Genomic DNA, 142578 nt, shown 5'->3' on the forward strand with positions numbered 1-142578 from the left:
TCTTAATTAAACGTAGAACAGGATCAGCAACAAACAACCTACTGTTCCGTAAGCGGGAACTAATGCGTACTCGTGGCCCTCGACTCTGCCTGCGCCGTGTGAAAAGCCCGAGACGTCCTCCCTGCCACACATTATGCTCCTCATCATTGTCGGTCCATTGCTGACCCTTAATTGCGCGCGCCAAACAGTTTTGAGCGACCCTTAATCTCGGATTCGCGCCGGTCATGAGAAGAGGTTCTATACGTAGAACAGTACGTGCCTTCAATTCAATCTCGTGCACTGCTCGTATTGAGACGACGGCTCATCACGCACGAGACAGGGGCCAGGGAAAGCGAACCAAACACATACATGCAGCAATAGATTGGCGGGAACTGGCGCCGCGATGCACCCGACCACGGTGGATTAAGACGGGCACAACAGGCGTCCGCAGCGCAGACAGCGGTGAGTAAAGTGTTTTGGGAAAGGAGAAAAAGGCTGGCGTCCTTTTCGCGAGGGAACTTCTTCCACCGCCCTGACTCACTCCCGTCTCTTCCGCATCCCTTTGATTGCCACTACTCGCGAAGGCACGTGGGACGGCGCGTGACGTCAGGCTAACCGGCTCCTCCCCATTGGCAGAGAGCCCGGCGAAGGGCCGGCGGCTCCGCGGTTAAAAACTCCGAGGCCCGCGCTCCCCGAAATGTGCCACCGCGCTCCACGGGAAGCGAAGACTCCGGAATTTTACCGAAGACCCCTTCCTGCGTCGCAAATTCCGCGGGTGTTCGCGCCCCCCCAACAGTTTGGCAAAGTGAGTACACGTGCTGTGCACTTCCCCTGCTACTGCAGGACGCGTCTGTCCTGCTTGCTGCTCAGTCTGGTACACGTGGTTTACGTGAAAGGGCATGCGTAGCAAGGCGTTTTATTTTACAACTAAATCTAATATAGTTTCGCACTTAGGGGTTCTGTATCGTGTTGCTGGATGTTATTCTATACAAGGGTGATCACAAATACAAGGTCTCTAATTGTTTTAGAAATACGAACGAACGTTTATGCTCAATTATTGATACATAATTTTAAAGCTTCAACATTCCTCTATTTTTCTACATTATTGCCATTTTGGTCGATGCACTTTTTAGGCGCTGTAGAAGTTCTTGTAGCTTTACTATGGCTATCATGCTCCCCAAGTGAATACATTTCCGTGCTCCATGGGTGTGTTAAGCAATCTCTGGTGACAGTGACAAGAACTTTATTAGAGTGTCCTGAGGAACTCGATTGGGGGTATAATATATTGGGTGAGTATATAATATTGCCTGGTAGGACTGCTATTACTAAGCCTTAAGGTTAACTACCTGTCAGGCATGTAATGTTACGTTTACTCATTTCTAATAGAGCTTCTCATATAAGTAGAACATCGTTACTTAGTCTTCCATGACTTTTCACATAATGGTATCTCATGTAAGCTTCAAATGTGGAGTGGATAATGGAGATCTACACAATGTATAAGTGAGAACGCCTTTGGCTATAACAATGAGAGCATCACTTATATTTATTAATTCATTATTAATAATTACCGTATTGGCGAACTTGCAGTTTGTTAACTTAATTTTCACCGAGGAAAGCTGGATAATATAGCGAAGTTTATTTAGCCGTAGCTTGTGGGGGCAAATGCTTAGGTTTTTTTTGTTTGTTTTTTATCGCCGTGTGCAATCACTATATAGGTACATTTCACCTGTGACGTTAATTCAATATATGTGATAAGTTGCTTGCACCCAGCGAAGAGCAAATTTCGTCTCCCGGAAATGTTCATGTAGGCATGATATCTGAGAAGCCTCGGGCAGCATTACATGTAATATGACTGTCTTCCGCACAACTGAATAGAAAAGATCACAATGGCATTATTTTTCTTATCATTCTATTCTAATTTTAAAATCCAGATCGAACGCCCCGGCAAAATACGGATTTTTCTTACTTCTTTGCTTATTGTCTAGTGCAATCCCATTCATATATTTTTCTTTTGCATTCATGCGTCTTCCCACGTCTCACCGAAGCACATTTTTGTCCACTTTGTCGATGAAGCCACATTAGTGACGAATACAAGAACAAACCGAGAACGAAGTGCAGGGAGGCTTGCTCCAGATTTTACAGAAGTTACAAGCAAACACAATCGCTGCGCGGTAATCATCATCGTACGCGTTTTGTGTTCTTTGGGGAAGCTGCCATCTGCAGAATAAATAAAGCAAACTAGAACCAGAAAGTAGAACCAGGAAGTAGAAAGATTTTCGATCGCGAGTGCACACGTGCGCGATACTGTGAGCAGCAAAGCATTCTGGGAGCTTCAAAACGACGTGTTGCTCTCGCACATGTTCGAAACTCCAAGCACTGTCGCACGACAGCTCTGAGGTCACGGAGTTTGAAACATGCGTGTGCTTGGGCACAAAGCGGCGAGAAAGAGCCTCGACGAATTTAGGCCGGCTTCGCATCAGCTGACAGCCCTCTTCGGTACAGCTGCTGAGACACCAACACCCGGTTCCGTATACGTCAAAGTGGCCTGTCTGAACTAAAGCTTCGGCGCCTACGTGCGGTTCGCAGCAACGCGAACCGGAGTACAACCGAACCATTTCCTACTTTCCGTTTACCATAATACACGTGCATTTTGTTCGTCCTTTGCCTGTGCATATCCTTGTGCGTACAACTCTCTACAGCATATCTCCTTGACCTCTCCTTCAGGTTTCTCCTTCCCATTTTCAATTCCACATGTGTACGTTAGCAAAGTGAATGCTGTTATGTTTTATTACTTTCCTTGTCTCTTCCCCTTATCTCTGTAAATCTCTATTTTTGCCGATAGTATTATTAATGTGTTCATGCTATGACCCGGAACCTACAATATCGAATTGCACGCAGAAGTGCCAGATGCCGGCTGTTACGTGAACATATGGCAGAGAAGGGGGGAGTTTCTAATGACAACATGCAGCTATCGGTGACAGGTGTATTACGGCCCAAAGTCACGCCTGAGCATAGTGAAATACCCTGTAGCGGATGGCTACTGATTTCTTCTGACCATTCGAAGTTCTGCAGCGTGCAATAAAGTCAAAGGCACGAAATGCATGATTCTTCGTGTTAACCCTTTCTCTTGCTCCTTGCGCATTGTTCTAAACGGAATGCTGCTACCAAGGCCGGGACTCGAACCCGCATGGAGCTCAGCAGTAGGACACCGTATCCGCTGAGTCATTGCAGCGGGTGGTCACAGAAAATAAGCGCTGTCATTCTTCACAGGTACACTGCATTCTTGCAACAAACGAGAATTCCGTGAACTCATCGGGTTTTCCAGGCTGCAGAATGTGAACCAAATGTTCAGCTGTACGTTCATTAAGCATGTCCGGGTGCAATCACGACAGTGCCACGCCTGCCGCAATAACAGGTGCTATTCTGTGGAGGCCTTGTAATTTATCCACCAACCTAGGGAGCAATAAATCAACGCTTAAATCACGACACTGATCCTTATAACCGGTAAATTCACGTGACCCATGCAAGCCCAGCGACGTCCTCTCTCATAAGCCTGCAAGAAGTTAGGCGGTGATAGGTTTCGTACGTGCTAAGTAAAATTAAATTGTGGGATTTTAAGCCCACCATCGATTTCGTACGAACTTGATTGATTGATTGATTGATTGATTGATTGATTGATTGATTGATTGATTGATTGATTGATTGATTGATTGATTGATTGATTGATTGATTTTGATTTCTCAAAGCACTACTGGGGCTTTAGGAAACGTGCTAATGACGAACTACCCGGTAAATTTAAACACCTGAGGTTTTCCATCATGCACGTACCCGTGGCTAAACACACCAGTGTATCTGCATTCCGCATTCATCTATACGCGACCGCCACGGCCAGGAGCCGAACTAGTGACCTCGTGATCAGAAGCAGAACGCCATATCTGCTGATTAGCCACCGCAGCGTGTCTCTGCACAGTGTAGCCAGCTGGCTAACTTCCCTGTCTTTCCGTCAGTATTTCTTTTTTTCTTTACTCCTTACAATATATGCGATGATGAAAACCGCAATCCTTAAGCACTAGAAGAAGAAAAAAGAAATAAACTGGACAATTGGAGATAGTTGGGAGAACTCTGTTTCGCAATTGAGTTATGATTCTAATTACGACGATGATGATTATGTAAATCAGCATAACCAAATAACTCAGCCAATAATTCATGCTAGGCTCGCGACTGACTTAGTAAAATAATTTATCGACGTTCTGAACAGGCGAACATCACAACGGTGCGATGAAAATCACGTTTGCGGCTCAGAGAGAGAGAGAAAGAAGAAAAATCAATGAGGTTAAGAATACTGACCTCGGATTTACTACCCTTCACTGGGAGAAGGGGATATAGGGACGAAAAGAGGAGAAAGAAGGGGAGAGAAAGAGAACTAGCTGCACTCACATGGGAAGGTGGGCGCCCGAGTATATGATCGGTCACAGAGGCCTGTTGACGTGAGAAACTGCAGTAACGATTTCGTTGCTTTCTGCGCCAATGACGCACACGTTTGACCTCGCAAAACAATGTGGCGCTGGAGTAGAAGCCACTAAGCGTGTTCTAGCCTTCCAGGCTATGCTCAACATTATTCTACAGAGAATGAGCAGCTAGCTGTAGCCTTCTGTGCAACAAACAAGGCATACTTGGTGGCTCAGCGCTGGAAGACCCCTCACCTGATGCGGTAATAAGCCGATAAAATCTCCCTAGGTGTAGGCTGTACGCATTCCAAGCATCCTATGGCTAGTTGGTAACGTGTTTTGTATCCACAAATACTGGCGAAAGAGATGGGTCTGACCTCGGCGACTATACAGGAAGTTTGGTGCTAGGTTATTTCTTATTGGGCAAGGAGGAGGGACGGATAATAGAGGGATGTACACGCAATGGTGATGGTCCCATGAAAAACACTCTTCCAGATTTTCCTCTCATAGACGTAGGGGCACATCTGGAGTGACTAAATTGATCTAATCTAGGCGTGGCGAGCCCGACACCGTTGTAATGAAGTTAACGCGTGTGTAGGCGTATACGATAAAAATAATGAGCGAGTACAAAATACCTGCCTTATATTTTGTATCATGTTCTGCTGGTCGGCCACGTTATCGTACTGGGCAGTCAAGTACTACGTGGATCTTATAATGACAAGGCTAGTAGTAGCTTCGACGCTTGCAGTAATCAATGCCACTGTAGGGGCGGCAGTAAATCACGACACAGAAACGCTCTTTCAACGGATAACGTGCAATATAAGTATCCACACAATACACTTCGCACAAGTTATGCATTAAGATTGGCGTTTTTAGCAGAGCTGCGATACGTCGATCAAACATTTTGCCGTAACAAAGAACTTCATTTCAAGTGCTTTGATTCACATTTGCGACTTTCTTTACTGCGAAACCATATTTCGGGAGGCAGTTGATGGCCCTGTCGCCTGGGGGCCTTTCACGAGTAACAGCACGAACATAAAAAAGTCAGCTCTAACCTTTTCAAGATTAATCAAGAGAGTGATCGGGCAAGAGTTCTGAGGAGAAGTTATTGTTGGAAGGCATCTGCGCAGTTGTCTGTGAGATCAACTGCAAGTTGCACTATACCATCGAAAACACACAGACACAGCAAATTTAGGTCAGAGAACTTTGCACAAAAGAACATAGACAGGAAAGTGCAATTGGAGGCAAATGTAGACATCCACATTTATTCATCCGTTTATTAATAACGATCCCCAAGGCATCAATGACGACGTAGCACAACTTCGAAATGCGCAAATCTCACGTCTACAAAGCACTGCGATTCAGACAAACGGGACAATAGCCAACAAGCAGTGCGCATCTGTTCGCGTCCACTTGCTTTCGGAGGTCCGCTGGTGTCGTTAGGCGCCCAAACATCGATCGCCCGCTGTCGTTGGTCGCAGCTGTTGGCTGCCCCTACCACTGAGAGTACGAAAGCCACAAAAAATTAGCGATAATAACAGCCCACTCGAGTCATCGGCGCGTAAGCCCAACGGTCTTGCCCTGCTCGAGAGGCGTCACTGTGCCTCCCACGCGCCAGAACAACAGCAATATGAATTCGGTGAAAAAACAACGAACCCCTTCATTATGCGGGAGTCATTCTTCTTTGCCTTAGATTTCTTTTATTTTTACTTGTAGGGGGAAAAGTGGAGGGTGCGTTTTAATGCATTGGCCGAATCGTTGCGAAGATCTCGGCTGCTCTCGGCTGTGTACCACCCCGCGAAAGTGGAGACACTGAAGTGCTCCACTACAATGTTTCGCAATACTATAACGATGCTATAAAAGCGTTTATGGGAGATCACTTTCACCATTCCCGCAGAGTGAGCTTGTGTAAGTGGAGTACGTGTATGAGGCTAGTTTGGTAGAAATGGCACGATGAAGACTGAAAGAGTTACCATAATTTACGAGGTGTTATCCCAAAATATTGCCAGCTAAATTGGTACTTAATTATTATGGACACATTGCAGGTGCTGTGGGCGATAGTATGATCATCGCTTGAACCTCACAAGAGTGCTGCGACTTTAGCACAAAGCTGCGATGCGTTATCTTCAGACTGCCGGAAGCGAAATGCGGTCGCTACCTAGACGCCTCGACTTTAAGTTGACAACATATCCCTGCGGCTAGTGGCATTCCGGAGTTATACAGACGGACGATATTAATCCGTATGTACCTGTATGTAGAGGCACGTACATATAGGCAAACGCTGTGCAGTTAATAACTTTGTTTCTCAACTTCCCCTTCACCCAATTTTATCTTCATCTCACTGAAGAAAGTGAAGAAAGTATAAAGGGCTCAGCGAATTTTTATTCCACTATCTGATTTTGCGCTTGTTCATTATTTAAGAGAGACAGAAGCGTGTTATGACATGAACACAGCATGACAGGCGTTCAGTACAGACGAATACAGCATGAGGAAGGTGAAACGTTCGCGTCGCACGTACACATGTATAGTACGAACGTGCATATACGCATGCACACATGCACGCACGCAATCAATCATTTGCACACACACACACACACACACACACACACACACGTACGTGCATACATACTACATACATACGCACCCACACACGCAAGAAAGCGATCCAGCGGCACATACAGGTAAAAACAAAGAACTCACATATAGTACGAACATTTTTCCAATTAATAGCGTCCCAAATTTTCAACACGTAGTATATGATCGAGGATCCAGACCAAACTTTAAACTATAAATCGGGCTCAATTTTGGTTTCCTTATTGCAAAATGGCTATACCCATCGTCTTCTAGACCAAGGGAGGTGCCATCTAGAGACGGTGTAGGTATGCCTGCTATAACGTGCTGGCACAGCAAACGAGCGTGCCAATCGGGCAGAACACGAGCTAACGTGCTAACCACGAGAAGTGCACGCTATCGGGAAATAGCAGTTTTTGTTCCTTCTGCGGAGGAGGAGCAAAACGTCAGGACCGCGAAAGCAGTACTCGTTGCCTCTATGAGGCAGATGATTTCGGGAGGAAGGTGAACGTTCTCAATAAGTTTTCCTCACTCGCATTATACTCACGTGAATCGTCTCACTCTCTTTCTTTTTTAATTCGTAAGCATTTCAACGCCTACCCAACGAGGGAACCCGTCCGTCCTTCCTGCCTTCCTTCCGTCCGTCACGCGAGGCGATCGCTTTCAAGATAAGCCCCGCAGCAGCGAGCGAATTGACCTTCGTGCTGCCTCTCGCTTCAACGCGAAGTAAGCGGTGAGAAGACAGCGCACACGAAGTTATCAGCACTCTGCGCACTCTGTCCTGTTGCATCTGGTTCGCAAGCCCCAAGGGTAGCGTTGGCCTGGCGGCCTGGGGCACAACTGGAAGCATACGAAGGTCCTGGCAAAGGATGAGTCGATTGCTAACAGAACAACTTGTTTATTATAGCATCGCAAAACAGCGGCCGGTCAGGTCGACCGAAGTGGAGAGACGGGAGAGTCCCCACTGCCGATCGCTTTCAATATAGGGGCCCGCGCGGCCGCGCCGTACGCAGCCGCCACCGGAGTACGGTTGATCGCGGTTGATAATGGTTCGCATCGGGAGGAGGCAGCGTCATCCAGCACGTCTACGTATGAGGTCAACCAAACGTGACGCTGTTCAATTACACCACGTCGCCCTGCGCTCATCTTCCACGAATCAGTGGCATCGTCCAAACACACCATCTATAACATGAGTGAACATTGCTACTAATCGCTTCTTCGTCGTTAACATTTAACAGTTAACATTTCGGCGCTTCAACCACGCTTCTCCGTTTCACGTGTCTTTCGCAGTGCTTCTCGCAATTATGCCAAAGTACAGCAGCATACGATGACGAAACAGCAGGTGCTCAGCAGCAAATGCTTACGCATCTCTTAGATAACTCCCACAGGAGATTCTGCGTGTAATTTTTTTTTTTTTCATATTTTCGATTTTCGCTATCCCCAAATATCGTCTCGTAACATGTGGGAGTTTTACGGTAATGCAGATAATGTCAACAGCGCTTGTGCCGTTGCTTTTCCAAACAGCGGTTCTTGACGTGCCTGTTCTGTTATGTTGTACATGAGTTTCCGTGGAAAGATTAAGGTTTGGAGTGGCACGTCTATTCCACTTATCTATGTTTTTATACAGCGAACAATACGCAAATAAATAAAAACGTGTCGTTTCACGTTCGTATTCATGACCGCGCTCACTCGTGGCCTTCCCACTGTTCAGTTACTGACTTGGCGCAGTAACAGCGCTATTCCTCCTGCACTGAAACAAAACCGAAACCAAAAGAGCAGAAAAGCAAAGTCGCGGCACTCACGACGTTGCAAGCAGCCACCGAGAACGGAACCTTGAAACGCCGTGCAATGCGGCCAGGGATCTACGAGCAGCGTGAACGCACTGACCAGCGCTGTTGTTGCGGCTTAGCCGTTCGTAACCTCGACCTACAGAATGGACAGATGCCCTTCTCTGCTAATTGTTGTTGTTTACCTCCAGTAGACGGGTTTGCGCGCTCACCGTGGAAATCGACCGCGCAGAAATAATTCGTGGCAGTGTGCTGTCCAGCGTGAAGAACCGGAAAACCGCATGCAGTTTATATACATTCTCAATGAACCGTGGTTAGCTGTCGGTCGGATTACCTATAGTTGGTCAGCTGCAGGCTTCCAAGGACACTTGACACTGCGCCCTATGTGATCCTCAATATACGCTGCAGAGCTGCCGACTCTCTTTTCATATCATGGGAAATAGCAGTAACCATGTGTGCCGGCATGAATCAGTTCAAGCGGAGTATACGGATCGCAGGGCAGTGCTTCGTTCAGAGAAGCCACGGTCAGCGGGATGTGAAAGTTATAGAGGGAGTTTTGTGTCAATACGTCGCACGTGGTTGTCAAAGCTGCAGGCGATCTAACTCACGCCATGACAGCCAGTACATTCTGTGGTGGATACCTTCCTTATATAGAAATTATTTTCAGGTGAGTGTGTCTAATTTCATGTATATACCATTGCTCATGAGCTTTCGAGAACGGCCTTTCAATTATATTTCAGTGCCTGTCGAGCCACTGCGGAATTGCCGGCAACGACAGGGTATATGTGAAACAGTGCGCTAGACTTATCAGCAAGATAAGCGCGTACCAACATCGCTGTCGAGAACCAATGCAGTGCGGCAACTTTATTGAGTTACACGTAGCCTTACACTTCGACATTGGAATTCACCGAATTTCACCAACTCGCGATTGTATTCATTGGACCGTGACATGCCACTTCGACTGCCACCCGGGCTCTGCCGCCGTGAAACAACTTAGCGTCACGCCTGCGGTTGGGCGTCGCATTCACGTACGCTCATTCGCTTTCTCACCGGAATGGTCAACAACGGCGTGTATGCCCCTTTTGCAGACGTGGTGAGACCATAGCACACGTTCTGTGCCAATGTCGAGCCTGCAACTCGAAAACATGTTCTGCGTATGTCTTAATTAGCCGCTTAGACGAAAGACCGTTCTCTGAAGTTAGGATCCTGGGACCCTGGCTGCAGACCTCTATAGTATGCACAAGGCCACCAATGCGCTAATGAGCTTTTTTGAAGGCTACCGGACTAGAGAAGTGCCTGCGAGCGAGCACTTATCGTGAGTGAACAGATACGTGACTGAACATTCATCTGCGGGTGCGCGCACAAAGACTCTCCTTCTGTCTTTATCTTTCTTGCCCACATGTAGCCAGTCGGGCGAAACCTTGGTTAACCACCCTGCCTTTCCTTCTTGTCTCTCTCTCCCCCTCTCTTCAAGTACAAATCGCAGCCGCCTCACGGTATACTTCAATGGACATGGCGTTCTGTTTCTCAGCATGAGGTCACGGGCTCGATTTCCCGTCGAATTATGAAGGAGGCGGAATGCAAAAGCACGTGTTTGTTTATACATTTAGGTACACGTGAAAGGACCCTATGTCGTCAGAATAAATTCGGAGCGCTTCATAACGGCGTCTCTCATAGCTCTAGTTTGGGACGTTAAGCACGATGAATTAATCGAACGTATGAACCACATTATAGTCATTCAGGTTAAACCACGCTATAGTTTTACAGCGAAGCTGTCTATGGCTAGGATCCCAGGATTTCTTCGTGGTGTATTATCGGTAGAAAACTATCATCATCAATGGCTCATACCTTCGTAAGGCAGAGGCCACAAGCACTCAGCAAAATGAAGCGAATAGTGCATACATTTTTTGGGAATCACGTCATACAACATAGAGAACAGCACACGTTTCAATAAAGAACATGCTCAACAAAGCATTCGAACCACATAATTGATAACAAGGCGCGCACCTGCGTCTACATGCGATGCGACGCACGTAGCGCTCCCCCTATATGCTTCCTGGTAAAGATTATGGTTGCGCAAGCTGCACGGCGACGGCAGCTTGACTGTAGCATACGAAGCAGAGAGTGACGTAACTTACGGCTATGTAGGTGCACAAAGTGTAGGTGCACGATGTAGCACCGCAAGTCAAGTCTCAGGCCGTCGAATCGTCTTAGGCTAATAATTAGGTAAAGTGCACGTGAATGTCGCCACGTGAATAATTTCAACCAGCGTCGCGATGGCTAATCGTTCTAGTTGTCGTTTACAGCTTCGCTGTCCACCCACCTTCACAACATGGATTGCAGACCATTTTTTTTCCGCAAGGGTCCGCGAGGCAAAAGACATCTATGTGGCGCCTGACTCTCGGATCCTAATGCGCTCGCAGCCCTGCACAAAACAGCAGCACTGCACGCAACCCGCACACGATGACTGCGAACACGCTTGATGCACATCAGGCACAGCGACGCGAAAATAAATAATCCACTAAGGGAACGACAACGATAAAATTTCACGTGCAGAGTGGATAAAAAGTGGCGATCGAAGCAGAAAAGATGGAATAGTTTCAGGTTATCATATCTGCACGTAAATCACATATCTATACAAAACAGACTGCTTCAAAGGTGTTGGCAACCCTGCGCGATATAAATGAGAAAGTCCAAATTTGCATTCAAAAAGCAATGGCGGCTCAATATCAAGGGCGAACATAAATCTGCCTTATGAGGTGAACTGTTCAGCGAGAAAGCATTTTACGCTAGTTTGGAATTACACGTCATAAGCAATCGTTAATTGAAATGAATTAGGTGTATCCACTCATATTTCCAATGGCTGAATATGGCGTTGAACACTACTAAAAAAATGAACAAGTTAGTGTTGCTGCTGTCGCGCGTTTATGCTGAATATTGAACGCTATAACCGGTTCCCAGTCTCATCAACTGAATGTATACCGATGCAACACAGGACTGCAAGTGTCGTAAAGAACGAACTGGCTGCCACATACTTATCGAAACGTAAAAACAATGTAAACTGGTCCATGCACATTTCACATTTTCTGTTATTCGATACCTGTGAGCAGGTTAAAAAGAACGTGCATCGCATCAGCGCAGGGGTCGCGAAACAATTTTCGGTGGAAGCGCCTTCCCCGAAACGAAACTGGAATGAATTGCGAGACCCTCGCTCGAGAGAGCAAATGAACACTGGTGCTTTCGAGGGAAAACTATATCTTGGCTGAGAGAATGGCGGGAAACCTGAAAGCAGATAACCACCCGAGCATGCATTTTTAAACCTTCGTTAGCAGCCGGTCCCAGGATTGAGGCGCATCCTTTCCTGCGGACCTTTCCTGGGCCGAGAAGAACACAACCTCGTTGTGGGAGCCGCTCGAAATTGCGGCCACCTTTTCTTCTTCTTTTTAGACGGCGCTGCGGGCGTAATCGAGGAGCGAACGTCAAGTAGCGTGTCGGTGCGTGAGTCGATTAGCAAGGAGCTAGTGCTGTTTGTCGTATGCTGGAGTCATTCGTTATCACACAGATCGGAGTGCACGTCGCAATCGTAAATCCCCTGGCAAGTGCCATGTCGTGACCATGGCACTTAGCATGCTAAAGCATGTTTCACGCTGCACAGACATTTTCCATGTTGTAACCGAACCTGCGTAAATGCAAGCGGACTGCATGAAGCAACAATCGACCCTTTTAGTTTACGGTGCCAAACTCCTATAGCATCATAAGGCCCGAGGAGTCGCACCGAATATCCAATATGTCATTGCAATTCGGCGCGTAAAAGAGAAGTTCGATCGAAAGGGCGACTTCGAATGCTACCAAAACCGGCAAGTTGGGCTCACTGGACTTTGTACACTGGTCACGTTAGGATATAGCGCACACGTGTGCGCTTTCTCTTCTTGCTGCCCCAGTTCTATTACCTATCCATTAAATAAATTTTCTCTCTCTACTCTCAAGACTTTGAAGTATTTAATACGTGTTTTTGCATGCCATTACACATATTTTAGGCTCTTAAACGTTCCATGAGAGGATGCTGCTCACCTATACGCAAGTCGCGAAAGAAAAAGCTCGATGTCGTGACATATGCTGTCTTCTTCCTTCTCGTATCCTACCAGGATGCAACTTGGTCTGCCCGGAACAACATGGATTCTCATCCTGGCTGTGGCGGCGATCGCTTCGTCCTCTCCAGCTCGGCCGAGGTACGAGAACACGCTCGATGTTTTCAGCCTTGCGAGGATTGAGAACGTGCAAAATAACTTGCTTGCAAGTGGAAATAACATGGCACGCGAGCTCAAAAGCCCTCATAGCCAGACAGCTAGCACAGATGGTGTGCCCACCTGGATCGCGTGCTCTGAGGCAGTCTTCGTCGAGTCATAAATCTTCACTAGACGGCGCAAGCGCATATCGGATAACATCTATCTCGCACTTTATAGTCAAGCGCGCTTGCATTCGCAGTACCTTCGTTCCAGTCATGTATATGAACGACACTTTTCGGTGACGTCGTCTTCGTGTATAGAACATATCGGTATCGGTGGTTTTTGCAGCAGAGTGAAAAATACGGTTGAATGGAAGGCAGGACAAGGGTCCGGGGCCGGCGCTCTTTGGCCACACCTGGCCCTTGCGCCATTAAACATCATATATTCATTCAAGGGTCCGGGGCCATTCCGGCGCGAACTTTTACACTGAGAGCGTAAAGTGATGCACATATTCCGTCTTTTATGAAAAGTGTAAGCCCCCATCTTGAGAAACTACCTTCATCTTTCTTCATTTAACGAGCAATTTGTTTGGCCTTATTTCATTTTCACAAGAGGCACGGTGTGGCCGGGCACGCGTCGATTTAAATCTCTCCTTTTTTCTCCCGAATAACTCTCTGCGCATGCGAACCTCTCTGCGCATGCGAGATCAGGTCGGTGTGAAAAATGAGGGCCTCGCAACCGGCCTTAATGCAATAAAGTTCACATTTCCTCAGCGTACCGTCAGAGGATGGTGAATCAGGACCGCTGTACAGCCGCCTGATTAAAGGCATGCGACGTCGCCGACGATGTTGCAACTTGCATGGCAACTTTGCATTGCAACAGCTCTCTACGCGCCACTCACACGCCAGCCCTCACTCTCCCCCAAAGCCCTCTTTATTCGAGTACGGCAGATGCACACGTAGAAAGTGGACGACCTTACATACTGCGAAATCTTCTGCACTCTCACGCGGCGATTCCTTACCGCATATGGCTAGGTGCGACATTTACGAACGCTAAAGCTTACCGCCTTATAATGGCCGATGTACAAACGTGGGGCTCTTGTGCATCCAAAGAAATCATTGAACACGTGTTGTGCACCTGCCCTGAATACGACGTCTGTCAAATTTATCCATGGACCGCGTTAAACTGGTTGGACTGCAGAACATTTTCTGAGAGTCGGAAATATTCTTCAACCGTGACCACATCTTTCGATGCCGCAGAAAAAATTAATAAAAGGGCTCGTGCACTACTGAAGTTTATGAATTTCGCTGCCATCAGTGGTTACTCTCTTCCGCTGTATGCTCTACCCTTTCCCTTAGCTCCCGTGTAGGTTAGCAAAGCGGACGCTTGCCTGGTTGACCTCTATACCACTTGCTCTCTCTCTCTCTCTCTTCCTTCTCTCGTGTTAGGCACTCACGCTATCACAGTTTGAACGGCGCTACATGTATGTCTCCAAAAATCATGTCGTATTTTACGCAGGCCCAAGCGTGACGTGTACTACGACTCCTCCATTGACGCCGGCGAGGAGTACCTGCTCGGCCTCCTCCGCAACCGCCTCAGGTGAGCACAGCACAAGGAACGAGAGACGAGTGTTCTCAGCCAAATTGCAAAACAACCATCCCAGTGCACCACAACGTTAACTCGTGCTATAAACAATGCGGCATATGTATCACGGTGTCGTTTGATCAATATATACAAATGCATAGAATCATTTCGGCGAAGGTTTCAATAATGCACGCGAACTTACTACTTGGGACAATGGTTCTTGCGCTGCTTGTTAACCGCAAATTCGCGGGATCGAATCCCGGCCACGGCGGCCGCATTTCGATGGGGACGGAATGTGAAAACACCCGTGTAGGTACATTTAGGTTCACGTTAAAGAACGCCCAGGTGGTCTAAATTTCCCGAGTCCTCCATCACGGCGTGCCTCATAATCAGATCGTGATTTTGGCACGTAAAACCCCATAATTTATTTTTTAACGGTAAATGTTGCTTTACAAGCGTAATAGATTGGGTTAATTAGTAGATTTGTGTCGTATTAAGGTAACAGCGCGAAAGCAGGACACATGACAATGTATAACAAGAGATGAGGACAAGCGCTTGTATATTTGATAGACTACAAAGGCTGTCCTTCCACAGTTGCAAACGTAATTCACGCACGCTTTAGCACCTTCAAACAGTAAACTCGCGCACTCAATATATGTTATCTCATCTATACGAAGACCGATGAAACCATTGAAAGCGAAACTCAGCCGTGATCGCTGAACACTTTTTTAGAACCCTCGCTTGTCTGGCTGGAATAAAGACAGACTTAGTTTTATTTAAGATATATAGACTCGTAGAGTGAGGTAAGAAAATTTAATTATGGGGTTTTACGTGCCAAAACCACGATCTGATTATGAGGCAGGCCGTAGTGGGGGACTCCGGACCACCTGGAGTGCTTTAACGTGCACACAAATCTAACGGCATTTTTCACTGGTAGATCTGGAGCGGCCGCAGAAATCCTCGAGCGAGCGCTCGGGTTTTACAAATCCGAACCGGCCAGCGGTGCGCAAAAACACTCCGCGGGGCATCACACAGGAAATCTGCGTACACGTCGCACAAACCGGTTCCGGAAACCATGCCCAACTTCCGCTCTGTACGTTTCCACGGCAACCAAACTCGCCGTCCCCCGTGCGTAATTTGACCGCGGCATCGCAGAGTCCGTCATTTCCATGTCGCGCCCGCAAGGATTGTGCATGGACAACGTGCATAGAAGGCTTCGTATAGCACCTGCGTCACCTCGTAATCGCTGTAGTCCGAGCTCTCATCGCTAAACGCGAGTTCTGCAGCAGCACCGAACACCGCCTTTTTGCAAAGCAACACAATGTTGTGCGTACCAACCGGGTACCGATTTCACTTGAAGACGGAAGTGACGCGAGCTATTTCCGCCCGAATCCGCGCCTCGGCGGCGGAGCAAGTGAGAGCGATCCGGCGCGGAGCGAGTTAAAACGAAACAACCAGTGGAACGCGCGAACCCGCTCCAGATCGACCAGTGAAATTCGGATTCGTTGCCACAGAGCAAGAAATCCTGCTCCAAATCGACCAGTGAAAAACGCCATAAGTACGCTGGTGTTTTCGCATTTAGCTCCATCGAAATGCGGCCGCCGTGGCCGGGATTCGATCCCGCGACCTCGTGCTTAGCAGTCCAACACCACAGCCACTAAGCAACCACCACGGGTAGAGTAGCGTACGTCGCAGCGCAGAGTATAAGCCTTCTGTATTATAGGAGGCACTGACTTGCGCCTGGTTTAAGCAGTTTCTTTCTTTCCCTCAGCACCGCCTTTTCAAGCGATGTGCATCAGAAGGTCAAGTTTGTTCAAAACAGTCTGTTGAAAACAAATAATAATAATAATTTATTTCCCTCCGAACCGCCTTTTCAAGCGTCGTGCATCAGAAGGTCAAGTTTGTTCATTCCTGCCTCGTCCCTGCGAAGAATCTTCCATTTCTGTGTTGCTCTCACCTCCCTACTGAAGAATAGGCAGGCGTTGTGCCACTTCCGGTGGCAGTTGCCAGCCTGCTCCTCGCTTTTCCTTTCCTGTTAATTGTATATATATGTATCTTTTCAAAACAAATAATAATAATAATAATAATAATAATAATTTCTTTCCCTCCGCACCGCCTTTTCAAGCGTCGTGCATCAGAAGGTCAAGTTTGTTCATTCCTGCCTCGTCCCTGCGAAGAAGCCTTTCTTGGATAATGTAGCTTTTATAGGTCATTCAAAGAAAAAAAATACTGCTATGGTGTAAAAAAAAAAAGCGACAAAATGTTCACGCGCCCGCAATTATACTTAAGTATGTCGCAATAATTCGCGAACCAGAAAACAACACTTGCGTAATATATACGACGCAAGCATAGCGTTCCCGAATACAGCAGAATAAACACGAGAACAGCCGACTGCTGGGTCATGCACACTGCATTATTAAATAAGTAATAATGAGTAATGGTTAATTAAAGGGTAAAAGGGCGCAGACAAGGTCTTCTCTGCTTGCTGGACATGCGTCGTATTGCGCTTCCTTCTTGAATAGATATAAATAGAAGTACGACCACATTGCTTACACCACCATGCCACTTCAGACGAGAGCAACGAGATCTATGTGAACGCAAAGAGTGTGCCAATGCCCCAAGCACTACGTGCCTATAGAGGCGGTGGCGCGCCTCGCCTATTGCGATCGCAAGATGCCCGTTGCCAGGGGAGCAGAAGATGCGTTTCCCTGAGACCGTGCAGTTTCATACAGTTAACTAGAGGAAGCTGTGGCGCTTGTGTCTACAGGAGCTACAAGCAGCCAGAATGAAAATGCTGATTAGTGCATGGATTTGCTTAAAGTTCGTCCTTCTGGATTTAAACTGCTTCGTGACTTTCTAAGCTCATCATTTTCACCAAATTACTGCGTTATAAATAATGAAATAGGCATTATTGAATTGTCAGACGGCAGGATTTGAACAGAGTACCTCTCACACAGAAACCCGATATTGAGACCATTACGTCACGGACGCATGGACAAGTGGAACCGGTGTATTTAGCAGCGATTACGCGCATTTGCAGAATATTATTGCCTTCTGCATTTAAAAAAGAAAGGTATGAATTGCTTTGAAATTTAGGACAATGAAAGCGGTTAAATCGTGATAGACGAAGCCACCAGAAAGTCTACGTCCAATGATCAGGCAAATCCATGTATAGTAACCATATCATTCCCATAGTGACTGAACGATCGCCGCGGCAGAGTTTCCTATAGTAATTATTGTAGGAAATTATTGTAGGGCAGCGGTGGCGTAGAGGTAGAACACCCGCCTCGCGTGCAAGAGGTCCGTGGTTCGAATCCCGGTGCCGCGCAATTTTCCACCGGATTAAAAAAAAAAAAAAAATTCCGCGTGTTGATAAAATTGCGTAAACAGGCCTGGAGTGTGGCCTGATCCCGGTGACCAGAACCGGTAACGCACTCCCTCACCAGAGCAGGATTGGCCACCCTGGTGCAGTACTTGGCCACAACCTCCTATATGAACACACCAATCAAACCCCGGCCCTCAGTCCCCAGCAGCTGCGAAGCAACTGACCACGGCGGCGGTCAGACCTGCGACGCTGCAGAGGGTGCTAAGAATCCCTGGCTCCGGACAGGCCGCCATTGGAATATGAACCTGGCAACGTTTAACGCTAGAACGTTATCTAGTGAGGCGAGTCTAGCAGTGCTACTGGAAGAATTAGAGGGCAGTAAATGGGATATAATAGGGCTCAGTGAAGTTAGGAGGCCAAAAGAAGCATATACAGTGCTCAGAAGCGGGCACGTCCTGTGCTACCGGGGCTTAGCGGAGAGACGAGAACTAGGAGTCGGATTCCTGATTAATAAGAATATAGCTGGTAACATACAGGAATTCTATAGCATTAACGAGAGGGTGGCATGTCTTGTTCTGAAACTTAATAAGAGGTACAAAATGAAGGTTGTACAGGTCCACGCCCCTACATCCAGTCATGATGACCAGGAAGTCGAAAGCTTCTATGAAGACGTGGAATCGGCGATGGGTAGAGTGAAAACAAAATGCACTATACTGATGGGCGATTTCAATGCCAAAGTAGGCAAGAAGCAGGCTGGAGACAAGGCAGTGGGGGAATACGGCATAGGCACTAGGAATAGCAGGGGAGAGTTACTAGTAGAGTTTGCGGAACAGAATAATATGCGGATAATGAATACCTTCTTCCGCAAGCGGGATAGCCGAAAGTGGACGTGGAGGAGCCCGAACGGCGAGACTAGAAATGAAATAGACTTCATACTCTGCGCTAACCCTGGCATCATACAAGATGTGGACGTGCTCGGTAAGGTGCGCTGCAGTGACCACAGGATGGTAAGAACTCGAATTAGCCTAGACTTGAGGAGGGAACGGAAGAATCTGGTACATAAGAAGCCGATCAATGAGTTAGCGGTAAGAGGGAAAATAGAGGACTTCCAGATCAAGCTACAGAACAGGTATTCGGCTTTAACTCAGGAAGAGGAAATTAGTGTTGAAGCAATGAACGACAATCTTGTGGGCATCATTAAGGAATGTGCAATAGAAGTCGGCGGTAACTCTGTTAGACAGGATACCAGTAAGCTGTCGCAGGAGACGAAAGATCTGATCAAGAAACGCCAATGTATGAAAGCCTCTAACCCTACAGCCAGAATAGAACTGGCAGAACTTTCGAAATTAATCAACAAGCGTAAGACAGCTGACATAAGGAAGTATAATATGGATAGAATTGAACAAGCTCTCAGGAACGGAGGAAGCCTAAAAGCAGAGAAGAAGAAACTAGGAATTGGCAAGAATCAGATGTATGCGTTAAGAGACAAAGCCGGCAATATCATTACTAATATGGATGAGATAGTTCAGGTGGCTGAGGAGTTCTATAGAGATTTATACAGTACGAGTGGAACCCACGATGATAATAGCAGAGAGAATAGTCTAGAGGAATTCGAAATCCCACAAGTAACGCCGGAAGAAGTAAGGAAAGCCTTGGGAGCTATGCAAAGGGGGAAGGCAGCTGGGGAGGATCAGGTAACAGCAGATTTGTTGAAGGACGGTGGGCAGATTGTTCTAGAAAAACTGGCCACCCTGTATACACAATGCCTCATGACCTCGAGCGTACCGGAATCTTGGAAGAACGCTAACATAATCCTAATCCATAAGAAAGGGGACGCCAAAGACTTGAAAAATTATAGACCGATCAGCTTACTGTCCGTTGCCTACAAAGTATTTACTAAGGTAATCGCAAATAGAATCAGGAACACCTTAGACTTCCGTCAACCAAAGGACCAGGCAGGATTCCGTAAAGGCTACTCAACAATAGATCATATTCACACTATCAATCAGGTGATAGAGAAATGTGCGGAATATAACCAACCACTATATGTAGCTTTCATTGATTATGAGAAAGCGTTTGATTCAGTCGAAACCTCAGCAGTCATGGAGGCATTGCGGAATCAGGGTGTAGACGAGCCGTACGTAAAAATACTGAAAGATATCTATAGCGGCTCCACAGCCACTGTAGTCCTCCATAAAGAAAGCAACAAAATCCCTATAAAGAAAGGCGTCAGGCAGGGAGATACGATCTCTCCAATGCTATTCACAGCATGTTTACAGGAGGTATTCAGAGACCTGGATTGGGAAGAATTGGGGATAAGAGTAAATGGAGAATACCTTAGTAACTTGCGCTTCGCTGATGATATTGCCTTGCTTAGTAACTCAGGGGACCAACTGCAATGCATGCTCACTGACCTGGAGAGGCAGAGCAGAAGGGTGGGACTAAAAATTAATCTGCAGAAAACTAAAGTAATGTTTAACAGTCTCGGAAGGGAACAGCAGTTTACGATAGGTAGCGAGGCACTGGAAGTGGTAAGGGAATACATCTACTTAGGACAGGTAGTGACTGCTGATCCGGATCATGAGAGTGAAATAATCAGAAGAATAAGAATGGGCTGGGGTGCGTTTGGCAGGCATTCTGAGATCATGAACAGCAGGTTGCCATTATCCCTCAAGAGAAAAGTTTATAACAGCTGTGTCTTACCAGTACTCACGTACGGGGCAGAAACCTGGAGGCTTACGAAAAGGGTTCTACTTAAATTGAGGACGACGCAACGGGCTATGGAAAGAAGAATGATAGGTGTAACATTAAGGGATAAGAAAAGAGCAGATTGGGTGAGGGAACAAACGCGCGTTAATGACATCTTAGTTGAAATCAAGAAAAAGAAATGGGCATGGGCAGGACATGTAATGAGGAGGGAAGATAACCGATGGTCATTAAGGGTTACGGACTGGATTCCGAGGGAAGGGAAACGTAGCAGGGGGCGACAGAAAGTTAGGTGGGCAGATGAGATTAGGAAGTTTGGAGGGTCAACATGGCCACAATTAGCACATGACCGGGGCAGTTGGAGAAGTATGGGAGAGGCCTTTGCCCTGCAGTGGGCGTAACCAGGCTGATGATGATGATGATGATGATATGCCTGGGACACTGGCAGAACATGCGGTATATAGCACCAGAGTCACTATAAATAATGGAAAAAGGCAATCGAAATTGTGCGTGCTGACAAACGCGTATTTATACCCCCAGCCATCTCAATCACAGCCGGCGACTATATACTGCGCCGCCGGCCACAGCAAACGGCACCCGCATATATCCGCTCATTAGCGTCGCCGAATTCCAGTTCGCTCTCGGGTACACAGTGGGATCAGAGGAATCGCATGGTTCATCGAGCAACTGTAGGGCCACAGTTCGAGTCCGCGCATGGTTTTGTCACTACATTAAAATTCTCTCTCTGTCACACGGCTTCCTCCGAGTTACCCTGTTTAGATCCGTGTCCGTGCCTGTATCCTTATGCCTTTGTGCCCATGTTCTTAACGTACTGCGGATAATCAATAATAGCAACAAGACCGCCTACCTAGGAGAGTGTAAAGAATCCTCGAGTTTAAGAAACGATGCAGATGGCCATTGCTTGTGCCTCGAAGGAATACCGCACGCAGAGATAGGCTAGCTTAACAATGTCATGCCAACAAACCTACTTTCCCAGTGAGTAATCGAATTTCCTTTCATCCACCTCTCCTGCCTATCCCAGAGACCTGAGAACATTCACGTTAGTGAAATCTAATTCAGTGACATCTAGTTGTGGAGTCAGCGGTTTGAAATGTCTGGCAAACATGCAACCGAGATGGCACGAGTGTATGTGCCTTCAGAATGTCTCGGACAATTGGTACAGACCAGGCGTCTTTTTTTTTTTTTTTTGCCGAACGGCCACCGTGCTACGCAACCAGCTGTTTGCGTAACTTTCCCTCTCCCTTGTCTGTCCTTTGGCCCGCAGCCACCCGGCCCTGCTCGATCAACAGAAGCGGGCTGGCGGTCTCCTGGACTTCGGCGTGTCGCGAGGTGCCTCCGGAGCCGAAGCAGCCAAGGCCCGCCTGGGACTCAAGCTGGCCCACGACCCGTACGGACCCGGAAGGCGCTGAAGTCGAAGCTCGTAACTTGTACCCTGTGCGCACACACGACGGATCCACACGGTGACATGCGTTGGCGAAGAAGAAGGCGACAAGGTCCACTGTTGTGCTTCTCGGTTACGCCAGTTCCGCTACGACGGCGTCGCAAGAACTGGCATGCTGTAATAGACGCAACGCTGCGATAACTTACTTAGGCTTAACCACGCTTCCGTGAAGCACTTCGGTGTGGGCGCTACGCTTGTTCCATTTATGAGTGTTCGAAAGAGCATCTGCGAACTTATGATTAAGTTGCAACGTTCTGCCATAATTTAATCGCAAGTTTTATCGGATGTGTCCGCAATGAGGTCCCTTTACTAGCTATGTAGCATCAGTTGCACTGACTCATCAAACGGAACTATAGGGATTCCATGTGCTCAGTAGGTTCTTTTCTGTTTCATGTCAAGGTAGCGACAACTCGAAAATATCGTAGGATGTCGCTTCCGTTACAGACGCCCGGTGATGTTAGTTTTGAAATTGCGTTGTACATATGCATGGCAATAAATGCAGTTGGCCTCTTCGCAAAGAGTATATAGCAGTAGCGAAAACTCTAACGCTGACCTAAGAAGCCACACGGATTCGCGCTTTCTCGGTGCTCGACTCGGTTCAACCGCGAATTCTATCTTGGATGCATTCGATTTCCGTCGTACTAGTTTCTTTCCGCTTGTGAAGCAAGCCTGCTGTTTTCGACGCCTCACATTGTTCGATTTGTGTGAAGCACATGAACAAAGTAATGACACGGGGATGCGCACTGTGTAATTTATTTGTACACAATAAACAAACCCATCGAGCTTAGTCTACACTGTCTCAAGCTCTTTGCTCGATTCAAGATGAAGACTCGGGCGGAACACGCAGTCATGTTCAAGTGAAGAGGATATGCGTGAGAATCCACCAGAAAAAAAAAAATTAAGGAAATGTAGCAATCCGGTGAGGAAAAGTATGACCTTCAACAAGGTCTATCAAGAGACCAAAATAACCCCAACGAGGCACTACAATCTTCACACAGTGATATGCATATTGCCGCATGTAACACAAAACAAACAATAGCACGAGATAACGGACGGGTGCGCGCTTCGACGATTGCACGTGCGTTGTTTGAAATTCGGAACACCTGATAAAGGTGCAAAAAATGTTCAAAAATTCAACTCGATCGTTCATGTCTGCAAAACATTTGCGAAGAAATCAAGATTTTTCAGGTTCGATACCTGACGCGTTCATTTCAGTGACAGTTGCTCTTTCCAGTGAACCAGTCACATGACTATAGATCACACAAAACTTGCAGTCGGCTAGCGACCGTTCTCCCGCTATGTAACTTGACCACTGTACAATTAGAATACATTTATACACGTTAAGTTTCTCCATAAGGACAAAACAGACCGCTTCATTTTCCTGGAAACCAGAGACTATACGTCTTACCCATCACTTGAGCAAAAATGCTCGCCAACACATGTTAACGACTATATACAATATGCACAAAAGCCTGCAGGCACTTTGACATCCTCAGACAAACAATGGGACATTGTGACATATGTGCTTATACAGGGTGTCCCACATAACTTGAGCCAAGAATTTAACCCTTTGACGGTTTTTGCCGTACATGTACGGCGGCGGTTTTCTGTCCCGCAAGGTCTTCGCCGTACGGGTACGGTTTCGACCCTCCGTTTGAAATTTCGCGCCATAATGACGATGCACGCTTACTGGGAGGTGCTGCCACCTCTTAGGTCTTACAAGAAGCGTTTGAAATTTGTGCTACCTTCTTGGGGAGATAAACAGAACTGACTTCAAGCTTCAGCGCGTCGCGCAGACTGCGGCCACACCCCTTTTGCGGTTTCGGTTTCGCCGCGTGAGGCGCGCGAAACGTAATTTTTCTCTTTGTCGGCACTCTCTTGCAAATGCTGTGGAAGTTGATTTCTATCTTGATTGGCGCTGCTCTTAGCTTGTTTATAACCGCCGCTCGCGAGGTATTCTCGCTCTCAGCGGCAACGCGCTTTCGCGGTTTCGGTTCCGCCGCAACGGAGGCGCGTGAAACGTGATTTTTATCTTTGTCGGCACGCTATCGCGGGGGCGGCGGAAGTTGATTTCTATCTTGATTGGCACGGCTCTTAGCTCGTTTATCACCGCCGCTCATGAGGTATTCTCGCTCTCTGCGGCTGCGCGGAGACTCGTGTTTCAAGGAGTACCACACTCTAAAATACTATTGAACATATTGCAGTTCTGAGTGATGCCGACACCAAAATACTGTTCCCTAATTTTTTTTACTATTTATTCCCGACTTTATACATCTCGTACATTCAATATCCGCAATAAAATAATTTGACCACCCGGGAAAGTTTTCTTCAAAATAATTCGACCCTCAAAGGGTTAAAAATGAAAGGCGCGTCGGAAGCGAATTGAACCGAACGCATACTATTCGCAATAGCCTACATTAACTCAGGCAATATTGTGTTCCCCATGACTCTCTAGTTAATTAAGTTTAATTCCCCAACTTTTTAATTGTTGGCTGAGGACCGCTAGTATGATACGCAGATTTGTAGAGCACCTTCATAAACCACCGATGGAGTCCTTTCCTTTACGATACGCCTCACGTAGTTCTTTTTTCCGGGTAGCAAAGAAAGCCCGCGAAATATGAAAGAAAGCCACGTGACGGAGCGCTTACGCAGTGGCATCGTGCTGCTCTCAAGCGTGCGTTCGGTGAACAAGGTCGGCTCCCGTCGGATGTCGGCGAAAATGCATGCTTCTGGCCGATCGCTGCCGATGAGATAAAGAACGCCCTGCCGCTTCCTTGTCGCCAGTCAGGATGCAGCCGACCTTGTTCACCGAACGCACGCTTGAGAGCAGCACAATACCACTGCGCAAACGCTCCGTCACGTGGCTTTCTTTCATATTTCGCGGGCTTTCTTTGCTACCCGGAAAAAAGGACTACGTGAGACGTATCGTAAAGGAAACGACTCAATCGATGGTTTATGAAGGTGCTCTACAAATCTGCGTATCATACTAGGGGTCCTCAGCCAATAATTAAAAAGTTGGGTAATTAAACTTAATGAATTAGTGAATTATGGGGAAAAGATGTCTGAGCTACTATAGGCTATTGCGAATAGTATGCGTTCGGTTTAATTCGCTTCCAACGCGCCTTTCATTGTTAAATTCTTGACTCAAGTTATCTGGGACACCTTGTACATATGTATGTGTACAAGATGTAAAAACAACAAATGAAACGGACTGTTATGGTACAAAAAACCGATACTTGAAAACTACTAAGCGCATGCTAAGGAAAAAAAAAGAATGACACAAAGGAAAAAAAATATTTAAAGGAATGACCAAGTCGCAATAACTTTAGTTCCTTGTTCTGTAGAGTTCCAAAAGTTATTGGAGATTTCTGGAATTCATTCTTGTAATTTTTTACTTGGTAGCTTGAGCAATCTTATTATGGCACTTTCTTCGTTGTCATCAGTGGGGAAAAAAGAATGGCGCACACGGCCGGTAGCACGACATTTGTGTTGTGCCGTAGGACAACACGGCCGCCAAGCGGCGAAAAGTTCGCGATTCCTAATGACCGTCACGCTCCACCACAGTCCAAACCACTCAAAAATTCCCCAGCTTTGTCACGGCAAGGCGAGGACGCCATCCAAGTCACTCAGTAGATCTGCGGAGACGTCAAGTTCGTCAGACGCTGCGATACCGTCGTCATCAGCGAGAAAGTTGTCCAGGCGTCTGACGACGTCGACGACGTCTAACTCAGTGTCAGGAGTGCTGCAACGAAAAACAACAGAATGATGAGCGGAAGCTCGGACTGAAACACTACAACGATTCTATTCCAATTCTATTCCTTTCAACGGACACTCAATGGCCAGGAACGGCTCCTTGTGTGCGCTAATCAAAGGATCCGGCCAGTTCGCGCTGTTGGTGAAGACAAAAGAACAATGACGAAAATAACCGTTCAATTGCAACGGCCTAGATTACATGTTGTAATGAAATGTTTTACAAAGCCCCAATAACGAACGACGTAATAAAACACACACAACACCTGGACAAGCACATTAATTTTTCACTTGTCCAGGTGTCGCGTGCGTATAGTTGTAGTTAGGTAGCACATTTCACACAAACGTGTACAACCAACGAGCCCCAACCTTTTCGATTCCAGCCGACATTACACCTACGGCCTCCTTGACAATATTCTTTCGGTACACGCATGATGTAACATGACATAATCTAGGAATGCTGACACTTACACAGGAAGGCACACTATAAAAAAAAAAAAATCGCGCAAAGCACGTTCAGCATCATGCCTTGTGACTAAGAGATTTGTTAGCAGCGGACACAGGCGAACGGGCAGCAATTACAAGCGTTCGGCGAAGGACAGCGACCACGAGTTCATGCCGAAGGCGATGCTTCTGAGGCGCAGGCTACTCCTCGTTACACTTGAAATATGGGCGATCGGAATGTGTGCGTGACGTCAAGAGTGAACTCACGCAGGCCGTGTGCCATGTAGAAGACCCCAAGTGTGGATCGCTGAACTGTGTGCTGTAATGAATGTTGACGACGACCGTCCTTCTAGCTACAGACACCTTTTTAAAGCGCAAGCCTTCTTTGCCTCTTCTCCCGACTTTTCGGGCGCTGCTGTAATGGTCGTGCCGCGCGTGCCACTGGGTTTCTTGTGGCACCACCAGATGGAGCTCGCCTCCGCGCATCCAGGAAGAACATTGATTCACAATGGAGGAAAAGAACTAGGAAGCTTGCCAGCGAGTATGCGACCTGTATGGTGAGCAACACAGCAACAAAGAACGTCAAGCGGAAAGTCAGAGAGGCTGAAATAATCTCATGTGCGGTGGCAATGGAAAAGAAACCTGCCATGAGTAACTACTTAAGAGGAAAAAACTAAATCAGCAAAGAAACAATTTATGATAACTCAAAGGGAAGCTCATTACTTTTCGAAGCGAGATTAGGATACCTTGGAACACGCACTTATAAAGCGAGATATAAGAAGGAAGAAGAAGCATGTGCTTGCTGCGGTAAAGCTAGGGAAACGACGGAGTATGTTGTATTAGAATGTGAAGATATGTGCCCAGCGGTCGATTTAGGAATCACTGGCTTCCTTGAAGCCCTTGGGTTCAGCGAGAGCAAGGGGAAAGTAAACATGTCCGCAATAGAGATTAGTAAGAGGCGATTGGAAGATTGGTGGAAGAAAAGATAGGGAAACGACAAACAACGGAGGCGTACAAAAACAAAGTTCACAATAGAGGTTCAGAAACTTTGGTTATGGAAATTCATCTTTTTTTTTTTAACATAGGTAGGACTTTAGGCAATAAAATAACAAGAGCTTGGTGGCGCAACCCACCGCCCCGTTCCAAAGGGGACGCTCATAACATCCATCCATCCATCCATCCCGACCGGCCTCGCCGCGGGCCGGGATGCGTTATTTGTGCGTATGACACGTGCTGCGCTTGCTTTCCTATGCGACAGTAATGCAGGTGCCGGGCTGTGGAGGTCGCGAGCTGGGCCGTGATAGCGTAAACATTACCATTACAATCGTTCATAGCCTGAAGAGAGCGCTTGGAGCTGGTGTCTCGACAGCGTGCTGGTCACGTATCCAGAAGGAGCACGCAAACACGCGCCAGCAAAATGGCTCCAAAGCGTGCACTCAGCGTCGAGGACGCCCAAGCCCGAAAGAAGCGTCGCGCGGAACAGGAGCGTCTTCGCTACGTAGCGAAACGTTGTGCAGACCGCGAATGTATCTATACAATGCATACGTACAATTTCATAATAATTAAATGAATTACGTACAGCCCCATAATTGAATTAAAGTTTAACAATTCTGCCGCGATGCGATGTGCCGTGTGAGGCAACGATAATGCTCAACCCTATCAGACATTATAAACAATGAGGCACGACAACGCCTCAAGCAAACACGTCTCCCTGTGTGTTCTGTGAACTACGCAGACAAACAGCAGTGGTGCACGTAAGGTAACGTGTAACATCAACTCACCAACCTTGTATTGGACTAAACGCTGAAGAATTTACACGTTCGCCGCCAATATCACCGCTAATTATCGTCAATCAAAGCAAACAGCATACAAAGCTTCGCTTACATCGATTCCCACAGTGCGTGGAATCTGCCGATTTTTGTAACACGATAGGAAAAAACCATGACTCAATGATTTTCTACAGATATACCTTTCCTCTTTCTTTTTTTTCCTTTAAAAAACCGCGCTGGGCTCTGGTTCGCAATGAGTAGAAGCCACACGCGCAACGGGAGCTAAGCACGTTCGAGCAGCTCCGAGCGCTATCAACGCCTCCTAGTCAGCCGGTCTGTGCACTCTACTTTGTAACGTCATGCTACTTGGACCGAAATTTCCATTGCCAAGTCCAGCATGACGAAAGCGGTGACGTGGAAATCACTGCGGATCACCCGGGAGCATCCCCATTAGATTCTATGGCAGTCGGGCGAGGTAGCATGAGGTCACGAATCGAAGTGCACCGGTCTTGCGCTATCTAGGAGGCGTCGGCGCTATACATAGCTTACATGACACGGCTCACTTACAGCTTCCCGTAGTGACAGAAATATAAAAAGAAAAAGAAAAGAGAGCGCTTACGCTTTGCAGCGCACAGCCCCTTGACACACAATATACAGCCACTTCTTTCTTTTTTTTCAGGAATCTCATCGTAGACCATACGTATGAATGTGTGCGCAAATGTTAGGCAATATAACGACATTGGTAAAATTAAAGTTATTACAACGCAGAAGCGTTCTGCTGCTCTACTGTTTACTAATGCCAACAAATGGATGCGCTAGTGAACAAGAATTATTAGGAAGGAGCGAATCCGTTCCGTCCACGCTCACTTCATCGTGTTCCCTTTTTGACGTTACGGTGACGCATATGGAAGGCTTTGAGGACACACAAGACAACGGAGCAAACTTTAAGTAGTTGCACACGCACTGCCAACCATACGTCACAATGCACTCAACTTAAAGATGTGGTGTAGGTAGCGAGTCGCAAGAAAGCAAGAAAAAAGTACTTCAGTTAGCACAGACCTGTGCCTTTGTTAACAGTACAGAAAACAAGACAAACTGACTATCCTCGTTCAAACAACACGTATTGCGCCACAGAAAGTTTACGCTATACAGAAAGTGTTACAGGAGGAAAAATGATACACATGTCTAAGCGATCGCTTCACTCTCCAATACCACAAAACAAAAGAAAGAAAGGAAGAGAGAGAGAAGAAAGAAAGAAATAACAGAGCACACTGTCCCTGGCCGCCAATGTACAGTCCGTGACAAACACCAACAACACAATGGACAATGAATTCCCATCGCATTTGCAGTTCTCCACGTATTACGATTTTGCCAGCTTACGAGTTTTAAGCCAGGAAACAAACAAGCGCGAGCGAGGCTTGACTTAGTATCTGTTCTTGAAGTTCGAAACTTTTATTTTTACCATAATTATTATACAAGAAATATGAGCAGTTTCTGGGACCTAACAATGTCCTTACAATGACCCAAACCAATTTATAACCAAAAGCACATAAAACAGCAATAATATCAATCGCTATAGGAACATAATTTGCAACATAAAATATGATCAACGAGTTATGACATTAGGTACATTCTAAACAAGTTTTAACAATATTGGCATTTAATATTACCTCTTAGATTACTCGAACACAGGGTTCCTATGAAATGCAAATTATACCGTGGCTTACCTCGAACTGACGGCGGTCTCCTGCTCCAGGACTGCATGCTTCTTCGTCACTGCGACATGGCGAAATAAAATTAGTGTTTCGCAATTAAAGTGACACATACTTTTTTTTCAGTAAGTACAAGGTTTGCAGACACTCGTGTAAAACGTCTGCCTACTGTTCATTGACAAGTTGTATCTGCATCTCACTTGTTATGATTTTATACTTTCGTTCAACCATCGTCTATACAAAGATTTATTGCACGCCACAACGTAACACAGAGAGATGCCTACCGTTGTCTACCGCTACTGGCGGGCCGCCAATCGGTAACAAGGCGCGGAGCATTTTACTACTCGTCCTACGCTTGTTAGCGCTAAAAAAAGAAAAGAAGAAGTTGCTGTTTTTGAAACAGTCCACTAATTGCGACCGGCGCAAAGTACACTTCATTCAAACCTGGATCCACCCTACCTGATAGCGTTGCCCTGCGCGGTCGCGTAGAGTGGTTGCCGATGGTGACCGTCCGCCTCGTTTCCACGAAGTCTGGCCGCTTGGCACGAGTGGCAGCCACTGAATACAGATAAAACGAGGTGGTTAAGTAGATGTAATCTATAGGCGCTTCATTCGCGAATGACGATGAAGCAGCTGAATGGCGGAGGACATGACACAAACTGTCATCTGACGATTACCAAGTATACCTGCGTACTTTAGCTGTTGTCCCTTATTTGCACTGTTTCTTCGACGTGATAAGTCACTAACTAGCTCACATGTTCAACCTCATGTTCCCGGATATGCTTGCTGTCTTTCCTAAGTAGTTTATCTTTTTACATCTCCCATTTATAAATGCAGGGTAGCAAATCACATTTACCGTTCTGGTTAACATTCCCTGCCTTTCCCTTTTCTTCTGTCTCTCTCTGTACTAAGTATCGACACGTTGCTCCTCCCCGTCGCAGCCAGAGTCGCCCGCCATGTTTTTCCTAACTCGCCACGCACAGAGCCGCGCAGTACACAACTTCGGTCTTCGGGTCATCCACGGCCTTTATCGTGATAGATAACGACGAAAACGAAAAGTTGAAAAGTTGGCAACAAAAAGAGAATTATCATGTTTACCCATTATGATTGCTATGTTTCTTGGGTGGGTGCGGGTGTTGTTAAAGGGTAGTCGTGCTGACATACTTATCGGTATGTGTGCTGGGTGCATGGTGTTAGGATCGGCCTGCAGCTATTTCAGCCCGCTGCAGGTGCGTCGATCGATCCGGGGTGGTGGCGCCCTTCAGAGAACCAGCGAGGACAGCGCTAACCAACCATGAACTTACTTCAGAAAACTGCGGACAACCGGCAGCCACGCGGCAAGCGTCAGCTCAGGGGAGTTCTCGAGGGGAGGTAATTGGCGGAACCTCCCCATGCGCTTTTCGAGACACCAGACAATGGACCACGGCGAAGGCCACTGTGCGAGGTCCGCTCTGGAATTTAGAGGCGCCGGCTGGGGTAGGGCGTGACCACCTGGCTACGGGGACGCAGGACAATGGACACCACGACGACTGCGCTGCAAAAGTCGTCTGCCCGGGGACGGGGCACTGAAACCTATGTGTGCGTGTTTGTGTTTGTAAAACGTCCCGCAGAGAGGCGGCCTGTTTACGATGACGTCGAACGTTCTGCCTCACCTAGGGATCTAGGGAACACGAAGTGTTTAAAAACGGCGGTTTGTCGGCTGCTAGGTGTGCTCGTCGTCGTGCTGTGTGCACGTCAATGTACTCGTGAGCTGTGTGCTCGTTTGCTGTATGCTTCGTCTTGCGGGCTCCATTTGGGAGTCACGTTAGACTGTGTAAATGTATCCCATGTTCAAATGTAAATAATTTAAATAAATCCTGCTCGCCTAGTCCTGTCACCCCAAGTTCCTCCGATCGTCCTACAAGCCCGACTCCAAATCTTACAATGGGTGCTATTTTTGCTGAAGAGTTCTTCCGCATTTTGAGTGAAGCGTGTAACCGATTTCCAAACTGTCCTTTATTAATATTTGGTGACTTTAATTACCCGCATATTAACTGGGCAACGCTATCTGTCGCGGCGAACGAATGAGACTCTAACTCATTTCTTCAGTCATGTTCAGATTTCGAATTATCTCAACTTATCATGCAACCGACCCGCCGCACTTGCTCCCGTATTCTCCATCTCATCCTCACTAATGTTCCTGATATTTGCAGTAACATTAGTCATTCAGATGGTTTCTCCGATCACGACGTCATCACTGGTAACATAGTTTGTGCACCTATCAGTAGAAAATCATCACTAAGAAAATCAAATGTTATAACAGAGCTAACTTTGATGGGATAAACGCCGAAATATCTATTCTTGCAGATCAGTTTCGTTATGACTACCTGTCCCGTACAGTTGACGATAACTGGACCGCGTTAAAAAATGTGTTTACTGACCTCATTACTAAGTATATACCAATCATAACAATTAGGGTAACAGTTCTACACCGTGGTATAACCAAAAACTGCGGCGCCTAAACAACAACAAAAAAGAAGCGGTTGTACAGGCAAGTCGGCAACTGCAATCTTTCATCATCGTGGCTTAAATACAAGCAGTGCGACAGGGAATACCAGGCTCTGCTTAAAACCACTCGACGTCACTTTTTCAACCCCGACCTATCATCTATGCTGACCAACAACCCTCGTAAATGTTGGCAAGTAATAAACCCAAGCAATCATCCTGAAGTAACGCTTACTGATCCCACAGGCACCACTATTCAAGGTGTGCACAGGTATTAAACAACACATTCTCGTCTGCATTCACCCGCGAGGACGTCACTTCCTGGCCAAACACAGGTACACTTCCAGCTATCGCCATGCCGCAGATAACTGTTAGCGAGTCCGGTATGATATCATTACTTAATAATCGTAAGGTATCATCTGCATCTGATCACGTTGGATTCAACAAGTTACTCAAAAGTACATCACAAGGGATTTCGGGAATCTTGTGTGCTCTTTTCTTCGCAAACTTTGCCATCGGGCCAAATTCCTAATGATTGGAGGACAGCCAAGGTCACACGAATTTTTAAATCTAGCGTTCGCTCATCACCACTTAACTACCGGCCCATTTCGTTAAGTAGTACCGTCTGTAAACTACTTGAACATGTCATACATTCGCAAATCATAACATATTTAGAAGAACATAACATAATCTTTAAATATCAGCACGGTTTTCGTAAGGGATATTCACGTGATGGGCAGCTAGCTGGATTTACTAATGACTTGCTTTCATGGATTGATGCTGGCAACCAAGTTCTTTGTAGATTTTTCTTCGTAGATTTTTCAAAAGCTTTTGACCGTGTTCCTCACCACAGGCTACTACTGAAACTAAGATATCTTAACATCCACGCAGAATTCATTGCATGGATAAAATATTTCTTGTCATATCGAACTCATTTCACAAATATTAATAACTACAACTCCTCCTTTACTCCAGTTACGTCAAGTGTTCCACACGGGAGCGTGCTTGGTCATTTTCTTTTTCTAGTCTATATTAATGATTTGCCTAACTGCATGTCGTCCTGAGTAACACTGTTCGCCGATGATTGTGTTATCTACCATAAAATTTCTACTGACACTGATCATGAAGCACTGCAATCAGACCTAAACGTCCTGAATACGTGGTGTTCAGACTTGCAAATGACCCTAAATTGTACTAGAACTAAATGCATGTGATTTGCACGATCCTCGTCTCGCACTGCAAAGTCATACTCTCTTGATAATAATACTGTTGAGCTTACTACCCCGCATAAATACCTAGCAGTCAATTTTCAATCTGATGTAACATGGCATCATCACATCAGCATCACTCTTGCATCTGCTGACCGCACGTTCGGGTTAATCAAATACAGAGTAAGGCAAGCGTCTTCCCACTTACAAAAACTCGCGTACACTTCATTAATCATACCTAAAATTAAATATTCATGTGCCACCTGGGATTCGAACCAGGACTACATCGTACGCGACCCTGAATGCATGGAAAGCCGTGCTGCTCGTTTTATCTTTTCAGATTATTCCCCGTACTCTGTTACATATTAAAAAAAAAAAAACGTGCCGAGTTGGATCCCCTATCGTTACAACGGAAACGCGCACCTATCACTCTTTCATAAACTTTATCACCACGAGCGTTTGCATGATGACTTCTTTCAGTCACCCACTGTCATTTTCCCTCGCTGAGGTCACCGTTTCAAAGTCAAACGCCCGGTGCGTCACTCAGCTCCTTACGCGCAATCATTTATACTCAGAACGATACCTCACTGGAATAACCTACCATCAGACATTGCTACTGAAGCTCACCCCGACAAATTTCAACAAATGCTGCGTTCGTATATGAGAACGTGAAGTCTCCGTGCAATGTGAAAATTTACTTTTCTTTAGTTGTTTTCTATGTTGTATACCTCTGGTACCTTCGCCATGCGTCTGTTATTTTTCCAATTATTCTCTTTTGAGTGCCTTTGATGTATTCTGAATTCTAGGTGCTTCAATTTTCTCATTTCTTTTAATGATGTGCTAATTTGGTTTTATATGAACCTTGATTTTACTACACAGAGTCGTGTTTGCGTATATTGTCGCGTTTGTTGCGTTTTTCTAACAAATTGTTATAACAGTATATTCGCATGCCCCCCCCCCCCCCCCCCTGCTCTATATATTATACCTTCTTCCAGAGGGTTCTTATGGATACCTTTAATAAATAAATAAACCGGAACATCAGCGTTGTACTGCACATGAGACCAAGGACGGTTACTTAAGCTAGCGGTGGCCAGCGAACTGCGCGATTCGCGTCAGATCTCCGGCATCATTTTAGACAGTCTTAGTGTGAAATATATTTTTAGCCTAACCGCGCGCTTCGTCATCAGCAGCATCGGACTACGTTAGAAAGAACTTGGCGGACGGAAACAGCTGCCAGCCGGAATTCCAGCGCCGACGAAGCGGACGCGTCGACGGCATTTCAAATACTTCCGCTACTTAACTTTCTTTAAAAAATTCGTGGGGCCGCAACATTCATAGGGGGCCGGATTACCAGCGAAGCTGTTAAAGCTGCATACATGAGCTGCATACATTAAATTATACATTTTTGTAATGCGGCACCACACTACGCCGACACAAGCGCCGCCGCGATCACCGCACCTCCCGTGCATCTGCCGCAACCGCTGCTGCAGCCACGCCGGCTCCTTAGACGCGCGTGACGTCATAACCACGGAACCGCAGGTCACGTGTACAGGCGCCGTCGCCACACTCTTTCTCCCTCTAATCATTCGTCAAACAGGATTTAAAACAAACAAAGCGCATGAAGGCCAAGTTGCTACACTAAATGCACTTTCTAATATATATGTGGTGTTTCTCTTACAACACCGAATTTATGTGGTTCTTTTTGCACCCAAGATATAAAACTTATTTGTGGAATTTGGCGGAGTGTTGGAAGCCTGCTTCGCCACCGCCGCGAATCGGCCCGGTATCGCACTATCTCCGGGATCGGTCCACGCATTCCTGTCCACGCGCCGTGATGCGGCCGTAAGCTGGCCATGTACCCCCCTAGAAACGCATGCACGGTATTGCATTATTTCCGGGATAGGCGCACACATTCTTGTCGCCCACACGGACGTAAGACATGCATTTGTCAACTCCCCCCCCACCCCCCCACCCTGTGGGAGCGCATGCAGGGGATGCATACAGGGGCTAGGGGGCAAACAGCTTTGCTGTAAAGAAGAAAAAAAGGTATATAGGGAGACTTTGCCTTACCCTGGTGCACTAAAAGTCGAGTTCAACTAAATTTTGGACAGTGTAAAAATCCTAGTTTTGGTAGCACAGATATACAGCAACCCCCGTACAAAATTTTACGTTTGAAATAGCAGCGGATTCGTAAAGACAAGCTAGCAAGATGTGACCTTTTTGATACCGAAACTAAAAAAAAAAAAGACGCCGCCATTACTGCTCGCCGGAAACGACACAGAAAGCAGGCCATGGTTTGGCATTTGTGTCATATCCGCTAGCCACTTTACTAGCCACTAGATGCATGCGCCATCTGCTAAGGTGCTTTTCTGAAGGCTGTCGACAAGAAAGCTCCGCAGCTCAGCCAAGGTTGCTTCAGTACAGTATCTGCTATACACGTTTATAACCAACCTAACCAAAGTGCAGTTTCGTCGCAGTTGGCCCTTAATAAGAACCACTCACTTCTATCGCCCTCGTACGTTTGTGTATTACGATGTGTACTATAGCAAGATTGACATGCTGCTTTTTTGTATGAGCATAAACAAACTAACCTGACTTCGCCGCCTCGGATTTCACTCGCTTCCTTTCCATGCGGTCGACGTCGTCCGCTGAATGAGCTAAAGAGACGAAGGATGAATCGAAATTTCATTTTCACAATACAGAAGCGTCACGATGGTGCACTTAAGGCTGTTTCAGTGCTGAGACAAGAGAGAAAAAAAATAGATGTAGTCGCAATGCGGTATTTAAAGGGTTCACTTCATATGATTGCGATTTTAAGTTGGAACCTCAATCATGTGAAATGAGCCTTACACAGACCTGCCGGACAGGATGTACATAAAAAAAAAGCAATGAAAAGAAAGAAAGACGAGCGCTATCATAGCGAACTGCCAATTTGTACTCACAATTTTCTTGCTTTCTTTTTTTGGCGAGCTTCTGTCGCAGGTCCACGACTTCGTCAGCAGCTAGGAGAACAAAAATTGAGACACCCTCAGCGGAGGTTTATGTGAGTACTTCAGACAAGAAGTACGATGTCGCACATGCACCTTTTCTTAATTTACCCTCTTTAAATCGTGCTGTGTTTTGACGGTGTCAGTTAATAAGGAAACGAAGAAGGATGCTCCTCATGGTATTTCCTTCATTTCAGCGACGAAACAATGAAAATTACTGATTTTATACGCAAGTCTGGTGCGTATAGACTTCAAGAAAATTGCATCACTAACCTACACATGGACTTTTCCTTAACTCTATAAAATAATTAAGATTTCTCTAGACGAAAGTCTTTAGTGAGTTCTTGTGGCCTGTTATCTTGTTCTTTCTTTCCCCTTTAATTCCCGTCTTCGTATCTTTAACTTCTGTTTATGTGCCCTCCTTCTCAAAAAGTAGGCAGGCGCTGTGCCCCTCTCGATGGCAGTTTCGAGCCTGCTGCCTCCCTATTTCTCTTTCGGTCTATTGTATGTGTGTGTTCACATAAAATAACAATAATAATTCCCCATTCATACTTGGGCACGCAATGCACAGTCACCTTCAATATGAGCTGCAACACCGGTATCCTTTGTCGAAGGTGCTCCAAGACTGCGCGGCGGCTCTGACATAAGAAATGTTTGTTTAATAAAGATGAGTAATTATGACTGTGTTCAGTTCTGCTGATTTTGGAATGCCAGCGCAGCCGTGCAGTCTTCGAAAGTTCGAGCCCCTCAAATCACGCTCACCTGTGTTGGGGCTCATTATGAACGCGACTTCACGCAGTGAGCAAACACACAACACACGGGCAACCGTCTTAGTTATATCTCGTTAGAGTTTGATAGGGGGCGAAATGCGAAAACACCCGTGTACTTAGATTTACGTGAACGTTAAAGAACCCCAGGTGGTCCAAATTTCCGGAGTCCCCTAATAAGGCGTGCCTCATAATCAAATCGTGGTTTTGGCACGTAAAACCACATATATTAATATTTTTTAGCATTGGAGGATGACACGTGATACTTTTCCTCAACTTCTCCTTCTCCTCACCATTTAACTTGTTCTCCGACTCCAAGGCGGCGCCAGTGTAGACTTCCGCCACACCCAGGATGCGCTTGAGCAGCCTTTCCTCTTGTATTCGCTCCGAATCAACTGCCATCGACACGTTCAGCTCTGAAATTGATAGCGGCGACATGCAAAGCAAATAAATAAAACAGCCAAGCTAGCGTATGATGCCAAGGCACAGCGCATCCAAACAAAAGTAATGACACGTCAGTCCAATGTTCTTTTCTTTTTACATTTATCAATTTAGCTCATTCACTTTGGCCTGTTTTCTTTACTTTCTGCTCACCGAAGTTTACAATGAATTGGGTGGTAACTGCGCGAGTTAGCAAGCATATGCGTGGTGTCGGTCTCTGCACTAAAATAACTAGCACAAACGACTATGTTGTGTAGCTAGTCCCGACTTCGTTTGCACGCCACTCTGTCGTACTTTAGAGAATACGTCTGTAGTTGAAAGCTCAGTGGCAACCGTAGTTTGCCACACATTAACTTTGTGGCTGGCTGTAGAGCGAGAATTTCCTCGAGGTACATCATTTGTCAAATTACGGGGGACACAAGGCGTACCGTTGGTTCAAAATAATCCGTGTCTTGCACGTAACGGTGCTGTTGGACTGCCCGGTGGACACTTCTGACGCTTTGGGAGACGAGCTTTCACTATCCTGAGTACCAGATAGTTAGGAATGCAACGACAGCCACAATTCACGGAGCCCGAAGTTGTATTCGGTCGCAACGAGTGCGGTCTTTCACGATCCATTTGCGCAATTCTGCGTGAACACGCAGACTTAAATGGTTCGTCGTCTCAGTTCGTGACGTGTGACGGGATTCCGTTTATGCCGAGGCCTCTGAGTCTACAGGCACTGAGCCCAATCGCGAAGGCAGTGCCTGTGCGCTTTCATCCCAAAGCTACCATTGTACGCGCCGCATGGATTTAGGGCCTTTCCTTCCGCTTTGATCGTTTTTTAGAGCGCAGCTCTTTGGCGTCCGTTCCTGGGTTTCGCGTCGTCGTCGGCGTTGTCGTCGGCCTCGTAACCAGCTCCGCCCCCCTTTCATCCCCCCAGCGCTAGCAGCGACCGACTGATACCGCTGGATGCCGCTGACGCCGCTAGAGAGTCAAGATAACGTGACTGCATAGAACACCGTCGCCGCCATGCAGAAAGAGGAGGAAAGGGTCCCCCCCCCCCGTTCTTGTGTGGCGGATAGGGTGCTCTTCAGTTGCCGACGCGCAGGTTATTTCACGTAGGCACCGGCACGTCGACGAATACGTGACCACCTTCCCACGGCTAGACCTGGTTCTTAGCGCTGCGGAAGCGAGGGTATCTTATTGTTTGTGTCGGCATCGGCGGCGTTGTCCCTGAAACCAACTCCGCAGCTGGGGTTGACTCACTATCGGCGTCAGCGGCATCAGTCAGTCGCTGCTATCTCTTCCCTCCTCCCTTTATCGTGTTGTCCGCTTGCTGCGCGCGCTTCTGCCCCCATCGTTTGCCGCTGGGTGTACACGCCGCCCCCCTCCCCCCTCTTCCTGCGAGTCTCCGGTTGTCAAAGCGCCGGCTCGAACTTAATTCCTTTCTTCGCTCCTCCTCCAATGCAACCCCTGTGCGGTGGCAATCAGAGAGCCAGATCGGTGGCGGCGGATCTTTATATGTGCACCGCCCGAGCCGAAATTGCCGCTGCCGTTCGCCCTGTGCGGTGGCAATCAGAGAGCCAGATCGGTGGCGGCGGATCTGTATATGTGCACCGCCCGAGCCGAAATTGCCGCTGCCGTTCGCCACTGCGAAATTATCTGCCAGTTCTTTCTGAGCCATGAGCGAGACGACCGATGGGACTTTAATGTTGACATAAAGACAAACAGCAATTTCCTAACACTTATGCGGGAGAACATCCCGTTCCTCTCGCTCGTAACGCGTCCCACGGCTGTGACAACCTCGCGAGGCACTTGTATAGATCTCGTCTTTGAGAATCAAGCATTGGTGTACCAAGTCGAACATATATCAGTCTATTTCTCCGACCACAAAGCTTCCTTCATGACTGTCAAGAACTGTTAGTGGAGTCTTTGTTAAAGGAATACGTGTGAAAAATAAAAAAAAAATTCTGCGATAGCGCATACATGTGTTGCTCGATTTCTTTGCCTCAATCTATCGAAAAGGTGAAACAGCTTATTTGCTGCGCTCAAATTTCGCATTAGGAAGTAACGTAATCGTCGGTAATTTTTTTTCTTTTTACTCTGAGTGCGAATGTAGGTTCAGGCAGAACTTCTTTTGCGCAGGGAAACTGCGATGCAAGCTTGCCTCCCTAACCCACAAAATCGAAGACACAGAAGTGAAACGTCACAAAAGTAAAACCGAGAACGTCGTGGCACACGAAGTCTGCGAGACACTGAATTGCATCATTTTGCAAGGAGGTGCCAATTTTTATTCCCCCTACCGTTCAGTTACGCACCGAATGAATTATTAAGGGGCTTACGTCAATCCTAAGGTGCCTCGATCTATAGCAGAGCCGGGCTTTGTATATCGAGGCACTCTAAGTCATACGGAAACTTGAGTGCGACACAACAAGCGTGCACACAGTGTGAGCCTCGCATATGATGCGCGATTTTTGCTAAGCAACGCAAACATTCTGCTCTATTCACGGAAAATGACGCACGGATTACAATGTAAACAATTTTACAAACGGACAAGGGACAGTCATTTCTGTCCGTATATTTTCCTTTGTGGTACACGTGTTTTCCAACTTTCTTACGATGTCAACTACGCACCAACTATATGCTAACGGCAAATTCTTTTTAATAGATTACCTTCCGTGCTTGTCACAACCGCTGAAACGGCCTTTTCTTGTCGAATCTGGGCGAGCGTCTTGACTTGGAATGGCAGCGGGTCTTCGCAATCTGAAAAGACGACAGTCGTGGTCGTGACGTGGGGATCAACACGGAAATCACTTTGCGAAATGGCAATTCTCGACGACAAACCTTCACTGCGAGGTTCTGCAGCTGGAGCACTCACTCCCATTGCCTCGAAGCTTCGCCTGAACAGGAGTGTACAGTCGACCGATTCTTAAACAGTACCGCGCGAGCGTTGACTGTCCAGTCGGTCACAGCTAGCGCGCGAGCACGTAGGCAAAGGCAGACATTCAAGGAGCAAAAGCCCCCAGATTTTCTCACTCGCACCCGCTCGTACTCGCGCCTGCGCACAAACGTAGGGCGATCCCTCAAATGACCGTCTCGTTGTAATTTGGTGCCCTTGATACAGAGTACTAGTACACTGTACCCTTGCGCTACTCTTGCTGATCTCGTCGCTTCGCGCCGTCAGAAGGCGCTGGCCGGTTGGCCAGCCGACGCTCGCGCGGTATACTGTTAAGGAATCGGTCGACTATACATAAACACACACCATGTTCGCGCCTACATGATCACCTATGTAGTCATCTTATAGTATTTCATGTAACCGCGATGCCATTAAGTATATTGTCACGAATGGATACAAGGTGAGTTTCGTTTTAGGAGTGAGGCGAGCAGCTGTTTTCCTAGCGCGCGCAAGTAAATGTTTTCCTGGTTAAACACCCATCATTACCGATTTATATATATATATATATATATATATATATATATATATATATATATATATATATACACCAACAGAGGGTGCTCCAGCTAACTTTAGCGAGAGTTTAAAAATAAGCGAGTGCCACGTACCTGGACACGTATACATGCAAGGTGCCTCGAGCGGCCAGTCGCACAGCAATCATGCGTGCATTTGCGGCCTTCTTTCACGCTCGGAAAAACACTTTTATGTGGCACGTATTGGGCAACGGAAAGCTGTACCGGAAGTTTTTCAAGTCGCTCTACAATTTTGTCATTGACACTTTTCATCTAACTATAATATTTGAGAAGTTGATTAATTAATTAAGAATAATTTTCTACATAGGCGGAATGAAAAAATAATTTAAGTACCTTCAAGCGACGGCAAACATTACCTTGGTTCTGTCCAACTACGTGGCATTCGCATATTTTTAAACTCTGGCTAAATTTAGATAGGACACCCTGCACACACACACACACACACACACACACACACACACACACACATATATATATATATATATATATATATATATATATATATATATATATATACACATATATATATATAAACAACCGTATGAATAACGAAATGCCGAGGACGGATCTTTAACTCACTCAGGATGGAGAGAAGAGCGCTTACCAGTTTATTTTTGCGCGGAACCCGGCTTGTCGGCGCATTCTGAACGGACAATCCGACCAAAACGAGAGCAAATCCCGGTCGTGGGTGGACTTATTGCGCGGTGAGCGTTTTCGACAGTATCTACACAGAAGCCCACGAGCAACTTGTTTCACTGCTAGTGCGGCAGCTAGTCAATGCTATTCAGTGGTAAGGGGGCAACGTTTGCGGACAACGAACATAAAATAAACCTCCTGAATCGCGGGACCAAATGGCCCTTTCTAAGTGGCGCGCGTTCTTGCCGGGAGATGCGATGCCACTGGATGTCGCGAGGTCCAACTTTCGACGCAAAAACAACGTGGTGGTCTTCGCGCCATCTATTCACGGCTACATGGCCGTAAATATAAACCCTTTGGTTGAACTGCACTTGTTTGGAGATGACTGCCTAATGTTCTGACCAGTAAGAAATGGGAGCGGCCAACTTGTATTGAATGAGTCCTTGCAGATCGTTAATTATTGGTGTGTCTCATGGGTCATGCAAATTAATTTTACGAAGTCTGCTTGCATGACTATATATCAAATAAGAAATTGCCCCCCCCCCCCCCTTCCCTTTTTTCGTATGCTATTGGCGGTGACATGTTAAGACGCACAAAAGAAATGAACTACCTCGATCTAACGATAACAAGCGATTTGCACTGTAGCCGTCATTGTGAATCGGCGCAGAGAAAGCTGGGCTTGTCAAAAAAAGAAAGAAGTATATGTGCAAACTCCGACGTAAAACTAAATGCATATTTGGCTACTTTTCGCCCTGTAGCCTGGAAAACGCGTGTTTGGTTTGGGACCTTTACCAGCAATACCTCATCGATAAGTTGGAGAGAGCACAACGCCTTGCGGCAACGTTCGTCTTCTCCCTTTACAACCGAACGCAATCTGTTGCGGACTTGCTTCGTAGAGCGCACCTTCCGGCACTTGCGACGCGTACGAAGGCCGCTAGGTGAAAATTTCTGTTCCACTTGTGTAGGAGAAACCTAAACGAGGACGCAAGACCGTATTTGTGACCTCCCGGCAGAGCATCCCCCCGGACAAATCATAATTGCGCCTTAATGCCTTATTCATCCAGAGTTGATGCCTTTAAGCACTCTTTCTCAGTAAAAACAATTGCTGATTGGAATCAACTTAGATGTTTTTGCAAGTGCTGATTCTGTTGATTCTATTGAAATAAATTTGCAAGTGTTGTTTCACTGAATTTTGAATGTAAATGCATGCTGTACATACTTAACAAACTGTCTGTAAATATGGGTAATTATTTGCATGCATGTCATCTTTTTTAGTTTGTATTCCTGCCCTTGTAACATCCTGGAAAGGGCTTATAGTATGGATAAATAAATAAATAAATACATAAATAAATAAATAAATAAATAAATAAATAAATAAATAAATAAATAAATAAATAAATAAATAAATAAATAAATAAATCAGTTTACGCTACTTGACGCATGCCCTCCGAGATTGCTCAATGAAGATTTAGGAGACCATGCCGGAGCGGCATTTGGAAGTGCTCCATGCTTACCTTTGCTCGGACTTCGGTCTCCAGTTTGTTCGCAGCGCGACGAAGGCGAAGTGCGACTCTTCTGCGGCGTTCCAAAGGTGCTCTCATTGTCGGACTCTGAAAGAGAAGCGTCAAAGAAACGGCGCGTACTGTTTGACTCGTTTGCTTTGCTTCCCTCAGTCGATGCATGTTAGGGGCGACAATCATGCTCCAGGAGACAACATCAATGCCCTGCTTTCCCACTTTTCCTACGACCTTCCTACAGGGCGGAGAGACAAATCGCTAACCAATGGAAAAGAGCAGATTAGGAAAACGGTCCTCTGATGTTCCGCCACTACTTCGTCTTACAGGGGGTCTAATTGTGTTGCGATAAGATGGGCGTATTTCAATTAAACAAACGTGTCTTAATGCGCATATGTACGTTTAGTCCCGTTAATTCGAGTAAATCGATCCGACCCGCTTTTAAATTCGACCGTCATGGAACGTCCGAAAAAGTGGCTATGTATGTTAAAGCACGTCTGCTTTAACATACAACGTTCATTCGGGATCAAACTGACGCTAGTCGGCTTTACGCGTATATTTTCCATCCATCGGATAACAAAAAAAAAAAAAACATTCAAGAGCTAACCAGGAAACACTTGCGGCGAACGCTATGCGCGAAGGTGACCTTTCTGGTTCTTTTTTCTTTCCCCCGCACGGCCGGCGCCGCGCTGCAGCGGATGCGCGGAGGCGAGCGCCAACTGGTGGTGCTTCAAGAAACCCAGAAGCGCACGCGGCGTGCGCCTGCCGTTAGTTGGCTGTGACCACGTCGCTTTTTGCAGCATTTCCGGCTACGTCGCCAGATTTTCCACTTCATGAGCCCTATAATGCTTTCGCATTAAAAAGCGCATTGGCTCAGTTCGCTAATAAAAGTGAATGCTCTTTTCTTTTTTTTTTTTTTTTTTTTTAAGTTCTGCAAAGGGTTTTGTGCGGCGGTGAAGACCGGCGTGCAATGGCGTGGTCGATATCAAATGTATATGCAACGCAATGTGTAGGATCCAGGAATTTCCTTTGAAAAGTAATGATAAATGATTATAAATGTTACATTGCGGATAGCTCATTCGAATAGAAAACATGTAGGCGCTGTTCTTTATTTAATCGTTCATTCCTTACGTTTGTTTCTCACGTAGCGTTATACCGGCTTCACGGTGGGGGTCAGCTAGGAGTTTCTACGTCGGTGAAAGGGTGTCCGTCACCCAAGCGGCCGCATGACCAGGCATCGGTGGTGGAAAATAAAAAAAAAAAACTGCCAACAGACGCTTTGAAAGCGAGTGAGAATTCGCTTACGCACCTTCGCTGTCTTTGATCTATCAGTTTGGTCACACTGTCATACATCTGCGAATTATTTTTGCAGCGAAGCTGTATAGCACTATCTACCAATAGGTCGGTTGTGTCCGTAGGTAAAGCTCATCGATCGGCGGGAGGCGCGCGAAGCGTGCGCCGCTGGGTTCCTTACAGCACCAGCAGATGGCGCTTGCCCCCGCGGCGGCGCCGGCAGTGGCGGAGGAAAAGAGCCAGAAAGATCGCGTTCGCGCTAAGCGTTCACCGCAAGCGTTTCCCGGTAAGGATTACGGTTGCACAAGCTGCAGTTGCAGGGCGGCGGCAAGTGTAGCGTATGAAGCAATGAGTGACGCAACTACACTTTCGTATGTAAAAGAACCCGCCTAGCAATTGATTTGTGTTGTGACAGTGCTATGGGAAGGCCACGTAGAGTGAGGACTGCTGAAGAGCAGTGTGCGTGCGAGACGCGGTCAAATTGTGGCACGCGCATTTCTATTCTCTCTGGCCCACACGTTGTAGGTGCACGAAGAAGCGGCGCAAGCCAAATCGCAGGCCACTGAAACGTCTTAGGTTAATAATTAGGTAACGTGGGTGTGAATGGCGCCATGCGAATAATATAGAGAGATACTTTTATTGCCCGAGAGGATTTACGTGCAATGGTCGGAGCCCCTTTAGTCCAAGGCCCCTCTGGCCTCGGCCGCCCGCTTGACCTGTCTTATGAAGAACTGTTGTTCCGCCAGGTCTGAGCTGGTTAGCTGAGCCTCCCATTGCTCCATTGTGTGGTGCGTTTTATCAAACGAGTGTGACTCACAATCCCATGTAATGTGTTGTAGTGTTGGTGTGCCACCGCACCACGGGCAGTCGGGCCTGTAGCGAGTGGGGAAGATGGCATTTTGTAATTTCAGCGTGCAAGCAGAAAAAAATACCCTCCCCCGCACCCACAACTCAGTGGAGAGGAAGCCGCCAGCTGGCGCAGAATTCAGACCGGGGTATTCCCCCACGTTAAATAATCTCAAGCTACATCGCAATGGATAATCGTTATAGTTGTCGTTCACAGCTTCGCTGTCCAACCACCACACAGCGTGGATTGGAGACCAATGTTCTTGCGTTGTTTCCTGGATTATCATTCAATTTCTGTGTCAGATGAAAGCTACACGTGCATGCCTTTAGGTACACATGGCCTACAGACCCTTCGCCATCAGAAATTGGCAATTACTAGGAAGTGAAATGAACATATGCAAAAAAAGAACCAAAGTTTCGCCATAAGGGTGAAGAAATGAATGCAATAGAAACATGTTAGAATATAACACGCAGTGTAAGACGCACAGCTCTAGTGGCAGCAGGCACGTAACCAGGATTTTTTTTCGTGGAGGGGCGGCAACCTCCAAGGTAACTTTTCTATGCAAATGAGGGGGTGTACTTTCACCACTACAAACGTTAATAATTCCCACCGTTCGCTATAAAGGCGCGTAAACCCGCAAGAAAGACATGAAATAAGGTGTATCTCACAAGTAATCTTGTGATATACACGTATCCTTTACTTGGCAAACCGGGAACCACATCAAATTGACTCGCGCGGTAAAGAAAGGCAGGAAGGACACAGCCAAGAACAAGCAAACAAGCGAAAGCGTAAAATGGAGATTTCTAGAAGTGTTTTTCTTATTAGCTCTGGAAGAATTATCGAGAAAGATATATTTGCGGAACAATCACAGTTCTTTCGTATCCCTCATTTACTGCTCTATCAAGTAAGGTGCCAAAACCGACTCGTATTGTTATTTGGGAAGTTGCGTAATGAAGCGTGGCTGCCAGTCCCGTACAACCGCGTACAGCGCAGGACGCTGCGGTTCTAGACGTACTTCGCCCACCGCAGAAGGTTAGAAAAACACCCACATACGCACAGCGGAGAAGTGGCTACGTCAGGCGGCTCGGACTGATAACTGTAGAAGCGTCATTCAAACACACGGGATTGTTCTCCACTTCCGGCGGCGTTTTCTCTACTTCCTTTTTAAATAAAGAGATTTTCGCGCATAAATATTTTCACAAACAACGGTTACATTTGTTAATTTTTGCTTTTCCTTCCTGTTTGGCTGTTGCCTCGGCTCTCTCCTTGGTAGATCGCTTAATTTTTCAACCTTCTTGCGACTCTTTTCTCCCGTTGCCAATTTTACACGAAAAGTGCTGTACATTTAGGTAAAAAAGAAAGACAACCAGACGAGGTAACGGGTGACATTCATATTGCGTATGGGTTCAACGGTTATTGCCGAGTTTGAGTGAAATTTTGAAATTTTTTGGGATGGCTGTGAAACGTAGATCGTTGAAGAGATATCCGTGGGGCCTTTCTAGCGGCAGCACCTTGAGATTTCGAAACAAACATCGAAACAATGAGAAAGGCGAAAACATTCCGCCATTTTTTAACTCGGAGAATATCAAGCTCTTTCACGCCCTCAGTTCAGTGTCCTTTCCCTTGACCCGATCAGCGATCGCTTCCACGCTTCGGCCATAATAATACTGTAACAGCAGCCCAGTGTTGGGCGCCGAATAACTGTCAAGTCTCACGATTGATTTGGCAGCGCTTTAGGAATATGGGTAAGGAGTGGTGGCGTGGGCGGGGGATATAAATGTTTTGTATGCATATTTCACACAGATACAATGGGCAGTGCTTCTGCGTGTACCACGTGACAGCGTGAAGCGGTGCCACTTAATCAGTGCCACAATCATATGTACCCTCTTCACTCTCATGAATGCTGGTCCGCAAGCCGAAACGTTGGCAAACAAGACTTTCGTATGCGTGTCCTCTTCACTTGCGTATCGTACCGCACCCATCGAGCTACATACTATTTATTTATTTATTTATTTATTTATTTATTTATTTATTTATTGGCGATACATTGGAAGTAACACAACACAGAAACTTTAGTTGTATAAAAGGAATAATGCGAAATGTAGAGCTAACAAAATGCAGTGAAAAAAAGGATCAGTCGTTCAGAACAAAAGCTTGAATGAGATGTAGAGTAAATCAAAGTACAATATTACTGCAGCAATAGCTAATACCGATTGTACAGTACAATGAGTAATGACGAAACAGTTACAAAGAATGCTTCACTTTAAAAAAGCAGCACGAAACTATTTATTTATGGCGTTGAATGCTTGCATATATATGGAGACGTGCCGTTTGATCAAGGCGTATCTGCATATACAATCATGTAGATGACATTAACCACTTCTTCCTTGTGTTCGTTATTTCACGCAGGCACTACGAGGCCCGTCTAAACAAGCCGCGAAAGTTGGGACGAAAAGCGAGCCAAAACCAATCGCCAGAGATATCAGTTCGTGGCGCACGATTGAAGGGAGACTAAGGGGGGAGGGGACACTGAAACTAGAAAACCTATGTAAAAAAACACATGCTCGAAAATGTTTAATCATAATACTGTCATACGACTAAATGTCTCGTTTTCAAATATTTTTGATCTACTGAAACAACAAATGTTAACTTTTTTTACAATTTCTTAGTTCCTTCTTGCTCATCCCCTACCAACCAGTAATTATGTCGTAAGACTGTGCAAGGCAGCCGTTACGTCATGCGGAATGGCGGCGAGATCAGTGGGAGGTGTTCACTCGAACGCGGCGTTTCGTGCGAGCTTGTTCAAAGCGTGGCGCGCGCTCCACTTCAAATTTTGCGTGACCTCGCGCACGGTATTTATTGTGAAAAGTCGCGAGTGCGGCCTTCTGCTATCGCGCAAGTTCACGCCTCGGCATCCGACGCGCCGTCTCTCGTCGTGACGATAAACGCGGAGCGCTCCGCGAAGAAACGTCGCGCCATGTTCGTTCACTCTCCGTAACCATCATACTGTCGTGGTGAAGCAGCGCACTGACAAGAACAAGACCACCAAGATACGAGGATGAATCACCAACCCGCCCAACTTTCCACATTACTCTCCGTAACACAGGCGCTGAGTGTCCTTCAGGCAGCAAAATTAGTCTAACGTTTTCTTAATGATAATGTGGTGCAATGTTGTCTTGTATGATACTCCTCGATATGAATACGTGGTGTCGCACGGAATTGCGAACGATTCCGTGAAAAGGCCTCGCATTTGTTGCTTACATTACGACTGTGTGCTGGCCATAGTGCTTTCTTGAAACATGTTTGTTTTTTTGTCAAGTATAATGGTTGCATATTCTAGACGAATAAAAGTGAAATTACTTTTGAAACCTCTTTGGTACTGTCATTTATTTCCATCTTATTCGCTCGCCTTCCTACATAACATACTGGAGCTATTGCCGTCATTAACAGCCCAATTATGTTCACATTAAGACATAAGCATTCATATAGTTTATGGACACGCTGGCGCTTCATCCGAGGCGAGTCGCAAGCTTGTGTCAGCGTCGGAAGAAAAATAACTGCTGGCGTAGCCGTTTAAATGCCGGACACTAAAGAAATTCAAACATTCCCGCCAACAAGCAAGGATATCCGCTTCACTCCAATTTCCGGGTGTGATGTCATACTCCCCGCCCACGCCCCACCCCTTTTTTCTTTTAACAGGAGTTATACTATCCGTGTGTCGTGGGGACGTCCGTCACATGCCGCCATTTCCTTGACATGTGAGCTCCCAAGCAAGCTTCGCTACCAGTTTACATATACCTCGGGCGCTATTCGAACAAACTGAAAAATAAAAGGCATCAGGAGACACAAACTGAGGAGTCCCGTTAACTCTGTACAATCAGAATTCTGCGTACACATATTCCCGTAAAAAACAGCGAGCATTCCGTAAGGGTTGAATAACTCTATATTGATTTCAACGCGAAAATCGCGACACCTAATGGGAAAGAAGTGTTTATATTTTAGAAATAATAAAACACGGATACACCCATGGCTGATATCCGAAAAATGTAAGCGTACACCCAATGCGATTCGCGCATGTGTCTACAGTGCAAGTCCCCTCCTCCAATGCGTTCACAGCTAACGTTTTGCCGCACCAAGCTTGTGCGGAAAAAAATAATCAAGTAGGCTGTATTAGGGACGCAGTCGCAGTGAGATATTCGAAATGTGCGTGCTGCAGATAGTGGGCACAGGAATGACGTAACCAAAGGCATAAGTTAAGTTTATTACACATTAGAAAGCTGACACGCCTAAATTATGTTAGACAGTGGGCGTCTTACGGTCAAATTTTGCAATCGTGCTCGCTCCCTATATAAAGTGGGCCCGCTTGTCTCGCAGTGTGTGCTTGGGCACTAGGATAAAGAAATGCTCCTCGTAGTGGTGGCACCCGAGGCTGCTTCGAGCCGCTCGTGCCTGCCGCACTAGTAGGTGGTTGGGGCTCCTGTGCTCCCCATGGAGACGGACGTTACGCAGTGGTCAAAGCGGTTGGATATTATTTTGTCTTGGTGCCAGTCCTTCACGCCATTTCTGGACCGCACGTGTCGAATGCGCAAGGGGGGCAGGCATAGCCGAACAAGCGTGAAAATTCTGCACATTGGCGTTGCATGCCTTACAACTCTCGAGTTTGATGGATCATTTCTACTGTGGCTGAGCGAGATTATTTCTACTGTACAGCCGAGCTATGCCTCTGAACGATGCCCAGACAGGGAACAACAATATCCCCCGTGGGACACGCTAGACCGTATTACCGTCGACCCAATACCTCGAAATATGGGGGCAGACACACATCCAGAAAGACGACAAACTCAAGCACTACACCTCAAGGACGACACCGAGGACTGGATCTTATATACGGACGCCTCTCCAAAAAATCAAGGCTTCTGCACAGGGGTGGCAACAGACTCTACTCCTTTAATTATTACACTGCACTGCAATATTACATCACAACATCAAGCGGAACTTATAGCTGCCGTGGAGGCCGCGACCATGCGAAATCCACACGAACGAAATCTGCTCATTCGAACAGATAGCAAGGCTACATGCAGGGCACTCGCAGCCAGAAACGTTTCCGCGGCACCACACTCAGCATTAACAACGCACCTCAACGCACACCCTAACATTAGAGTGCGGATTCAGTTATTCCGAGTCACACAGGGATCAGAGGGAACTAAGTGACACATGCCACATACCGCCCAAATCTCCCGGGCCCTCCTCTGTGGTGGCGGGACCCACTGAGTCTGAATGAGCAACATGCCTTCGCGCGGTCGGAAAGGCGCGAAAAACTTGACGATTTACGAAACAACTCCATGAAGTATCCACAAGCAGACACACACATGAAGCTAAGAGAGGCGGTACTATGGAGGCGCGCACAGACGCACTCTCTCTTGTCCCCGCACTTCCAACACTATATACAAGGTTTGCCTGGTAAACCTGCTTGCATGGCATGTGGCGGCTTCCCGGATAATGCTCACATTCTGTGGGATTGTTCCGGGAGCCGTCCCGCTTTTCAGGCCAGCCTTGCCAAACTCTCACCCACCCGTAGACCTGCTCCGACCCTCCTCCGACTACGTACGTGCCATGATCGAGCTCATCACGACGCTCGGCTTGGCAGACTAGAACAAAGCGGGCGAACCCGGACCGGGGTTCTTGAATAAAGTTTATTCTCTCTCTGAACGCTGGGCAAGAGACTAAATTTAGCTCCGATTGCGTCAAACGACAACGGCGTCATCTGTGCGCGCGACACGTGTATGATCTAGTAATGGCTTCCTTCCTCTACACCATACCAAAGCAAGGCGTGTAGGTAGTACAGTTGCAAAGATAAAATCGACACTACTACAACATATTTTCGTTAAATGTGTGGTTTCAGCAAGCGAGCCCGGCTTTAACCAATTTTAAAGACGCTCCACGTCAAATGTAGAATTCCGTTAGCGCAGGACATGGCGGTTACAAGCAGCGATTGCACCATAGGAACTTTCCAGCCATACTTCAGAAAACTGCGCCAGGCGTTCCACGCGCAGCTGATCCTTCAGTTGTCTCTGCAAGAGCGGTCGTGCTCCGCAAGGAGCTATACTTGCCGCAGGCTTCGTCCGCAGCGCGCTCGTCTCGAGGGGTTGAGACAGATGTCACCAGGAGGAATCACATATGCTACGGTCGTGGTCTCATGTTCTTTTTTTTTATTGTTATGTACAAACAGCTTGCATTCTCTTCGGTTCTGTTAGTGACGTCCAGCATATAGCAAGCGCCTTTCGTGTGAGGGGTCACGTGACACAGAAGGGAGGGCAGAGGAGGTAGGGTAGCACAGAGCAGAACTCAGACGCTTGTTCGGGATGCTTGTCGCGTCGGGGCGTTGGTGGTGGTTGGAAAAGACCAAAGGCGAAAGAACACATACCAACAAGGAACATACAAAAGACTAACTGCCTGTACAACACAAACGTATGAAGAAAACTAGACACTTCCACCGCGGTCAGGTTGAAGCGCACAGCGGCGGAGTGCTAACCCGCGTGGGCGTTCGGAGCAACTGTCAATACAGTTGGTGGAGGGCTCGAAAGGAACGCGCCTGAGATTCTCGACAACAGTGACCGCGGGTTCAAGGACCGTCTCCTTGTCCCGGAGGAAGGAGAACGCACACAGGAAAGAGAAGGAAACAAACAAAAAATGTTTTCCTACATTCGAGTCCTGTCAGAAACGCGAAAAAGGAAAAAAAAATATGCGATACCGCTGGCAGAGCAGCCTCCTGCTCGCCAAAACAGGACACATGTTTCAACCGCGAAACACACATTCAATGTGTGGACATTCCGCGACTTATGGCGCAGCTAGTGGACACAAATGTCCGCCTTCTGGCCGGAGCTCGACATTAGTCACGAGTAGCGCCCTTGGAAACGGGAGCCCTGGCACGACCTTAGCAGCCACCCTCTCCGCAGCTGTCGCGGTGGAAACTGCCTCGCTCATCTGCAAGCCAGTGGGCCCACCAGTTCGCAACGGCTAAGCGCACCCACTAAAGAGCTTGAGCGCAGGGCCTACTAGATTCAAGCGTTGGCTACGGAGCCTGCTAACGTGCCAGCCTCGCGCGTTCAGGCACGAAGTCGCCGCAGTACGACAGCCTTTCGACTCTAGACTGCGTCAGCGACGGGTGACATAGGGTCAGTACCGGCGCACACGCTCTTGCCGCCACAAAAACGTATCGTTAGCGTGCGCGCCGACGCCTTCCTTTACAAAAGTCGTCACTGGCATCTCTAGTAGAACGCGGCGCTCCGAGCCGCAGCAGATCACACTGACCACCAGGGAACTCCGCGCCGGCTGGTAACGGCACTTTCTGGTCGACCGCAGGGAATAGACGAGGAGGAAGGGCGCGAAGCGTCTATAGACTGACGCGCTTGTTCACTGGTACCACTCGAAGACGAGACAAAAAAAAAAAAAAAAAAAAAAAAAAGACGGGTAGGGGGGAAAAGGAGGAAATAAAAGGCAGCGAGCGGGAGTGAAGAGGTCATGGCAGCAGTACGAAGAGGAGGGGAAAGAGCAGAGGGATAGGTGTGTGAGAGAGAGAGAAGAGATAGCCGGCAGCTGCGGGGCTTCTCCGCTCAGTGCCAGCCGGGTCGACCCAGGTAGACGCTGCCATGGCGCAGGAACCCCTGGAACACGGCGTGGTGGCGCCCTGGGCGGGGGTGCACACGCGCGCGCATAAGTACACACCGATCCCAAGAACGCGAAAACGCACGCGCATGCAGACACATGCACACACACACACACACACACACACACACACATAAGGAAGCAAAGAAGTATCGTGGGACAAAGGACAGGTCAGGCATACCGATACTGCCACATCGTAATGCTCCTTGACGTGGCAAAGCAACATCTGCATGGGCGACGCATGACTTGCCTGCATCATTAAGCGCGTAACAAAGCGCTGGCCACGGTCGACAAAATCATCCTTTCCGCCAAAGCTCCATAAGGCTGCTTTTAAATTACCCAAACTTGTAAGAAAGCGTGACCAAAACTACTACCAGGACATGCAATACCGCTCTTGTGCTACTGTTAGTGTCACTCGGCTAAGAGGCGAGGACAAGTGTTCCACTCAACCTTCAGAGATTTGGGAGCAAGCGGTGTGGCGAAAGTGTCACCGCAAGGTGTGCCTGTCTAGCCCCTATTCACACATTCACTGGCCTAGTTAGTCACACATCAGTTTGTGGCTGATAGAGTGCCCACTTAAATCATCACAGTTAAATTCCAGGCTCAGATAAATGGCTCGTCATCGCTGCTGTGACCAAAGACAAAACAACCACATAAAACCCATTCCGAATGACACCACATCCTGTGTGCCACTCATACGAGTTAAAACAAATCGCATGTGGGCTGCCGTTTCATTAGCCTGTTCCTGGTCACAGCCAGTGTGACAATATATCATTGCAGTACCTGCGTGCGAATGTATCTTTTTCGAGTACATGCCGACATTACGACCATATTTTAGCATTGAAGCAGGAGCTGCCTAATCTCACCATCACCAAGCCACTTCCGACATTTATCTAGGCGCACACATTTGCTCCTGTCAGAAAGATGCCAAGTTGCTGGCACATATCTAAATTAACAAGAAATGATGAATGCAGACACCATCCACATTCCAAGGTTGAATAATGTTGCTTGAAGTAAATGCACCTATGTATGCAATTACTCTGGCCCTGACCACATTCTGAAAATTGTACGAACATATCCTAAGAAACCTACCAGCAATTTGCTGCTTGAATAAGGAATCAACAGGACACTTGATTTTGTCTTAGCCCAGAAAGCAATATTGAATGCTACACTATGCACTTTGTCAACCTTCTATTGTACAATTGTTACAATATAACAATATAATATATATCTGTAATGAGTTGTGCCCTTGAATGTACTTGAGATAAAACAAACCAATGTAAATGCAAATAGGAAATACTGATAGTGGACATTATGTATTCAGAAATGCTTGTGCATCCAGAACTTTGATGCATCCCAGTCTTAAGACATCTTTCTGCACTTTAACAGACAAAGGGACGGGTGTAAAAAAAAAGGCCTCAGAAATTCAAATGGCAAATGCCTCCAGCTTCATCACACAGCCATTAACAAAATTCATGTAGTTTGGTGCTGTTTCAGTTCTAGTGCCCATTACAGGAGGTGCTCGCTAATGCAAGACTTGCTTCCAAGTACAAATATACGCAAAGTATTATTAGCACACTGCACCAATATTGAAGTGCACTGTCATGTAACACAATGAAAATCAGGATAGTGCCTATGCATGAAAGTACTAGTACCACAGCATTCATTTTTTATACTTCAAGTGCCACTCTAAGCATACCACAGAACTGTTTTGCTTAATTTTGGTGTCCTAGTATATTTTGACACATCAAGTTGCACTGCATCTGGTGCAGCCAGAATGTAACCAGAACAATACAGTACTTCTGACCAGCCAATATTTCAGTATCATGCACGGCAGTGAAACATCGAAGCAAGCGTCCAACACATACCTTCCCTACACTTGTATGCTTGTTGCCTGGATGCAACTCCAACGTTTCGAATCGTTTATTGATTCAAGTAGTTTTATAAAGACACCTTCATTAGATCAAAAGTTCTATGCTCAGTAGACCAAGCATATGGAGCATAATTTCTGACATATATGGCCCCGATGCATGCTGCAGTAGCTTTTCCAGAAAGCTCTGCTGAACCTTCATTCCACAGAGAGCCACTCGGCAATTTTCATGTGCAGTGCACCGGTAACTCTCTAGGCACTAGTTCAGATTCTCTTTCTTGTTAATGGCACTTGACGCAGATGCCAGATATGTAGCTGCTCAATTTCAGGATTTATTTTCACCATGAAACAACAATCGATAACACCACAATGTTCCCATGGTAGTAACCTAAGATTGTTGGGTCTTTCGAGCACAAGTGACCAGAACTTCTTATTTGCAAATATACTTTATGCCCTCCACAGTGTTATGTTATAGCATTTCAATTTTGCAGAGCTGGCTTCACATTAAGCACATTGCTTCAGATGGGAAAACTAGTATGGCACCATCATTGTCATTCAGGCTACAATACAGTCCCAGCAACAAAATCATAGTTTATTTGTCATCTTAACATAATTTCCTCTTTTTAAAGATCATGCAAAGGAAAAGTGGCTGGAAACACAGATTATTTGAGAAAGAGTTCTCAACTTAACCTCCGACGTGCCAGTGATCTGCCCCTACAGATACCGAGCACACCATATTTAATGTGTGCCTGTACCCGACACATTTGTCGGCAAAAACAGGAGTCAAATTGTCGTATGCCTGCCCTGTTTTGCTTAATGAATGTGGTTCACCACAAAGCATAAGTACAACAAAAATGTATTCAAAAAGCGCACAGCTGCCTCATAGTATGGAAAAAATAAACACTCCATATAAATAAAAAATACAGCTCGCTTAGAGTAAGGGCATGAGGATGTGGGCACTGGTGATGAGAAGAAAATATTTTCAAGTGAGAAACGTGAATTCTGTATGAGCCCTGTATAGTGAACACTCGAGAGTTGATATGGCCAAAGGAAAGTAGCCTGTGTAAAGTCTCTAAACTGCTATCACAATGTTTCAGAAAAAGCTTATCCCCATGCCAACTTCCCCAATCCTTCATACATCTGAAAATTGACATTACAAAAAAAAAAAAAAGGCTAAAACCTCTGTTAGAGCAACTGGTTGGTTAAAATGCTGTCACATGTATTACATGAAGACTGTCCCCATGTTCGAGGTAATGACGCCACTAAGTTTTCAAGATTTTTCTTGAGAAATATAGGTCAGTGATACAAACGGCCCATGATCTATTTTTGCTTGCTTGCAGATTCAGTGTTGAACAGAAAAATAAATTTCCGGCATCACGGTGTTTGGAGACTCGCATGCAACCATCGTACATGAATGTAACTCCAAGCACTGAACACAATAATGCTGTTCCATTTAGGAAAACTTTAAACATACCACAGCACTTGCAGCCTCTGGATAAACACCATGATATTGCATATTATGCAGCAAAGGTCACGGCCAAGACTACATATGCCAAACCTTCGAACTTTGCAGATACAATGACGCACACGATCATAGATGGCTTTTCTCTAAAGGTAAGCACACAGTGTTCCTAATCGGAGTTCCAAAAAATGTTTTGTGCACAGTATTACTATTTGCGCAGAAGGTAGATATAAGCAATATCTACCTATCTGTGCATGTACTAACACGCATAAGCAATATCCGATAAGACTACATTGACCAATGTGTGCCCGTGTGTGTGCAGTACAAAGGAATAGTTAAAAGCCAAAATAGCAGAAAAGTGCAAGTTGCACTGCGGGTGACCTTGCTTTTAGAGAGTAGTTCGTCTTCACAGTGAATGAGCTGTTGCACAGCTATCTGCAAGCATATGAAAACATTCCGAAGTAATTTTAAACCAACTTGTTAAATTATTAAAAGTGTCATTACATTACTTCCACACAAGTGCATTTTCTCTCCAGGGAAAGGTTACCAAAGCAGGAAGTACCCTGACCTTTGGGGCCACGGGCACCACCACGCAACGCCTCTTAAAAGACAGGGGTGAAGCATGTCGGGTACACTCAAAGTATCTGAAAGAAGCTGTCTGATGTACAGCTTCTCTACATGCTTCAGTTTTAGAATGACTGGCTTCTTAGCAACAGTGCAGCTGCTTTAGCCCCCCTCTTAACTTACCTGAGCTGTTTCTAATGACAGAAGCAGGGATATCAAACAAAGCAGTAAAAAAGGATTCTGGCAAGAATCCTTTTTTTAAAGAAAATAAAGAATAAAAATAAATAAAGAAAAATAAATTGTGAGAGACAACACATGCATGCTTGATCTTTCCTTGTGCAAGAACTTTATTTGTTTCGGGAATTTCTTTTTTCTTTTCATCAACAGTACTGTAGACAGTCTGATCAGGATGCTCAGAAAAAAAAAAAACTTTATATAAATATGCCTATTTTTTTTGGCAAGCAACAAATATTCAAACAAAAACAAAACGAAGGCATTGTCCCAAACACCACCACACGAGACATGCACACATTGACCCTGTCACAGGGAGTGGGGCAAACAAAATGCACAAGAGAGCGAAGAAACAAGTAACAGGAAATGTTTCAAGATATTGTGCAGACCTGCGAGCTCATAAAACAAAAACAAGAAAAAAAGGGACTAAGCTGCGTACGGAATGAGTGCATTATGTGACTAAATAAAACAAAAGCCATTTGTTATCACTGGAAAAGGATCCTCGGCCAAGGACAAAAAATAAATCACACAGGTACATGTGGAACACCATGTTGCCAAAATAGCAAACACCCCAGCTGGCAATATTTTTTTTCTGTACAAAGCTGACACACTCACAAACAATAAATTAATGAATAACACAACTGCTGCTCCTAAACTGTGTGAAAGAAAATTCATTTGCCTGACTCTCTTTCCCATAACTAGTGCCAACAGTCAAACTGTTCGCATGTAAAATAAAGTGAGGGAAACAACCAAACATTTTAAAAAATCCAACAAACAAGAAAGACCTGCCTGGCATAAGAACTCGCATGAGTTTCCTTCAAAAAGAAGAAATTTGCGGGAAGAACAGAAGAAATAGTGAGGAAGTGAGGTCTTGTTGCTCTTGTGCTATGCTGTTCAACATTGATGGGCAAAAGTAAAGACAGGCAGAAAGATTAAAAAGAAAAGAAAAAAAAAACAATATCAACAACAAAAAGGGAAGAGGAGAGGGGGGAGCAACTGCAGAGTGCAGAGGAGAATGCCAATCCGGGCGTGTCGCAATGGTGGTGCCAGAGGCGGCGGAGGGAGTATTGGCAGCCTTGAGGGCCCCGGAGCCAAGCACACCATGCGCGCCCAAGACCTAACTCTTCCTGCCTCTAGCAATAGCGAGACGTCGACACCCCTGCAAAGACCGGAAACAAGAGGCTTCAGCCAGCGGTACCGCGACCCCCCTCTGGGAGAGCCCGAGATCCTTTCAAAACCCAACCCGAAACACTTTCTCGTCATTAGTTTCCTCCCTGCCCCCTTCTCAGCCTTGGGGCACATTCACATCGGCAATTAACAGAGGTCTTGCACCTGACTGTAACTCGTGGACAAGGAGTGACTCACGATGACTGATCTTCACACCGACAAGTGCGACTTGTCCATCGCCACACCAAAATGTCTTGCGATTGGTACCGTTCTCGTCTGCTTGAAATGCCATTGCCATGTAATATAAGCGTCAGTGTATACAGACGTCCTTGCTCCTGCGACCCTGATTGGTTCAATAGGGTCTGCGATTGCAGTCACACCACTGAAAATCGAGCAGTGGGCAACTAACTCAAAACAGTCGCTTTTTGACCAAAGCAACTATTTAGGACCAGTCGCTTTGCGACTTCTGCAACCTCTGCAAGTTGCCGGTATGAATGAGCCCTTACTTCTCAGAGACTACGTCAACTCTATGGTGGTGCTTCAGTAGGCGCGTTCTATGACACGTTCACTAATAAAGAGATAGTGAAAACTACGCCACGTAAGCTTCAATGAAAAGTATGATGGTGCTGACATGGCAGTGCCTTGTTTGGTGGAGGTGCTCATTTACAAAACATGTTTTAATGATTGTGGTGTTGTACTTGTATGTAGAAATAACTGATAACCATAGGAGTGAATATGCGTTACTCTGCTGTACACTATGCTTGTAAAAGCTATGGACAGAGATGAGAAAGAAACAAAGCCTTGCAAGCAAGTTTCTCCACCACAAGGTGGGGTGCGGACATATTTGGGACATAATAATTAGCAGGGAAGCTAGTTGAATTTCTAACAAACCCAATTCAATGTGATGCATTGTGTTCCCTCTATGGTAGAGGCAACAAAAGCATTGCTGAACTGCCGTGCAGTTACCCACAGGTGTACACGTAGCTAGCTAAATAAAATATTGGTTCTCAGAAAATAGCACATTGCGCCCCTTAGCAAAGGAGACAATACAAAGGCAACCAATGCTTAAATGTGCAATGCATATGTGGGCTAATACTGAGCTAGAGACATAGGTCCGATGATAATGTATGCCAGTGTTTAGGGTGGCCTTAGAGCCATTTATTGCTTGTTGAATGTACCAGACTGCACTTTCATATGCACTATGTTGACACCCCAACCATACCACCAATGGGAGATTGCCTTTCCATGTGTACCATATGCTTTCATGTCTTTTTCACAAATGTACTGTTACTTACAAGCGGGAACCAGAAAACACAGTAGACTCGCAATTCAAACAAATTAGAAAACTTTGGTTGGCTACATGCATATTGCAGTTGCTAGACCTAAACTTTATGGCTTGCAATGTCAGAACATTGTAAAATACTGCTGATGACAGGCCATTCATGATAGATTGCCCATATGTACCCATGTTTGATACTAAGGCTGTCGTGTACATTGGCAGCCTTGCAGCTGGCAGCTTTATAGCAGCTTTATAGACAGGTTTAGTTTAGTGTACGCTATAAAATAGCAGGTCGTCACTACTCATGCACAGAACGCTGAACGACCCATAGCATTATAGCGTTCGCACGCTATTTCTCAGATTTAGCATTAGCATCTTTGCGTGGTTTGCGGAGTTTGCGTGAAACATGGCGGTGGTCCCGGCTGCCCGCTTCGAACTGAATTTGGCATTGCTTTTGTAAAATGCACTTCGTTCGTAGCAAATGACTGCGTAAACGGCTTTCGCTTAGTCTCAGGCTACTTCGACGACAGAGTATTATGGATAACCCTGTGCTGTTTTCGAGATCACTTCTCATTTCGAACGAGTCGAAGCCTAACGAAAAAAAGATTCAAGATGTCAGCCCCACCTATCACTACAGTCGGGAGATAACCACAACGACGGCGTATGGCCTCTGAGATCCCAACATCTCGCAGGCCAACAAAAGCTACAAAACGTGAGCTGCTTAGCATACACTATACTATAGCGTATAGCGTACACTATAGTTGCGTACACTAAACTAAAACTGTCTATTTTCTTATACATGGGAATGCCACAATGTGGTAGCTTTGGATTTGCATCCTTTTTTTGGAGAGCCATGACACTGAAGTCGTGTCTGCCTAGAAGGGTGTTGTGTGTCGTAATGATTCATTCTTTGCTAGAACAGCATGTAAAATGTAGATTTATCTTGTAAAAATTTGTTATTCAACTACAAGAACTCATGTTGTACAACGACTTGAAAATTACTGGTGGCCGCTAAGGTTCGAGGCAAGAAACTACAAGGAAAGCTTTCACAGTGCATCAGTGTCAATCATCTGTTTTCTTCACTTGTATTAAATGTGAGTAAACATTAAAGAAAGATGCACTGCATAAAAAGACATATGAAGATTTCATTCTAAGAAATCATTTGTACAAAAATGACCGTTTTAAGCCAAGCCACGTTCAAGCCAAACCTTGCTCATTCACGTCCAGACATTCCCATAATGGCCCAATACGTTTTGTAAAACTTGCATAAGATGGTGGTAGCAGACTTCCCTCTAGTAGCATTGGCGTAACGTGCCTGAGCTAGATGCATGTGATTACTCTAAAATATTGGAAACTCTTCAATATTGTAGTCTATTTTATCTTGCAATTACAGTTGTTAGCTGTAATTTTGTTTGGTATTTAAACTACTATCAAAAGCACTACTAACATGGGAATGATTGATCAGTGTATCTGAGACAGACAGGTGTCCCTGCGCGCCGAATCCAGAACTGGGGACCAAAAAATATAAATCCAGCTTAATTTTAGAGCTATCCGAAATGTTCCTCTCTCGTATCCAGCTAATAGCCAATGTTCTAAATGCACAAACACATCCAAAATGACCTGTTTCAAGCTGCTCTTGACGATTAGTTGACATTTTCGCTACGAAAACGCTCTCTACACAGGGAGCAAACATACATTCATTTTGGTGTAACCAATATTGTCTGATCTAGCACTTTCAGTTTCGTTGTAGTGGTAGAATACTAAATTAAATAAAGCATGGCCAACCAAAGCAATGATACATACTGTCAACCATACAAGGCTAAGAGATCTACATGCAACATTTACTAACAAGTAAAACAGAAAAGATTGCAAACCAACAACAGCATGACTGACCATGCAGCGATGGCTGCAAAAGTAATAAACGCTCACACCACTTTTTGAACTTCCTCATACCTATACACATAAGATGCATTAAGCCACAAGCTATGCGCACCAGCACAGCATGTGGCTACGTGATAAAAGCAGCCCACGGGAAGCACTGGCCACTTGACAATGGGGTCAAAAAGAATGCACAGCAGGCAAGGCAAGGCAAGGCAAACAATTAAAAATGAATTCCTTCAAGACTGCCTACAGTGCAGTGAAAGAAAGACATGCAAAATTAGCAGAACACGAACAGCAGCACCGTAGCCAACTCCACCACCACCACATTAGTTCATTATAGATGCGAACGAGATCTGCTTATGCTACACCTGCAATCAAACAGCATTGGCCAAATGAGTGCTGAGCACAAAGGGAAAGAACATGCATTTTAACATACAGCTTAGTATGCAAAAAAAAAAAAAAAATACTTATAGCTAAATACCATAGCAGTCATGCAAGCACACGCACTCAACTAAAAGACAACCGAGCCAAGGACATGCTGATCATGCATCTTTTTCTATTCACTAGCACTGATCACACAATGACATGTGGTTTATATTTCCATGAACTTGAGTCAGAAAGCAATATGGAAACCAATGACAGTGACTTTATACCACTACTAGAACCAAAACCCAAACTTCCTGCACTCGTATATGGTAAAGATATGACTCAATCCCCTTCGCAAGCCAAAGCTTATGGAACGTGTCAAGATCTTTCACAGACTCTATACATCATCATCATCATCATCATCATCATCATCATCATCATCATCATCATCATCATCATCAGCCTATTTTATGTCCACTGCAGGACGAAGGCCTCTCCCTGCAATCTCCAATTACCCCTGTCCTGCACTAACAGATTCCAGCTAGTGCATGTGAAGTTCTTAATTTCATCACCCCACCTAGCCTTCTGCCATCCTCGACTGCACTTCCCTTCTCTTGGCACCCATTCTGTAACCCCAACGGTGCACCAGTTATCTAACCTACACATTACATGACCTGCCCAGCTCCATTTCTTTCTTTTCATGTCAATTAAAATATCAGCTATACCCGTTTGCTTTCTGATTCCCACCGCTCTCTTCCTGCCTCCTTAACGTTATGCTTAACAGTCTTCATTCCATCGCTCTTGGCGCAGTCCTTGTTTTCAAGCTTCTTTGTCAGTCTCCAAGTTTCTGCCCCATATGTCAGAACTGGTAGAATGCATCGATTGTGCACTTTTCTTTTTAATGATAATGGCAAGCTTCCAGTCAGGATCTGACAATGTCTGCTGAATGTGCTCCAACCCATATTTATTTTTCTGTAAATTTCCTTTTCATGATCAGGCTCCCCTGAGAGTAATTGACCTAAGTAAACATACTCCTTCACAGACTCTACAGGCCAACTGGCAATCCTGAACTCTTGTTTCCTTGCCTGGCTATTAATCATTATTTTTGTGCTCTGCATATTAATATTCAACCCCACTCTCATACCCTCTCTGTTAAGGTCCTCAATCATTTGTTGTAACTCGTCCCCAGTGTTGCTAAACAGGGCAATGTCATCTGCAAATCAAAGGTTGCCGAGATTTTCACCATTGATCCTTACTCCTAAGCCTTCCCAGTTTAATAGCTTGAATACTTCTTCCAAGCACGCAGTGAATAGCATTGGAGAGATTGTGTCTCCTTGTCTGACCCCTTTCTTTATAGGTATTTTCCTACTTTTCTTGTGGAGAATAAAGGTAGCTGTGGAATCTCTGCAGATACTTGCCAAGATATTTACGTAAGCGTAAATATGTGAATCTGTACATCCAAATTAAAAGCATGAGCACTAGGTTCTGCCCCTACCAACGGCTTTTACAGGTCCACTGCATGCCAACTATGTCATAGGTCAATAAGCAGAGATAAGCGCACACAAGATGCCCTCTGGTCATACATCAACGCTACAATTACCCAAGCCTCTAGTAATACTCCATATCACCAATATCCTGTTCCAAGTGCAAGCAATCTGAATCTCCTAATCTCATCGCTCCACTTCATTTTGCAACACCACTGAGCAAGTTTCTTGTGCTCCTAGTATCTGTTTTAACACACAACATTTTGACTGCCCTGCACATCAACCATTCTGTCCAAATATGCTTTTTGTTTAAGTTATGACAACTATTTTATGGTTCCTAATCTTACCTCTGTCTTAATTCAACATTCCCTTCAGCCACTCATCACATTAAGCAATAAAGAGAACTGTGTTTAGCTTAAGAACATCTGCCCAATCATTAACTAATCATGGAGGTTAAATTGACAAAAAATATGATAATGTGAGGTTGGTGTACCTGTTGTATACTTCATTGCTTGCTAGGTACTTGCAAAGTATACCTGAATAGGTGATTAGGCACAAATCTGTTGCTGATTAACAAGAAATGTGGCAGAGAATACATGATGTGTTTCATCCAAATGTGAACTCTTCGTGAGATGTATCAAATGATGATGTTCTAGATTTCAAAAATAGACCTGGCTTGTGAAAGACTGCACAGCGGAAGGTTCAGGATCTGTTCTCGCCCATTTGGATTCTTTAATGTATGTGGAGATGGTAACATGGGTTTATTTGCATTATTCATCACCCCCAAAATGTGGTTGTGCGCCCAGGAATTGAATCCTGAACCTGTGGCTCAATGGCTCTGGCTCAGCTACTGTGCCACAATGGCTAGTTCCAAAGCTACAGTAACCACAGAGCCGACTGCAAAATACCAAGTAAGTAGCCGCCCTAACTTTATAGATACTCACGAGAAAAATAGGCTGGATGCTTGTTTCATCAGACACATAAAATTAAGGAGTAATTGACAACCCGAGTGCTTTGCTAGGACAAAGATTTCGATTCAGCATGGCAAACATTTGGCATGTGCTAAAGATTGTCACACCCTTTGCCTAGTGCACCAATGTAGAAAAAGAAAAAATAAGAGCAATGCTCTGCCATTGGCAACATTTCAATAACTTATCAACAACTCCACTGACTATAACCTGTTAGCTTTCAGGAAAGATACAAGCAAGGACGGCACATCTACGTTAGTCTTACATTTTGTGCAATTATTGGTCAGGTATACAGGGCAAAAATGAAGTACTTCACTTAAAGACATGCACTTGATTTTTATACACATGAACTAAATATCTACCAATTGTTTTAAGCTATCTTTACACAAGTGAGGCAACATATTCGAGTTCAGTTTGAGACTGCTATCCACTCGCTCGCCAAAAGTTACCTGGTTGCCCTGGTCTGTGTGTGTTTCATGTGTACGTTGATCATAGACAGAGATTGGTGAGGCTTAGCATCCCAAAGCAACACAAGGGATGTGTATGCACATGCAGAAGCTTATTTTTTTGGCTGCAGAACTCGTCCAGTGCACTGACGGACTCGTGTTAGTAGGCTCGAGAAAAGCAGTGACGCTCACAGCAAAGCGGCACTAACTAGCACCCGCACTTGCCTGAGGCCATGCTCGACTGATGGAGATCTGGAGGAAAGCCAGTTTGCCAGTACATCCCTGAGCAAAGCCGACAAAATGAATGCTCAGAGTGCAGCAACCCAGTGCAGCAGTGTTAGCAGTTACCAACAGGCAGAAGAATACTTTAACCTGCGCAACCAGGTTGGTGAGAGTGCAGTGTCCCATTCCCAAAATAGACAAAAATAGAAACAAAAGCCAGCAGCCCAATCTTCCCCTTAGTTCATGAACTACAGACTTTGCGATCATTTGGAAAATATTCCCTGCTTCAAGGGTACGAGTATCCTAGAGTGAAAGTTTAGCAGGGCCAATTTACCAGCAGTCAAATGGCTTTAAAAAAACATTGATCACGTTCTTGTTACGGTGCTTCATAGAATATAGCTAGAGCATGACAACTAACAACATGGCTATTCAGCCTTTTGCAACAGCACAGTTGAGAAACTGAATCAAGGCTTGTTATACAACTTAGAAATGCCGCTCACGAATTAAAACCAACACACAAAGCATCTGTGCCAGGCATCCCAAACAGGGTTTTCTTGATCAATGAACTGAACAACAGTTCGTTGACTAGTGAATCAACACAATATATAAGGGTGAGCAAATATCCAAAATATTTAATGCAAATCAACCATGAATACATAACTTTGAATACCAAATAAAATATTTAATAATGATATGCAGATGCATTTATTAACAAGTTTGGTTACCATAACAGGTTGGAACATCACAATTAGCTTGCCAAGAGTAAAAATGGACAAAGGTTGTTCGACTTTTAATTTAGAAAATTTAGTAATTCACATTGCCTAGTGCCGCCAACCTGTCCGTTATTATGCAGTATCAAATGCCCATTAACTAAGGGGCATTTGGCCATGCACCAGTTGTCACTCTGCACATTTGCTAAGCAATAAGCTCAAGAGTGCGAGTGGTGCATGAAAAATAATGACAAATGAGCGAGGCAAGAGCCACACTTGCAACCAACCAAATCAAAGTGGTGCTGTACTGTGCACTATACCATCGCTTAAAAAAAATTGCAAGAACACATCGCCTTTTCTTTGCCTCATATTTCGCAGCCCATGCAAGCAGGACTTCTGTAACACAGCTTGTGCAGCAATCCCCTTTTGCTGTTTTCCTTCAGTGTGAGACAACCAACCAACGAACTGCTGTCCAAGTACTGCACTTGCAAGAATGTAGCACAACCACAAATATAATACAGAGCATGAAGAAGGGGAAAGGCACAGCCGCATTGAATATGAGCTGCAAAATGGCCCCTGTGGTCGAAGGGGTAACGGCACGACACCGTCAACATATGACAAATTCATTTAAGACATACCGGTAATTGGAATGGTGTTTAGTGAAACTTTTCGTACATCTGTGCCATCGTGCAATCTTCAAGCCCTTTCGACCATGAGAACCATGTTGCAGCTTATATTGAACACAACTGCGAAAAAGAATCTTTTTTTATTTAATATAGCTTCAAGTGAGCGCGTGTAATGCAACCATGTGCATTTAGAAAAGCCCCTCTTAGCATGCCACAATGTGTGCACGCACAATGAAACCCTCATCTTCAGAAAGATCTGTACATGTCCAGAGTCTCGCCCAGACATTTATTGCGGTAGCAGATCACCCATTGCTCTATGCTAAAATGTTATCACAGGAGTGCAACATGCTGCACTCAATTGCCGACAAGGGGCATGTGGCAAGCAGCAAGCATGTTTACACACTGAGACCATGTGGGCAAGCATCGCTGTTGTGAAATGGCTCATTGGACCTATACCCAGGATAACAAGAAAAACCTACAGTCTTGAAAGAGTACATTAAAACGTTAATTCCAAGGCTGCCAGACCACGCAAAAATCTTCAATTAGGTAGACCCAAAAGAGCAAAAACCACAAGAAATTTGGAGGATGCTTAAGCTTCGCCTTTAAGAGTGGAGCGCAATAGCATTCAAAGATCCCCGACTGCTTCTCACGCTTCCCAGCAACTGCAGCTTATGCAACCATAATGTTTACCAGGAAATGATGGTGGCGAACATTATGTATGAAGGAGAGCTTTCTGGTAGGAACGCGGCCTTTCGAGTGGGCGAAGATGCGGCAGAGGCGAGCGCCATCTGGAAGTGTTGCAAGGAACCGGGTGTGCCACTTTATGGCCTTCGAGATTTGCACGTGCAAATCGGGGAAGCCATGGCTGTTCTGAATGGTAGAAACACTGGAAAACAGGATTGTAAGGTGGCTTTTCTTTTTTTTGCCTAACACAATTATGGTTTCTCATATATTCAAAATACAATTTGACGCCATCATGTCTGTAGGTTGTGTGCAAGTCGTACTTTATGATTTTTCTACGTATTTTACCTTGAGAAATTCAATTAGTTCAGTAACTTCTTTACACCACATGGATGGCCTGCGTGGTTGGGCATTCGTGGTTCGAAATTGTTTTTGCCGAAACGATGTCCAACACTGGATTCCAGATGTGGGATGCCAACATCAGATTTTCTGTGACACGGGGCCCTTAACGGTGTCGCATTAAAAGAAGGGGCAAGACTGCATGACACAAGCATGTTGTGTTTATTTTACATGTAGCAAGACTATTTGAAGTACTGATCCTAGCTAAAAAGCAAAATAAAACCAGGATAAGAAAGACGACAAAGGATGAGCACTGTGTCCAGCGCTTGTTCTGTATGGTTTTCCTTGCCCTGATTTTATTTTGCGCTTTTCTTAAGTTATGAATCTGTACCAACTAGATAGAGTTCGGACCCTTTTGAAGTAATCAATGTGGGATTGCTTGGTACAGTAATGATCTCTAGCCCACTAATCACGTGCTGCATCTCACAGTCACCACCACTACACTCAATAAAAAAAGCTACCGTCTACATTCAGGGACTCAATAACCATTTATAATGCAGGTCCGCGAGTGGGCTTATCATCATTCCTGCCATTGCCTACTAGCACAGTCTATGACTTATCATCCACTTTAGCGTACAATGTCTGCAAATCTGCTTCTGTGTTCTATCGTTCCATACGCACTACAAATCTGTAACCTCTTAGACCGCACTCTTTTCGCTATATGCCATTTCTAGGAGGCACAGACCCAGTCAAACCTGTTGAAGACCACACTCCTAAACATCCTGTGATGTTTGAATAAAGTTTGTTTGCTGCGGTAACTAGCCGGTGATGGCTAGTCGGCGTAATACATCACTCCCGTCGTCTTTGTACACGCGTGGCCGAGACCTTTCATGCGGTTGGGAATTGTACACGACACACAAGCAGAAGAGAAAACCTGATAGCACATGCAATGCAGCTGGTATTTACACGGGAAAAACCAGAAACAAACGCAAAAGTGGCCCGTTTATTGATGGTGATGATGCTCTGACTCACTTCTTTCTAGCAGGTGGAAACACGCAATCTTAAACACCGCCACACAATGTAGGCACTTCACACAGCTGTATGGCTTATCAGCATCCACATTGCGGAACCTAGTGCTTTCTTAATCAATGGTGTACAAATTGCAGCAACAGCAATGGCTTTCTGAAAGTCCAATCTTGAAGACTATGCATTACGAACTGCAAACGCGAGAAGAAATAAACATTTCTGTAATTGCAGGAGCTGCAAACATGTCATGGCCGTCACATTTCTGACACCATCTCTAAGACATGCAAAGACGAAAGCGTGTCGCAGCCTGCCGGTCTCACAGGCCACAAGTGGAAACTACAAATTATCCGGATGGTAAATTATGGGACTGCACAATTTCTACAACCGACCTTTCAAATAAACCGAGATCGAATTATCGAGGGTTTACTGCATTCTTATTGCAATTGGACTTCTTTGACCAATAGCCCCCATGCCCTTTAATTGCGTTCTAAGTGCGCCCTCGCTGTACACAAACCCGTGCCCCTTGCCATGAAGAGGTTGCTTTTTCTGCAAAGATTAGCCGTTCGGTGGCTGACCTTATTCTATGCGCCAAGTTCTTCCAGCAACACAAAATCAACAAAAAGTTCTGCAAAAAATCAGGCACATATAGTAGAACCTCCTTGATATGTTCCCATTACATAAATTTTCCCAGTGCCAATGTTCGCTACTGAGAACACTAAAAATTACCCAATAGAGCTACACTCATTTTTTACCGGTCCATATCATTCCGGAAAACAAGATCTTTTGTCACACACGTTCAGTACATCACCAAACTGCGATTGTATACCATTTTTGTCAGCTAGATCCCGTGTAAACCTGCCGCCGCAGCTTTACTGCAATCCTCGCCCACCTGTCCAAGTGAAAACGGCAGCGCGCACTCAGTTTCTCATTTTGATACCAGCAAATCATCTTTGAGGTCATCACAGGCGGCATTCACAGCTATCACTGCCAATCCTATTGTGATAAGCATCTTCGCCTATCTGTTTCACAGCATATGGAGCCATCGGAAGCGTAGCGCACACTTTTAAACGACAATAACCGAAACGTGCCACCATTTCCTGGCCGCTAGATTCCATACGAACAAGAAAAGGTGCGATCAAGAACATTATACAGGGTGTCCCAGCTAGCTTTAGCCAGAGTTTAAAAATATGCAAATGCCTTGTAGCTCAACAGAACAAAGGTAATGTTTGCCATCGCTTGGAGATACTCAAACTGTTTTTTCCATTCTACCTAATTACATAATTAGTACTAATTAATCAACTTCTCAAATATTACTTGATGAGAAGTGTCAATGCGAGAATTGTAGAGTAACATGAAAAGCTGTTGCTCAATACGTGCTACATATACAGTCGCCGATCGTTTATTCGGACCTCACAGGGACTGCGAAAATGTCCGAATAAACAGGTGTCCGAAAAAGTTGATTAAGAAAAAGAAAACAAAAGAAATCCTTTATTTCCATGCACTTATTCAGGCTCGGCAGTAGGCTTGAAAAAATCGTGGATGCGCCGTTGCACGCTGTTCCGTTTAGGCGCAATCAGATAAGCCTAAATCTCAGAGAGGGTCGTACGGTCACTATAGGTGGCTGAAAGCACAGTCACTCCTTGTGCATGCTCTACTGCGATGGCAGCGAAGCACATGGTGCGTCATCTTCCTACTCGGAGTCATGGTCCGGCGGCGCAGCAGAAACCCGACGAATGATCTCGCTGTCATCGAGTTTTGCGCATGTCAGTACAGCAGTACCAGCACCTGTGAAACTGTCAAATGAGACGGTGTCCGGAATCGCAATGCAACCACTGCGCAGGTCTTGGCAGAACATTTTCGGCGTCAGTAGGGAGCACATCGAAAGGCGATAAATCCTAGGCGTCCTGACACCCACTTGCTGGCATTCCCCAGCGCAGTCTGCACGTGCACTGTTGGCACCATTAGACAATTGACGCGATGTTTCCGTATGCCGCGTTGCATCACCGCAACCTCGACACAGCACACAAAGCAAACATCGCCATGCCGTCCTGCCGACACCAGCCGCACAAACGAAAAAGGTCGCCTACTCACAGCGTCGTGCACGAAGAAACAAATCAGCTGCTGGATTGTCTTGACATGGCTTACTAAGCTAAGACCGGAACTGCTGTAGCTACGAACCAGGCAGAAACGATGATGAGCGGGGATTTGCAGTAGCGCCACTTAGTGGGGCAGCGAGGAGGCTCCATTCAAAACAAAAATGCCGTTCAGCAAGTCTAACCATGCACTGGTCAGTTGGTGCATGGTGCTCTTGATTGAGTTGGCTCAAGGAGTGTCCGAAAAATCAGACGAGAGGTTGCAAGGTGTCCGAACTTTTGGCAGTTGTCATTATGGTCTATGGGGAAAATGGTGGTGCCGTGAAGCAGACGGAATAATCGAGCATGTCCGAATTTTTGGAGTCCGAAAAATCAGTCGGCGACTGTACGTTTTTTCAAGCGTGAAATAAGCCCGCAAATACACGCAAAGTGCCTCGAGCGGCCAGTCACACAAATTTTGCGCGCATTTGTGGGCTTCTTGCACACTCAGAAAAACACTTTTATGTGGCACATATTGAGCAAAAGAAAGCTGTATCGTGAGTTTTTCATGTCGCTCTACAATTTTCTCATTGACACTTTTCACCTCATTATAAAATTTGAGAAGTTCATTAATTAAGACTATCTAACTTGGCAGAATGAAAAAAATAATTCGGGTATCTCCAAGCAACAGCAAACGTTACCTTGGTTCTGTCCACCTAGATGGCATTCACATATTTTTAAACTCTGGCTAAAGTTAGCTGGGACAGCTGCCCATCTCAGGTGAATACAACGGCGCAGCACAGTTTCTTATTCCGGTACCAGTAAATCTCCACCTGGGTCGTTCCACGCCATATTCACAGCTATCGCCGCCAAACCAAAGCATCTTCACCTATCTTTTTTAGAAGATTTGGTGCGTAGTGCCATTGGTAGCATACTGCAAGCTTTTAGTAGGAGATAATCCAAACACTCCACTGTTCCCTGCTACAGGTGGCGCGATGCAGGCATCATGTTTTGCTTTGGCAGCATCCCGCATTGCCCACCAGCTCGATTTCGTTTCGGTTTCTCATCGTCCTCTTAAAACACCACACAATAGGAAAACAACAAAGTGCGCTTCGGGCTGCCACAGCACCACCCGCTTAACACATGTCGGCGTCTCATGGCGCAACGATCGGTGCGACGTTTCGCATTATGTAAATGTCCACAACAGTTGAGCCTGTCAAATTTTTTTAGTTACTTCAGATCATACGTTTCCCCAGTCAGTACGTTTTTTCTCGCAGTTTTCTCCAAAACATGTGAACAAGGTTCTACTGTATTTGTGGACTAGATGAAAACAAACGCAAAGAGCCATGTCTGCTCTTGCACGGCCATCAATCTATTAGATTTGTTTCTAGTTTTACAATCAAATATGAATTTTAAAGATATAATATATATTAATCTCCATTTTTTTGTATTAGCACAAGCCTAAAATATGTGCGATGGCAAATCAGAAAGACTTTGCCCCCATTTCTTTTTAACCAAGTTAAGACTCTAAATGCGAAGTCAACATATCCCTTCCCAGCGGTGGACGTTTCTTGGACAAGCCCAGCCTTATCTGCTGGTAGCTCTGTGGCACGGTGCTGTGATCAGTTCTCAAAGGTGGCGGTTGTGCTTCACACGTCCACAGCGTATGGGCAATCAAGTGTGATTCATTTTCTACAGAGCAAGGGACGAACACCCATCGAAATCCACAGGGAAATGCAACCCACATATGGGGAAAGGTGTCTCGCTTTGAGAAGTGTGGTGTGGTGGTGTTGCAAGTTCTGTATGTGAACAACACGGTTACCCTACATGACAATGCGAGGCCACATGTGGCAATGACCACATGTGGCAATGAACACATGTGGCCCCTAGTGATTTTCACGTTTTCGGTCCGCTAAAGAAGTTCCTGGCAAGACAGCGATTCACGTGCAACGCTGAACCCAAGACAGCAGTCCGACGGTGGTTCCACCGTCAGCCAGACGAATTCTACCACAGGGGTACCTCAAATTTATTGCTGTGATGGGACAAATGTCTGAGCCAGTGTGGGGCCTATGTGCAGAGCACAATAGCGCATCGGAACCCTGTCGAAAATGGCATATAGTTTAATTTCATTTACATGCAATTATACGATGTAGGAACAAGCAGATGAAACAGAAGTATGTCCCTCTTGCTATGACACGGAGTAAAGAGCTCGCAGACATTAAGCTTGTAGGTTTTACTATTTGTCTCAACTATAAATCGTCTATTGAAGCAACAGATCAAACAAGTAACTGATGTTGCCTTGAATAATTACTGAAGTCCTGTGTCACTGTAAGTGACGTCGCAGCATTGCAATCTGCATAGGCATACTTACGCGAGTGACAACTCTCTGGTTGGCAGCGTGGCACCCGTGAGGAAGACACAAGGAGTTTGGTTTGAAATTTCAGCTCTCTTTGCGGTGTGTAGCGGTGTAATACTTTGCAGACACTATCATTAGTGTGCATTGCATGCATTGCACTTGTCAGCTCGTAAGAGCCAGGTGAGAGGCCCTTTAAGGTGCAGTCTCCTCCTACTTACATTGGTGGATCATCCCAATGTTCTTGCTGACTATAGACCTATGTCCCAACTTCAAGCACAATCTACAGATTTCGCCCAACCAATATATAAATATTCCCAGTTGTACTTTTTTATGCCCATAATATTGCATATGCACTGCCATGGCAAAATTGTATCGGCCTGTAATGCACTCAACCCTTAGTAAAACACACATGGTATAGTCGAACCCAACTATATCGAACCCGTTTACATAGAATTATACTGTATATCGAACAATTTCTGAACACGGTATAGTTAAAATGAGCATATATAGTAAAGGTTATGCTTACATCGAACAAAAACAGCAGCGACTCCCAATATATCGAACGACAGGCGCACAAAAGTGCCCCCAAAGTTGGCTTTCCCTCGCGGCGCCGGGTTTCCCCGGGGCCCCGGCTCCATCCAACTGCTCTCCCTACTATGACCGCGCTGCGTCGGGCGAGCCATCGGCACACCCCTGCAATAAATGATCCTGGCCCGATCGCAGCACTTGTTCATACAGCCAATCAGAGGCTCTTGTGCTCTAGTCATACAAGATGGCACAAGTGTAAGTTGTCTTGTTACTTTTCTGGTTCATTGTGTTTGCCCCTTGTGGGCCTTCTCCTGCAGTGTTGCCAGGATGAAGCAGCAGAATTTGCTTTTCACCATGAAGGTCGAAATCATAAATTGGGTCGAACATGGTGAGAAATCGGATGACCCCACAGCATGCAAGATTCCGAGGAGCACTTCCAGCACAATCTTGTACAATAAGGGGGAGCGGACAAACTCGCGACCCAGTGCCCGTGGCGACCGACGCGAATGTGTGGCCGTATAGAAGTGGTTTATCCGAAATTGCTTCAGACATGCCGGCTTCCGCGTGCCCAGTGATGACCAACTTCTGATGAGTGCAACGAAGCCGCTGCCGGTGTTGCCGAAGTTTGGAGCGAGCTGTAAAAATTTTTGGAAGCCATTGACGAGTCAACGGTCAACGACTTTGCGAGTGCAGATAATGGTGTTGCAACCACAAGAGAGCCCGAAAACGAAGACTACATTGCCAACATCGCACCGAGCACAAGTGAAAGTGGGCACAATGAGGAAAGCAACGATGGTCCCTTGCACAAATTTCCGAGCTGATTGGTGCACTCGCACTAGACTGGTGCTTCTGCGCAAATGTGGAAGGTTGCGGCCTCAGCTGCTCCAACTCTAAACAATGTGGAGAAGTGCGTGCGTCGCAGGCAGTGAAATTGCCCAAGCAGATGAAACTACAGGACTATTTCATGTGAAGCTAAGCTAGTTTCATCAATAAATTGATATTATAAATGGTATGTGCTTTTATGACGTCCAGTTCTTTAGCAGGCTTATATCGAATTATGCCCTATATTGAACTGATAGGCGTTCTTTTGCAAGTTCGATTAGCCGGGTTCGACTGTAACATGCAAAAGAAGAAAAAAAGAATGTTTCTGGCAATATTTACTGCTGTAGTGTGCGCTCTATCGCATACAGTCGCCGACCGTTTATTCGGGCCTCACGGGGACTGCGGAAATGTCCAAATAAACAGATTAAGAAAAAAAAAATGAAATCCTTTATTTCCATGCACTTATTCAGGCTCGGCAGTAGGTTTGAAGAAATCGTGAATGCGCCATTGCACGCTGTTCCGTTTACGCGCAATCAGATAAGCCTGAATCTTGGAGAGGGTCATACGGTCACTATAGGCGGCTGAAAGCACAGTCACTGCTTTTACACGCTCCGCATGCGACGGCAGCGTAGCAGATGGTGCGTCATTTTCCGACTCAGAGTCGTCGTCCGGCGGTGCAGCAGAAACCTGATGATCTTGCCGTCGTCAAGTTCTGCGCATGTCAGCACCTGTGAAACTGTCAAATGAGACGGTGTCCGGAATCGCAATGCAACCACTGCGCAGGTCTCGGCAGAACATTTTCCGCGTCAGTAGGGAGCACATCAGAAGGCAACAAATCTTGGGCCTCCCGGCACCCGCTTCCCGGCATTCCCCAGCGCAGTCTGTGCGGGCACTGTCGGCGCCATTAGACTCTTGACGCGATGTTTACTTATGCCGCGTTGGATCACCGAAACCTCGACACAGCACACAAAGCAAACATCACCATGCCGTCATGCCGACACCAGTCGCACAAACGAAAAACGCGGCCTGCTCGCAGCGTCGTGCATGAAGAAACAAACAAATCAGCTGCTGGATTGTCTTGACATGGCTTACTAAGCTGAGACCGGAACTGCTGTAGCTACAAACCAGGCGGCAACGATGATCATGAGCGGGGATTTCCAGTAGCACCACTTCGTGGGGCAGCAAGGAGGCTCCGTTCAAAACAAAAATGGCGTTCAGCAAGTCGAACCATGCACCAGTCAGAGTCGGTGCATGGTGCTCTCGATCGAATTGGCTCAAGGAGTGTCCGAAAAATCAGACGAGAGGTTGCAAGGTGTCCGAACTTTCGGCAGTTGTTATACATTATGGTCAATGGGGAGAATGGCGGTGCCGCAAAGCTGACCGAATAATCGGGCATGTCCGAATTTTTGGAGTCCGGAAAATCGGTCGGCGACTGTATTCACAAAATAGAGAAGAACGGGCACAACCTATTCATGCTCAGGCAAAACTGACCTTTCATATATAACAAAGCCTTAATATCGAAAGGGAATCACACTGATATAAAACAAATAAAATTTACGCTTCTTGTAACTTAAGTTCCCAAAGTTGCAAAGCAAGCCATAAATTCTCCCATCATTCATTATGGTTCTATATGTACTAAAAGGTAAACAACACCATCAGAGGATTGATTGATTGATTGATTGATTGATTGATTGATTGATTGATTGATTGATTGATTGATTGATTGATTGACTGACAGACTGACTGACTGACTGATTGATCGATCGATGGGGTTTAATGACCCAAGGTAATACACAGGAGGTTCCTAGAGATGCACCAGTAATGACTCCAGAATGCGTACATGAAGTACGCTAAAGCAAAATTCAGCTGGACATTCTGTGCATAGCGGCAAGTCCATTTAGATAAAGCATTTGATGCGCATCTACTGTAGTCAAGGCAGACAGCTAAAACAGCAAGAAACAGACAAGCCTCTATCAAAACTGCCAATATTGGCAAGCATGGATTGCACACACAAATACACTCCTTGTGTCCATCACTAAATGAAAAATGAGCAGTGCAATGCAAGCAAGGCAGGGACCAGAACATAGCACATGAAGTTCCTTAAGTGCGTTGACCGTAACTGTCTCTCATTGGACATGAAGGACAATAATAAAACAAAGCTGGAAAACTTAAAGCGAAACTGCCAGCTCTAAATTCACATTTATGTGTTCTCCAGCCTCACCAGGAGCACGAGTGGAATGTGCAGTGAGCGAGCGAGTGTGCTGGACGAGGAAATGGCAAGTCAATGCAGGATTACAAGCACTGCTTCCTAGCAGGTCCTCATTGACACTGCTAGCACATGACCGGTCTGTTAAGTAAAAACTACAAAGTAAGTTCTATAAATCAAGAAAAGTGTATAAGTGACAGAGGACAAAAGGACATGGTGGATTACACCTTAGTAGGACATGGTGCATTACACATTAGTGTTTGTGGAACCGAACAATGTCTCTAGGGGAACACAGTCCTGCATGTTTTCCTAAGCATATTGTGAACGCGCTCCTTACAAAACCTTCAGTTTTGTACAGGGACGTCCTGTGTTAGCACTAGAACTCCCTTACACTCCAGGGTATGCCAGCTGCACATGCAGAGACAAGTTACTCTGATGGCACAGTGGAGTTAGAAACAACGCAGTCCCTACTACACTGAGTGCTTGCAGCTTGCCACAAAAATGAGGAATTCAGTCAGTCCCTAGGCTCCCAGAAGCGAGCAATTGAAATATGTGTCACTCTGGCAAGTTATGAGGCACCCATCTCTCCAGCAGATCATACAATGGGGGTACTATTTCTACTACTTCTCACTGTACAACACCCATTGAGACTAGTGCTTGTGGTGTCCACAGCCGGCACACTACAGAGCACCAAATGCGAACTCTAGTATTTATGCCAACAGTGATCTCCATACCATCTGGTGACTAAAAATACTATCAGAGCTAGTCACCGAAGTAAACGCAAATATATGAATAAACACCGGCACCCCACTTCACGCAAGAGTGCTCACAAGAGTACATCAGTTAAAATGGTACACTGTGCAAAAATCGTGACTTCCAGACAAAAAAACGCTTTTCACGTTCTTGCAGTTTCGGGATCTATACGGTAATAAAGTGGGAATTCGTATTTTTTGGAAGTACATTCTCAATGCAAGGAAACGGTGTCCTATAAAATGGCTATTATTGTAAAGGTAATTTTTCTCTATAAGCTTGAGCAATGGCATCAAGAGTGCAATAGGACACGTGCGCAGGCTGACAAATTCAAAGCTACAAATTTTGGACAGTGGCTGTAGAGAAGGCAAAACTTGAGAAACTGTTGGCATGGAAGGTGCCACGTCGCGTAACTTGATTTACTGGCGTGCAAGCTTCATGACATCCAACTAATTTCATGGGACATGTGCCACTAACCCTTCAAACCATCTTCAACTGCCATTCTTGGTGCAGCTTGTGCTCCAAGATACCTTCGCCATTTCAAGTGCGCTATTGACATCTGCATATTGGCACAAAAGTTCAGAACATGCCACGCCTCTGAAAAGATGCACAGCCTGTGGCTTGCGACAAACCGTTTCTTTAGCAAAATAACTCCAGCAAAAAAAAAATCTGCGAAATCATGCTTTAGCTTCAGTGGACAATGTCCTGCAAAAGTGATGAATGAATTCTGCAAAATCCAGCAACGTGTAGTGAATTCGTAACAATTTGCAGAGCAGGTTTATCCAAATGCTAAGACTATTTATATGACCAAAAAAAGAACCAGAGTTGAAGAAAAAGGTTGTCATAAAATACACAAACAAATTTTTTATTCATACTCCTAAGTGCTCTTGCACATGAGTAGCAGTTGACTAGACTAGAACGTGACCAGCCCAAACTTATTTACATACCAAACAGCTCTTCCACCTGAGCAGCATCTGGAAATTAACTAGCATCTTATTTATACCCCTGTCGCACTGGGCGTTTTAATGTCATTTGAACCGAATGGCATTAGCATCGCATGACATTATTCGGTTGCTACACAGCGATATTTAATGTCATTAGCAGCGAATGACTTCTGCAATCGAACGAGTTCGAGAAACTCATTCGGCTTCGCACTCGGAGCGAATGTGTACTCTCAACCCCAGATATAAAGCAAAACAGGACACAGTATTCGCAAGTTGAAAACCATACTCGTACAGAAATAATAACGTTTGCATGTTTTATTGGACTTGTTACTTTAAAGAGACAAAACCTGTGCGGCAGGCTGTCGCAAAATGTTACTCTCCAGCTCAGCAGCGTCTGGCCGCCACCCATGCCGCCGCCACTCTGCTCATTGACCATAGGTCTAATCGCTTCCTCTGATTATTACGCCTTGCTCGTAATGCAAAATATACAGCAACTAATCATTTCACCTCCTGCAACTTAGCGTCGTCGTCCAGCGACGCCATGTCAGCCATTTTGTTTGTTTTCAATTTATCGGCTACTCAAGTGGCTAAGCCTTGTTTTGGCTTATAGTGGCCACATAGTCTGAAATAGAACAACTTTTTTTATAGGCATTACTAAAATATCTTTTTTTCAGTGTAGTGACGTCCCAAAAATATATTTAAATATATGGATTGCTTATGCAAGCACTTTATACCTACCTTGTTCTGTTTTAGTTGCCGCATTTTTTTTTTTTTTTCGGAATGATCGCCATTGATATCGCCACCGAATGACATTAATTTTTCGAGTGTAGCACCTCCGCGGGCAAATGACATTCATTGCACCGAATACCATTCGATTCGCATGACATTAAAACTCCCAGTGTGACAGGGGTATTATACACGAGTAGTGCAGATGTCATTGGCATGACATCAAAATGCTTTGCCTTTTTCAACATTTCCTTTCGAGTTCTCAAAGTTTTTGAAGTGTCTGCTTAAGACTTGCATTTCTTTTCGCGAACCCTTTCTACCACTTTCTACCTTGTTCATGTCTTATTGCTTCACAGCTGAGTTGACAATTTTTTCAGCACTAGTGAGCAATGCCTTGCTGGCCGCCACTTAGTACTGTAAAGCTCTCTTCTCTGCTTCTCGAGCGGGCTGCTGCGAGGCAGGCTCTTCTGTTGCCTTCCTCTTGCTTGGGCTTCCTTCAGCACTCATACTCTGTGCTACACTTTGCAGAAGACTGCTTCACACTACTCGGAAAGTCAAGGCTGAGAGACACCTTCGTTGCACCACCATCATGGCACTGAAGGAGACTTAAGGGGGACCTGGGTTTTTGGGACCGAAAATCGGCCCAAAATTCGAATTTTAAATTTTTTAATTTCCATGTTCCTGACCCGTTCCCGCACCTATCTCTGAAATCTGGTTACAAAATACCGCGCAGTTCTTCCGTTATCATGACTTAAAGATGCAAATCCGTAAGCGTTGCCCTTTAAATTGGGGACAATCTCACCCGATTTTCGTTGCGCATAACTCGATAACTATGTCGGCGAGCGGCTCGCTGTTGCGGACGTTCTCGAGGGGCACGCCCATGCTGTCAGCGCCATTTAGGTATCATTCGAAAGCTCACGTTTCTGGCTTTCTTTATTCATCGGTCGACAGCACTGCCAATGCTGCGGTGACAAAAAAAGTAAACAGCAAAGAAATTCGATTGGCTCCAAGGGCCACGAGCGCTCAAACAACGAAAACGGAAAACAGCCGCCATTTTGTCTTAGTCTCGTGACTGCGATGCTGGATATGTTGTAGGTCCGACAAAGTTTCATCCCGCGAATTGTTACGGGCAGAAACTTGCAAGATGCAACGCACTTTCGAAAGCAATTCCATCGTCGCAGTCGGCACGGGATACCCTGCAGCTCGCCGTTGAAGTCATACGGCCGCCGAACGTCAACGCCTCAACTGCTCTGCCGGATCACGCATATCCACACACTGGTTACACCCACATAAGAATTGAACACGGCTGTCATAACTGAAGAGGAAGTGGATAAGATAAGAGCACATGAGCAAGCTACGCTCGACAAGATTGCACTATGATGGCCACAGAGTGAAAGATTCGGCGTTTTGGTGAAGATCTGACCGCCGATAGTGCAACAGCCTCGTTGTTGCACTTGCAGCAGTGAACAATCTCAGTGTTTTCTCGTACAATGCTTGCAGTGGTTCTGCGTAGCTGGTGTGGAGCGATCAGGATTACGGTCTCGCTACTAAACTGACTGTGGTTTGAGAAATCTGCGGTGAAGTTGCGTCGGGATGGAGCACACGAAATAACGTTGTTCCATATATTAGAAAATTATTTAAAAATTATTTTTTTTTTCTTAGCAGTTAGATTTCTCACTGAAGTTTGCAATGTTCTCATTTGATATAAAATTGGGTTAGAACACCATACTTGCTTATTTGCACTCTTTCTTAGTTCCACTGCATTTTTATATGTCAATATTTATTATGCCATGTATAGTTTGGTAGATAGCTCATCTGCAAGCAAATTATGCAATAAAGCTGAATTTCTTCAATTTCTGGAAAGTTATTTACTCTGCAAGAAAACTGGATGCGTATTTAAAACTGGCACATTGAAAAATACATAAACTGAGCAATGAACGAGAAGAAAGGGGTTAACTGAGGGGCCCGATTTTCTTAATATCATAAGAAGCCAACAAGGACACAAAGGACAACAAAGGTGTGAAGTCCAGCTCTAGGTCAATGTTGCCATGGGGTGATGAAGGAAGTGCCTTTATGAGTTTAGAAAGCTGGGAATAAAGATTAAAACAACCAATTCCACTTTAAATGGATTCGACTATAACAGACGGTTGGCTACAACAGAGAAATTTCGGGGATAATTTTGTCTAGATCATGTAAATACAACATACTTCGCTGCAACGATGTGTGCATGTGCCAGTGTGCTGCATGCAATTATTTCTCGCCGCTTGCAGAATTAACAAGAAGGCCTTTATTTTTTTTTATTTTTTTTAAGGAACAAGTGCCCCAGTGGCAAGCTTTCCACATCAACATACCGTGCAATGCCCCACCGTCAGAGTTTTATGGTGTTTTTCACTGGTCGATTCGGAGCAGGATTTCTTGCTCCGCGGCAACCAATCCGAATTTCACTGGTCGATCTGGAGCGGGTTTGCGCGTTCCACTGGTCGTTTCGGATCAACTCGCTCCGCGCCGGATCGCTCTCACTTGCTCCGCCGCCTAGGCGCGGATTCAGGCAGAAATAGATTGCGTCACTTCCATCTTCAAGCGAAATCGGTACCCAGTTGGTACGCACAAGTTGCTTCGCAAAATGGCCATGTTCAGTGCTGCTGCAGAGCTCGCATTTAGCGATGAGAGCTCGGACGACAGCGATTACGAGGTGACGCAGGTGCTGTACGAAGCCTTCTATGCACGTTGTCCATGCACAATCCTTGTGGGCACGACATGGAAATGACGGACTCTGCGACTACCCCGGTCAAATTACACACAGAGGACAGCGAGTTTGGTTGCCGTGGAAGCATACAGAGCGGAAGTCGGGCATGGTTTCTGGAACCGGTTTGTGCGACGTGTACGCAGACTTCCTGTGTGATCCCCCGCGGAGCTTTTTTGCGCTCCGCTGGCCGATTCGGATTTGTGAAACCCGAGCGCTCGCTCGAGGATTTCGGCGGCCGCTCCAGATCAACCAGTGAAAAATGCCATTAGTGTCGCCCATGCAAGTGAACCACCACCACTTCCAACTCAGTGGTGAGCAAGCGCCGAAGGTGCTGCTAGGCCTGACCAGCTTCGAAAGATAAGATGTTTGATTCAGAAAAAGTGCACAGCACCACAAATGAAGAGATGCAGCCAGCGCCAATAACAGTGCGCTGGGCTGAACCCGCTCACTGGAAGATTCAAGGGTGCACTGCACCGTGGCGGCACCTTGCCTTGCATCCCATGCAATCGAGCAAGGGGGTGCAGGTTACACCACTGTACCTCAGGGAACTGAAAGCCTAGGTGCAGAAGGTGCAGAGAAACTTGGCTGAATCGAACAAACCTAAGCTGTAGCATAGTGAAAACGACCACCAACAAATGCGAAATGCACCATTTTGAGAAAGCCTTATTTCTCATCGCCTATATTCGCACACACACACAAAAAGAAGATATGCTGCTATTCCCAGCATCCAGACTGCAAGGTGCGTCATGCGGTCAAGCAGGCTTGCATGCAATGCAACAGTGGCCAGACGTGGGCTCAGAGTTGAACGTGCCTCGCACCGCAGCTCTCATCCATGGTACAGATGTGACAGTCATCGCCGCTTGTTGCAAGAGATAAAATGAAGAAATTTGTTCATTCAACCAGTCACGAGACTGAGAACTTTCGAGGCTAGTTGGGGCCATTTTGGCACAGCCTGGTGCAACTTCAACAAATTTCACACTTTGGCACAGGGATATGGACTTGCCTCAATATGGCCCAGCTGTTGCACCCCTGAATCACTCACAAGCTCCGATTTAACATAGCCTATGATGTCAAGCTCAAACAATGGCTTTGTCAAATTGACATCAGTTTTGCTATTATACGTGGTCTGGCAAAGAAAGTTCCTTTGATGTTACAGAAGCTGAAGTACTCAAGAAGCACTTCAATTGAAGCGTGCAGTGCAGCCCATTAATAATGACATCAAAAATTAAAAATCCTATCGTTATAACCGATCATTGCAAGATTTGGACTGCCATAATTACAAAAAATAAGAAAACCCTACCAAACAGACCTTTGTAGCTCCGAAATCAAATTTCCCAAATGAGCTAGAAATAGACATAGAAAATAGGCAGTGAAAAATAAAATGTTTATTTTTACCTCTGAACAGTGGGTCAAGCTTTAGGTGCGCTGAAACACCCAGAAATCTACACTTGCTTTCACGGGAATATCAGGTTTGCAACCACGGTGTGCATCGCGTCCTGCTGCTGCGCAAACACTGGCGGCAATAATTTAGCTTGCATGAAATCAATGAGCGATTCCAGGGTGTCTACCAAGTTGACATTTCCAAATTCCCTGAGTTCTCCAGGTTTTCCCCGAGTGCCTTTGCTAAATTCCCTGAGTGATGCAGAACTATGTTTTATGTCAAGACAGGCTGAAACTATATCGCCCGATTCTGTCACTCTCTAGCAAGCATATGAAAAAATTAAAAAAAAAAACAACTTAATACAATTTGAATACTAAGGAGTAGTGTTTATGTTATTCAAAAAGAGAATAGAAGGGAGGGGTTAGTAAAATGCACAGCAAATAAAATGTCTTCGAAAAAAATTGCAAACAGAGTCGTACATTCTCAAATACGAATAAAAAGGAGATGCATACAGAAGCAAATATTTTTGAATACGAGCTATTTCTATCAACTGATAGCAAGCTCAGTGGTACGAGGCCTAAACTTTGTCACTATTGAGATTCCCTCCCAACAACTCGTAAGTCAACCTCAACTGTCCTGACATACTCTCAGCCCAAGCACGACGCCTCATGTTGTGTTTCACTGCTTTAAAGAGTTCATTTTAGTTTGGATAAGGGACACCTGCATCTCGGCCTCAGTCAACACTGTTTTTGAGCTCAAGCTCCTTCAAAACGATGGCAGCACGCTTCCTTTCTCAATGTATAGGTCCTTTCCGTTCTTGTCCTCCTGCTGCCACTCGTTCGTCCCACGGACCATTTGAAGCATCTTCATGGTCAATTGCACAGTCCACGTTCAATCTTTCTAACTCCCTAGGGGGCGCGAAAACGTCCAAAAAATCGGCCAGTTGGAAAGAATAAATTCATATCATTTACTGCCCTTAACGGCTCAAACTGTCACAGCCACATTCGAAAACGCTCTGAAGGCCTGTCGGTACACGTATTAGGCATATCGGTGCTCGTACTGTGACAGGAGATACCGGGTGCACACATGTATAATTAAGGAATACATAATGTGTCCCGTGGCAATAGCCCCTTCCCAAGCTTGTTATGCTTCACTGCAATACTTTTGCGTATGCTTCACCAAGTAACATTTCTGTACAGAGGCGAAGCTGACTTTCTGGAACCGGCATCATACAACAGACCAAGTCTGCATGTGTACACACTGATAGGAACAGAGGAAACTCGCAAGTTTCACATAAAGCCTAATAGCACCAAACTAAATTTGCAGAACACTGGTTAGACTGACATCAGCGAAGGTCGCACACTTGATATCTGCACATCATGATGACACGAATTGCAACGGGTGCACAGAAACTGAAGCCACGTTCAGTGCAGAGCACACTGCTGATAAGCAGCCAAGCAAAAGGCTTCTTTGCCGCCTAGGCAGCCACTGAACGCACAAATCGCACTGCCGCCGCTTTTCTTTTATTCCCTGTTCATTCGTTCGGTCATTCCTCGTGTCATGCTCCTCCTCCTCCTCCACATCACCCTCGTTGCTCTCTCCACCCATCTGCGGGAGCATAGTTAAGAAGCATGATCGCTACTGTGCTTGACGGCGAGATTTTACCAAGGAAGCCACATTATAACCGGTATTTCGTCTGGCGCAGATGCACTGTAAGCAGAATGTGTATACGTGGAGTTGTATGAGAGGGTAAACAGGAGTCAGAAAAGGTCGCTTTGTAGCCAGTTCTGCACTATAAGCAGTTACGTTATAAGTGGTCTAAGCTGAGTATGGGTTTTTTCTCATAGCCCTAATGCATAAGTCGGCTTAACATACGTAGGCATAAGCAGTCTTTAAGGTCAGCTCATCGTTATAACTGATGTATTGTTATATGTGGTATCGCTACAAGTGGAGTGCACTGTAATAACAATACCTGGTACAGAGATGCGATCCCATTTTTGCATATGCTGCTACTGTGATCAGCAGAAGCAGCCTTTTTTATAACCCCTGCTGGACAAAGGCTTGCCCTGTCTGTCGCCAATTACCCTTCTCTTGTACCAACTGACACCATGCCATTCCTGCAAATTTCCTAATTGGATCACACCACCTAGTTCTCTGCTAGCATAGACAGGCCTAGCACACGATACAAAGGTATAGCTTCGCATAACTAATTTTAAGGCTGGTTGTATCAAAGTAAAAACAGATGCAAAGAGCTGTTTAGATGGCACTGCACCTATTTTTGTAGCTCGGGAGCTTGCATAAATGCTAACAGGTCTATTTTCATTCTACAAAGACCCCTCACACACTGCTTAAGACAGCAAACAAAGCCAAATAAAGACTCAGAACTATTACAAACCACCGCCCCTAAGTTCCTTCAGTGATAAGCCCCTCTCCAACAAATATGATCACAATTAGTAAAATGTAACTACATCTTATTATGCAGTGTAACTACCCTCGGGAGTCTTCATGTTCCACCCATGTCAACTTTCTTTGTTCTGCGTAGCACCTGGAAGAACAGCCTCTACAACCCTTACTATGTGCATGCACAGTACCATATCTTTTCTCTCAATAATTCAAATGTATCAAGCATAAAGAAAATCTCAGTAAGTGCCTATACTGCACATCCTGCAAACACAAGGAATCTTACCATGCAAAACCTCCAAACAAGCCAACCATCACAGAAAAGATTGTCACAATGGCAAGGATGCCTGCATCTACGGCAGAACTACATTCTGTGTGCCAACCTCTAATGCAAGATCCCTTCTTGTGAACATCTGTGACACACTAGAAGGGTGCATGCTATCTCAACAGCACAGCCAGGGTAAAGATTAAAAGAATGAGTTAACGCATTGGTTAGCCTGTGCACCATCCTTGCGCAAGGAGCCCTTACTGCATCTAATCTTCGCCCGAAACCCTCCACCACGGCATACAACCTTTTGAAAGCTTTTCAGATGGTTGATAAAGCAGGAGACAGTACGATATGGCATCCAGTCCAGCATATGACTGCTCTATCAATTGCCCTATTTACCAAGTTTCCAAAGGGCTGAATTAATTAATTTATGTTTAACGTCCCAAAGCAACACAGGGTCTATGAGAGAGGCTGTTGTGAATGGCTCCACATTATTTTGTCCAGCTGGAGTTCTTTAACGTGCCCCTTAATCTATTACATGATCGTTCTTTTAATCAGAATGTCCCCGCAGCAGCCAGGAATAAAAACCACAGCCCCATGCTCATCAGCAGAATGCCATATTTGCTAAGCCACCGCAGCAGGTTCTGAAAAGGTACTACCTAATTTTGGTAGTACAAGCAACCATCTTTCAGAGGCATCACACAACGTACTGGATGCCATGCCATACTGAATGTTTCCCACTCTGTTCTGCCACAAACGCATCCTTGACCCTGTTGCTGCCTGCAGAGGCTACGAGCAGAACTACTACTGACCTTCATCGAAGTTGACGACCACTGGTTCAATGGCTTGGGGCAGGGTGGCGGTCAAGTCAGGCTGCTTGGCCCCAGGGGCCACTACCAGGGTAGCTGCCTCAGGGGCTACCACAGGGGCCGCAGGCACAGGCAGGATCACTGCAGTGGTCACCACAGTCATAAGAAGAGGGCATTGTGCGATCGAAACCCATCAAGAGACAACATAGTTAGTTAGTCATAATTATAAAGACACTACAGGAATTTTTCCACGACTCCTACCTGTCATGCCAAATACTTTGATTATCAGCAAATCTAATCCACAAAGCTGATATTCTGGCTGCACCAGCGAATCAGCAATACTCTGGCAACATCACACAGTAGGTCCCGTTTCTGTTCCTCAGGCATTAAAGCAGATCGCTTGCATTAAACAGCCAGCAAAACTCACCAGCATTTTTGGTGGGCACATGTAAACAGAAACATTGGAATTCCAGTAAAACCTCACTGATACAATCCATTCAGCACGATTTCCCAACACCAACTTTCATGATCGAGATAAAGTGACCAAATACAGTTATGCTTCTTTCTTACCAATTGATAAGTTCCTGAAAAACGCTATGATTTGATATCAATGTTCAGATCAGCAAACTGCAATTGTATGATAATTTTAGACCACTAGATACCCTGTAAACAAGAATAGGCGAGGAGTGCGCGCAATTGAGAAGAATAGTTGTCCGCAGAAGCAGCTTTTCCAGCGTAATCATATGTGTGTCACATGTGTATGCCATGGTGTGCTGCAATGAATATCGCAGCTTCAAAAATCCTAAACAACATGCTTCAGTCAAGCCCCACTTAAGACGAACTTTCAATTAATTCTCAACAATAAAATCTGGGAGAAAGCGAGAAAATTCGCTTTTGCAAAAATTTCATTGTTGCAAAATGAGACATCACTGACAGGGAAAGCATCGCGAAATGAAACATTACTGTCAAACTTTTGTTAGCCTACTCTGACAAGCCTTGCTTGAGGCTACAGCACATTGTTGACAGCACAAAGTGTGCCCTTTGTATTGCTCAGCAACGGTGACGCTGCAATGGAGCGGTATTCTCCCTTAATCACTTTCAGGCACTTCACATAACTCAGCACCAGTTGTGAAGCAGCTGCGTTTCACACACAAACACAGATGTTGTGTGCACACATTGTTGGCCATATGCCACCACACATTCAGTGCCGAGCACAAGAATTATTGTATTCCACACCCCCAAAAGTGATAGACCAAGAACACTGCTCGTTTGCACGAATCTATGGCCGGCGACACTGTATCCGCATGCAACACCTGTTGGGTGGCACCAAAATCCACTTTCTTGAAGCAGGGACACGCATGCTCAGGCTATCACTTTCGGGGTCATAATACAGCCCCAGTTCTCAACCACAGTGGGAGATGTCGTCTCAAGCACCATAAGCAAGTCCACGTTGCTGGGACATGGATTTCCTTTCGTTGCACTTTTCTCACCAAGCCACAGATAATGCACTGCACAGGTATGCAAAAACCGTCGTCACATGGCAGTACCGGATGTGGCCATGCCATTTGAATCATTTGATCAATAAACAAGATGGCGGTCATGATGTGTTCCCGGTGCATGCGATCGCTTCCTGTGCTTTGTTGTTTTTATAAATTTAAATGGCAGCAGCCTCGCAAGCAAACAATTTAAGTGGGGTGAAAAAGCATTTGAGTACTTTTCTTGCGCTCCATTGGCGTTACACGAGTAGATAATATAGAGTTTAACGTTCTGGCAGGTTTCGTTGATGCGAGATTGAAGTTCAGCGACATATCGTTGACGAGAGATAAAAAATACACTGAACCCTATGGGTGTTCACCGGGGATACAAAAGTATTTCATCGTGGGAAGAATTTTGTTGTCTTAGGATCTTGTTATTGTGGAGTTCGAATGTACAACAAACGCCTTTGCGCCCAGCCAATTGGTTACAGCGAACGGATGGCCATAGTGAACGCCAGACCACCTGCCACAATTCCGCTGCACGGTGACTTGAATCAAGATAATATTGGTCTTGCCACCCATTTGTGCATATGGGCTGTCTTCCCCGAGTCTCCTTTCACACAAACTACCACTGCCCTACTGGGCGACTTGAGCTGAGAGCAGCACCATATCTGTTGAAACATCCCACAAAATCTCGCAAGATACCAAGGGTGCCTTGGTCTTCCTTCCTCCGTGCTATGGAAGATAACTTCACGGAAAGTTAGCTTGTAGAGCCTGACCGTGACATCATGCCATGCTCCCTTATATTATTTTTTTTCTTTCCACCATACTCTATCCATGCTCGCTAGGGCAACGGTCGCAGGTTGCACTGCCGCACCGTCGGTTGATGTTTCGTTCTACCTGTTGGTGTGTTGGTGCGAGCACTTCCTGTAGTTGCACCTGAGTAGTAGATGGTGGATGGGAAGTCTGCCGTGCCTGTAAGATCGACCACAAAAAGAAGAGCGCTCGATTTAGCAACAAAACAAGCCATTCTTACAGAACTCTCTCAAGGTGTTAAGAACTACGAGCTAATTAGGAAATATGGTTTATTGAAGCCTATAATCTCGACAATACTCAAAGACAAGGATCAGACCTTCACCAGCTTCAATGCTGACTTGACAGAGAGAAAGCGGTGATTCGTCGACACACGGGCTTGGAACGTTCAGATAAGCAGACCACTGATGTTGGCCGAAGCTAAACACTTCGGATTTCTACAGGGTTTCCCGACTTGTGCCCAGGCAATGCCTAGGTGCATAATGGTGCATCATAGAAGCATTTTTAAATCAATTGTTGGCAAAGCGGCTTCAGCAAGTGACAAAGATGTTGACATGAAGTTTTTACAAACAAAGCCTCTATTGCCAGCGACACTGAGCGAGATATCCACAATACAGATCAAACTGTGCCATTTTACCAGATGCTCCCAAGCAAAACTCCTGTGTTGGTAGCAAGCATAATAAAGTTCGTGTTACCGTGGTTCTATGCACAAACATGGATGGCAAAGAATGGCACAAACCCTTCATAACCGACGAGTCAAAGAAGCCACATTGTTATCACTGCTATATGCCAGTGGGCTCATCACTATGCAAAAGAATGGATGACACATAATTTATTCACAGAACGGCTCGGCAAGTTTGACCCCAATGTGCAGAATCAAGGGAGAAGTGTACTGCTAGTGCTTGGCAACTGTATGGAAACTGTCCTGATGGCAAAACTGCTTTTCATGTCGCCTAACGTCATGTCAAATGCACAGGCACTTGACATGGGCATTATATGTGCGTTTAAAGCAATGTAGAGGTGCCGCATTATGCAGAGCATACTGATCCCTGCTGAAGGTCCAGCCGCCAACTTGAAGCTTTGAGTTTCCCTTTACTACTCCGCTGAGATGGCAAGGGTGACCCGGGCAGAAGCGAAGGCAGTTTGCGCTCGGAATTGTTTTCACAAGGCTGGCTTTGTGGACATGCCTAATGCTGCATCCAATGCCGAGCCAGATGCTTCCCAAGAAGACAAGTCCACCGACGACTTGTGGCAGCGTGTTGTCAGTTTCGACACCAGTGGGCGAGACATTGGCTGGGACAATTTTGTTTCTGTGGATGACGATGCTGACATTGCGGAACCATGCACGGATGATGGCATCATTTGTTAAGTGCAGGGCGAGAGTGACGCCTAAGAATCGTATAACGGCCTACTTATGGAACCAGCACCCATTAAGTGCATCAACAGTCCTAAGCCACATTAAGTACCTCAAGCAGCTAGTCTACACCAAGGGCCCGGGCAAGGAGCATGTTTCTGCATTAAATAAACTACAGGCCACCATCATGGGGTCTGCACGACAAAGCATATGATTATCAAGGTAATAAAGTTTGCCTTTTTTCAAAGGAATAAATTTTGTGTTTTGACTAATTACTTCTTTGACCTGCATTCCACTTGCTACAGGTTCCCTATATAATGAATGGGCACGGCGTCAGGTTCGTTATAAGTGGGCTCAACTGTGCATGATTACCTTGAAGACAATACAACCAGCATTAACAGGTGTCTTTTGGTGTCACTTTCCTGGTTGCTGTGTAGATTAACCCACATTATAAAGTTAAAAGATATCCCTCAGGCTCTACCCAAATAATGTCTAGTCATGGCACTGGTACAGAAAAGAAATACAGTCGAACCCAATTATGACAATATTCAAGTGTCATGAAAATTCCATAGTTATAACCGATAATTGTTATAAACAGGTTGCATGAAAAAATAAAAAAAATGGGGATGGCAGAGCTTTGTGAGAAAACTATAATGGCGGGGCGGTCAGTGCCCCTCCCCACCACATTTCTCCATCTGGCTACTGATTGTGTTCACTCGTTTAACTGCTTCCTGGGCGCTCCGATAGCATGTAACAAGCCTTAGCTGTCAGCATTGAAGAATGACGCTGCTATATGAACTGCAAAGAGGGGTCACGGGTGGCAAGCGATATGCGAGCTCGGCCGAGACATCGCTTTGGTGGCCCCAAAAGGGGCCTTCTAAAAAATGCGAGAAGGTTGCCACAGCAGCCTGTCAGCTTGAGAAATCCAGAAGAAATTCTGAGGCGAGATCGCCACAATCATCTTGCCACATACCGTATTTACTCGCATAATGATCGCACTCGCGTAATGATCGCACCCCTAAATTTCGTCGTCAAAATTCGATTTCTTTTATTTCCCGCGTAATGATCGCACCCCGAACTTGCCGCAGCGATATGTCGTGTGCTAAGTCTAGCTAATAATGATCGCGCTTACCATCTGTCGAATGCTACGCGAACGACTCTTCAAGACAAGCCAAGCGGCCTGCACGCACCAAACATTCTTAAGTAGATGCCTCATTTCATTACTTTCATCACTCTCCGCACTTCCATGACAAAATGAGGTACAACCAAAATCGCCTTTATTATGGGTTGGCTTTATAATGGTTGATGTCAACAAAAACAATAAAGACGCATTTCGATTCTTTTCATCTGCTTTTGCACTCGTGAGCACGCAACAAATCGCGCGCGGCAATGATAGTAGCCACGTTTACTCTGATACGTTAAAAGTGTACCCTATTCATACGCCGACGCTTGTAACACAGCCAAGATATTCACCCACCCTTAGCGGAAACGTGCCGTATTAGGATAGTAGTGAAGACAGATGCCGCAGTTTCCGCAGCACGTCGACCATGCATTTCTATGTCACTGGCAGCTAAGCGCGCCCATCTGTTTCTGTCCCCTTAAAGTGGACATGGTTACGTTACTGCCGCAAACTTGCCGATATTAACGATATTATTCATCACTGATACGGAAGAAACTGTTTCAATACACGTAATGTACTCACGAGAAGAAAAAAAAATCGCGTTCGGCTTGCTCCGCCGGCCGCCATTTTTGTTTTGGTGTCCCGCACCCGCAATCTCGCATCCCGCAGCAAACGCGAGGCGAAAAAAAAAAAAATTTTTTTCCGCAGGAAATTTAACCCGCGTAATGATCGCACCCCTGAATTTGCGTCAATTTTTGTGACAAAAAAGTGCGATCATTATGCGAGTAAATACAGTACTTCTCACTGGCTTGGACGACAAAACCCCATGTCCATCAGCCTTGCAGGCTTTACGTGAAAAGTACGCATTTGGGCTGGTTGGTTCATGATTACGAGCAGTAAAAACAGCGCTAAACAACAGGACGAGGAGAGGGACACAGACAACAGCGCTGACTAACAGCCAATTGTCTTTATTCTTTCAGTCATCATATATATACTCTGCCACTATCTCAAGGCACAGAATCAACAGAATTCAGCAAGTTTCCCGGTACCGCTTTTAACCAGCATCGCTGAAAGCCTCGCGACAAGCCTTAAAAGAAAGCAATCGGCAGCTACTCAATCTGAGAATCGCTCACAGCAAATGGTTGCGGTTATCCCATATGTGCACCAGGTTGCGCATAATCTCAAAAAGGTTGTCAGCAGGGCAGGCGTTAGGTTGCTGTTCACTGCCAGAAATAAGTTAGGTAGCCTGTGCCATCAAGTCAATCGGGTAACCGAGAACAACAAAAGTTGTAAAAAGCAGCACAGACAGAGTTTTGTTGGTGACTGTTGTGACTGTGTGGTTTATAAGACTCCTCTTTCATGCGAGAGTTCTTATAACGATCAAACGGGGCGGTGCATCAATGACCGCATGCGCGAACACTCGAACGAAGTTCAAAACAAGCTAAAGATAGTTATCACTGCATTGTAATGAATGCGGCTGCAAGCTGTCTTTTAAAGATGTGACCTACCTGTCAAAATACCGCAATGACCGCGCACGTCTTATTTCCGAAGCTTTCCACATTCATGTTAGCGGCGAAGCGTGTGTAAGCCTTCCCTCTATTTCTCTCCTGCCGAATGAGATTGCCTTCCTATCGCATTTATTGCATTTTTCTCCCCTGCGCATGCTGATTTCTGTTGATTCTGTGCCTTGAGATAGCGGCGGAGTATATATATATATGCGGACTGAAAGAGTAAAGACACTTGGATGTTAGTCAGCGCTATTGTCTGTGTCCCTCTCCTCGTCCTGTTTAGCGCTGTTTTTACTGCTTTATGCGAAGCTTGCCGACATCCTTCTCCAAGGCATCCAGGTGCTCCACATAGTGCAGCAGAAGCTTCCTTGCGAAAACGAAGCACCACAGGGACTGAATCGTCTGCCAGGCCTCCTGTGAGAACAATGTTGAGGTAGCCTGCCTTACCGCATCATCACTGCCATTGTCACTGTCGCTATCTGATCCAAGCATGTTCGCGACGATCACCTCATCAGTTAGAAATACTAAGTTTCCAAATCTATAGCCATGCGCTTTCTTTTCATCGACAATGTCGTGCATTGCCGATGATCAGCTGGCGGATCAGCCATCTTCCGTATCGGTGGCGAGTCAAACGAGGCTGAGAAACCACGTGACAAGGAACGATTTCAATGCAACCAACAAAGACAAATACGAGCGATTAAGCTGTTTGCTAAGTGCACTGAATGAGGAGCCAGCAAGCAATCTGGGAGCAGAGCAGTTGGTGCAGCCCATTTGTGTTTCAGAGGGTGGCACAGCCTAGAGCTATGGGCACAGCTTATTTGTGTTTGGAGGGGTGGAAGGGCGATGGGAGAGAGGCGTGCGGAGCATGGAGAAGGCTGGAAAATGAGCACGCGGCAGCAGTCGGGGCCATTGTTCAGCAGCCCGAATTTATCGTTTCTTTTCTTCTTTTTTTTTTTTCAAGGATTTCGCATTTCACTACCTTTCGGCACGGACACCCAGCAGCCAGACTTTATCGATATATTCGACAATGCGGCATCGGGGCTTTGTAGCAAGTAGGTTATTTCGCCGAGGAAACATACAAAAGTTGACGGTGCAGCAGCTTCTCATTGTTATAACTGATATATTGTTAAAACCGGTATTGTTATAAGTGGGTTCGACTGTATTAAGGAGATACCCTGTTCTCATTAACATGCTATCTGAAGCAGGCATGCAGCAGTAACTGTATCATCATTGGAAAAAATCGAGCAACAAGATTTTGCCGAAATTGACAGGATTTGGGCAAGAATCAGTAACAAGTGAATGATGCCATACTCAAGTGCCTGACATAAAAATTGACTTCAAATGCTGCTCTCGGCAGCCCTCCCCAAAAGCACCTGTGCACCTCTCGCAAGCTCATGGGTCACTGGAAACACAACCAAAATGAAACAAAGCCACTCACAGCCCGGCGCCCTCTGGGCACCTAGCACATCTGGGATCGCAGCACGGGGCCGGCTGTGCAGGAAAACGCAGTGGGGCTTGCGACATCCAGATGGCTGGTTCTCCCAGTAACACGGGATTTGTGACCGGTTCTTCTGCAAGTACCAAAAGCAGAGAAGGGACACACACTGACCACTTGAATAGCATGACTTGAATAGCTAGGAACTATTGGAATACAATTTCATCAATTATCTCTCAGACAAATCCTTCAGAACATCTTGTCATCAGTGAGATCAATCACATCTTACATGGGTGAATGGTATATTGAGGTCCCTAAAAGTTTCTTGAACTTGTAACAAATACAGTTAAGCCTCGATATAATGAAGTAGGTAAAATTTGCAATTTGCTTCGTTACAGTGAAACCTCCTTAAACCGTAGTTGGCCGGAGCTCAGAAAAAGTATGTACTAAACGGTAGTACTGCTTAACCAAAATAGCATGAGATTGCCCATTTACCTGTCAAAAACGGAACTCAGAGTGCAATGAAAGGGGAAAAAGACATGCAGTATTTATTCACTTCGTACGAGAAAAGTGTTACTTTCGATTGATGCCGCGGCGGCCTAGCGGCGACTTTATATGGAACATGATACGGCTCCACTTTGGTGATCACTCTTGTTGCTCAGAGAACAATTTGAGAGATGCATTTGCAAGCAGCTGCTTCTAATTGAATCATTAGACCATCTGTGTCTGCACAAGTTCCCATTTATTGTCTCGGCATTCCTTTGCGGTAAAAGCAAAACTTTATTATATTGAACTTGCATACAAAGACACTTCGTTATATTGAGGTTCTAAATACATGGTGTTCTATGGACAAGAGGTTATGAAAAGTTAAATACTTCGTTATACCGAGAATTTTGCTATAATGAAGTTCGTTATACCGAGGTTTAACTGTATTTCAATTTAGATTACGAATTAAGCACAAGGGACGGTGGTGCTCAGACTTGGAAGTCCAAGAAGAACCAACTGTGCAGTCATGCTGTGAATAGTGCCATTTTTTTATTACCAGGAATATGGCATCAACTGAAGCAAGCTTACATTTTGTTTCACCACTGTACAGTAAAACCTCGTTAAACCGTGCCCGCTTAAGGGGGGAGGAGGGGATCAGAATTAACTTTTTTGTTTCTTGACAGAAAGGGCTGAAATTTGGCACACACACTGCACATTGCAATAAAGTGACAAATCTAAAATTTCATTACGATATCTTAATTAGTTTTTGTTTTATAGGAATTTATAAGTTCCTTGCTTGTGGAAAGCCTGGCAAAGTAACGAAACATGATAGGGAGCTGGGAATACTTTGCATGTTTGCCCAGATGTCTAATCTACATCAAGACAGTGTTCGATTTTTTTTTTAGTGCGCTACTAATTTTTTGCTCAACATAACATGCACATGACTGTGCTTCACTGCATGGAGCCATGTAGTAATTGTGAAATAATTAAATAATGGAAAGATAAAGAAACATTCCAGGACTGTCTTTAAGTGCAGCACAGCTTGTGGATCACAGCAAAACAAACTGGGCCAAAATCGGTCCAGCCATTGTTGTGCTACGCTTTCCACGAGCGAGGTGATTGACAAAAAAATGCAATTGAGAAAACTGGCTGCAAAGTTTTCAAAGCACTGCAAATTTATTAAAAAGCACCAGGGCTGTAATATTTTGAATCATTGCTATCAGGCATCTTCTTACACCTTTGCCTCATTGTTTGGTGGGCTTTGGATGCCTTCTTCAGGCGTTCTTTATCCTTTACTTGCGCCGTCTGGAGTAGTGCATGACCACCATTTTCACTGCCAGACCGAGCCTGGTATCGCACTGCACACCCACAGAACGCTGTTGGCATCTTGGGCACAGAGTTTTAGCGATCAATGAGTTCATCGCGGAAACAGGCATAATAATCAATTCAGTCACAAGGGCCGAAATTTGTTTTTGGCATTGCTGCTTCCGCTCAGTCGCGGACACTGCGCGAAGGGAGTCGCGAACGCTGCATGCTTGCGCTTCTGCAGTCACCGCTGACACAAAACGCGGCTCGAGGCGCGTCTGAATCGTGCGACGATTCGTCTGGTGAGCCTTGAGTCACCATACAGTATGTAGCTCGTCGACGGTTGAAGCTTACTCGCAGGCTTCGTGTCCCTGTCGCACGATGCATCGGAAACGCACACAGTCTCTGCCGGCGATGGAGACCTTCGACCCGCGTCGCCTCCAACAACGCGATCTCGGTTGCCGACTCGCGCGGCCGTAAGCACAGGTGCGAGAGCCTCCGTTGGCACGTCTTCCGGTGGCTTGGTTATCAGTGTCGATGTCACAGGGCGATTGTCGGCATCGCTGCTGGAATCGCACGGTGCAAGATAACGCGGCACGTTATCCGCGTGTTCAGTCGGGTTCTCCGCTTCCCCCGCTGGCCGCCGTCTTTTTCTCGCCGTAGGAGGCTTGCGCTTCCGTTTTCCGAAGGCATGCTTCATTTAAAAGTTCTTTTCGAATGAGCGACGATCGATCACTGACCTGGGAGCTTTCATAAATCCGAATTCTGCGAGTGTCAAACGAAGAACGATGCCGGCATGGTTTTCAAAGCAGACAACTGCGGTCCGCTGTGGTTGCCAGCTTGCCCGCTGCTGCAGCAGCAACCAATGGCGAGACGCCTTTCAGTACGGCAACCAATCGGATGCCCGCTTTCATCGCAGGGCCCGTGTGACCGCCTCTAGCAGACCCGCGCTTCTTTTGTGTTTGTGTGTTTATTACAAGATGGCGACGACCAAAGAATTCAGAAACGGAATGGCGAAACTTCGAGCTTTCGAACGATACCAAGATGGCGGCGTTCGGTGGCGGGAAAGACGAGTTAGGGCTCCGCGAACTGCGGTGATTTTACGCGATTTAAAGCTGTTTTCTCGCCCTACGCACTGATAAATTAATTTTTTTCGGGCACTTTTAGCGCGTTTTCAGTCAAACCATTTTGATACAATGTAGATTAGGCATTGCAGATACCGAAACGCGTCGTTGCCAAAAATCTATCTTTTTTGCGATTTTCGCGATCTGATCCCCGCGTCCCCCCTTAAACAGTAGTTTCGTTTTAGAAGTAGTAAAGTCAATTCCCCGACTCTGCGGCCATTCAACATAATGTGTTTTGTATCCGCATAAACCGTACCAGCTTATTGCGTACGCATCGGTTAAAACGTAGCGTTTCCACTTTTCGTCGCGCAAACACGGCAGTGCGTCGTCTCCATCAGGCGGCCTGGCAGAACAACAATCCTCAGACATCGGAACAACAGCCTCCAAGCGCCCTGAGCATTTGCGCATGAAGCCATATCAACATCAACATCATTTCAACGTCGCGCCAGAGAGCATTGTGGCGTCGTGCAAGCGAGCACTCGCGTCATGCCGAAGCTCGGATAAAAAAGACGCCAGGTACTCAGCATAGAAGAAAAACTAGACATCGTCTGTGCTATAGAACGTGAAACAAAGAAGTCGGCGCTGGCACACGACGGGGATCTGCTGTTGACTACAGTGTGTGGCATTTGGAATGCAAAGGAGTTGCTCGTGCGCTGCGACGGCGAAGAGATGTCGGCTACGAGGTTCGACATTTCGCCATCGTTGCCTCTGTTGTTGCTGAAGTGTCGACTAGCGACAGTGATGAGGACGACACGGAAAGCAACAGCACAGGCGATTCAGGCCCGGCAGTGGCAGAAGCTGCGCATTACGTCAGCCTCATGAACGCAATCGTCGCAACGAGAACAGGGCGCGATAACCTAACTATTCTAAACGAAAAGTATTCTGAACTCCGGCACCCGGCAATGAAAAAGGCGCCCCTGGACTTCTGCAGCACTACTGTGCGCTTGCACGGAGAATACGTATCTGCCATGCGAGTGTTTGCCGAGAAGAGGGGGCTGGCTGAAAAGGTGGCTCGCAGCTTCGGTTAGTTTGAGGCCGCCGTCATCGCAGCTACGCCGCTGCGGCATCAAACGAAAGTAACACTTTTGTTGCACGAAGTGAATAAATACTGCATGTTTTTTCCCCTTTCATCGCACTCTCCGAGTTCCATTTTCAACAGGTAAGTGGGCGATTTCATGCTAATTCGGTTAAACAGTATGACCGTTTAGTACGTACCGTATTTACACGACTGTAAGACGACCACTTTTTTTAAATTTGAAAGTCTGAAGTTGGGGGCGTCAACTTACAATCGAAACCAAAACATGGCCCCACCAAAAAAAGAGAGACCCACGGGAGCTACAACGTAGTTACAATTTTATGTTTGCTCTATGGCCCTACCCGTATCTTTTCGCTATCCCGCGTGTTTCTTCGCTTTCGGAAAGGTTTTTCAACATTTTTGAGAGTTTTACAGTGCATGCCTATGGTGCATGCAACGCTCATGGGGGGGCGGGGGGTGAATAGTTGATGGAAGCGCCGTTCCCATTTGCGGCGGCGCTTGCGGGGAGTATCGGTAGTTCATGGAAGAGCAGACACCGCTCGCAGGTTTCTCTTTCTTCGTTGAAACTTGAAAGGCATTGGCATTGGTTTGACACATTCCACTTGACTGCCGGCTACGTGCTACTTCTATGCTTCCCCAGTCGTCATGAGTGCTCCAGGCCCACTAATCGTTCGGCACTCGTTCACAGCAGTGTTCCAAGAGGGCTGCCATCCTTTACGCCAAAGAAACAAATCACTGCGCAGCGGGCCACAATTTCGATGTTTCTGATCGGGTGGTGCGAGAGTGGCGACTGCAGCGAAGCGAAATTTTCACCTGTGACGGCAAGTGAGAAATTTCCCACGTGCCGAAGTCTGGACACTTTCCGGAGCTGTAGGATAGCCTGCGGCGTACGTCGCTGAAATGCGTGATCGGTCCCTGCCAGTGAAGTGCGACATGGTCATGAAACAAGCCCGGACCTTGGCCTTAAGGGGGGACGCGGGTCTTGAAACGGCAAAAAATCACAAAAAAGTCGATTTTCGGAAAAGTGCATTTTCGCTACGTTTATACATTCAAGAATCCCTCCGCGAAATCTAGAGGCTAAATTTAATCGGAAAATAATAAAAAATCGCGCATAAAGGGGCCAGGGTGAATGCGAAATCAGCAAAATCTGGTCAAAAATGTTCAAACTTCGCGCCGTCGCCATTTGCGAACGCGGTGGCCGATGGCCGCCATCTTGCGCTTGTTTTGAAGCTGTTTTCTATGTGCGCATTTTGCGCCAGTTCAAAATGGCGTCGGTGAAGGGAAACCGACGCTATCCCATCATTTCTGAAGGATGCGTCCGTGCCGCCGATTGGCCACAGCGCGCACACCCCCCGCGCGCCTCGCTCCTATTGGTGCCGCTGTCTACGTTTGTTCAGCCGCTTGCTTCGCGACGACGTTTGATAAGGTGCTCGGGTGGCTGGAAAAGATCGTCGTCTCAAGGCTACTACGCGTCAAGCGGCTGTGGAATGCGCGACGGAAGGCGGCTAGGCCTGTCATACTCGCCGAGTTGCCGGTTGCTGGTATGCCTGGACATTCTACCCGATCGAGTTCCAAGCTGCAAACCGGCACGTCTAGCGTCAACACTTCGTCCGCCCACGGCACGCGTGTTGGCACAGATTGTGCAGGCACCGTTTCCTTCACGACTGAAGAAAGTAGCGAGCGCGCATCGAGCGCCGGAAAACGTGCCTGGCGTCGCAGTCAGCAATGGAACGAAAGTTCACGCTGCTGGGTGTCGACACGAGAGAGGACGTCAACGACAGCGGAACTGAATTTGCAATCGTGGATTTATCCGTCGTACAAGAGTTCCTTGCACTCGTGCTGTGTCCTGGTTGCGGCTAGATAGTGGTAATGCTTTCAAGGACCCCGCCAAGGAGTACGGGCACTCGGCAGTGTTCTGACAATGTTCTGTCGTCACAATGCTGCGAGAGCAAAAGGAGAGCCTGAACCTAGGCACCACTACAACTTGCCAGAACATGTGGCAGAAGCAATGCTGCCTATATATACGCGGCTATCTGAAAAATCCCTGCTCCAGAGATACCAGCGAGGCAAGACACAGAATTCGAATGAGAGCCTTCACTCAGTGATTTGGAGTGTCTCAGAGGTACAGCATGCATCTCTCTTTGCCGTGCAAGCTGCTGTTGGGGAAGCTGTCCTACGCTTCAACACTGGGAACCTGATTGCGTCCAGTGCAATTCTACAGCAGCTACACATGAATATTCCTGGCACTGCATCTCAGCGAGTAAAGGAGAAAGACTGCCATCGAAGTGCTAACTCCAGCAAGAAGCCTCTTTGAGCGCAAGCAAGCTAGCCAAAAAGCGGCATAAAGATAGGATGCATCCAGATTATGCCCCTGGTGAATTTCCTTGAGATTTTATTGGTATGTTCTCAATAAAGATGTTGCAGAATGTTTTTCCTTGATTTCTCAAAACAACAATTCTGACAGACTTCCAATTTTGGAGGTAAAATAGCTTCTGTCCTATTTGAGCTATCAGCATAATTTTTTTTTTGCCAGAAAGAGAAATGTATGCAGTAAGCAATATGCACCTTTTCAAAGCAGTACTCTTCTCAAAAAGTTTTTGAAATGGGTCACATGCTTGACATGTCAAGATGGAGTCTTTTTCTCACAACTTTGATGAGCTCTAACTCTTGCTCAGACTAGCCTAGAACATTAATTTATGGCACTCCCTGAACATTCTAGATAGTCTTTATACTCAAATTACTGTGTTAGGGTTTTTTGTGTAGATGCTAATTTTCGTCCAAACAAAGGACCCAGCTTATACAATGCTTTTAGAATATAACAGAAACTACTTATCCTATGGCAAAATTAATTATATTTTTAGAATCTGCATATTAAAATACACAAAGTGTGAAAATTTCGTTCAGATCTGTCCACAAATAAAAAAGTAGTATTTCAAGTGTAGCCTCCCCCCTTAATTTTAAGGCCCTGCTCCGCCGTGAGTACGAGTGGCTGGCGGCAGATGACCGCGAAATTACGCCAACCGGGCCTGTCAAAAGAGCCTCCCTGACGGCTGCGTGTGGTTGGGTGCATTTGGCATGGGCTGCTGTGCAACAAGATGTCCTGGTGCGGTCGTTTGCAAAATGTGAAATTTCGCTGGACCACGACGCGCTGTGGGACCGCAGCAACGATGACGATGGCAGCACTAGTGAAGGCAAGTAGTCCAGTGACCATGTCAGCTACTAATAAATTTTCATTATCGAATGCGCCCTCGGGTATGCTCTCTCTCTCTCTCTTTTCTTCCCTGTCAAGCGATATGGGGGTTCGACTTACATTCGAGTCGACTTACAATCGTGTAAATACGGTACTTTTTCCGAGCTCCGGCCAACTACGGTTTAACGAAGTTTCACTGTATTGGCATTTCGTTCACAACAACCTCTTGCATGACCCTTGAATCAAAGCTTGGCTTTGTAACGCCCACCGACATCGCAACGCAGGGATGCTAAGGTAGGCGCTCTTGTGCCGGCTGTAAAAGACAACGAAAATAAAGTTGGGTGGGATGCGCTTAATGCGCAAGCAAGGCACATGCAGTTCAGTTCTGGAAGCCTACTAGGCTGGTCCTCTTGTTCTAGCGCTCCGCTGCGATCCCTTGGTTCCCTACAACTTCTTTAGTAGACGTACACTGATTTATGCACCAGTGCAAATGTAAATTACATTTCTAATGCTTATCCGTGTATTTCTGTGTATATTCTGATAATTATCGTGCATTTCTAATGCTCATCCATACAGACATCCTTTCACCCACACTGAAGCTAGAATCAAAGGTACATCAGTCCCGTCACTTTCCATTTGTGTTAAATGGTTGCAGCTTCAAACACACCATAAATTGACGAGATGCAGTTAGATTATACACAATAAAATACGATTAAAATTTACATTCTGGGATTTCCTGTGCTAAAGACCATGATCCACTTATGAGGCATGTTGTCGTGGTGGACTCTGGATTAATTTTGACCACCTGGAGTATTTCATCATACGGTGTACCTAAATCTAAGTACACAAGCGTTTTATTTCACTCTGCTCGAAATTCAGTCACCGCAACGGCGATTAAACCATGACCTTGAGCTCAGTAGTGCAGTTCTGTAGCCTCCAGGGTACCACGGCGCATAACTAAATATGATCACGGTAAGCCCTAACCAGAAACAATTCTAAGAGCAGCTACAGTTTAAACGGTTCGCTAACACATTACACTCTTATGAAAACTAAGTCGAGAATTTTGGCAACTATGTCTCGAGCAGGTAAGTATTACATTTTACTGTATAAACTATTTTACTGTACAAGCTTCTATACCAGCTGTATCAAATTTTAATGCAAACATAGTTCAGTTTTTATTTAATGCGGTATCCATCGCAACACAGTGCCCTTGTTTCACTGTTCCTTCAAGCTCATGCTTTGTTAAACCAGATTACGTAGTAAAGAAATTTTTTTGTGCAGAGATAGAAAGATAAAAAAGGTAGCACTAGCGCACAATCTAGTAGTTACAACAGTGCACCGCCCCCTTCATCCTTACCCTGCTTTCCATGTGCCTAAACTTGCACGACTTCTTCATGCAATTGCCTTCCTTCCAGGCTGGACACACCGTTTCTGTGCCCAGAGCTGCTTCGCAGTGCCGGAAGGGACAGTCATCCCCCTGCAACAACACAAAGCAATTAATCTCAAGTCCGTGAAAAAGTTTCTAGAAACAGGCTACAGCTGTTCCTTTTAACAACCACCAATGCGTACTGATAAGATACAATTATTAGAACCCTTTGATGAATTCTTATTAGAAAGCCTTACCAGGTGTAACTGCGTTTCTTACAAAACAGACCATGCCACTAGTTCAGCTTTTAACTGCGCTTCTGACAGACTTGCTTCCCACAATGGTGACGCAACGAAAAAGGATGGTGTGAACAAGGCTAAACACCTCTTTGCAAAATGTGGTGGTAAAGTAATTGGCTCACCTTGGTGCACGTCGAGTAAAAGTAAAAGTAGCAGTCATCATTCTTTCTATCATGGTTGGCAGCCATCACTTTTGCTTGGCGCTACCTTGGGCTGTTGTTAGGTTCTAGCTGTGGTGTAGTTTCGATTCTGCTGCCTTGCTCCTTTCCTGCCAGTAAAAAGGTGACATTTTAAATCATCTTGCGTAAAGGTTAACACTTTCAGACATACACAAGCTACATGAACAGCTGTGACTACCAACTGCACTTGGTGTGTTTTCTAGAGTGATTGCAGGGCTGAGATAGGCCTGCACAATGCCATAATTTTAGAGCTCGTTGATCACACTCTGCGATGCTGCCTTGCCTGTTCTTGGAATGGCACTGATTTGACAATAAAATGATGCTCATGTTTGGGCTAACTACGACATCAATGCCACTATCCCTTCAAGAAGTCAACAGAAAATACAGCAGGGTTGGTCGACAAGGCAGAATCGTGAATGGCCCCCTGGGTAAATATACATTCAAGTGGCGTCATCATTCTCATTTTACTCCACAGCTGAGAATTGGTTTTGCATGGTCACACAAGCACAATGCGATTGAGGTTCGTCAGAACCAGTATGTCTAAGACTCGCCATGTTGCTTGGAACCAAATGCCACACAACATGCCTGCAAGCCACCCAAAAAGTTTGTTAAATGCTTATCAACCGTAACCATTGCTCTCCGCTGGCACTACTGAGGGTACCTTATAGCATATATAATTACCAGTCTTACAAGTCTCAAAGTACTGCATCACAGAGAGCACTTCAACAGTTGTCCGCATTTTAGTGCATTTGTGCATGCACAGCTTCATGACGCAGCATGCTAACCAATGTGTAAACCTATGCAACTGGTGACGGTGGTACAGTGGTAAGGCTACGAAATGACTTTCTGACTGCGTCCATCAGCGTCAGTGATGTGCCCAAGGAGAGCCCAAGTTCACTGAACAATTTAGACACCTTGGTTGCACCACTGGCACAACATGACAAGGCACCTTGTCATGTGGTGGTCTTGCAACACAAGCACATAGAAGCAGAAAAAGAAAAAAAAAAGCACTCCAGAACGGATTTAAGCATCTCCATCTTGTCAATTTCAACTAATACCTCTGTCACACGAGCATGCAAAAACTCTTTTACGTAAGCGTCCTCTTACCTACTTGAAAGACTTTTTAATGAAAAGGCATTCCACAACAGACACGCGGCACTGACAATCTCTTTTTAATGTTTCCTTCTGGACACGCTACCAAAAGCGTGGCGCTGGCATGTGAAACTAAATAGGGCAAATTAAAGTGATCTATCTCGAAATATAAGTGGAAAGTTGTTGTATTGCACATTTTTCAAATAGGTTTAACAACACCAGATTAAGAAACGTTATGGCAAAGATTTATTCTCGTACTTTAAAGAGAGTTTGCAGGACTAGCAAAGTGCACAAGTTTGCCTGGCAACATTGGGCTTCTTTTATCACACTGGCTGCAGCATTCCCACTATAGGGTGCTTTTTGCGTGCGCCCAGGGCTGTTTCGTCAACGGCATTGGCCATCGATCCTCACAATGCTGCTCGCGATTTTTCTCGTCTGTGAGGCGCACGTCTGTAAGTGTCATCACAGGACATCCGCAACCCATTCGACCTGCTTACGAGAGTACAGAAGAAAATGAGCATTACTGGGTTTACTGCACCTTCTGCAAGACAATCATTTTTTACGATGAGCCTAGGCAACAGAGAAATACGTGCTTGCTTTTTTTTTAATATATAATAGTTGCTGGCACTCACTGATTTCGAGGCTACTCCTTTTTGGCCGTAAGAGAGATCAACGAATTCAGTTTCCAGAAAAGACCGCTTCTGAAAAAGATCGCTCCTTATCATGTGTCTGCGGGCGAAACTCCTTTTCGGGAGAAGTCTTTTTGTTCAAAAGACTCTCGAGTGTCCGTGTGACAGGGGTATAGAGTAGTCACCAGGCACACACTATTGCAATCTGCTTAGACACACTGAAGGGGGAAGGGGGTGGCAGGATGTTCCTTTCAAAACAACACCACACTTCATGCAATGCCTGCATTAATAATTACCCTTGTCCAGGTGACACAGGCATTATGACAAATATAGATGGCCCTAGACACCTAATTCACCTGATCAGATTCTATAAATATCAACTCCGACAGTGATCCCATATAGAATAAAGGACAGGCAGAAGTAATAAGGAACAAGACATTATCATATGCACCATGATCAACATGTGACAATGCGAAGACTACTTACTTGACAGGAAGTGCCTTTCTTTGGTGAGTGTGTGTGTCTTGTGTGCCTACGACAACGTTCAGCAGGAGCTGCCGAGTGCTTACAGGTCAATACCGACAAAGCACAGCGGGTGACGTGGGCACGGCAGTTGGCCGGGCATCCTAGTTACTGCCAAGAGACATAACGGCCTGCGCACAAAGAAAAAGAAGTGTTCCCAGTTCACAGACACGTGTGTGCAAGCTGACAGCAGAAATGACTGCAGTCAAAGGGAAGGGTGGGTTTGATGAGTTCCAAGACACCTTGCTACAGCTGCAGAGGTGACAATGCATACAACAGAATGCAGGTGTATTGTAGTAACTGAGGCATACTGCATGTATTCAAAGTGTGCTCAGTGTGCAAACAAAAATGACCTGGAGTAGCCTGTTGCATCCACAGTACTGCATAGTGCCAGATGTCGAGGGTAAGAGCTACTGCTTCCCAGTTCCTCAAAGCAGTGTGGAGAGCAAACCATTAGACACCTCACGATCAGCTTTTGATATGTCAAGTGGAGATTTTACGAAGTGCACACAACACATATGTATGGCTGTCAGGTAGTGGTCATGGTTGAAGAAAAACCAGTTCATCAAGAAAGGCTAGTTCAACTAAGAGTTAATGAGCTCGCATCCCAACAGCCCAATTGTGCTGCATAGCAACTCAATCATTCATTCATTCATTCAACAAACCTCCCCATGAGGCACCAAACCAATGTCATGTCACCTTGAACTCCTTACCTGCCGATGACGAGGTAACTCTCCATCACAATAAGCTCCTTCTGTTACTGATGACGAGTTCACTTGTGAATTTCTGGCCATATTTTGCACATGTATTTGTGTTCAATTTCTTGTAATTTCGACAACAAAGTGACACGCAATTACTTTTGCCAATTTTTTTCTTTATCATTCTAAACAACTTGTAGGAATTTGTCAAGGCAGTTAAAACGTTTAATGCAAAAGTCGTCCGCGAGCATAAATTCCAAGAAGCGCCAGCTTTCAACATCTTTCAATAATCGAGGTTTCCCTGGAGAGAGGGCTATGATGCACGCTGCAGTCATTAGTTTCGACCAGCTGAAGTACTTAAACGTACAACTAAAGGTAAACGAGTTTTTCTAATTCCGCACACATCAGAACGTGGTCGCCGCGTTTCACAACCGAACACGTGGTCTCCTGCTAGGCAGCAAAGCGACACGGTCGCTTCCCTACCGCAAGGGGTGCTCTTCACCTAGTTTTAATGAAAATGAGCGTATACACCCGCACGCTGCGCCGCCTTACCCATAAATAGCCGCGCGCCAATGCTTATATCTTCATTGTGATCAAGGGACCCGTACGGGGCCCGAAACGTCTGTTCTTTTTCTTTCTTTTATTCTTGGCGAGTGCACGTTTTCTTGGCACCATCACCTAGTTTTCGAGCACAAGTTCATACTAATGCGCTTAGGCTGGTAAGCAAATCCTTTTTAATCATGCCTCTGCAATAAAATTGGACTTGGTTCAGGTGGACAAACCGATATCCACCTTGGCACAATGCTAGACGTCCACGAGATAAACCTCGAATTAAACACGCGCATGCTTTATCAAATGTGGAGATAGCTTGCAGCCGACAATTTACTCCGTGGAAATATACGCGAGTGAAAATGAAAACAAACCAACTGTGTCAATAAAAAACTAATACTTCGGATGTCATACATTCAAGCAAATAGCGTTTCGAATTTGCAACAGATGCCCACGTGCAGGCTTGGAACACAGAAACAAACCAAAGGAGTGGTGGCTAGCCTAGCAGTTTCGTCAGGAACAGAATTCTAGAAAAGTCAGTGCAGCAGCAAGTCAGTATGGGACTGCAACTTCCGCGAACCAATGTGCGGCTGTGAAAACGAAAGCTGCGCTTGCGCAATCAAGCACGGACCTCAGACATCCTCAGAACTAAAGGAGACGTGCGAACGCGCACTAATGAAAGGCGTTTCTGCCCTGTCAGTGCAGCGCTTCAGGAAAAATACAACGGGGGTGCTATTCTTGTACTACAATGAACTGGTGTTGAGTGGGCTCGCGACATTAACGTCAAGAGGGCGCCGAAGAGAGGCGTGGTGGAAAGCTGCGGGACAGCGTCGAACTGCTGGCTCTGTCGCAATGAAACTGCGCCGGAAATCACAGCTAGGAGCATGCAAATGCAAATCGCGTTCCTTGCAAAGCTTGTCTAGATGCGCCGAAAGGAAGCGCCCGTTCGGCGCCGAATTTCGGTACGGCGACGATGTGGCGTCATTCAATCCGAGTAGTGAAGGGAAAGGTCACTACCTCGGAATGCCCACACCAGCCGGCGTCATTTGCGTGCGGTGCGCAACAGTCTACACGACAGCGGCAGTAGCGCAAACGTAGTTTGTGAAACTCGAGCGTCGGGGAGGGAATTAGGTGCAGATGTTTTCGTCAACCACACGGTGAAAAAAAATATAAAGAACTGGAGGGTTCTGTCTGGCGCTTCTCTGTGGCAGTTTCAATCATTCGCGAAGCCGAAATGTAAACCCATAAACCTTTCTGTCAAATTGGCACCAGCCTTGAAGGAACGCAACATTTGCTCTCGTTCTATTTGAGGCAAGCGAGGATTGGAAGCAATCACAAAATCAACACGTTTTCAGCTTAGGCTTAACACGGGACCTGGAAAGGCACACACTGCTCTTATACGAGTGCAGAGAACTCACATCGTCGGGGAGCATCGGCGGCACATATTAAATTAACTCCGGGTGACCACAAATGATAAATTACTAAAAGCAATGGTATGAAACGGGAAAGTAATCTTCGGAACTTACTTGCTCAAGATGGCACAGTTGAAGAGCAAGAACTAGGAGCAACAAAAATAGATGGCGCTGTCGGACGACGAGCGAGCTGGAAATTAGGAAGTGGACTGGTCGTTTCCCTTTTGTTTTCGACTGCAAAAGCGAAAACGCTGCCCGGGGAAGCAGACTGCGTAATTTTTGATGGAACACACACGATTCAAATATTGAATGAAATAAAATGTATCTTTGCCATCGCCCAAATTACTCAGAACGTCAGGCTGGTCAGGCGAAGACAACTTGCAACCGAAAGATAAGCTCAATCACATTAATAGCCATCATCGCCATCGCGATTAAATCATTGTAGTAATCTTGTGGTTGTCCGTGTGTTCTCTACAGCATAGAGTGCTGTACAGTAAACTATGACAGTAAATATGTGTTCGCTGTGCGCGATTGACAGCAGCATGGAGAAAAGAAATAAACTCCCTGGACAGCAGAATGTCGAGCGTGCGCCCGTGCGTGGCCGTCCGACTTTGCGTTTACGACTCTGCTTGCGTGAAAGTGAAACTGTTCGCGCGAGCGGCTGTGTGATAACGATTGTTCTTGGTCACATCACTGATGATTATCGTTTGTCTCGTGTCCTTGTCGCAAAGAGTTGTGCTTTATATTTTTCCATCGATCACGCTTGTTCTGCGTGCTCTGGCAGACCACGTGTGGTGGAAACAGTTCAGTTTCCTCGATGACCGTTTTTGAACTTGCCTTATGCCCGCGGTTGTGAAGCTTTATTTGTTCACATTCCCGATTTGGGGGCAGACACACTGTTAAAGGAAAGTGGCTAATGTGAGAATGGCAAAAATGTTTGGTTACTACTAACGTTGTGTTTCGTTTTCTTCTATGCGATTGTTTTTAGGCGTTGTCACTCGAAGAACTTGGATTGATTAAAATAATTGCCATTCAGGCTAAAGAAGAGCCCAAAACAACGCCACATAAATATGTTCATGTTCCATCATTTCTTTGTGTGCCGTTTCCTTGCACTATTCATGAAAACGAACGCATATGCTGCAGCTGTATGCCTGTACGGAGCTACATCACTATTAAAGTAAATGTGCACGTCTGCGTGTAACTTGACCTCAAAGGCATATATCGAGCAATTTAAAGTTATGTATACTGACACCGTAATTTCTGTCGGCATTGATTTGTAATAAATGTGATCTGTGCAAAGCATTCTACCTAACAGAACAAGTACGCAACAGTAGGGTAAACATTATAACCTTTCTGAAGATGTACCTGTGGCTTAGAGGTCCGATTACAGAAACGTAATTCACATAAGCCAAAATAAGGCTCTATTATGAAAGTTAATTGTTAGGTGAGTTGATGCAAGGATGTGAGAATGAAAGTAACAACTACTTAATGCCTTTCAAAATGGGTATCAACCTTTCAGGTGACAGCTTATAAGATGTTGAAATGTAATTGTATGTTTACTTCTACTAGAGTGCTTTGTTTTCTCTATATGCATAGTTTTATCAGTCTACTGGGACCATGGAGTATGTGAATCTTATCCTTGGTGAAGATATCACTAGTGGGTGCAGGCTTAATCATGGTACTTTCACCTAGAGAGGGAATAATGGGAAGTACATGCATGCATTGGCTCATTTCAGCTGATGGCTTAACATGTAATATGACTATGGCTCAGTAAATTACCTTTTGGCAACAACAAAACTGCTATGATACATTATTAAAACACTGTATTATACTTTGCATGCAAAGTATTTTACACCTGGTAGATTGTTGGAAGGTTGCAAGCTTTTTCTCAGCAAATGAAAGAGCACAAAAAATTGCAACACATGTAGTTTCATGCACTGCATGGCAATTGTGAGCTGACAAAAGGCGCTCAGAGCGTAGGGATTGAATTCGTAGCATAGCACGTGAATCAACAATCGTCAATCTGAAGTGTGTGCTTCCTCTGAGTCACTGCAGTGCCAGTTAATAAGTTTTTATAAACTCGTATTACTGGGACATTGGCACACTCTAGACTATCTGACACCTGGAATGAAGAACCACATATAAACAGTGCTTGTGTGTATATATATATATATATATTTTTGTTCATTTTCTCTATCTTCATTGAGCACTTGTACTTATGTGTGAAATAATAGGAGCTTTTATGAAACTTTGCAAATACAACACATGGAAGTGATATCTTTTTTTCTGCTGCTTTCTGCAGGAGGCCCACCACTCCCTCTTGTTCGCAGTGGTCACCACATGGGTGGGAAAAGCCAGCATACTTTTGCCTGTAATTTTTGCGAGTACCGTACGCCAAAGTGGGCTGTCATGCTGAACCATCGGCGCACACACACAGGGGAGCGACCGTTTACCTGCCACCTATGCCCCGGACGGTTTACTCAGAAGGCCTGCCTGATGCGCCATGTGCGCACACATACAGGAGAGAAGCCTTACAAGTGCCGTATCTGTGGTCTTGCCTTCTTCAGAGGCTACACACGAGACAGACATGAGTACAGCCATCTAAGTGCATGATTTGATGAGTACTTGTGGATGACGCAATGCCAAGAAAAAGTGTAAAAAAGGCAAGTCAGTGGCATTTAAATCTTAAAGATGCATTGCATGAAGAAGAAGAATGCATTTTCAGTCTTTGTGAATGCAGCTGCATAAACTCAAAAGGGTGGGGTGGGGATAGGTAGGGGGAAGGGGGAATAGTTTACAGACAACACAACACCAAGTAGGAGAGCAGCATACGAATTACAAGTGATTCCAAAGATGCACCTTTTTGATACTTGAACTGTATTTACTGTGTTCATGGGTGTCGCCTTTAGATTCTTAAAAGATTATTCACTGTGACAGCACTGTATAATTTGGCATGTGTTTATGGCTGGTAGAAAACCAGAGTGCAGAAGCTAAATAAAGATAGTGTTTTTTGGAAATCGATTGTATTTACTGTGCCGTTTTATAAACAGCCTTAATAAACTTGGAAAGAAGTGATTAAGCTTTCTTCTAAAAAAGAGAAGAGCATGGAGAAGGTGATGAAGGTACTTGTGATTTTCCTTTTGCAAAGCTGCGGCTGTAAATTGAGAGTAGCATTGCATAGTTATTGAAGTGGAAAAATGTTTTAGGTTTCGACAGAATTATGTGATAAAAAGTTCATCAAAATGGTGCTACAACCTGTGCCCCGCTGCTCATGCCTACCTTTCATTGTAGCGTTTAAAAAAAGGTACCAGTAATAAAAGGAAAAACCTGGCATTTGCATTGGGCTAATTATTTTATTGTATATATTTTATTTGGGCAGAACATTACAAGGTTTGCCCGCACCTTTAATCAGAACTATTTAGGCAGGGTAACCATGGACTTCTGCGCATTGCACTGTTCCAGCCATACTGTATGTAGGTGACGTCGTATGTCTGTGGTCACCACAGGAAATTGGGCTTGTCTTCCAGAGATGAGGGTGTGGAGAGTCAACCTCGCTGCATATGAGTGGAGGGCCTAAGCGACACTGTTTGCAAGTCACCTACAACCTACTAAGCCATTATATGCCATTCACATGGCCTTTCTCAGCATTGAATTGAGTTGAGCTTTATTTTCAGCAGGTTGCCGGAGTGCATACGCATGGAGATATAATGGAGGTGAATGGACAAAAATAAAGTTCTAATTTATTACACTGTAGTACAGTGCAACTTTATACATATGCATACATGCACCCAGCAATTGTTAAAACACTGTGAGCAAATCAAAACAGACTGAAATGTATCGACATATTGAGACATACTGACATTGGCTACATGAATACATGGTGTAGTCCTTTCTTTCATTATATCTTTGCAATGTCAGATTATTGTTTCACAAGAATTGTATTCAGTGTTGAGGGATTTTGTTTTTCTTAATGAGGGGAGCACTTGATTACATTCAATTGTTTTGGTTTATGTATATTTGTACTGTTATTTTCTTATTCAGCCACTTCGTCCAGCCTATGTTTTGCCTAGACATTTATTAAATAGCACCACAGTATGGCCCACATGAGGATGTGTATGGTTATGCAGCCCAGTGCTCGATGGGTTTTGAGGTTCCTCGTCTAAACCTTCTGAGTACTATCAGGATTGCTACAACTACATGGTTCTGTTAGGTATGTGGTTGCTCGTTCTATTGTTTCCTCTATACTTTTAAGAAAAGCTGTGACTGCTTAAGTATAAGAATGCTGACAAGACGGTGTTAATGGTTATGTTGTTCCTGGTCCCAAGCAAACTTTTTTGTTGGAAGGCTTTTACTTTGGAACAAAAGTCAGATAGCTACTAGCACTGCTGTGTAGCACTCGGAAGCATTGCATACAAAACAGCCCACTTTCACCTCTTCTACATGTATGCACATATTATCTTGCATGTACCGTTAGATTAGACACATCTGTCTGTATTTTATGTAGCACAGCCTGCTTTGTATCTGTTTTTATCTCTGTGCGGATATTACCTCAACTCTGTATAATTATCATTTTTGTGCCTGCACATCTCTGACCACATTGCGACCTCGTATGTTTTTTCAGCTCATTGGCACTTGATGTGTAATTAGAGTCCGTCATTTTTGGGTTCTCTATATATTGAAATTTGGGGGGTGAAAATTGGGTGTTATGTTTAACGAGAAAAACGGGAGAAATCTGGGGTTTTGTTATCCGACAGCAAAACAGGGGAGACATTGGGAGTTTTGTTGTCTGGCATTCGAGAATTCAGGAAGTCTTCAGTAACTTTTACATACAATTCACATACGCAATAGTTCATCTTTGGACGCAAACATTCTATTTAAACAAGCACAATCACTCGCAGAAATTTGTAATGACAAAGAGATCAGCCCCAAATCATGGGACGAACTCATTTCTACCAATCCTCATTGTCAGGCATTATTATTACATTTAGAAGAAACCACATTAACAAAAACAATATATAAAGAAGGCTGTGGAAATCCTTTCATTGCTTTTTTCTCTGCATTTATTAATCGGTATGATTATCAAACACATTCGGAACATTTCTGTGTCCATCCTAGGGGCGGGACCTGCTGGGCCTTTAGTTTTTGTCTGTTGTCATCCTGTTTTACCAGTTCCCAAGATAACCTCTCGCAACAAAAGTAATAGATTACCAAGTATACGAAACAGCCACCTTCTTTAATGTTTGGGTAAACATACTCCTAATGCCACAGCTGCTACTCGCAAAGCAACATCAGCACTGCATTAATGCGCTTCCCAGTGCATTACCACCATTTATATGTATGCAATGTGCAGAAAATGTGGTGCAATGCTCCATTGTCATATTCCTGTAAGCACGGCTACTAAAAGGTTACAAGCCTTCATTCATAGGCTCAAGGCTCGGAGGTGCTGAATATACTATATTTTTATACATGTATGCCGGCTTTTGTTTGAGTATCAAGCAAAAATGAGGCATATGTTATATTTGTATAATAATAATATTATTAATCTTGTATATCTTGACCACCCTTTAACAAAAGGTGGGCAGCATTCATCACTTTTGTAATACCTGCATTGCTTATCATTCTTTACAAAAAGGCAAACTTTGTGGAGAGAGAGAGAGATGAAGAGGAAAGGCAGGGAGGTTAACCAAATATCAGTCTCCGGTTTGCTACCCTACACTGGGGATGGGAGATAGGGTTAGAAAGAGGAAAAAGGAAAAAAAAACACGCACACACGGAGACACACATACGCAAAAGGTGTTCCGGTTATAGACGTTCACAAAGTTCACAAAGGCCGGTAGATCGCAAAAAGTGCAATAGTGCTTGCACGGCCTTCTTCTGTGACGTTAGGTCCTTTCAATGGTGTAAAATTCTTTTTTCCGATAACGGTTGGTTGTCCAGCTTGTCAAGTTTGTGGCGAAGGCGTTCCCTCTGTGGACGTTACTGTGGGCAGGCGCACAAAATATGGTCAATCGATTCTTCATGGCCACAGTGGTCACAGGTTGCAGTGTCGGTCATGTCTATGCGGAATAAATCGGGTTTAAACCAATTTGCAGAAATGTTCTTTGAAGTGAAATATTGGAAGTTATTGGATTTTACCTGAAAATGAAGGACCCTATGTACATCTCAGTCATTGGGTTCATTGGGTTGTGGTGCATTAAAAGCATGAGCAGTAAAACATGAACTATGTTTGTTGCCTGCCACATTGAAGCATTGAAAGAAATCTCAAGCAAAAGAAGGTATTGCAGAAAAATATTGATTGAATGTGTGATCCTTTGTAGCTGTTTGCCTGCTACAGGCATGACAGTTAACATTGTGCTGTACTTTTTGTTGTTGTTGTTGTTGTTGTTGTTGTTGTTGTTGTTGTTGTTGTTGTTGTTGTTGCCTTTTGATCAATGAATCAAAACACAATCAAACTAATGCAAGGGCTATTGTAATTTTCAGTCCATTGTAACATTGCCATAGCAAGAAGGAGTACTGTCTTGAGAAAACTACATTCTGTGGTGCAATTACATGTTTGCATTTGCTGGAGCTACATTTATAAACATAGTTCCACATAATGCAAGCCATTTGTAGACCTGCTTTGACAAGTTACGTCTGAGAGAAAACAGCACATCTTTTGATGACAACACTGTTGGCATTGTGAAATTGAGCATCTTGTCTAATCAAAGAAGCAATGACTGCTAAAACAGACAACCTTGCACTTTTGCAGAAACTCGCCAGCAAGTCAATGTAGTTACAGCATTGAGTTCAACTTTCATAGGCCAAGCCTCAATGAAGGAAATTTGCTATTGTACTCAAAATTGTGGCTTAATCTAGTATTGCCAGCAAAGGATAAAACCATTAGCACAGGCTATGCTAAAGCATTGAGAGAATTAACCATAGCAAAGCTTCTGTGCAGTGTCGGGCTGGAATCACGTGTGTGCCTTTGACTGAGTGATAACTTCAAACGGCAGGAAGCATTCATTTGAATACATTGCATGTACACTGTTAAAACAATAAGGAATAAATGTGACCCACGGCACGGACGAATGAAATTGCACTCAATATCTCAAACGTGAGAATCAACACAAAGCATGCCCCATTAGCATGGCCAGAGACTGAGATAGTGTTGAGCAGTGTAGCTGTTGGAGAGGAAAAGTGGGCAGCCCAGTGGAACTTGCTGAGCCTTCACCCATGGCTGTCATATGAGAACTGTGCAGTGATGTCATCCAAATTGCACATTTCATATTGTTCATTTGGGGAAGTATGGTAATCGCTGGAAGCCAATTTTGACAGCACCTTTTGTTGAAGTTTTACTTCTTGAGACTCCCAAATGTGCCAAAGGATGGCAAATATCGGAAAAAATAAAAGTGGCAGTCTTCAATTCATATGCTGCTTGGCATTGCTTGTAGAAGAATTGCTAAGTTTTATTTATTATTAATATTATTATTATTAAATTTATTTGTTTTCTTTAGCACATAAATAGTAGTTCTTAAAATGTGAAAACAATAATTGTTAAGTTAAAGAGAAATGTGATAACAAATGCAATGTGGTCAGTGATTTAAGTTATGCTCTAGGACAGTTTTACTTCAGGTAGCACACAAAATTGCATGCACTCTTGTGTGCAGGTTCGCAAATTCTGCATGTAAGTGTAGTGACAAACTACTATCGCTGTGTGTTTCTGCTGCAGGAGAACCACAGTATTCTCAGGATCAGGACCAACCTTGCACCCTGAGCTTTGCCTGTACCTTCTGTGGGTACCGCTCAAGCATATTGGACCAGGTAGTTGAGCACCAACAGATGCACACAGATGAGCGGCCATTCGCCTGCCACCTTTGTCCGGCAAAGTTCACTGAGAAGAAGAACCTGACACGCCACTTACGCTCGCATACGGGTGAAAAGCCATACAAGTGTAGCATCTGCAACATGGCTTTTTCCAGGTCCTGCAGCCGGCAAAAACACGAGCGCAGTCACGTCAAAGGGCGATCCAAAAGATGCTACAAGAGCGAATATCGAGAAGACAGCAACGAAGTGGAGCACGAATATTGCTGAAAAAGCACTCCCTGAAGAAGTGGCTCGTATTTTCTGTGCCTATGAATGCAAACAGTTGCACCGAATGCCCTTTCCAATTTCTTGTAAATACTCAAAGCTTAAACTTTCCGTATTACATAAATAATGATCAGGTGTCTTGTGGATCATTATACAAGTACCTAGGTGTTAACTTCACACCAAACATTTCCTAGGCTTCGCATCTAACCAACATCTGTGCTAATACTTTCAAATAATTGGGATATCTTCGTCACAATTTTCGTAACTTGCTATCTAATATCTGCAGAATGGTGTTACTGTCATTTGTTCACCCTCAACTTGTGTTTGCATCCTCAATCTAGTCCCCTCATCATAACTAATTAATCAACACAGTAGAAGCCATTCAGAATGGAGCCAATAAATTAATCTCCTGCAGTTACAATTAAAAATCAAGCATAAACCTAATATCAAACTTAATATTTCGCTTTGTAGATTACACATTTACCATGACCTTGCACTTTTTTCGTTGCTTCGTAAATATATTTGCCATATCAAACCCCACCTCTTACCACCTGCACCTTTACCTTCATTTTCACTGCAGCTTAACACTTACCTCGGCTTTACCCATCTTTTTGGTGACTTGGAGGCCTTAATTACACAGCAATTGCACATGCTAATTTCCTTGCAGAAGGTCCTTTTCAGTAGCACTGTCGAACACTAAAACAAAGAAAAATTCCACAAGCTCACAAACATGCATTGTTTATCTTAACCCCTCCCTCACCGTGTGATTTTACTCTGTGTGACTTGCCTGTAGAATCTTAAAGCGTTTTACAAGTGCTTAAAATTGTTCCTTGCATTAGGATATGAGACTTAGCTTTCAAGGTTCTGCCTAAACATCTTTTTTTTTGGTGGGGGGGGGGGGGGTCATTTAGTTTGTATACCTTTTTGGATGTTGCGTCTTTGCTGCCTTGTTTGCTAACTGCAACAGGAATAATTAAATGTCCCTTACATTTCACCTTCCTAATAAGTTTCTCAGTCATTAATTTTTCTTTCCGTGATGCCTCCCTTGCTAATTACCCCGACACCTGCCTATGAATCATTTTCAAAGGAATGAATAAATAAAAATATCCTATGCCACACTGGTGAAAAAGTGCACAACTAATGTTCCCAAAGAAGCGACTTTTAGGGAGTTCATTGCATTTGCATGCACTGCGCTCTTTGAATATGCAACCCATTCGATTGCTGAACTTAGAAACGAGTGTCCAGTAGGTAGATGTATAGCACTTAAATACACATAATGTTCTGTTGAAGCTGCGTGAGCGGGCACTCGAATTCAGTGCAGTTGGCACACTGCATTGGACAACCACTTAAATATGAGACGTAACAAAGGAAACAGAGCTAGGCAGAAACATGAAAGAGTGGATTTCCTGGCATCTCGGCATGCTACTTCAGATGAAAATGATGATTAGCGTGTTTCTGTGGGTTCCTTTCTGCTGGCTGTCATGGCCGTATTTTGACAGAAGCTGAGGGAAACAATCTATACGTACCACATTTTGAATGCATGTTAAAGAACACTCCTCATTATAGCACCTCTCATCGCCCCATCAATTAGTCATTTAAGACGATTGCAAATGAGAGTTTGAAAAACAAAATAGGTAATAAGCTGTACGTAGTTTTTTTTTTCCCCAAGTACCCTAAAGACCTATACAGGCATTACATAGGGGTGTTACAATAAATCAGTGATAGTTAGAGTACACACATTTAAACAGATAATGCATGTTAAAATAAAAAGAACACAAGCAAAAAAAAGTTGTAAACGCAGTACAATGACACATCCTAAACTAAACCTTGAAGACTTATATGGCCATTAACATGGGTGTGACAAAAAATCAAGGTTGCTTAGGGCAGATAATTCAAATGGAAATGGTTGATAAAATAGGCACACAATTTAGCAGATATCGCATGTTGCATTAAAAGAACACAACCAGAAAAAAAATTTCATGCAGTACAAGGAACTCGGTGTTAACCTAAAACAAAGCCATGCGCACAAGAAACATCTAAATATGGTGTAAAGAAGTAAAGCAAGAAAAGGAGCACAAGAACACACTGATGTCTTGAACAAATGAGCAGGAAAGTCCTACGTGTGTACATTAAAATGGTGTTTTAGTTTCGCTAGGAATTCATCATGACTTCAAGTTGATATGATTTCATTTGGTAACATATTACAGTGATATATCACGAGAAAGAGGGGGGAGTGACTCAAGAGGTTAGTGTGTGCAAGAATGGACTGCACTTAAAAGGGATGATCAAGGCACGTGACAATATGATGTGTGGGCCTGATGTGGCGTGCGCTGAAAGATGACCTGCAGTGCTAAAGCTTGTGAAAATGTGAAAGAAGTTCTAGCAGTCTTTTACTTTCAAGTAAGGGCAGATTTAGAGATAGTTTAATGTTAGTGATGCAAGACGTTGGAGAGCAATTTTTCGTAATGAAGCGGGCTGCTTCCTTCTGGACTGACTCGAGCTTGTTGATGAGGTACGACTGATGCAGATTCCAAATAAATGTTCATAACAGTTATAGCGGTTGTGATTTGAAGGTGACATGAAATGGTTGGAATGAACTTGTGCATAGGTTCAACACTGCATGTGAGTGTGACTTCGAACTCCCATCAAAATTGGTGATGCCTTCTGCAGGAGGACCATTCCATTTTCTTCACCAAGATCGCCTTAACAGCTGGAATAACTATAATTATGCTTGTGCATTCTGTTGTATTGGTCATGCAAGTGGGTGCACCTGCTATAATGCCAGCAGCGGCATAGGAGGAGCAATCGTATCCTCACTGCCACAGTTTTGTGCGGTTTGCACAGAAGTGTAAGCTGACTTGCACACCGTGTGCACCCACACATAGGCGAAGAGTTGTTCAAGCATTGTGTCTGTGGCATTTACTTTTGGCCTGTGCCTGAGACAGTTGCAATGTGGGCCATAAGAGCAGACGATTCCATGTTTATTTGTGTTCAAGGGGCAATCAAAAAGAAGAAATAAAGGAGAAGTATACTTTCTAACTCAAAAGCACTCTTCCTAATTCAATGGCCTCAATTCTTTCTACATTAAACTATGGAAGAAATGGCCAGTGTCATAACAGCTGGAGGATTTCAGTCAGTTACGAACAGTGGAAATCCAAGGGAGAAAAGAAATTACAATGCATTTCAAGGATTACAGAAATATAGTATGCTTCTTGAAAAAAAAGTATTATTCCATGAAACACCGAGAGAACTACAGAACGTCTAACATACTTCTTCAACTATAATAAGCAATGCATCTAAAGGAAGTCTCAGTTTAAGCGTTTATTGATGTACGCTTCCTGCAAAACTCCTTTAGCTGTGTTAATTGCGATTATTAGAAGTCTAGAAAACTTGAAGCACATTTATGAGAACTTTTGAGACGTTTATGTCCATTTGCAAATAAATTCAACATCAGTAATCACAATTAATTTATATCTGAACTAACAACAAAATGCATTTATGCGATCATAAAGAAAAGTAACTGGGCTAAAAGAAATAGTCCATTACGGCAGGGTTTGACCTCCAGACCTCGCATTTCCAAATCTGACACCATGTCAGCTCCATGGAATCGGGGGGAATACTGGGAACATCTTGTGCAGTTGAACGAAGGTATGCATCACTGCACATGCTATGTGCAGGGAGTCTGGCATTTCATGTACTTGCAGCCATATGTGACCGCAAAAGAATGGTTGCCCAATTCCTCGTAGGATGACTAAACATTGGACATATAAGTGTAATGTGCAGTGAAAATGGGGCGTGTAACATGAAATACAAGATGAACACTTCTCTTTTGTCTTGACGAATCCTGCGTGCCCTTTTTGCAGTGCAGATCGCATAATGCAATATCAACTGTAGTCCATCGGCCTGTTCTGCTCAGGTACATATGTTACAAGGATTGCCAGCAAATGAGCAGTCTCTACACATATATCTATATGGAGAATGGCTTAAGAGTTCACTTCTGTGCATAGTCTTCGCATGGATTCTTGTTTCATAGCTAGAAGTCACCGAACGAAAATGAAAATGTTGGAAATATGTAGTAGTCGGAATGGTTTGTAGAGCCACTCATTTGGAGTGTCAGGCACTGCAAGAATGCTACGGTTGGAGTGAACAGTTTGCATCTTTCAATGCGTGGTACGAGTACATTTTACTGTATAAAATGAACAGCTCCTCGCATTGTCATCATCATCATCAGCCTATTTTATGTGCGCTGCAGGATGACGGCCTCTCTTTGCAATCTCCAAATACCCTTGTCGTGCGCCAACCAATTCCAACTTGTACTTGCGAATTTCCTAATTTCATCGCCCCACCTATCGTCTTCTGCCGTCCTCGACTGCGCTTCCCTTCTCTTGGCACCCATTCTGTAACTCTAATGGACCACCAGTTATCTAACCTACACATTACGTGGCCTGCCCAGCTCCATTTTTTTCTCTTAATATCAATTGGAATATCGACTATTCCTGTTTGCTCTCTGATCCACACCGCTCTCTTCCTGTCTCTTAACATTACGGCTAACATTCTTCGTTCCATCGCTCTTTACGCGATCCTCAACTTGCTCTCGAGCTCCAAGTTCCTGTGCCATATGTTAGCACTGGTAGAATGCATTAATTGTACACCTTTCTTTTCAATGATATTGGTAAGTTTTTCAGGATCTGGCTATGCCTGCTATATGCACACTAACCCATTTTTATTCTACTGTAAATTTCCTTCTCATGATCAAGGTCCCCTGTGAGTAATTGACCTAGGTAAATGTACGCCTTCACAAACTCTACCGGCTGATTGGCGATTCTGAACTCTTGTTCCCTTGCCAGCCTATTGAGCATTACCTTTGTCTTCTGCATAATAATCTTCAACCCATTCTTACACTTTCTCTGTTAAGGTCCTCAATCATTTGTTGCAACATGTCCACAGTGTTGCTGAAGAGGACAATGTCATCTGCAAACTGAAGGTTGCTGAGATATTCACCATTGATTATTGTCACTCCTAAACCTTCCCAGTTTAATAGCTTGAATAATTCTTCCAAGCATGAAGTGAATAGCATTAGAGAGATTGTGTCTACTTCCCTGACGCATTTCTTTATAGGTCTTTCTCTACTTGTGGAGAATCAAGGTAGTTGTGGAATCTTTGTAGATATTTTTGAAGATATTCACATATGCCTCCTGTAGCCCTTGATTACGTAATGTCTCTATGACTGCTGGTATTTCTACGAATCAAATTCCTTTCTGTTTTCTATGAAAGCCACATAGAGAGGTTGATTGTACTCTGCAGATTTCTCGATTACCTGATTGATGACATGGATGTGACACATTGTAGAGCATCCCTTCCTGAAGCCTGCCTGTTTGAAGTGAAACTGAAGTGACACTTGACAATAAATAGTTGCAGCGAAGCAAGCATATTATTTCAATTCAATAAAGAATTCGGCTTTCACCATTACACATTAGCAGACAAGTGAAAATGTACAAAATTACGTGCTTATAATTTTAATTGTTTGGTTACCGCCTTATTTAGTTAACAGGGAAAGTTTGAACTACGAACTATATTTGCAGCCTCGCGGAGAAACAGTGGCTGGCGCTTATGAATGCGTGGGCGGGGCTTCATTGCCGACTTGAGTTGTATCCGACTATAGTAAGAAAATTATGGGCCTATGCAAGTGCAAGTTCAATGATAAATTATTGAAGTTGAAGCTTAATAATGGCAGGTTGTTTAAATGAAGTTTCACTTACTGGCTTGGCCCATGGCTACAGTAGGACTCAAAGCAGGTATGCGTAGAAATTTCCCAATAAGAACGTATGCTGTCTGGTGATAAACTTGCAAAAAGTGCAATAACGTACTGTAAAAGCGTAACATTGAGAGTATAACTAAAAAAAAAAAAATTAATGGGCTCGTCCGGGATTTGAACCCGGGACCTCTCGCACCCTAAGCGAGAATCATACCCCTAGACCAACGAGCCAAGCAGAAGCAGCCTCGTTATGATAGAGTCTGTTGGTTTATTTCACTAAAATGTTGACGGATAGCAATGTTTTGGAGCGCTTGGTTCTTTTTCATACGTCGTATTATTCTAACATTTGCTTGCGGAGAAATATGGCATGCTGTTCTTATATCTAATTTTTTTTTCTTTCTTTTATACTGTTGGCGCTTCCCTGTCTTCCTTACGCTTACCGTTGCTTCTTTTTTTGCTCAAATGTGGCTGCAAGAGCACATTTCATCGCCCCGATCATTGAAATAAACACTTGGCACTGTTTACCTGCCGGATTTGTCAAGGCGCTTTTTTTTTTCTTTTTGGCGGGAAAAGAGAAATTTTAGATTGGTGTCTTCGCCTGTTGTCAACCAAACAAAGCATGAAGAATAGCAAAGCGGTTGATTTGAAAATGCGGCATTGTCATATTTTCTTTCGTGCGCCAGATATAATACTAAATCAAGCATAGTCATGTGGTGAGTTTTAAAACAACAGGCTTCGTCTATCAGTTAAATGGTGAAACAAAGAGTTGCTTTGAGACTGAACGAGCGAGCGGCTTAGACGCAGATAGCACGTTGGGGACCCTGCCTAGAAAGAAAAAAAAATGTTGAAACGATTGATGGAACATATACAATATTTGTTAAATTGAAGTTGTGCTAAGATTACACTCTTGAAGGCTGCAACAATGACAGGTATGATGTTGAAGGGGCTATGAACGAATTTGAGCTCGAATATTTTTATATAGTGGCAGGTGTACGGCCGTGTACCAGCTTACGATGAACGTACAGCCGCAAGAACTTTTTTAATGCGTAAGCATTCCTATGCCTATCCAACAAGAAACCTGTTCGTCACGTACGACAAATGCAATGGCTCAAACCCCTGTGAGTAGGCAAATTCATTTAAATCAACCATAAAACCCACAGAACAGCATACGTTTGAATAAAGAACAAACTCTAAACAAGACGATGAGCAAAACGAGAACAAGGTGAAAGCAGGAGCCAACGTTTCGACAAGTAGACTCGTCTTCTTCAAGGCCTAAACTCTAAACAAGCACCATTGCATAATGTATAAGGGTCGGATCACGTTCGATAAGGATGATAATGACACCGGGCGGCATGGGCAGGAGCAAGTGTCGCGGCGCATCAGTTCGTGTCGCCGCAGTGCTGTCACGTTTACCGTAGTGGCGCGAAACGGAGGCAGCCGCTTACTGAAGATGAACGGAAACGCAGAAATGCAGAGCATCAGCGTCAATGCAGAGAACGCCGAATGCAGGGGCTTTAGCCAGAAACAGCTCGACGACCCTGCGCAGAGCGGGGAACTACAGCACGACGCTCACGAGCACAAGCAACAAGAGGAAGGACCCCCACGCCGCTGCCGCCCAACAACGACGTTCCAAGGAAAGCATCATGTAACCGCACAATAACAAGGGACAAAGAAGGAACACACAAGACAGGCGCGTTCCTTCTTTGTCCCTTGTTTTTGTGCGGTTACGTGATGCATTCCAATAACGACCACCAACTAGCCCGCTTATCCCTGTTAAATATGTTGCAAGGAAAGCCGCAAACGCACAACAAGCGTCACCGGGGATGACGCGCCGGCGCCACACCCCTTGGCAAACGCAGTGGTGATTTTGCAACAGCTTCGCTAAATTGACCTTAATTATAACCAAAGGTCGAGTGCCTTAATTAAGTATATCTTAATTGTCATGTTCGCTATCGAACATGATAAGCGAACGACAGATGACGGTTGATAAGGGTTTATACCAGTCGGATGAAGTTCCACAATATAGTGACACTGGACTGCGTGGAGATGAGCAAGTGGCACAATGCTTACGCATATTTAGGCAATTCCCAGAGGAGTTCCTGCGCGAATCCTTCTTTTTTTTTTTAATGATGCTGGAATAGCACGTTTACATGCATTTGGTGAACGACTACGCTGCTGCCGCGCTTTCTAGGCGCTCTCTTCCAGGCGCTTTGAGTCTAGAACGCTAGACTCAAAGCAGAAGTGCAGCAGATGAGGGCCGACTTTGAGTCGATCCGTAAGTCGTACCCCTCGCAAGTCGAGAAGCAACAGGTGCCCCCCTCAGGGGAGCCACAGGCGCGCTCGGGTAAACGTAGGGCCGAGCCCCCAGAGGGGGACGCTGACTCTATGGAGACCGAGTCCAATAACAAAGACTTAGAACGCATGCAGCGGGAAATTCAGCAGCTCGCTGAAAGCGTCACTGCCCTCCTTGAAAGGATGGCGTCCCTGGAAACTGCACAGGCCGCGTTAGCTACGGCAAGACAGCCTTCGAGGGAGCCCCGTCGGGCACCTTTACCCGCAAGTGCCGTCCCCGTCAACAAGACTGTGGAATGGCCAATCCAAGGCAATCACCATGGCGGTCAATCCCAATAAGTTGGTTGTGTGGCAGTGGAACTGTGCCAGTTTCTAACGGCGCAAAGCTCCGCTGCAGCAATTCGTTTCGGCACAGGCGGCCAAACCGCACGTAATTCTATTACAAGAAACTCTCAATGACGCGCCCACCTTCCCAGGATACCGGGTTGTATCGATACGGGAGGAAGGAAAGCGGGATTTAGCAACCTTGGTCACACGGAAGTGCTCCTTTCAAGTACATAAATTACCAATTGGCAAAACTAGGGCGGTAATCATTACGGTCGAAATTATCCGTAACAATTGGCTTAAGAGCAGTGTCTTCCTTTTGAAGATATGCAGCTCGCCGTCGGATCAACGGCAGGCATTCGCCGCGATCATGACAAAGGCGGTGGGCATGAGCAAGGGGGCTCCCATAGTGATAGCGGGTGACTTCAATGCCCTCCACAATGCCTGGGGATACCCCCGTCAATCCACCAAGGGCAATCTCCTTGTCCAGGCAGTTGCTGACTGCTCACTGAAATTGATTACGGATCCTCAATACCCGACGCGAACTGGCACGTCGGTAGTCCGAGACACCACTCCGGACCTGGCGTTCGTCAAGAACGCCCCTGGAATAGGATGGCAAAATTTGCCAGAGAGCCTGGGTAGCGACCACTTTATTGTGGAGATTACCCTAACAATTAGCACAGCCCCTACCAGGGAACTTAAGTGACGGACTGGGATGCCTTCCGGAAAATGCGGAAGGAGGACCAGATCGACTACGATAATCTCGATAGTCTGTTCACAAGACTACAGAAGGACGTACAAGCGGACGCGCGCCTTGCGCACCTTCTATAAGTCAAAAACTCCATCCTGCGCCGCTGGAGAAAGCACAGATTCCACCGCCGACTTCGCAAGAAAATTGCGGAGCTGAATCGTACAATAGAAACGCATTCCATCGAACTGTCCAAACAACAATGGAATGAAGTGTGCTCCTCGGTTGATGGGCAGATGAGAACGGGGTGCAAATGGAACTTGCTCAAACACTTACTCGACGATTCGCAAAGCAAAAGCAATCAGAGACTAGCCATCGATCGCATAGTTCATAATCAAAAGACGGCGGGCGTACTTGAACACGTCCTCCTGCAAGAGTTGGCCCAAAAGTATCTTCCGCTGGGCCCCTCCGGTGACGGGGATTCTCCTCGTTACCGGGGGGGGGGGAGTGGTGGGGGAGCTCGACGCCCCCTTTACGGAATCCGAAATCTGGGAGGTGCTCCAAACACTCAACGGTCGCTCTGTACCGGGCCCGCATGGCATCTCCAATAAGCTCCTCCGCAACTTGGACGAACAATCAGTTGCGCTGCTCACCGGGGAGGTCAATAAAATTTGGGAAACGGGCCTCGTCCCCGACTCCTGGAAGACAGCCTCAGTGGTGCTCATCTCGAAACCAGGCAAACCTCTTGCGCCGGAGAATATGCGGCCCATCTCGCTCACGTACTGCGTGGGTAAGGTGGCCGAACATGCCATTCACAACCATATATCTAGGCACATAGAAATTAATTAGTTATTCCCTCACAACATGGTCGGCTTTCGGCCGGCACTCTCCACACAGGACGTCATGTTACTTATAAAGAGGCAAATCATTGATGACGACACTAGAGACACTCGGGGTATCCTTGCTCTAGACTTGTCCAAGGCTTTTGATAACATCTCGCACCGGTTCGTGCTCGACGCCATCTCGGATCTGGGCCTGGGGCCACGATTCCATGCGTACGTTAGCTCCTTCCTCAGGGATCGCAAGGCCACTGTCAAAATAGGGCAAATCAAATCCAAGGAATTTACATTGGGAGCGAGAGGCACCCCGCAAGGGGCGGTCATCTCTCCGCTACTGTTTAACATCGCCATGAAGGGCCTCTCGGACAGCCTGGCCACAGTAAGAGGAACGGGTCACGCGCTCTACGCGGATGATATTACCGTGTGGTGCATGGGAGGGTCTGACGCTGCAGTTGAGAGTGCGCTCCAAGAGGCGCTCGACATCACAGAACACTTCCTACTAGACACGGGCCTGAGTCTGTCACCAACCAAGTCCGAACTTCTATTGTATAGGCCCACCCGACGGGGGGTTAGGTGCTCCACACCCTTAGATCAAGTTCCCATAGCCCTCTATACGAGGGACGGACAACAAATCCACAGAGTGGATACCATCAGGGTCCTCGGACTCTTGCTTATAGCCCGCGTTACCTCCAAGACGGAGAATATGCTTCGGTTTATCCTCAGGGTCTCGAACCGCAGAGGGGGTTTAAGCGAGAGCAATCTCCTCAGACTCTACCACGCGTTTCTGATGAGCCACGTTAACTATGTAGCCTCCGCGTTGCGCTGGTCTAAACGGGATGAGGCCAAAATCGATGCCCGCATGCGCAAAAGCATCAAGCGCGTGCTGAGTTTACCACTCACTACCAGCACCGCGCGTCTCATGCAACTAGGCATGCACAACACCCTATCAGAGGTGATCAAGGCCCAACGAGTGGCCCAAATAATACGACTCTCATCATCGCGAGCGGGGAGACGCATCCTCGAATCCGTTGGATTCGGTCACCAGGAAATCACGGAGCGCAACGTGACCCTATCACCCATGGTCCGAGATACGTTCAAGGTAGATCCCATGCCACCTAACGTCCACCCTCAATACAATGTAGGGCGCCGGGTAGCCAGGGCTCGTTCCCTGTTAAAAGCGGCTGCGGCCACTCCGGATCTAGCATGTTTCGTTGACGCCGCCCAGTGCGAGCGCTCTGATCACTGTGCCGTAGTTTCGGTTGGCTCTAATGGCACTCTCATTAACTCAGCATCCGTGCGGAAGGTTTCGGCAACAGTTACCGAGCAGGTTGCTATAGCTATAGCACTGAAGGACCCTCTACGTCCCAATATCTTTACAGACTCCAGGTCTGCAGCCCGCGCTTTCGCCTCCGGCTCGATCTCAATGGAGGCGGCGGCCATCCTCGGCAGCGAGGGGGCTGCTGGTTTCCATAGCATCAAATGGTTCCCGGCCCATATGGCAATCAATGTGCACTCTGAGGTTGTTAACGCCAATGAGTTGGCCCATGACTGTGCGCGAGGTCTTACACACCGCGGCGGTTCAGGTGGACTCACGGGCGGCGACTTAGGACTGTACAGGGATTCGTTTCTCACCTTCCATGAAATCTTGGCACATTATCAACTTGCTCGGCGGGCCTTTCTGCTACCACACCCTAAACTTAGTAGACCACAATCGTCGGCCTTTCGCATGCTTCAAACGGGGTCATTCCCCTCCAGGGGCCGATTCAGTCACTTCGCGCCTAATATAGAACCCCACTGTCCAGACTGTGGGGAGGCGTACTGCTCCTTATCCCATATGCTCTGGCAATGCTCTGCGTTACGCAGCTCATCGCTAATCACTCTAACCGACTGGGAGGCAGCCCTTAAGAGCGGCGACCTCTCAGAGCAACTACGGGCTGTCCAGAGGGCCTGCGACAGGGCGGAGGACCACGATCTTCCGACCCCGACGTGAGTGCGGGCCGCGGCGGCTATGGGGACTCCCTGAAAAGGGTGGTACCCTAACGCCGGTTCCTCAGGACCATTAATAAAGTTCTTTGTCTGTCTGTCTCTCGTCCTTGCCGCGTAGTCCGTGGACTACGCGGCGAGGACGAGAGTATGTTGTGAATATGGACGTGAGTATGTCCCTGTATGTTTCGTGTTTGTCCGTCAACAATAAGAACGGTGAGCGTGGGCCGATACCGGAGATAGTGAAATACCGGGCCGACCCCGGGAGGTGAAGCAGGGGCTTCAAGCACACTAATAATAATAATAATAATAATAATAATAATAATAATAATAATAATAATAATAATAATAATAATAATAATAATAATAATAATAATAATAATAATAATAATAATAATAAATCAAGATGTCTTGTTTCAAGTCGATGGGTATACTGAAATCCTTTGTGTACAGCATATGGACTCACGAGCAGAAGGCGTTGCCATATACGCTAAGGACAAAATGTATGTACAACCATACAGCCTTTTTAAACAGAACAGCGCGTATTTTGACAGGGACTAGGAGGGAGACACGACACGGACAAGCGCAGTCCCTGTCAAAATACGCGCTGTTCTGTTCAAAATAGCTTACCAACTAGCCAAAGCGTCCGTCTTAACGAGTTTCATTTCTAGTACATCGGGCCTTATTAACTGTCTGTCCGTCCATCCATACAACGCCAGCGCTTGTCCATGTCGTGTCTCCCTCTTAGTCCCTGTCAAAATGCGCGCTGTTATATGTTTAAAATGGCTTACCAACTCGCCCAAACGTCCGTTTTAAAGGGACACTAAAGTGAAAAATGATTTCTTCTGCATCAATAAATTACCGTTCTACAACACCAAAAACACCACTCCTACAACGATAAGACGTTCGGTAAGCCAAAAAAAGCGCAAGAACGAAATACGGGTGGCGACGCCTACTTAAGTTCCAGCACCTGGGGGCTGTGACGTCTTGGATTTTGATGGCATCTTCTAGGGCCTACTAATTACATATAGCGGTACTGACTGACTACATTGTGTTCTAAAGGAACCAAATATTAAACATGGCAAGTTTCGGGAACCTTTACTCAGCCAACGCGGCCCAAATGCGAAAACATACTTTGGAATCCCTGACGTCTCGCTGACGTACCGGCGCTGGGGTTCCGGCGCGAAATTTAAATACCGATACTTGGACCTTCACATTCTCATCTAATAATCAAACTATTTTTTTTAAATGACTGCCTGCAGGGTTCTCAAACAATGCTTCATTAGTCTAAACTGATTTATTGCTTCGCTTTAGTGTCGTTTTAACATACACCCTTGCCTCGTAGGAGGACAATGTCAGCGACTGTTGGGATGTCTGTGGCGTTTGTGTATATTTCTCTAGGCACACCAAAGTGTGATATCGAGAAGTTCATGACCACGCACTTTGCATGGGTTAGCCGTGATGACACTACCTCTGTAATCAACGTCAGAAACTTCAACGGGGACATCTCAAAGCCAGACAAGAAATAGGTCACTCAGTTTGTGCTAAAAGAGTTTAGTTTGCAGTGCCACACCAATCTTAAGTCACTCAACTACTCAACAACGGTCGTGCATACAGGTTGTCCCAGCTAAATTATGCCAGAGTTTAAAAATATGCCGATACACTCTAAGGCGACGCAACCAAAGGCGTGTTGCTGACTTTTGTGTGGAGTAAGTCACACTATGGTTCATGATCCGCTTAATTGCATAATTAGTCATGATTAAGTAACCAACTTCGGAAGCAACGACGTTAGGCAAAAAATTCCGCTTCGAACGTTGAAAATGGAAACAATGAAAGACAAGGTATGAGCAACTTTGGTGGTAGAAGAATGGTTGGGTATGCGTGATTCGGAATTGGCTAGAAATTCTTTTGCCGAAGCGACGTCCGACACCAACGCTGTTTCTTTGTAGGTTATCGTCCTGGTGGAATTGCGTCATGATCGTGACTCAGTGTTGGTATCGTGTCTTTCGAAATAAACTTTTTCTAAACGCACACGCTGGATTTTCTGCGACACGGGGCCCTTAACGCTATCGCGTTAATACCACGTGACATGTCCGCTTGCGCGCCGTGATTTCAGCGCTCCCAAACGCTCCGCGCACAGACGAACGTAGCATTTCATAGCATTTAGCCGGGCGTGCTGCCAGTGCTGCCGCTGCGCCTGCTTATTGCTATCATGAACCGCCGTGAGCGAAGCACATCGGTGGCCTAAATCGCAAAGCCAAAGCCTGCGTCAGCTGTCCTCGCCTTTTAAGCGGCAGCATACCCTGCTGGATGCTACGAGGTCTGTTAGAAATGTATACAACCTTACTATTATTATTGTTTTTTGGCGAACACCTGATGGATATGAAACAAGCGCGCTTGCATCAGCCGACCTTGAACCTTCGTGCGCATGCGCGAATTTTTTCCCGCCTGCCGATAGCGTTAGTCACTGGGACGCAGCGTTTGAGTGAGGTAGTGCGCAGTGCTCTCGTCGGTTTTTTATTACAAGGAAAATGGCGGAGCGACTGGAGCAGCGCTACTGCATCAAACTTTGCCAGAAATTGGGCGACAGCCAAATGGAAACCATTCGGAAGATTCAGACGGCTTTCGGTAACGATACTGTGAGCAGCACACAGATTAAAGAGCGGTACAACCGGTTTAAAAGACGGCCGCACATCGGCGGAGAGCGAGAAACGCTCCGGTCGGCCATCAACATGCCGAAATGACCAGGTCATTGCCGAAGTGAACGCTTTGGTGATGCGGGACCGTAGTGTGACTATCCGAGAAAATGCGGAAGAGGTTGGCATCAGCACTTTTTCTTCACATTCCATTATGACCGAAGACTTGTCCATGATGAGAGTTGCGACGAAATTCGTGCCGAAGCTGCTCACTGTGGAGCAAAAGCATCTTCGAGTTGAATTCTCACAGGACATGCTGGATTCCACAAACAGTGACCCGACTTCATGAACACCATAATCACTGGTGACGAGTCTTGGGTCTACGGGTACGACCCGGGAACCTAATCCTAGTCGTCATTGTGGAAGCATTCCACCTCACCAAAACCAAAGAAGGCCCGACAAGTGCGCAGCAACGTCAAAGTGATGCTGACTGCTTTCATATTGACTCCCACGGTGTGGTACGCCACGAGTATACGCACCACAGGGTCAAAAATCACCAAAGAGTACTACGGGGATGTCCTCCGTCGCCTACGTGATACTGTGCGGCGCAAGAGAGCGGAGTTGTGGTCAACAGGAAATTGGCGCATCCATCACGACAATGCTCCTGCTCATTCCTCGCACTTGATTCAGACTTGTTTGGTGAAAAACCAGGCTCCTGTAGTTCAACAGGCTCCTTACTCTCCTGATATGGCACCCTGCGACTTCTGGAAAGCCGTCAACCTAAATTCATACCGCACTTCCTAACCGATGTCAACTCTTTGCCGACTTCGCTCACGCGATACTGCGCAGTCACTGGGCTCAACCAGAGCGTTGGAACAGGCGCCTGCGGGAAATCGACCCCGACAGGACTTTTTACCTCCCAGCTAAAGTGAAGCCAAGGAAGTAGGGACAACCGGATTCGCCGAGACGTCTCCTTTACTCGACGTCGCGCTCATCTTATCGGCCGTGCGGACAGCCGAAACTGTAGCACTGCCAAGTACCCGATACTCTGCAGCATGTGTTCCGCGACTGCGTGCCGCAGCTGCTGGCCTCTGCGCTGGCAGGCGTCGGATCGCAACCAGCGTCGCGAAGCTCTATTCTAGCCGCAGTCACGGTCTTGACTGCGCAGCAGCAAAAACAGCTATGTGCAAAGTAGAATACCAGAACAATGTGCTAGCTCAGGTCGACCTCTCTGCCTTTCATCGAATGGTCCCCCCCTTCCCCTCTATTTAATTCATTGTATAATGATGGACTCACCTTGCACGTTGTCTTTTTGACCTCTTTCGTAAAACAAACAGCAAACATAAACTCAATTCACATAAGAGAAAATGACGTATCGCCAAGTTTGACACCACAGAAACCTGGTTTCCCACCCACACATTCCCTATAACTATATACTCCGGCACTGCACAGCCCTCCCCCCCCCCCCTCCCCCCTAAAAAGAAGGCAAAACGACTGCGACTCACGGAGGGAAAACTTTTATTTCTTGCAAACATATCGAACGCGCTAGGACCAAGAGGAAGGAAAGGAACGAGCGAGGAGGAAGCCCTTGTAGGCTCGCTGGCTCAATACGTTCAAAGTGACAGAGCTTCTTTCCCATTGCACTTTCGCGTTGTGTTCTTTTGGTACATTTTTCTTTCTTCTTCGGACAGGTTTCTTCAGAAATCAATCTGTGACGAATAGCGTAATTCGGCCTGTTAAGGTGAATTAGGATATATCGAAAGAGGCGGACGTTACTTGCACGAGTAATCGCTATGTACAGGTGGATAATTTACAAAAGAAAATCGCTAATTAAATAAGTTACCCTTTTTTAACTGCTGAAGTATAGCACCGCTTTCATGATATGCGTCCCTAAAGTGTGCTACGAACTACATTGGCGTTCCAGCTAGCAGTTTGCTAGATGCATGCGTCGAGCAGTTCGGGATTATCTTAACTGTAACATTGATGTATAATTAGCAGATTTTGGAAATGGACAGGCTCGAAATAAGTGGCGCTAGTCTTAGGATTTCCGCTAAGCAGACATGGCTTTACTATACTGTTCGGCTTAATCAACTTTCTCAACTGCAGCAAGTGCACTAAAGCGAAATTTTTAAAGCGTTATTAGTGAGTACATATTTAACCAACCTTTATATATAGCTTTCATTGATTACAAGAAAGCGTTTGATTCAGTCGAAACCTCAGCAGTCATGGAGGCATTGCGGAATCAGGGTGTAGACGAGCCGTATCTAAAAATACTGAAAGATATCTATAGCGGCTCCCCAGCCACCGTAGTCCTTCATAAAGAAAGCAACAAAATCCCAATAAAGAAAGGCGTCAGGCAGGGAGATACTATCTCTCCGATGCTATTCACAGCGTGTTTACAGGAGGTATTCAGAGACCTGGATTGGGAAGAATTGGGGATAAGAGTTAATGGAGAATACCTTAGTAACTTGCGATTCGCTGATGATATTGCCTTGCTTAGTGACTCAGGGGACCAACTGCAATGCATGCTCACTGACCCGGAGAGGCAAAGCCGAAGGGTGGGTCTAAAAATTAATCTGCAGAAAACTAAAGTAATGTTTAACAGTCTCGGAAGGGAACAGCAGTTTACAATAGGTAATGAGGCACTGGAAGTGGTAAGGGAATACATCTACTTAGGACAGGTAGTGACTGCGGATCCGGATCATGAGACTGAAATAATCAGAAGAATAAGAATGGGCTGGGGTGCGTTTGGCAGGCATTCTCAGATCATGAACAGCAGGTTGCCATTATCCCTCAAGAGAAAAGTTTATAACAGCTGTGTCTTACCAGTACTCACGTACGGGGCAGAAACCTGGAGGCTTACGAAAAGGGTTCTACTTAAATTGAGGACGACGCAACGAGCTATGGAAAGAAGAATGATAGGTGTAACGTTAAGGGATAAGAAAAGAGCAGATTGGGTGAGGGAACAAACGCGAGTTAATGATATCTTAGTTGAAATCAAGAAAAAGAAATGGGCATGGGCAGGACACGTAATGAGGAGGGAAGATAACCGATGGTCATTAAGAGTTACGGAATGGATTCCAAGGGAAGGAAAGCGTAGTAGAGGGCGGCAGAAAGTTAGGTGGGCGGATGAGATTAAGAAGTTTGCAGGACAACATGGCCACAATGAGTACATGACCGGGGTAGTTGGAGAAGTATGGGAGACCCTACTAGAAAATCCTATTTGTTTTCAAACGGGTTTCATCAAATAGGGTTATGGAACGGGACCCCGTTTGATCCTGTTCAGTCCTGACCTGTTTAAATCCTGTTTATTCCTGTTTAAACCTGACCCGTTTAAATCCTGTTTAAACCTGACCCGTTTAAATCCTGTTTGATCCTGACCCGTTTAAATCCTGTTTAATCCTGACCCGTTTAATCCCGTCCTATCTAACCCAGACCTGTTTGCCCCTGTTCAGACCTATATTTTGCTGCATTCATACCTGGTCCTTTCAGAATGGATTGATGTTGCTTAATATAATTTACTCTTAAACCTATTTTGTACATTTGTGTATTTGCGATCAGCATTAAAGAGAAGTAGATCTGCATTATGTTTGCAACAAGAATGCCACTTTCACATGTAGGTTTGCCTGGTACATTGCTTGATACGAAGATAAACACAATTTTCGGCATAAATTGATTAGCACTACCAACACTGATGTGATACATCATGAACAAGTTTTGTATGACCCACGAGTACGTTCTCTATGTATGACCTACAAGAAAATGCACCCTGAAGAAGACTGTACCTCATTTTCATATTTACTACTAGTATGCAAATGTAATTCTTGCAGATTTAGTATTTGTTCGATTACTTGTACTCGTTTTAATGCAGTGCTTTTTGTTGTAATGGTTTGTTCACAAATCCACAGTAAAGCGTAATTTTGGGGTGAAAAATGTCAGGCAAAGTATTGGCATGTACTTGTAAGTGAAAAAGACAAGTATACTTTACGCAGATATTTCTGTACACCAACTTGAGCTTTCATTAAGCCTGAAGTCATCCGGCTTAAAAATAAGCATGTCATAAATGTCCCAAGCACTGTTTATTGGACCTAACGGTATTTCGATGCATCCAGTCTGCCGAGAGAAGACCGCTGGAGTGGGTTGCTTGGGTGAGAGCGAGCAGGGCACCTGAAAAAGTAAAGCCAATAATTTATCTTGACTCATGCAACAGGTTGGCACCTAGGCAAATTCGCCTATGTTCCCACAGATAAGAAAGGTTCAGCATTCCGGTCATAGGAGATAATGAATAAATCTTATTGAAAAATATGTGGTTTCATGCAATGCCTATGTTTCAAGGGAACATGGAGTACTGTGGGAGAATAAGCTGTCATAATTAGCAGGCGATTGAAGCAAGTGTTATAGGAAAAAGATGGACACATCGTTTGATTAGCAATAATTACTAGTATTGAAGCAACAGAATACAAACATGAAATACCTTTAAAAACAACACCGACAGGTTGAGATAATAAATTATTCAGAAACTAAACCCTTCTGCCAGCAAAATACCGTAGTGTACTGGCTTTGACATTGCGCTGCTCAGGCAGAGGGCGTGGGATTGAATCCCGGCCACAATGGCTGCATTTAGATGGCAGGGAAATGCCAAAACCCCTATGTAAGGTCTATTGGGTACACGTTAAAGGAGACTAGGGATCCCGCCAACTTGAAGTTATAAAAACCGGGGTAAATTTCGAGATAAGCAAACTCACAAAAATAGAAGGCCCTGGCCATGCGAAGACCATATAAAGCCTTTTAAGGTAGGTGCCAGCAGCCGCAAAATTTCTTGCAAAAGCGAAATATAGCAGAAGCGGTATTTTTCCGTAGATCACTTTTGCAAGGTATTTTACAACTTGACACCCGACATGTTGGGCATCTACGGGCAACAGCAATTCTTGCACAGATCATAGCAAACACTGTTGCACCTAGGTATACATAGACACATAGGTATAGGTACAGTCGCCGACTGATTTTCCGGACTCCGAAAATTCGGACTTGATTACTCGGTCTGCTTCACGGCACCGCCATTCTCCCCATGGACCATAATGTATAACAACTTCCGAAAGTTCGGTCGCCTTGCAACCTCTCGTCTGATTTTTCGGACACTCCTTGAGCCAACTTGATCGAGAGCACCATGCACCGACTCTGACCGTTGCATGGTTCTACTTGCTGAACGACATTTTTGTTTTGAACGGAGCCTCCTTGCTGCCCCACGAAGTGGCGCTACTGCAAATCCCTGCTCATCATCATCGTCTCTGCCTGGTTTGTAGCTACAGCAGTTCCGGTCTCAGCTTAGTATGCCATGTCAAGACAATCCAGCAGCTGATTTGTTTGTTTCTTCGTGCACGACGCTGCGAGTAGGCCAGGTTTTTTGTTTGTGCAACTGATGTCGGCGTGACGATGTTTGATGAAGCAAGATGGGCCAATTCATTCCACTAATATCTAGAATAGCTACCTGTAAGCACCAACTACCTTTCAACAACATTTGCAAAGCAAAAAACCTCATCCTGAAAAGTCTGCACATGACGACATCGGTAGCATCATCAGCGTGGGGCCTCAAGATAATTCGGCAAGCCAAGAAATTACTGACAGCACGAGTGCAAGCATGCCAACAGGAAATCAGTGGCTGAATAATGCACCTTCTACCAATTGGTAGACAGTGCATTTTCGCAAAGCCCTAACTATAGCAGATCCTTGTTCAGGAGTTCCCGAATGCACAACTCTATGCCATTTTCACACAGACTCTAGGGAAGCACCTCTGCACAGTTGCAAGAAAAAAAGCTAGATGCCCCAAGAGAAATGAGCCCACTCAAGCCATGGAAGTTGTGTTTACCTTGTCTTCCTACAACTACTCAAAACCTAGGACTGCTGTTTTGCACAAGGGAACAAACGTCAACATTGGTGCCTCGCCCAACACAAGTGGTCTGCGCTGTAGAAGGTGCCATAAGTCAGCCCACAGATGAGGCCCACACCAGTGCTGTCAGTGTGCTGTACAAATTGCAGAAGCACAGCCTACAAGCTTGTCTGCCTTAGTGTGATCGCACCAATGAACGAAAACTAACGAATCAAGTTTGTCTCGTGCCGAGAACAGTTGCCTCATGCTGGCTTGGTTTGTTGTGTAGGCATGTAAATAATGAAAAGGCCTGCATCACTATCTCTGAAAAAAAAATCATGTAACAAAGCACGTACAGTACACAGGTGCAGTGTCTATCACATACCATTTCGTGCAGTAGAGGCTACATCGGATAAACCGGCCAATGTATAAATGACTGGCAGCGTGACCAAGCAAACTTGATGCATGGGTCAGTTAGCAGTGGTAGTGCACTGCTCTCGGCGCACATGCACCTATGTTTGAAAGCTGCTTGATCGTGACAAAATATAAAGACAAAAGCGCTGGAGAGATATCTGAGGCTTTTCTTATATGTATGACGAGGAACCTAGCGCTAGCTCCCCATGCAGAGAATTACTAGACAGTGAGACTGCTTCTTATCATTGTAAAACAAGTGTCACGCTCACCATGTTTCTGTGCGAACAGCATGTATTCAGATCTATTCTCCCCCTTTCACCTTTTGCACAATATCACTGTGCGAGCAATAATACTGAACTGTTAGTAGCACTCTGTCCTGTTGCCTCCTTTCTTTCCTTGTGAATTGTGTGCTAAATAAGGCTTTTTTTGGTGAAAGAGTGCTAGTTTAACGCATAAACTAGCGCCATGGCACTTTGCAATAAAGGACTGTTATAATTCTCTAAAAATTTGTCCATGCAGAACAGTGTCAAAAGAACACCTTAAAGAAAGAACATGAGTGTATCTATCATAAAGACCAATCCTTGTCTTTTTTCCTTAACATAACTTTCAATACCGATATTGAAGTACAAGCTCACCATATTATATCGCCTTGTCAATGAAGCAAGGCACAATGGTGCCCAACTGTCGCGGGACCAACTTGGATGTGGAGATCAGCGCAGATCAGCAACATAGCATGGTCTGCTTACACTTCTTCTCCAGGTCCAGCCATACCTACAGCAGCTATAAAACAAGTGAGCTTAGAATCACAAGCGAAACAATATAAAAAGTGACACTGAACAAAGCAACTTTCGTTAAGCATAAATAGGATCGAAATGCTGACATTATGCCCGTAAGTAACTTCACTTTGAGCAACAAAGCATCCAATTTAAGAAAGATTATATGTATCAGCTATCTATGTGAGAAAGATTAATCGAACGCCCTCTATTTGCCATACCCCTCCCCTTATGCATGGATGTCTCCCTGACTGAGTGAGCTGATCCCAGGTATAGTGTAATTAAAGGTTGTCACTTGGTGGGCCAATCCCGATACCATTGCATGACTTGTACAATAATTTTAATGTGTTGTAATGCTGGCCATCCTTCAGGCACTGCAACATTATAGCACCCATAAGGCTAATGGTATTACCTGATAAGGTTAACTAATAGGTGTCCCCAGAAGCATAACTCGGCATGTATACTCGGAGGCCATTATTATAAGAGAAGCAATGGCAGAGGTGAAGCTTTATCCTGTGCCATATGCAAAATGGCCGAGCACGCCCAGCTTCTGGTTACATTCTCACTTGTGACCACTGCAACAGGCTGACTGACATGCGTAACCAGCAGTTTGTAGGACCACATTTTCATACCCTGCAATTTGTTTTACATCTGAAGAGATCAGCCTCAAGCTCCATGATGCGCTGCACTCAAGAAGCATTATAAACTGGCAACATTTAAATGCTATGCTGCATGGTTTGTTGCATGCTTTAGGAATTTACTTATTTATTATACACATAGCTCATAGGCTCCAGTCAGAGTATTGCATGAGGTGGCAAGAAAACAAATTCTGAACAAGGAGAACATTCAACAAAACAAGTCAGACCAAAGAAGAAAAAATAACATACTCTCCTAATGGGACTATGTATCTGGCAGCTAGCTTCTAAAAAAGACAATTAGGAATCTTTTACTACTGGTAGCGCTTTAGGGGATGGAATGTAGAATTCCAAGCTTCATACACTTTTAAGCCACCTTTCGTGGCTTTTTGTTTTGAACTCCTATTCTCTGTACTATTATAGAAATGAATACCCCCTCCAAAATAAAACAAAGAAAAACATGTAATGCACAGTAATGTAACACAATAATGTAATGCACAACAGTGAATACTTAGAAAAATGTAATTAAGAACATGGAGTCTATGTGGGCACAGATGTTAGAAGTCTACATGAAAGCATAATAATAAAGGTGGGCAAAGCATTTATGCTTTTGTCGGGCAAGCTGCAGCAAGACATACAGGTAAAGCATGCCTCACAACACAGTCCCTAAAAATATCTGTCACAATACAGTGAGTAGGTATATCATGCATATCTACAATAGCTCCTAATTATATTTAACTCAGAGGGGGCTACCTATGTAACTTGATCAAACTGAAGGTGGGCCAAATTCTAAATATACGATTCAAGTAGACAGAAAATGGACGTTATGAAAATGCATCTACAGCAAAAGTGTTGTACATTATTGTTGTACATTATGTCATACCTGCCAACCTGTGAACATAATATTTTGTAAAAATGCTGCAGACACTAAATTCTTTGTTGGGGACATAGCACACATTATTTTAAAGCTTGCTCTCAGCACCCCCATTGTTGCATACACACACACATTATTAATAAAGGGAAAATCGCACATCTACCCGCTCGTAGCAATTGCTACAAAAGAAACCCGTACGGATTCCTCGAAAGGAAAGCCTCACAATTGAAAAAAAGAAACCGTCCAGGTCTGGGACTCAAACCCGGGACCACCGCCTTTCCGGGACAGCCGCTTTACCATCTAAGATAACCAGGCGGCTAGCAGATGGCCGGGCCAAGTCGAATTTGTCGACAACATGAAGCAAAGGCAAGGGTCTGACGTAATAGTTCTGCGGAAATGCGCAAGGTGTAGAGAAGTAATTAATAAAGGAGAAAAAAATATTATGTCAAACCCTTGCTTTTGCTTCGCGTTGTCAAGTAATTCGACTTCGCCCTGCCATGTGCTAGCCAGCTGGTTATCTCAGATGGTAGAGTGGCTGCCTCGGAAAGGCGGTAGTCCCGGGTTCGAGTCCCGGACCAGGACGAATTTTTCTTCAACTGTGCGGCTTTCCTTTTGAGGAACACATACAGGTTTCCTTTGTTGCAAATGGTACGAGCGGGTGGATGTCTGATTTTCCCTTTATTAATTACTTCTCTCCACCTCGTGTGTTTGCGCAGAACTATTACGTCACACACACATTATCAACCATTATTTAACTTGTCGTGCAGCACGAAAAGCAGCAGCGAACTTGAAACCAGTAACTGACAACATTTTTTTTTAGATTACAGAGCTTTACGCTGCTTCAGGAATTTATCTGACTAAACTTCCTAACAGCACGTGCCTCTCTGATGTTCTCGTTCGAGATATTGCATCGCTAATAATAAAGCAGTACAAGTACCATTATAATTAATTTTTTACATGCATTTTAACAATGTCATACCGTCAATCTCTCAACAGCTTTAAAACATCTTAACCAACACAACTTCATTGTCTTTCTAAAATGACATTAATAAAATTGTAAAATGAGCCCACATTTGTAAACCCACGAAAAATTCAGGAGTTTCCAAACATGGATGATACCAACAAAATCTGCAGCTCTTGTAAGTGGCAGCAACTGCTTTGCACACACCTTGTCACAGCATGCACATCAGGTACTTTTCCGTGCTGTTGAGGCTGCAGAAGTGCCGCAGGTGCATATGTGGAGGTGCCTCTGGTTCACAAAATCTTGCCATCCCTAAACAATAATAAATACTTATTTATTGTAATCCCTGCTGAAACTGCAAACTTGTGATATAAAAAGATCATGTCATATTTTGAAAAAAGTCTCATACAACCAGTTACATGAAGCTGCAACTGGTTGTGCAAATATCTGATTGCAACATCACAGGCGGTTAAATAACACGTAAATCGAACTGTAGAGAACATGTATCTACTATGAAAAGGTTCACACAAACGTACAGCTGTATAACGTGAAATGTGAATTGTACTATCAAAAAATTCCTTAGGACATGAAAAGCGTTCCAAAACCTAACTTGTCTATGCGGCGCAACAAAGCACTGCTCCCAAAGGACGATGCGCTTAAAATTACAACAGACCACCTCATTTCTGGAGAGACAATACAGAAAAGAGAAAGATTTTTCGATTAAAAAGAAACATTGCTTATGTAATTTCGGCTTCTCTGCTAGATCGGAATCCTTTACAAGTACACGAAAACACACAGGTCACTAATACACGTCATCTGACGACACACTATAAACAGAAGAATTTCCATACAAGCTAAAAATCTGGCCATGCGTCGACGAAGAAATCGGGTGCTATCTCGCGCAGCTGTTAGCTGTGACGACGACACATCGACGTACTACTTCTAGAAATGACTATACCATTTCTTAATGAAAAATTATGTACACAAACAGTAACTTTCCTTGCTTGAATTTTTGTGCCCATTTAGATCAAAGAACCACCCGCGCTAGCGTGCTTCATAGGTGAAAGTAAATAAACCACAGATAGAGCTGTTGGTAACATGAATACGTTTTAGGGCAATTTGCATGGAACTTTTTGCTAAATGTGCACTGCGACATGAAGAACAACCATTTGAAAAGCACATTTATAATTCTTGCTGCTTTACAAATCCGGATCCGGTTGTTGTACGGATCTTGCGATACGTACAACAACGCACACTTCACGAACCATAGACAGGAAGAATGCGCGCAAGCGCCGGACTTACCTTTCTAGGCGTACTCGGAAAACGCTCCTTTTAGCGTCACAGGTGCCGCGGCATCGACTGCACCAACGGTCCTTCCGGCGCACACACTGTTGAATTGCGGATCAACTACAGGACGTAAGAGCACAACTTTCACCAAATTCTTCCGTACAGCGCGATACGATGCGACAGTGCCAGAGGAGGAGATCCTGTTCATGAGCCCGGAACAAAGGAAGCGCGAAGGGTCATATCTTCGACATCGGCGCACCACACGAAGGATACTGCGGGCTACATTACGCGGTCCCAGGGGTTTTGTGATTCTCAATGCATACAAAATGCACCACAATTTCTCTCGGCACAGCGTACACACGATGAAACAACTACATCGGACGGCGTCAATGCAGCAAGCACTCACATGTGGCGACAACTGAGGACGGCAAAATAATATCACCTGTAACTTTACCGGCGCTACCTGTGCTGCCATCTGTAGGCCGCCACCGAAAGCACTGTCGCTTTCGGTGATCTCATGGATGGTGACGGCGTTGTATTTCGATGTTATGCGAGTCGTACAGCGTCTTGTACGACGTGTTTCAGCAACGTTGCTTTTAATAGAGAGGACAGCAATCTGCGTATACGCCGTATAGACGTCTCACCCACTTGAAAAACACAACAGCAAATTTTCAGTCTGTCGTATTTTGGGACGTTGTGACTGTCGTTCTGTTCTCTGTAGTGTGACGCCCTGTAGTCGAAAATTCTGTAGTTCCTGATCAATATTTGATTAAAAATTGACAGAGGTCATTTTAAGCTTATGTAAAATTATTAATACGAAATAAAATAAAAAAATAAAAGTAGAAAAAAAAATGCCTTTCGCCTAGGATTCGAACTTTGGACCTGACTGTTCCGAGACAAGCATCTAACCACTGCACCACGCCGAACATCACTGCTGGCGTATGTTGAAGCTATGTCAAGAGTGTAAATTGCTGTCTGGGTTGCTGTTTACATTTGCATTTTAAAAGCCACGATGCGCTTTCACTTCTCCGCGTCAACTGCCGCATCTCTAGATGAGCAAAAGTGTTGTTACCATCGACAGGTACATCGTGGAGTGCTAGACCATCGATTTTGCTGTAACGATATCCATATTTCATACGAAATTCAGAAACAGACAACGGTGACCGGGGACACTGAGGGTTGTTAC

At 45.3% G+C, this 142578-nt stretch overlaps 2 protein-coding genes, 2 long non-coding RNA genes, 1 other non-coding gene and 1 pseudogene across 8 annotated transcripts; 3 read left to right on the top strand and 3 right to left on the bottom strand.

Moving 5' to 3' along the window:
* The first annotated feature begins 667 nt into the window (after positions 1 to 667).
* LOC126536019 (diuretic hormone class 2-like) lies at positions 668 to 22875 on the top strand. The gene is made up of 4 exons (XM_050182916.3): positions 668 to 784; positions 12931 to 13014; positions 14530 to 14610; positions 21912 to 22875. Exons 2-4 carry the CDS (start codon positions 12932 to 12934, stop codon positions 22054 to 22056), a joined length of 309 nt encoding a protein of 102 aa, XP_050038873.1. The 5' UTR covers positions 668 to 784; position 12931; the 3' UTR covers positions 22057 to 22875.
* A 2293-nt stretch (positions 22876 to 25168) lies between these two features.
* LOC126536016 (uncharacterized) lies at positions 25169 to 108201 on the bottom strand. 4 transcript variants are annotated; one of them, XM_055073483.2, is made up of 15 exons: positions 108113 to 108201; positions 105304 to 105470; positions 103040 to 103185; positions 102610 to 102729; positions 94115 to 94247; positions 88782 to 88856; positions 86410 to 86547; positions 43272 to 43367; positions 40306 to 40395; positions 37503 to 37625; positions 36398 to 36457; positions 36047 to 36112; positions 30223 to 30321; positions 29779 to 29827; positions 25169 to 25830 (listed from the first exon to the last, which is right to left on the bottom strand). In XM_055073483.2, the coding sequence occupies exons 3-15, from the start codon at positions 103103 to 103105 to the stop codon at positions 25683 to 25685; spliced, it is 1263 nt and encodes a 420-aa protein (XP_054929458.1). In that variant the 5' UTR covers positions 103106 to 103185; positions 105304 to 105470; positions 108113 to 108201; the 3' UTR covers positions 25169 to 25682. The 4 variants fall into 4 exon arrangements, with proteins under 4 accessions (XP_054929458.1, XP_054929459.1, XP_054929460.1 ...); XM_055073484.2 differs by lacking the exon at positions 108113 to 108201 and adding an exon at positions 108005 to 108097; XM_055073486.2 differs by lacking the exon at positions 25169 to 25830 and adding an exon at positions 30048 to 30127 and having other exon boundaries at positions 29790 to 29827.
* Positions 35110 to 35272, top strand: LOC126536073 (U2 spliceosomal RNA; annotated as a pseudogene).
* A 111-nt stretch (positions 108202 to 108312) lies between the features above and the next one.
* LOC129386123 (uncharacterized) lies at positions 108313 to 112102 on the top strand. The gene is made up of 2 exons (XR_011893802.1): positions 108313 to 108591; positions 110301 to 112102. It is a non-coding gene; the product is annotated as an uncharacterized lncRNA (long non-coding RNA).
* A 9877-nt stretch (positions 112103 to 121979) lies between these two features.
* Positions 121980 to 122051, bottom strand: TRNAP-AGG (transfer RNA proline (anticodon AGG)). The gene has a single exon. It is a non-coding gene; the product is annotated as a tRNA-Pro (tRNA).
* A 12603-nt stretch (positions 122052 to 134654) lies between these two features.
* LOC126536020 (uncharacterized) lies at positions 134655 to 141889 on the bottom strand. The gene is made up of 4 exons (XR_007600599.3): positions 141408 to 141889; positions 140313 to 140417; positions 137498 to 137642; positions 134655 to 134749 (listed from the first exon to the last, which is right to left on the bottom strand). It is a non-coding gene; the product is annotated as an uncharacterized lncRNA (long non-coding RNA).
* Positions 141890 to 142578: the final 689 nt, after the last annotated feature.

Source organism: Dermacentor andersoni, chromosome 4, assembly GCF_023375885.2.
Source record: "Dermacentor andersoni chromosome 4, qqDerAnde1_hic_scaffold, whole genome shotgun sequence".
NCBI classification, from domain to species: Eukaryota; Metazoa; Arthropoda; class Arachnida; order Ixodida; family Ixodidae; genus Dermacentor; species Dermacentor andersoni.

Coding starts and splice junctions, on each gene's coding strand:
- LOC126536019 (XM_050182916.3), top strand. CDS start 12,932: ATGCAACTTGGTCTGCCCGGAACAACATGGATTCTCATCCTGGCTGTG. Junction 13,015..14,529: donor TCCTCTCCAGCTCGGCCGAG/GTACGAGAACAC, acceptor TATTTTACGCAG/GCCCAAGCGTGACGTGTACT. Junction 14,611..21,911: donor CTCCTCCGCAACCGCCTCAG/GTGAGCACAGCA, acceptor TTTGGCCCGCAG/CCACCCGGCCCTGCTCGATC.
- LOC126536016 (XM_055073483.2), bottom strand. CDS start 103,105: ATGGCTGCCAACCATGATAGAAAGAATGATGACTGCTACTTTTACTTT. Junction 40,396..43,271: donor AGACCGAAGTCCGAGCAAAG/GTAAGCATGGAG, acceptor TCGTCTTTTCAG/ATTGCGAAGACCCGCTGCCA. Junction 37,626..40,305: donor GGTTGTGACAAGCACGGAAG/GTAATCTATTAA, acceptor TATCAATTTCAG/AGCTGAACGTGTCGATGGCA.